The sequence below is a fragment of the Meles meles genome, chromosome 12 (genome assembly GCF_922984935.1).
Source record: "Meles meles chromosome 12, mMelMel3.1 paternal haplotype, whole genome shotgun sequence".
Classification (NCBI taxonomy): Eukaryota; Metazoa; Chordata; class Mammalia; order Carnivora; family Mustelidae; genus Meles; species Meles meles.
Window position 1 is genome coordinate 69,858,295 of NC_060077.1, and position 121,896 is coordinate 69,980,190.

Genomic DNA, 121,896 nt, shown 5'->3' on the forward strand with positions numbered 1-121,896 from the left:
TTGCTGGCAGGATCATCTTCAGTTCTGTCACGTGGGCCTCAAATCACACGGCAGATTACTTCCTGCAAGCCACACAATTAGAGCAAAAACGGTAGCAAGATGGAAGCCCTCATGGAAGAGACACCCCATCATTTTTGCTATATCCATTCATTGGGAGAAAGTCGCTATGTCCAGCCACACATCAGGGCAGAGGACAGACAAGAGTGAGAATACCAGGAGCCATAATCAGAAGCTGCTTTAGCACTTTGCAAAATCAATGTCTCGTCCATTTAATCAACTAGGGTTGGGGACGGTTTGTTATTAAGTGACTAGAAAACACCAAAACACAGGGAGATGGAAGACCTGAGCAGGAAAACTACTAGTTGGATAGTTACTAGGTGCCAGGATCATTTTACAGATGGGAAAACTGAGGCTTAGAGTTTAGTAACTTGCCACTGCTATTCATGGCAGAATGGGGAAAAAAAAAAAAAAAACAGTTCTACTGGATGCCATAGCCCATAACCTTTTCACTTTTCCTCTCTTTCCTATCCTCTGAAGAGAAACAATTCCAAGCCATCTGAATATCAAATCGCATTTTACCAATGATTTTTTTAATCCCTGAATGTAACCAACTGAGATTATTTCGAACTTCACTCCCATCCATACTTGTACAGCTCTCAGTTATGAAGGACTTCCCTTTCCCTCTTAATGCAAATTCTATATTTTATAAAGCTGGCAGAACCAGCCCACTATGCTTAGCTGGATTTTCCTCCATAAAAACAAGCTTTCTGGAAGACTATTATTGGTTACCCATGGTGAGGACATAGATTCCAGGAAGCTGCTTTCAAAGGCTAAAAAAAGAACATGAGGCAGACATCTGCTTGAGTAGAGAAGAATGTGAAACTCAGTTGCTCCTGTTGCTGGTGTGACCAGCCCCTCCCCACCCCCTGCCAGTAGTCCCTCAGGAGGGGGTTCAGGCTGAACCCATAACAAACTCTGTGTTTGGTGATTTATAGTTCCAGAATAGGAGGGAAGCTGACTTTTAACTGCAAAACTTTTTGCACTGCTTTTAAACCTATAATGTGCATGTTGATTACCTTAAAAAAAAATCTGTTTAAAAACTAATCTCAGATGAGAGATTTCTATTAAGGGAAACTGAGACATTTGCCAGGTTGGATTCCATAATTGTTGTATCCTCGTGGATGCTGATTCTGTGATGCCCTGCATGAGGTCAGGACCAGTTCCTTCCTCAGGCCTGGGAAGTCAGCAGGGCCTTAAGGATCAGAGAGATGGTCCGTTCAGGAACACCCTGCCTGGTGTGAAGACAAGGAAGGTTTTTCCAGAAGCAGCAGATAACCCAAAGCCAAACCTCGATGCTCAAAATTGTATGATATTCCAAAAGATTAACCGGATCAAAAGGATGACCTCACTCTTCTGCAATCCACAGTGATAAATGGTAATCCTAATGTGAATTACTATGTATTAATTGGAGTGCTTAGTCCATTAATATTTAGTTATTGACATTATTGGAATTAGGTCTACCATTTTATTATTTGCTACCTTTTGTCTCCTCTGTTTTTGTTTGTTTATTCCCCCTTTCCTTCCCATGTTAGGTCATAGAAATATATTTTAGAATTCCATTTTAATATATCTAGTGGCCTTTTAAATATAAATATTTACATTTTTAAAGGCCACACTAGGGATTACAGCATACACCCTTGGTTTTTCAGTGACTATTACACTATTTCACATAAGATGTAGAAACTTTACAACTGCATAGTTCCATCATTTACCCCTTAAACTACCCCTCCCCAGCATTGTTTATGCTGTACTTGTCATGTGTATTACATCTATGTATACACTATTCTAATTTCTTTTTTAAATAATCCTACGTATTTTAGAGAAGTAGAAAGGAAAAAATAATTTTATACATTTACCCAGATATTTACCTTTACTGATATTCTTTATCCCTTCCTGGAGGTCCCAAGCCTCCCTCTGATATAATTTCCGTTCATCTTGAAGAGCTTGCTTTGCCTTTCTTCCAGTGAGGATCTGCTGGCATTGTAAAAGAATATCTGCTTCGCTTTCTTTTTTGAGGGATATACTTGCTGGGTATAGAATTCTAGGTTGACAATTTTTCCCTTTGGCACTTTAAAGATGTCGTTCCACTATTTTCTGGCTTCCATGTGATTTCATAAGAAGTCAGTGGGTATCAAAATTACTGTTGCTCACTATCTTATGTGTTATTTTTCTTTAGCTGTTTTTAAATATTCTCTTTCTCTCTAGTTTTCAGTATTCTGTCTATAATGCATCCAGATATGGTTTTCTTTACATTTTTCCTTCTTGGGGTTCCCTGGAATTCTTGAATCTATAACTTTATGTCTTTTACCAGATTTGGGCAATTTTCAGTCATTATTTCTTCGAATATCTTTTCTGCCCCATTCTTATTCTCCTCTCCTTCTGAGACTTTAGTTATGTGGATATGATACCTGTGATAGTGTCCTACAGATCCTGGAGGTTTTGTTCATTTTTTCCCATATTTCTCTTTCTTCTTCAGATTGGACGATTTCTATTGATGTACCTTTACAGTCACTGATTCTTTTTTCTGTCATCTCCTTCCTGCTATTAGTCCTGAGAGTAAGGTTTTTCACTACTGGAGAAAGAAGTTACAAATAAGCAAGAGAGAGAAGGGAAGGCTAGAATAACCTCAGATGTGTTAGATTAGTGTTGGAGAGATCAGTAGAAACTCATTTGTGATGATGATGATTAGAGAGAGAGAGATGGGTTCTCATTAGTTAGTATATATACATACATTCCTAAATCTACTCACTGAAAGGATTTAGAAACAATAATGTCCCAATAGCAATGAGAACACCTAGTGCTCAGATCTTGGTTTCTAAATACCTTTCTCCAAGGAAAAGAACCAGTATTCCTTGGAGAAATGTTTGGTTTTAGGGTTGAGGCAGGGACAGTCAAGATGAACTCTGAGCATCCTGCAGTACCTGAAGGTAAGGAAGTCCTCAAAAAAATTATGGGAACATGTCAAAGGACACAGGCCATTCTGAAAAGGCTCCCAGTATATTAGTATTTGATTATATCCCCCAAAAATAAAATAAATATCTTTTGGTCCATACTGATTAATACTGTTCAAAGTATTGAATAAATAAATGAATGGGGGTATGAATGAGACACCTTCTCCTTCTTAAAAATTCCAACTAATAAATGGAGAATGAAATGGAGAAATAGAAAATAACCATTAGAATATCCAAGTAACAGGCAAGAGCCACCAATGAATGCTCAAATTAGTGGGTGAACATTTAAGGAAAAACCAGGATATGGCTTCAAAATATCTTCTTCAAAATATTTCTTAATTACAGTGGTGGACAATATTCACAAATTCTTTGCTACTCCTCCGTTCAGGAGGTGGACCTTAATTTCTCTCCCCATGAGTTTAGGTTCTCCTTTAACAAATAGAATAAATACTAATTCTGTAGTAGAAAAACCTGGCAGACACAACCTTAACCAAGGACTCAAGATTAATGTCACCAGTAATAAGATCTACTTATGATATGATGTCACCAGTAATAAGACCTTATGATATGATGCAGTGAGAAGGATATGTCACCTGTGATTATTCTTCCCCCAAATCTATAGTAGCAGCCTGCTTGTGTGAAGGCATTTTACTAAACCAACTTCAGGAAATTCTACAAAATACCAGACCAATAGTCCTAAAAGTGGCAAGGTCATTAAAGAGAAGGACAGATTGACGAAACTGTCACAGATTAAAGGTAACTAAGGTAAATGTGAAGATTAATGCAATGTGGTATCCTGGATTAGAACTGGAACGGAAAAGGAAATTTGGTAGAAAAACTGAGAAAAATCTGCCTTTAAGATGTAAAACTTCTTGAGCATCGAGCAGAGTTATTCTACACGCAAGGGCTTAGTATAAAGCTTTCAACCCTGGCTTCTGGATGCGTTCAAGCCAGACATCACCGTAGTAATAACATCTGCCATTTATTGCATATTTTTGATGCATGTCAGATACTCTGTTCGGTGTCTTACAAACGATTGGCCCTTTAATCCTCTCCACAACATCATCAACTCCATCATAGTGAGATGTGGAGCACAGAGACAAACAGTAATTTCCCAAAGTCACACAGCCAGTCATTGCAGGAGCAAAGAATTGAACACAGGAAGTTCAACTTCAGTGCTCTGGCTTCTCAACTACCATGCCTGGTCTGGGGGAGAGTTTATCAAATTATTGCCTTCGGGAATTAGGTAGCTTAGCTCTGCTACACTGAATCATCACAAACAAGAACCACAAAATACTGAAGGAAGAAATAGTTCGATGACTCTCTCCAAAGTGGCACAATCTATGCCCTAATCTCCCCGGCTGTAGCCAGGCTCCCGCCACCTCCTTGGTTCCGCCCTCACTGCCATAACCTGTGCTCTTAGTCACTTAATATCTTTTAAATCAATTCAATTGTTTTGCTTAAGTAAATTATTTTAAAAGGAAAGTGACCTCATGTCACTATTGTAAATGGAAAAGAGTATCATTTACCTTAAGTAAATGGTAACCTAAAAATAAAGACCATGGAAACAAAACAACGTCGATAAATTACAGTTAGATGCTAGCGCCTGCCAAAGGCTCTGAGCCTCAATGAGCGATGTTCTCTTGGCTGAAACGGGAGATTTAAGTGTTAGAGAGGTGGTCAGGACAGACCAGCACCAGAAGTAATCAGAGGAATTACCAAAAAACTGGGAAAAAAAAAAAAAAGCATAGTTTCCTCTGTAATTTGGGATAAGGTGACAGAAACCCCAAAGGAGGAGAGCCTGGGTGGCTCAGGGGGTTAAGCCTCTGCCTTCAGCTCAGATCCTGATCTCAGGTCCTGGGATCAAGCCCCGCATGGGGCAGTCTGCTCAGCAGGGAGCCTGCTTCCCCTTCTCTCTCTGCCTGCCTCTCTGCCTACTTGTGATCTCTCTGTCAAATAAATAAACAAAATCTTAAAAAAAAAAAAAAAAAGCTTAAAAAAAAAAAGAAAGAAACCCCAAAGGAACAGTGGCTTAAGCAAAACGGAAACTTATTTCTGTCTCACAGAGAAGTCCAGACATAGTTGGACTGGGACTGGTATGACACCCCACAGTGTCGTAAAGAGATGCCTTCTATTTTGTGGTCCCATCAGGTGTGGCTTACAAGGTCACTTCAAGGCCAAGGTTGTTGCTCCAACACCGGCGATCGCTTCTGCCTTCCAGAGAGCAGCAAGAAGTAAAGAGGAAGAAAAAGGAACACTTCTTCTCTTTAAGAAAACCTCCTCATGGCTGCGTGTATCCCATTGGCTAGGACTCAGTCATATAGGCAGAGAGCCAGGGAAAAGTGGGCTTTGTGAGGGGCAGTTAAGGGCCTAACTTAAAAAAAAGGGAGGGAGTTCTATCATTAGAGAAGAAGAGGAAAAGGATGGACAATAGCAACATCCGTAATTTCATGGCTTTCCATGTTGTAGACGTTGGCCCAGCCCAAGCCCCTCCCAAGCCGGGGAAAGCACTTCTCTCTCCCCACAAAGCTTGTATTTTCTTCCTAGTCCCCTTCAAGCCAGCCCTGCCCTCTCAGTCCACCTCCTCCAGGTGTGGCATGGCGCCCTCACAGAGAAGGGAGCGCTGCTTACAACATCAGTCAGACACGGGTCTCCTTTCCAACCGTGCCTCTCACTCGCTGTGCCGGGAGTCCCTGACTCCCACAGACTCGCCCTCACTGCAGGTGATACTGCAGTGCCGAAGGCAGAGGTCCTGGCCACTGGCTGGAAGAATCCATGGCCCCAGGTCCAGTCGCAGATTGTCGATAATTCTGCCCCCACGCTCAAGGAGTCGCCCTCTCACGCGGAAGGTGTGCCACGTGTGACACAAAGACCTATTCAAAAGTCATTCTCAACATGAAGATATAAACAGAAGTTGCCAAGGATGATCTTAGCACTTGGCAACAACAGGAGAAGGAAACCCTTTTGTAGCAGATGACCTTCCATTACAACCAGAAGAGGGAGGATATGGCGTGACCAGGGGAAGGAGGGAAGTTATGGGACACAGCAGTTGAGAAGATGGGTCACTGATGCTGGGCACAAATCCAGGGTAGGGCTAGGATCACAGGCTTTTAGAGAAGGTAGCCATCGGTGGGGCGGGGGGGGGGGGGGCGCACGGGCTCAGCCCAGTTGTTCTCCACCTTTTTAGAATCAAATATGCCTTTTAGTAAGGCCACCCCAAAAGACTTCTATTTGAAGAGTTGCTTGCCAATTAAATAGTACAAATCAGAATTAATTCATGTTTCCTGACTTTTTCACCAAAGAAGGTCCAATGGTCATGGGCCAAATTGCAGGACCAGGCCGGGCTGAGGGATGCCTGACAGGCAGGTGTCCTACTGAGGCTCATGATGAAGAAAAACTCACTATTTTATAAGGAAGTTTTAAACACTGAAACTAGCTTCTTAGCCAGCCCCGCTCTTGGCCTCTTTTACCTTCTTTGTCGATCTCCCACCTCCTCCCAGTTTGGAAAGAGCTAACCTTCCCATCCAAGCCCCTCAGGTTACTGGTGGGAAAATGAGGACCCAGAAGGGGAAATGGCTTGGCCTATGCCGCATAGGTCTGGATGGACAGCTGGCCTTGGAACATGCGTTCCAGACCTGCCAGCGGCTCTGTCCTTGCCACCTCGACACCCTCCAGATCTCCCGCCGACAGCCCGACCGCACAGCAGCACAGCGTGGGAACCAGAGTCTCAGGAGGAGGTGGCTTGCTCCCAAGGCAAGAGGCTGAGACTCATCCGCACCCAAGGATATAAAGCAGAGAGGACGCCTGGATCAGAAGGCCAAGGCTGCACCAAAATGCCAAAGGTGCCATAAACTAAGCCGCCAAACGTGCCAGACTCGTTCTAATTACCCTGCACGCTGACAGCGTGTCTGAAGGCTGCCGTCTTTATGACGAGTCCCATGACATTAATCTGGCTCGTTACACGATCTTGTACAGATGATAAGGGAAAGTATTGTTTTCCCCAAATACCATCTAGATCAACCGCAGACCAGACCACCCAGAAAGCAGTTGTCACCGGTCATGGTTAATGGAAGAATAAATTGCTGTATGTTGTTCCTCCCAGCCCCTGAAGACCTCCCTGACTTCCTCATGTAAAGCGTTAAACATCCTATGACAGTGTCCAGGAAATCAAGCATTAGCTCGGTTTTCTGAGCCGCTGTGTGACCTTGAGTAGGTCACGGTTCTCAAGGGTCCCCAGGTCCTGCCTCATAAAGGGGGAGTACTAGCCCTTGGATTAGTTTGCTGCGGCTGCGGGAAAGAAGGCCCAGAGCCGGGACAGCGTCGACAGCAGACGTGTGCCGCCTCTCAGTGCGAAAGTCCAAGATCCAGGGGTCCGCGGGCGGGTTCCTCCCCACGAGCGGTGGGGGCGTCTGTTTCACGACCCTATCGTAGCTTCCAGCGCGGTCCTGGGCCTTCCTTGGCTTGCCAACACATGACTCCCACCTCTGACTTCATCTTCACATGGTGCTCTCTGCGTGTGCACCTGTCTCCGCCTCTCTCCTTTTCATAAGGACTCCGGTCACCTCGGAGAAGGTCCCACCTGTCTTAACCCCGTTCCATCCACAAGGACTCCATTCCCAAATTGGGCCATATTCAGAGGTTCTGGGGGTTAGGACTTTAACATATGAATGGGGGTACCCACTCCAACCCATAACTGTCCTCTTTCCCGTCTCAGCAAGGCCCACGAGCATCACAGAAGGCCGTGCACGTGACAGCACATAGGGGTAGATGAAGCAGACAGGACAGAAGAGCCCATGGGGTCTCTTCAAATGTGGGCGCCACAGAGATGTGACCGTAGCACCCCCAAGAGGCAGGAGCCTGGAGTTGCCAGGGGTTCGTGATCATTCTGGAATGCTCTGTAGGGAGCCTGGGGAAGGGGGGTGGAGGGCAGCGTATGCATGCTTCCCTGAAACTCTTGGTTTAAAAAGGGAAATTCATGAAAGTGTGTTCAGAGGCAAGGCCTATGGGTGGGTCTCCAACTGGCTGGGGAGCCTTTGCTTTCTCTCCTGCCCCAGCCCAGAGTCTGCTGTGAGCGCCAGCAAATTCACTTTACATAGACGCTCTTGGCGTCCCCAGGGAGTGTGCACTCGCACTAGGACTGAAATGGAAGGGACTGCCCCTTAAATAACTCACCGCCCATGTGGAGAGAGGGATGCCCTTTCCTGCCACCATAGAGAAGTACGATCTGGTCCGTCTGTGCCATGTAGCCCAGTTCTGGGGTGCGGGGGTGAGGGTCACCTGCCCCCCTGAGCTGTCCCTGCTCCCCTCTCCAGCCGCCTGGGCCACCCTCTTGGCCTGTGCTCCACTCCCTCCTGGGACACAGAGAGTCGAGGGAACTTGTCCCAAGCCCCACAGACAAGAGGCGGAGCCCGCATTCGGACCCAGCCAGTGTGGTTCCTAAACAGCCTGCCTCCATCAGGCTGACACGGCGCCCCTCCGCAGACCAAAGGGCTTGGTGGACGATTAAAGAAAGGCCCCCGCGGAGGGGCTTAGCCTGGAAGACGTGTGGAGGTTCCCATTCTGCACTTTGGATTTTTCCCACTAAGCTCCTGGAAGAAGTCAGGGGGTGGGGGGAGTCCCACGGAGCAAGGGCTGACGCTGGGGACAGGTGAGCCGTTTGAAGTGGGAGGAGCTTTTCATTAATTGATTGATTTTATTGAAATCATCAAGCATACGGACAAGGACAGACAATAAAACCCCTCCCACCATCCGGCTTTATCAAATTTAACACTAAACCGTATTTACATCATATTCTCGCTTCTAAGAAATGGTACAAGAGCAGAGCGCAGGGACCCTGTGGACCCCTCCAGCCATCCTTCTCCTCTAGGAAGAAGCCACTCTCATGCCGTGTTCACCATTCCCAGGGACGTTTTCACACTTTCAGTGCACGCTTACGCATCCATATGCGTTTCGTAGTTCTGATCTGTGGGTCCTCAAGCCTGGTCCCTGTGGTACCATACCAGACATTCCGGGTGTGACTTTTTTTTTTTTCCCCTCTCTGCCTTATGTCTTTGTTTGTAACCATGTTGATATGTAGGGCTGTGGTCCATTCACTGTCACTGTCATATAAATAGGCCACAATGTCCAAATTTTATTTTCTGGTTGTTTGCCTTTTTTTTTTTTTTTTTCTGTTACACATGATCTTAGAGGAAGATTGTTCTCCTGACACAGCTCCCGTGCTCCCCCGTGGTGGAGACCGAGAAACGGGGACGTCCAGGGCAACGAGGCAGGGGCGCCTTCAGTTCTTCTGACTATTGCCGACTGCTCAGAAAAGTGTTGCTTCAATTTAGACTCCCACTTGCAAATGTCTGAACTTACCACATCCTTGTCCACACTTAGTATTATCAGACTTGAACGTTTTCACCAAGCTCATGGGCATGAAACAGCGACTCACTGGGATTTCAAGGTGCATTTCCCCTTACTAGCAGTGAGATTGGGTGGCTTTTCACGGTTTTACTTTAAGGGCCTGAATCTTTAGGTATCTGCCCCTGTGAGGTTCAAGGGGAAGTACAGAAGAGCCTGAACTTAAATCTCTGTCTGGGCTCTTAGTAACTCCAGAAACTCTCCCAGCCCCCACGTGAGATATTCCCCGTTGCCTGGATAGCCTGGAGTCCCTGATCTTGTGGATCTGAACAGGGGGAGTGAGAGAGGAGAGGCCTGCTCCAGCCCATCCCTTCACGGAGGCTGGGGCTCCAATACGGCACCCATGGTGTTATCCCACGGAGTGGGAGGGCAGACCACGGCAGAGCTGCTCAGTGATGGCCCAGGAACACCATGCCAGCACAGGGAGAGAATGTAAACAAGAGAAGCAGTCAGATCAAGAGACTGCTCCTCCCTTGAGCAGAAACCACAGGGAAATTCTGGGTGGTATGCTCTAAGTAAACTCTAAGGAAATTTAACAAATGATAGAGAAGTACACAATTATAGGTACTCAGCCCTATCGATTTGCATAAAGTGAATGCATTTGTGATCTAGAAGAGAATATCACCAGCACCCCAAAAGGTCCTCTCGTCTTCCCTCCCATCACAACTCCCTCTCCTGCCAAGGTAGGGAGATAGATAGATAGATAGATAGATAGATAGATAGATAGATAGATTCTGGCCGCTATAGGGTAGGAGAACACAAGTTTTCTGGATCTTCCCTTGAATCTCACTAGGGAAGGTACTGAAAGTCTAAGGTCATCATAAAACATATGAATTTTTAAAGTGTTTGAGCTCATAGCCTCCAAGGACAGCCAGGTGTCTGCGGTCCCTTGCTGGGGTCTACGGGAGGGAGGGAAGGAGGTTAGTGGTGGGGCCAGGGATGGAGTCCTGGGCTGGGGAATGGCTCGGGGCAGCAATAATTTACTCACTGGCAGGACAGTTAGTTCTTCTGATGTGTTAGTATCCAGCACAGACTCGCTGTGTGTAGCAGAGGCTCCGCAGAGGGTACAAGTGAGAGAAACGAAGCCATTTAGAGCCTCCGCAGTGCAGGTGAGGGAGGGCAGTGGCTTGGCGTGACTGTGGAGAGGGAGAGAGAAATGAACAGTTCGCCAGGATACATGTTGGCGGAAGAATTCACCGGACCTGCTGATGGACTGCAGGCAGGGGTAAAGGTGAAGGACAGCACCCAGGGTTCTACATTTGCCAAGACAGGGTTGGGGCCCAGAGGAGGAGCTGAGTGAAGGTGAAAATCGTGGGCTCTGTCTGGGACATATTGCATCTGAGGTGCCTCCAAGCCCAGCCTGTGGAAATGTCAGATAGCGAATGCGAAATAGGGTTTTGGAGCCGAAGGAAAGATCTGGATTGAAGATTTAAGCCTGGGAGTTATTGGCTCATGAAGGCTGCTTAAAACCATGGATGTCTATGAGATGCCTAAGGAAAGAAGCCAAGGACCTAACCAGTTACTGTTAAATAGCCTTGAAGTGTGTTAAGGATATGAAGGCTATGTTTTTAAGAGTCCTTGTCTTTTAGAAACATACCAAACGTTTGCATGTATAACAGCAGGTAGCATGGGATTTACCTCAAAGTAAACCAGGGGAAGAAGGACAATTATGAATATGTAGGCCTTCAGCTGGTAATTGTTGGAGATGGGTGATGAGTCCATAAGGGTTCGCTATGCTATTCTTTCTGTTTTTATCTATGTCCAGAGTTTTCTATACAGAAAAGATTGGAGGAAAAACAAGGGTGCAACATAGAGTCCTGAGGTCCTCCAGCATTTGGCAGCCCATTGAGGGAACGTGGGAAAGGCTGCAAAGGAAACAGAGGAAAGCGAAGCAGTAGAACGGGGTCCCTGAAGTTAGTAAGAGGGAGACACTGAAGAAGGACCAAGATGGCAACTGACCTAGGAGGGACTCAGAGGACAAGTTGGGCAGATGTTTGGTTGTGCCTGCTGGTTCAACAACGTGAAGGCCATTGGTGACCCCCCCTCCCCCGGGCCAAGAAAGCAGGTTCAGGGTCAGGACTCCACCTGCAGTGAACTGAGGGTCAGGAGGCGTGAGGCAGGGCGGGAAGATGTGTGGAAAGCTGTGATTGGGAAGGCTGATTGGGAATGATAGCAGAAGGCAGGCAGCTGGGAGTAAGGTTTTCTTCTGCAATGGGAGAGACAGAGCATTTTGATCCAAGAGAAAAGGGGAAATCAAGACACAGGGCAGAGTCAGCGAACCCATGGACTGAGCCTCCAAGGGACCCCTCACCTCTTGCTGCAAGAGGGCAGGGAAGAACCCGGTATGGACAAGCCCGGCTGGAAGGCTCGCAGGCCAGTGTCCAGCTGGCGGCTGCTCTTTCCTCCTCTGGGAGCAGGACACGTGGTCCTCGGATGCCTGGGATGGAAGGGTGCATAGGACAGTTAGAGAGAGTGAGGTGTGCTTGAAACGGTCGTGCAGGATGGGGGGTGGGCCTGTTAAAAGAATCCTGTCAGACCGTCTCCCCGCCCACTCAGCGCTTTGGGAATGCAGCTTTTAATTCTTGTTTCAAACTCGGAGGGCATGCCTGCTCACCGATGCTGCCGGAGCACCAGGACGCGGGAGCGTCATCGCGCTCGGGTGGGAAGTCACAGTGACGCCGAAGACAGGGGACCCATGCCCTGAGAGCTGGAGGTCACCTCTGAACAAGAGATAGGGTCAGAACTGACTCAAGACGGGGCTCCAGGAGTGACAGATGGCCCCCACACTTGCCAATGATGTGTGAAAACACCGTGACTCCAAACGGGACATCTCAAAGAGCAAAGTAGCTACCATGATTGGCTTGATTCCCTCTTTTTACAACTTGCCTTCTGTTTATTTCACGAATAAACATTTTACCTTTTCTCTTTTTTCCATCAACTGTGTATTTATATAATCTGGCAGAAGGAAAAGAGATGGGTGATAGTTTCTGGTTAACTACTAGCACTTATTTCTTGCTTTTTCTTTATTGCTTCAGAAAATTGATTTTTTTTTTTTTTTTTTGCTTTTGGAAATCTTTTTTTTTTTATTTTTTATTTTTTATTAGCATATAATGTATTATTAGCCCCAGGGGTACAGGTCTGTGAATCGCCAGGTTTACACACTTCACAGCACTCACCATAGCACATACCCTCCCCAATGCAGAAAATTGATCTTGACTTAAATATTTTTCGGTGCCATCCCCTTTCAATGGCTGATGCGTCCCCCAGCTGACTGTCTCCCCGCTGCTGGCGGTGCGTTTATTAAACAATAAAGGAAGCCACAAACCTGTACCGTGCATACTGCCTAGAACTTTCTAAGCTGTGCCTTCAGTCCCAGCTGTTTGGGGCTTCAGGCAGGCTCCCGCTCCATGCGGTTGGCAAGACAGGGTGGTGGTTCTTTTCATTTTTCTTTTAAATCTCCACTTGCCAGTTGAAGAACTTGCGGGTCCAGGAGGGGACGAGATTTGCAAAGACTCCCTGGCTTGTTAAAGGCAGTGTCCACTAAAGCCCATCATCGGGCTCCCTAGTCAGGGCTCCAGGAGTCAAAGGCTGGGCTCTGAGGGTTGGAGAGGCTGGGGGGCTGAGGGCTGGGTGGCAGGAGGGACCCAGGATGAGAGCTCTGGCTGGTCCTCGGGCGCCCTCTCCTGGTGTTGCTTGGTTAACCGGCCACAGCGGGTTTGAGCAGGAAGTCTTGTCCTCAAAGACAGCGGCCCTCCCAGGGCGGAGAGCTGTGAAAACTCCTTCCCTGCCAGAGAAAACTAGCAGCCTGCCAGGCTTGGGCCATCACTTAGACATGCTCCAAGTTAGAACAGAACTCTGCTTTTCTTGAGCCACGAGGAAAGAGCCAAAGGAAACACTAGTGGGACCCCCCCCCCCCAGCCTCCGGAAGCAAGGCCCCTGCCCCCCGCCCCTCACCGCTGCCTACCCCTCTACAGAGGGACAGTGACGGACCCAGTGACTCACTCCTCCCCAAGGAGCAGCCTGTGGAGGAAATGGCCCTGAGAGTGCATGGGAGGAGCTCCATAGGGACGGACCTCAGGAAGGTCCTGGTCTCCAGGAAGGAAAAACAGAAGGACTGAAGTCACCATAGCTGGCAACAGCGCTATCCTCATGGGGTGCTGGTGCCTGGTGAGCGGCCGGCGGGAGGACGGTGAGGGGCTCGGCTGCCCTGGGAGCCAGCTTTCCTGGCCACGCCGGGACACCTCCCCTAGCTTAGTGGTGGCGATAAGGGGAGACCCCGAGGGGCCTGCCTGCTTCTCCAGGCGCAAGATCATGGGACCGACCACCCAGTCAGGGGTGATTCACTGATCACATCTGTGTCACCACCTGTGGACAGAATCATTGAGATTTCTCTTGCCCCAAGGCTAACATTTCTAAGGACTTTCATTTTGAACTTCTTACTAAAAGGAAAGTCTGAGTCCCGATTCTCCTCTGTCTCAAACCCCATCTCTGCGGAAAATAATGCCGAAAGTAAAAATACGAACAAGGAAACAGTGCAGACGTTCAAAGCCGTGCTCCCTTATTGCCAGAGCCCCAGGAGTCTCCGTCGCAGACCCTCGGAGACACAGCAATGCTGGCTCTCGGTGCTGGCCGGACAGGACAGAAGAGTACCAGCTGGCTGCGTGGGGCTCCCGAGACGCTCTGGGAGGTCAGCTTCTCATCCGAGAGGAAAGTTCCAGGACGGAGCTGAGGGCACTCCGTCCCCTTTCCTGGGGCATGAGAATGTGGCTGGACGCTGGGAGGCTGACTCTACGTTGCCAGGCATGTGTCCAGAAAGGCACTCGCCTCTTCCTGTGTTCACACAACCGTTCCTGCGGCCACCTGCGGACAGGTGCTGGTTGCCCTCTGGTGCCCAACGCCGGACTGGGCTCCGGGCTAGATCCAGAGAGCAAGGAGACGGTCCTTGCCCAAGAGTGGCTCTGGAGGCCAGAGGGAGCAGAAGCTTGAACAACTACCGCTCCGGCAACACAGTGCATTACAGGCCTCAGAGCTGTCGCAGTTCCTGGGCCGTGTGGGAGGAACTGCCCGCATCTCCCATGCTGCTGGGGTATCCCCTACCTCCTTCAAGGGGCTGCTCCGACTCATCCGTGCTGGGTGCCCTCCCTAGCCACACCCCGTCAGCCCTGTCTTGTTCCCTGAGCCCGCTTTATGTTCCTTTAAGGCACGTATTACCCCCTCCTGGGCTCCCGCTAATGGGTCATCATCATGGAAGAGACAAGTCCTGCTCACCTTGGAGCTCGAGGCTCCTGTGGCCGGGCTTAGCACAGAAGTTGCTCGGGGCCTATTTGTTAGAAAGCAGGAAGGAAGGGAGGGAGGGAGGATGGGGGGGCAGGGAAGGTGGGCAGGTGCCGGGACTCTTCAACCCTGGCAGATCTGAAACGGGCTTCCAGGAAGAGGTGGCTTAGGGCTGGGTCCTAGAGCAGGAGTAGGATTTCCCTGGGTGGAGAAGAGAGGACGCGCGGTCAGGCAAAGGGAGTGACGCCTGCAGAGCTAAGGAGACTGGAAGGAGCCGTGGGCCAAGCGCTAAGAGCTTGGAGCAGAGCAGCAGGAGAGAAAGCCCCAGTCTAGAGGGGACAGCTCCTGAGTGGCAGGGCCGTGGCCTTGGGCTGCACGAAATTGTCTAAGGCAGTTAAGCAGAAGACAAGGAAGGGCGGGGTGTGCTGGAACAGAGAGATGGAACCCGGGAGCAGGGCTTGTTGGCAAAGAACTTCTTGATTTAGCAGCTGTCAGACCATGCCAGCAGAGCGGGAGGAAATTCAGGGCGCCGGAGGGTCCCAAGCACAGAGGTGTAGCCCAGGCAGAGCCGGGGAGGCTTCCTGGAGGAGACATGCTCTGTGCAGGTTTCTGGAGGCCCCCCGCCCACACCAGAAGGAAGGTGAGCTCTGGCTCAGGGCCACTTGACCAGCAGGGTGAGAGGAAGTACGACAGGGCAGGAAGGAAGGCACCAGGGAAGCTCTCAGCAGCCTCCCAGATGGGCACTCTCACCCTGCCCTGCCACAAGGGCTAACTCTTGCCAGAAAACCCCTGTGTAGACAGGCCCACATCCCCAGCAAGCCTCCCCCTCCCTCTGCCTGGGCTGGCCTTGAGTAGCCTCTGCCCAGCCCTTGCCTGGTGCCATCTCAAGGCTGGAGACTTGCCCCAGACACAACTCAGCCACTCTCCCTGCTCCCGGGGCCTCCTTGGCTCTGTCCCAAGGCAGGCCCTGCTCCCCGGAGATTTGGAGGGGGCTGCTCTCTGGGTGTCCCCGGCCTAAGCAGAGGCTGGGGGAGAAGAGGCCGGAGCAGGGTCTCCTCTTATCTTCTTGGCCCCCTTGTCTGTGTTGCTTCTCCATCCCCTCCTTCTCACCTCCCACACAGGAGAGGGGGGCAAGATGCTCCCCAACACAGACACCTCGCCCTCAAGACCCACCCACAGCCAACATCAGGCTCTGGAAACCTCGCGGAACGACACAAACACTGACAATTAGCAAGTCCACAGCCGTCACCCCACCCAGCTTTGGGGAGAAGGGGAGACACATTATCTTATATTTAGCACCACTCCTTATAGCTCTAAAGTCACTTTTTGGTGCAAAAACATAAAAAATGTATTATGTATGACTTGATATCACATTTGATATATTTAGATAATTTTTCAGTAAAGAAAACCAACAAAACCTCTCTGGGAAAAAGAAATTCCCTTTTCCCCCAAATTTCCAGGTTATTTTCGGTGCCTTCCTGGCTCTCCTCTGGCGAGCTGAAGGGTCGGGGCCCCCCACTCCCAGCCCCAGGGGCCCGGCTCCGGGGAGAGGCGAGCGAGCAGCTTTTCCTCGGGCGCACACGCCCCACGGACACGGGTGTCAGATTGATTAACTTCTTGATGGTAGAGAGCTCCCTAATGTTTTTCTTTGCTCTGTCTCGGCTCTAAACGATCGTGACCCAAGGCAATTTACAGTTACTTCCATTTTTTTTAATGAAGTCTGATTTAATAGTCGGAATGGTTAATGGCCTCGTCTGTCACACATAATAAAACAGAGCCTAATTGTATTTTAAAAAGGCCCTTTTGGTATGAACAGAAGCAACAACTTGATTGCATTCGGAGAGAGGGTTTTGGTGTGCGCTAAGATGGCTTCCCAAGGGCACCAGACAGGTCTCCCTGGGTTGTCATTCTCCCTCCCACCCCACACCCATAGGCCTTGCTTCTAAAGCAATTTCTCAATTCCCCCAGCCAGTTAAAGCCTGTGGCCCTCCTGCCAGCCTCCTCAGGACGCCCGTCCTGGCCTCCCAGGGCTTTCCACACCCCACCGTAATTACAGCCTTGCAGGCCCTCCCACGGAAGAAATGGCCTGATACCCATTTTATACCTGGGAAAACTGAGGCTGGCTTGCCCAACTGGCCCGGAGCCCCAGGGCGGTGAGTCAGTGCCTCTGGTAGGCTCTGCTGTCAGCTCCAACCACCGACACTCTCCACCCAGCCAGACGGCCCCTGGCGCTCCTCCTGCGGCAGCAGGCAGCCCCTGGGAAGCAGGGGGGGTCTGTCCGCTCAGCATCACTGTGGCTGACCCCCGAATGCAGAAGCCACAAGAACGCTAAGGCAAAGAGAAGCAATTCACCCACGAACACACAGTTTGTTCAAAGGGACCTGAGATGAAGTTTGGGGCCCTTAAGCAAATAACCCACTTGCCTTTTATAAAATAAAAGGAGCCTGGAGCCTGGGGTGCACACACCAGCCCACTGAAGCCAGCGTCACAGGGAAGGGCTTGCAGACCCAGGGTGGCCTGGCCGAGGCAGCCAGCCAGCAGCACCACGCTGGGTGCACAGTGACCCTCACCCCGGGACTGAGAGATAGCAAAGGGGGCACCGGACCTGTCGTCATGAGGCCATGGGCTGGTTTGTCCCCAACCAGTCGTGTGACCTTGGGCATGGGTTCCCTCCCCGAAAGCCAGCTTTCCCTCTGGAACACACAATCTTGCTCTTCATGCCTGCCCTTCCCTCCCGCCCTGCTGCGGGGTCGTCCCCTCCAGGCCCCTGCCTTCAGTGGGAGCTTGGCTGAGGGCGGATGAAGGTGCCAGGCAGGCCCACAGAGTCTGCCTGGAGGGAGACTAGATTCCTGTGGAAGAAATGCCTGGCCAAGGGGGCGGCTTGGCCTCGCCGGGGCACGCACCCTATGATCCTGGGAAATGGGGCCTGTCTGGACATTCCTATCCTTCGTCCTGTGGCCTCTTTTAAGCACTGGTGCCCAAGAGGAGGCTGAGGAGGAGCATGGAACATGTGGGCTCTTGTCCAGTGTCCTTGGCCAGAAGGGTGGGTGGCTGGGAGAATCATCCAGGCAAGACAAACGCTGCTCCCAGGGGCGGGCAGGGCAGAGGGCCTGTGGGCTGGTGCCTGGACTTCCAGATGTTTCTGCGGGCAGAGCCAGGGCTGCAGGCTCCCCTGACTTCTCAAACAAGGGGAAGGGGTCATGAGCCTGGGGAGCCTTCTAGCCCCTTGCTGCTACTAGATCCAGGGGGGGGAAATGGGCTTGGGGTCGGCAAGACTGGGTTCCCAGCTGCCCACCTTCCAACACGTGTGCCTGGAGAGCCAGGCTCAGGTCATGGAGGGGATGAGCAGACCACACAGGGCCCTCCTCACCCAAGTAGAAAGCCCTACGGCTTAGGGGCACGTAGCAAACACTTGGGGAAAATGGGGAGGGAGCATGTGCTCTCTCTCTCTCCTTCTCTCCATCTCCAATCTTCAAGCTGAGAAGGATGAAACAAAAGTGAGTGGCAAAAATGGCTGCAGCAGAGGCTCTGCCGGAAGGAAAATTAAAATGAGTCCTTGCAAAGAGAAGGCTCGATGACTCTCCGTGTTGCCAGAAGTTCCAACTGGGCACGGGGACAATTCTCCTCAGGGACACGAGAAGGAAAGATTTCCTCCCGATTGTCTCTGCCAGCCCTCCGGCAACTATAAGTAGAGTAAAGAACCTTGGGCTGAATCTGGCATCTCCCTTCCTTCTCTTCTCACCCAGCCCCAGCCTCACGAAACACAGCCGGTGTGTGTTGTCCTCGTCCCCCGCCCCCTCTCTCATGCTTCTCTAGCGAAGTCCCAGTGCTGGGTAAATCCAGCGTCCATCCTCTCTGCTCCCACCCTCAGGCAGGGAACAGAACTGGAGAGAAGCCCACGACCAGCTGTATCAGTCAGCATTGGCCACACTCTGGTAACAAACAACCCCCAGACCTCAGGATCTCACGGCCACAAAGGCTTGTTCGTCACTAGGAGAGAACAGGTGCATTGCGGGCGGTTCTCTCCCATCGCCCCCGCTCCGGCTTCCGGGTTGTTCAGGTGGCCTCTGTTTGGGATGGGGCCAGGCTGGAGGCAGAGAGAAAAGAGAACACGGTGGAAACACCTGATGGCACAGAGCTCCTGCTTCCCCTCCCAGTTCCCTGATGAGTGCAAGTGTCCTGGCCAAGCCTGATATCCGTAGGGCAGAAATAAGAGTTCTCCCCCAGGAAGCGCTTGTGACTCTTTTTGCAAAATAATACAGGCTAGCCAATGTGGGAGTACAGTCTCACTTGCACCTCTGGGGCCTCCAACAGGCCTCCATCTGGTCTCTCCATTCTTCCCCCACAACCCCGAAATCTTTGGAGCCTTTTGCACCTTTCTCCAATGCCTGGGCCAACCCACCCCCCAATTCCACTCTAGCTGATGACTGTCCTTCAATCACAGAAGAGACAAAGGCAACCAGAAGAAACCTTTCACTGCTGTCAGCACCAAAGTGACCAACTTCAAGGCCCAACCGTGTGCTCCCCGCCTTCTCTCCCCTCCATAGTCCTGAGCTCTCTATGGCTCTCTCCGGAAACTTTTCCTTCTGGGCCCCAGCTGTCATCCCCTCCTTCATCCCTCCACCTCCTCCTGAACACCCCTCTGCCTCCCTGACACCTCCCTGTTCCCTTCTTGGCTGCATCCTTCTTCTCAGACTTCAACCTGTGGCTTCAGCCCATCTAAAAACACTCTCTGGACCCCACACCCCACTCCAGCTCCCACCTCGCAGCTGCTCCTTTGTATGGCAAAATTCCCACAAAATGTTGCTCTGCTGTCTTCACTTCCTCAGCAGCCCTTCTCTCTAGGCCCACTCCACTGCCTACAGAAATGGGTCTCCCTGGGCCCCCAGCCCACTCCATCCCATAGTCGATCAGTCTATCCTCCCTTTTCTCAGCCACCAGCAGCATTTGACACAGATAGTCCTTCTGTCCTCCCGGAACCCTGGTCTCAGGGGCAACGCTATCCCTTGGTTGTCCTATTCCACTGGTCACTTCCACTTGACCCAACACTTACTAGTTGCCACTCATCTTTCTGACCCTCAAACTTCAGAGAATCCAGGGCTTAATTCTCACACCTCCTTTCCATCCTCAGTGGGCTTGCAGACAAGGCGTGGAGCACCACCTGCATCCTGATCATGTCTCCATGGACACCCTGGCCCCATCACCTTGCCCCTGACCTTCAGATTCATCTATGCAGCTGCCTAATCAACAGCTCTATTTAGACACAGTGAAACATGGCCAAAACCCAACTCTTGACTTTTAACCCTAAATCCTCGGTTCCCACCCCTGTTGACTTAATGGTTGTCTCGGTTACTGGCACCCACATACTTATCCACCCAGTGTTCTTCCTCCCTTTCTACATGATATCATTTCCGTTCTGGTATCATTTCCTCTCAGCCTGAAGGACTTCCTTGACTGTCTTTCCTTGTGTGGGTCTTGCTGGCAAGAAATTCTCTCAGCCTTTGCTTATTAGAAAATGCCTTTATTTCATATTCATTTTTGAGATATATTTTTGCAGGATATAGAATTTTAGGTTGGCAGGGTTTTTCCTTTCAAGACATTCAAGATTCATTCATTGTCTAGTAATTATATTTCTGACGAGGAGTCAGCCATCATTCCTATTGTGGTGTATCTTTTTTTCCTCATGCTATTTTTAGGATTTTTCCCCCAATCTTTGGTACACCGGTTTAGCAGTTAACATGTGTATCTAGTACTTTTTCATCTTTTTTTTTTTGAAATTTAATTCAATTTTTTCTTCAGTGTTCCAAAATTCTTGCCTAGGATTCATTGCTCTTCATGGATTTGTGGGTTGCTGCTTTTGAGGAAACTTGGAAATTGTTGGCTACTATTTCTTCAAGTATTTTTCTGTCCTATTGTCTCTTCTCCTTCTGGAATTCCAGCTACTTGAAAGGCACACTTTTTGATACAGGTTGTTGAAGCTCTATTCTTTTTTTTTTTCCCCTAATATCTTTTTCTCTGGGTGCTTCATTTGGCTATTGACTGGTCTTCAAGGACATGGTTGAATCCAATCTTCTAAATTTTTTCTTGCATAGATTGTATAATCCAGTTCCAGGGTTTCCATTTGGTTATTTTTTAGAGTTTTCATATTTCTCCTGAAATTTCCCATCTCATCACCAATTAGTCCATTATTCCTATTGGTTCTTCAAAAAACTTATCACATTTATTTTAGAGTCTTTGTCCTTGATTCCAACATCTATGTTATATTTGTGTCTGCTTGTGTTGATTGATTTTTCTTTGACTATGGGTTACATCTTTCTATTATTAAAAATTCCTTGTAATCCTGGATTGTATGTTGGACATTATGAATGATTTGTTGTAAGACTCTAGATTTGGTTATCTACCTTTGAAGAGTGTTGTGTGCTATTCTAACAAGCTGTTAAATTACCAGCAGATCATCTTAATCCTGAGATGGCTTAATTTTAGGATCTGTTTTGGTAGGTTTATTTCCATTTTTTCCTTAGTTATGGAGTGAATCCCTTAGTCCTGGGATATATCTTTACTTCTGAAATGTGGTCTTCCTGAAATTTCTATGGGAAGTCTGAAACCAAAGCCCCACTAAGTTGAATGTGATAGGAAGCTGAAATTTCTGCTCAGTTCTTTCGGTCTTCCAGTTGTTGATTTCATTGAGGCACCTTGGAGTTTTGAGCCCACAAGGACAGCTAAGGAGTTGGGCAAGGATTTGAAAAGAGTTTATATACAGATTATAAAAAGAGGCTCTCTGCCCTATGACTCCCACTTTTCTCCTCAATTTCCAGCTTCTCTAAAAGCCTTATCTCAGTAAGAACTCTGCTTGAGTTCTTCCACTGTGCATTGTGTGGGCCAGTGAGTACCCTCAGCAAAACACTTGTATAAATGTGGGTCCCATTCAGTATGTTTCCCTTCTCTCAAGGATTGAATCTCCTCCAGTAGGTGTTTGCATTAGGTCATTCTCCCACGCCTCCAGAATTATCATTATCGACACAAGAGTTAGTCTGCTACAGGTTGCTCTGTGATAACCAGAGACTGGAGGTTCAACCTTTTGGTTTAGATACCAGCTATTATCTGACAACTCTCTAATTTATATCTATACCCCAATGTCTCCTTGATATCCAGCCCTGTATATTCAACATCTTCTATAATCTCAAATAGGAATTTCAAACTATACATGAGCATAAGTAATCCCCTGACCATTTCCCTCGCGAAATTACTCCATGGTGGTGGCTGAGCCTGGGTGGCCATGTGAAAAGTCATGTGCCTTCCCTGGCCATTTGAACCCCTTGTGCTCCAGAACCTCTGTGTCCTGCTTTCTCTCAAGAATGTGTCTGAAGAAGAAACCATTAATCCATCCCAATAAAAATGCCTTTGTCAGGCCCAGAGAGGACAAGGGTCTTGTCAAGACCAAATAGCTATTGGTGACAAGTGGGTGTAAGACCTTAGATATCCTGGGTTCCAACCCAGTGCTGACTCATTTCTTGTTATTAGGGTCTTAAAACCAATCCCACCTGTCTCTTATCCCAGTCTCCAGGACATCACCTTCCCACAGGCCCCACCTGTTCACGCACAGGTGGTGGCAACACAGGTTCCATGACCTCTAGGGTCTTTTCTCTCTTTAGCCTTCCTTCTTGTCTGCTTCCCACCTCTGCTGTGAAACTCAATTATCTCACCCCTCCTTCTCTGAGGTCCCCCCCTATATATGCACACACACACACACACACACACGCATCACTAAGCTCTCTCAAGGACCACCACCACAGTGTTTCCACCCGTAGCACCTCCCAGGGTGACCTATTAGACTCCTAGTCTCTCTCATAAACTCACTTACATCCTTTTTCCACCCATCAGACTCAAAAGTTGCCCATCCTATATCCCCATTACTGTGAGTCCTTTTTGCTAAGGGATCCAATCAATAACAACTCCAGATTGCCTTGGGAATAGGGTGTTTGTTTCATCACTGTCCTGAGTGAGAAGCATTAGGGGCAGGATTTTCAATTTGTTCCTTTCAGACCCCCTGAGCACAGGTGCCAGGGCACTCCCTACTCCATCACCACTGCCCTCTAAGACTCCCAGAATGGGACCCCGGTCTCCAGACCCTAGGCTAGTTTGATTCTCCTTATTCTACTCACTCTTTCTCTAATATTAAACCAAGAAGTCAGTGGCTGAATCCTATCCTGACCCTTAAATTTCTGCATGTGAACCAGAGACTTTGGGAGCCACTAAAAAGAATGACTAATTATGGGAATGACGGTCACTTGGCAGGCAGAGGGGAGTGCTTTTTCTGGGACAGGCTTTCACCTAATTCCAAGGATATCAAATACATCCCTCTCTACTCTTCTCCTGGAATGTTGGTGGCTAGAGGGGTCTTGGGGCTTAGGTAAGATTTTGTACTCTGGGAACCATCTTGTATAGACTCCATCTTGCTCATGCGTGGACCACATTTTGATCCCATGACACCACGTACTTTGACCTCATGACACCAGGAAGAAAAGTAGAATGAACAGACCTCAGGGCAGACAAATAAGAAGCCACAGACCTCAAGGTGGAAATAACTCGCTGTGGGCTCACAGGGGATTGGGCTCTGAGCTCTAAAGCCACCTTCCTTTGTTCAGTCTGTTATATGGGGTGGCCACAGAGTAACACAGGTAACTATACCAAACTAAAGGCCTTATTGATCCTTCAACACATGATGTGTTCAATGACATTCCATGACATGTCTAATGTGCTGTCCTTCACTAACCATGCATAGTTCAATGTGCTGTGCAAAATCACGACAAACACATTGCTTTAAAGCAACGTTTCCATCCATCTGTCCCAATGTGTTCATGATGTATTGCCTCCAATAAATTGTATCTCTGATTTTTCTGGATCTGTGGCTATAGCATACCCCAAAAGAGGTAGTCTCAAGAGGGCTCAATTTGGAAAGATGAATGAATTGAATGAACAAATAAATAAATGACATTATCTACATTTTCAAACTTGAAAGCACTTATGCAATCATTATTTGTCATTCTTGGTGTTCTTCTTCCACCAGCTATAGCCTGAAAAGAGAACCCAAGACTCACCATAGAGAGTGCCCCGAATACAACAGCCCAAAAGCTGTTCTGTCCAAAAAGAGTAGAAACCATGCAGATGTTGCCTCTTCCTCCTCTCTACAAGGCCTTGTCTATGCTCCACCCTGAACTTGAGGCTGTTCTGATCACCAGCTAGCCCCACCTCCCTGAGGGAGATGAAACCGTAGAGCAGGGGAGCCTAGTAGGGCAGTGGGCTGGGCTAAGGAGATGGGGAAGGGGTTGCTACAGGCAGACAGCTGGGAAAACACACTTTTTGATCCTCCTTCCTTCCCATGCAAACAGGAGCCAGATCCCCGAGATGGTGGTGAAGGGGCTGCACAGAGCCAGGAAGTTTCTAGTTCAAATCCTATGTCTTCCACTTAAAACCAGGTGACTTTGGGGGAGCTACTTGGCCTGGCTGAGCAACTGTTTCCACATAGCCCTGTAGAGATACAAATTAGAGGACAGCCTCTGCCCTCGTGGAGCACAGGAATTGTGACTTAAGTAAAAGTTCTTAAATCAATGGATCCATTATTTTCTGATGAGAGATGCCCTTCAACATAGAGACAGGCGAGACAGTGTCAGGATCGAGAGATCAAGCTCTGACATCAAAAAGTCATGGATTCAAATCTCCCCTCCACCATTTAGCAGCTCAGTGGCTCTAGGCAAGATGCTTGATCAGTGTGTGACTCAATTTCCCCTTCTGTGAAATGGGGCCATTACTAGGAGTGTTGTAAGGATTAAGGGAAATGACGTATGCCAAGCCCTTAGTACAGTGCCTGGTACCCTGGGTACATGTTAAGACTATCTACATATCTCAGTTAGCCTTGCTCTCAGGACTTCTCTTTACAGATGGATACGGGAATCAATTTACAAACCACAAGGAAAAACAATTTCATTGCCTCAGTTCCTTCCACCTTTTCTGCTAACACCAAACAGCACCTTATACAGTCATCAACCCAGTCATTTGTGGCTGCTTCCAGCAGTCTGCCGCTGGCCCAGGCCGTGTAAACAACGACTAAAGGTATCAATGACAAGGCTCAAGGGAAAGTTCTCAGTAATGTTCTCAACGCTAGCATCGCATCACGGGAGCAAGTACTGTGCTCTGGCCCCTCTGTGGCAGATGGTGGTCAGCGGGGTGGAGAGGCTCTACACCGTTATGGAAGTAGGCAGTGTCTACACTGGGGGCTCACGATCTAGTTTCGTTAGTTGTACCCCCCCACCCTGACCCCCACCTTCCCCTGAAGCCTATGATAGATGTCAGTTTGGTGGTAAAGGGATGTTGCAGTGTTCCGGGCCAGAGGCCGGCAGGGTCAGTAGGGGTTGGGGGGGCACTGTGTTATCCCTCCAGCCTGGAAACCGAGCCGGGAAGAAGGTGAGGAAAGCCACAGGGGACTGTAAGTGAGTCTAGCCAGTCTAGTTTTGTGGGCTCATGAAGTACAGCCCACCCCTGGCCTCCCTTCCCAGGTTGCTAAAGAGGACCCAGAACCAGAAAAACAATTAAGCACTCTTGCCTCTGTGCCAGGTCTCCCAGACTCCTCTTCCCTCCAGGTCAGAGCTCAAGAACAGGGCAGTGACTCCAATCTTTTAAGAGCTTTGTTGGAAGGTGTCCAATGTTCAGCCTTGTCTGGCTGTAATTCTCTTTAAATCTTCTGAGGTTTCCCCATTACCGAGCACTTCCCTGGCCCTCTCCTTGCCTGATGATTAAGCATGGAGGGAGACGTTAGTTTTTTTTTTTTCCCACCACCTACCTGTTATTTGGGTGGAGATGTCTTCTTAATTCTTTAGCCCAAGAGAACAAGCTACCTACTTCCTTTGACTCATGGTCTGAGACATACTTGGACATAGAGTGGAGCGGCCTTGCTACAGAAAACCTTTTAAAGAGAAGACTGAGTATAATTTAAATGCATAATAGATTTCTATCCCACTTGCCAAAAGCCATCCTAAAAGGACTGATACAGTCTGTTAAATGCTGCTAATTATATAGTGGAAACACGTACCCTTGCAGACTTGAAGTCAGAGGGCTCCTGCCGTCCTGGCCTCCCTAGACCAGTTCTTCTGAGCAGAGTCACAGAGGAGCCACTGGAAAACAGGTAAACAGGGCCCGTGGGATGGCCTCTAATCCTGGAAGAAGTTACCTGACCTAGGAACACCAGGAACCAAGCATATTCGAAACTGCATACACATGAAAAGAAACCAAGTGGTCACCATTCAAGACCCATCCCTGTTCATTCCAGAAGCTCTTGGGCTTTCTCCTTTTCCTCTCTTCCCTCTTCTCTACCACTCAACCCTGCACCCACCTTCCTCCATGCTCACATTCCCACCACTCCTCTGCTCACGCTGTGTTTTCAGAGTCAAGGGACAGAGTCAACCGATCTCATTGCTCCTACTGGGACCCCTGGCACTTTGTGCCACAGACTCTGCTTTCGATCTTCTGATTCCACACGGCTTTATAACCCAAGTGGTTATATCCGTGAGAGCATATCAAGGTCTTCCCAAGCAGGTAGTGCCTTCTCTCACAGCACCCAGAGAGCTAGGCACAAAAGCAGTATTTAAAAAGAGTGGTTGATCCTCCAATATATTTGATTCAGTAGTGCAAATCATAGATGCACCCGGGGGGCTCAGTCAGTTGAGCGTCCAACTCTTGGTTTCAGCTCAGGTCATGATCTCGGGGTCATGAGATCGAGCCCCGCATCGGGTACGTGCTCAGCACGGAGTCCGCTTGAGATTCTCTGCCTCTCCCTCTTCCTCTGACCCTCCTCCCACTCACATGCACATTGTCTCCACCCCCGCTAACATAAATAAATAAATAAATAAATAATCTTAAAAGAAAAAAAGAGAAACGGAAATAATGTAACCACACACAGCAGCAGGAGCAGCCATGGGCTAGACCTTGAGATGCTCACAGTCGTCTGTGCTCAGCAGCCTCTTCCTTGCACACGATTTGGGGGAGGCAAACCGGGGTTTCCCTACACCAAAACGACTTCTGTGCCTGCCTTGTTCTCTAAAGACAGTAACTCTTGACTGAGGGGTTTTTCTGTCAGGATGAGCTCTACCAGCCCCCAAGGATCAGAGCACCAAGGGGTGCTCATTAGGACCACCCCCCCCGCAGTGCCTACAGCTCAACAGAGACCAATCTAACCTCCCGTCCCTAGATACGGACATATGATAAAGAAAGTAAGAACAGGGTGAGAACCCTACAGAGTTTATGGCCTCACACGTCGGAAAGGCTACACTGCTCTGAAATCCACAGGGATGCTTCTGCGCCCTGCAGGGGCCATTTCCCTTCGGGGCACTAACTTAGGTTGGTCCCCAATCCTGCCCCTCCCCACGGCTCCCACCTCAAATGCACATATTAAGGCTTGCTGAAAGATCCCAAAGGAGAGGATGAGAGCATCTTGTCAAGACGGGAGCCTGTGGAAGGTAAAAAGAAGGTGGTGTGGGGGGAAGCACATAGAACATTTCAAGGAAAACAACTTAAAAATTAATGGGCTCTCAGGAAAGGAAGGCATTGCAAGATAATCAATCGGGCTAGGTTTACTGAGCACCTGTCAGTCGATCAAAAACATTCATCGGCTGCCTGCTAACCATGAGGCCCGCCGGAAATGCTGAAGTTGCAGCATATATAAAAAAGATATGTTTGGGGAAAACTGGTTTAGCCTCTGCCCTTTGGGAGGTTTAACGCAAGCGGAGCAAACAAATCTAATCTAAACCTCTCTTCCCAAAGGCCCCTGTGCTTACCCACGCGCTGTCCAGTTTCCTTTCTCAGATACCTACGTCAGGGTCTCCTAGCGCCCCCAGTCTCCCAGCCCTCCTCGTCTCTCAGTGCCCCCCGTCTCCCAGTGCTCCCCGTGCCCCCAGGCTCCCAGTGCTCCCATGCGAGTTTCCACCCATGCGTCTCGTGAGCATCCAAGTGCATCACCAGTGACGGCTCTGGGGGCAGTGGTTGGGGAAGACTTCACAGAGGAGATCACATTTAAACTGGGTCCTGAAGAATGGATAAATTTGGAAGGCCGAGAGCTTTCCAAGGCAGAAGGGAGCTCACCATGTCGTTAAATGTTAGGTGCAGACGGACATAACTAGAACGTGATGGATGCTCTCTCACTGGGAAAAAACGGATTCTGAGTGCTGAGAAGGGGCCTCGAAGTGAGGGAAGAATGGCCAAAGGTCCGAGGTGGGGGGTGACAGTGTCACAGCAAGCTGTCAAGGGAAGGACATTCAAGGTTCCACGAGCGGAACAGGCAAAGACAGAGGCTGGAAAGAGCAAGTCCGGGGCAAGAGTGTCTACGTGGAGCCAATACTCTGACAACATTAAAGACCCCGTGTTCTTGTCAATGCCTCAACCCCCACCCCAGTCTGTGCCCTCCAGCTAGGCCATGGAGATTCATAATGGCACAAATGGAAAGGAGGAACAGTAGGGTAACGACAGTCACTATTAAGCTGTGACCCTCAAGAGTCTTTTATTATTTTATTTTTCTTTGGCCTCTCTAGGAAGATGATAAGGAGTCTTGAAAGTCAGGTTTTACTGAGAATGCAAAGGGAGTTTTACGTTTTAAGAGCCCCATTCACATACTAGAAGCTTGGATGGCTGAATGTGTAGTTTGTTTCTAAGCTGTAGACAGAGGGACGTTAGTAGAGCCCCTTTGTGAGGGGGAAAGTAGAATGACTCCTAGGACGGGGAGAGGGACTCGAGAGTAGGTTGTAAAGAAGTTAGACCACATGTGACTGCTCCTGCTTTCTTTCTTTTTTTTTTAATATTTTTATTTACTTATTTGATAGACAGAGATCACAAGTAGGCAGAGAGGCAGGCAGAGAGAGGGGGAAGCAGGCTCCCCGCTGAGCAGAGAGCCTGATGCGGGGCTCGATCCCAGGACCCTGGTACTATGACCTGAGCCAAAGGCAGAGGCTTAACCCACTGAGCCAGCCAGGTGCCCCTGCTCCTGCTTTCTTGAGGCCAGACCTCGGGTATGGGCGGGGGGCGGAGGTGTGGAGCATAGGTAGGGATGGAGAATAAGACAGAAGCCGCACAGTGGGGTCATAGACAGCTTTCCTAGGCACAGCCAGTATGGCACGGAGGCACTGGCTCACCACTGGTAGAGGGAATTGTCTAATTAAGCCTGAGAAAATATTGTTGGCTTCCCCAAGCTTGAGCAAGATGTTCAGGCGTCCCAAAGTTCCAGCTTTCTTCCCCACCTCTGCCCCCAAGATCCAAGGTCTCCCTCGAGGCCAAGCATTGGCCAAAGGGGCAGTCTGAAGCCTAAGACAGACAAAGAGAAAGAGTTATCTTTGCAAGTTTAAGGCCACCCACCTCTTCCCACCCCCTCCCAAAGCTTGATGGCGCTCATAAGGAATTCTAAGTTAGCGGTATGCAATGAAGAAACTGCAACTTTGTTTGCACAGTCTGAGTCTTAAACGTGTGGGAGGTGGGAAGAGGAGCAAGGTCTGCAAACGCACAGGGAACACGGTCTCAAGCAGTGGTTTGCTGGCTGACAATCGCTTGGGGCTTTCTAAAAATGCAGATCCCAGTGTCTCAATTCTAGACCTGCATTCAGAACCCTAGAGGGGAGGCCAGAGAGGCTGCATTTGAACAGCTTTCCTTGTTACCTTGTGACTCCAATATGGAAAGCGCAGTGAAGCCGGGGGGTGGGGGGGGGGGGGCAGGAACCACCCTGGGACAGAGCATCCCTTCCTCCGACTCTGAGGGAAAAAATAAGAGCAGTGCCCAAGGGCAACCACAGCAAGCAGAGGTGAGTGGAGGCGGAGAGGTGGGGGTTGGGGCGGGATGGGGCAGGGAAGGGAGCCTGTTGGGATAAACTGGTCTCAACCCACTGCACTGGGTACAGAAGAGACAGGAAGTAGTTATGCAGCTTGCAAAGGAACTTTGTCTGCATTTTCCTGTTGTTTTTTTTGAAGTGAGAGTCGGGGAGGCTGTGTAGGCTGTGGGGACAGGCAGGTGTCGCAGAGAATGAAAATCTGAGAGGGAATGTCTGATTGGCAGTGCTCTAGAGAAGCCTTGCAGAAGGAACTAGGGCTCTGAGCACCTGGCTTAGTGCCGACCTAAGACACCCTTTTTCTCTGCCACCAGGCTGAGTAGGGAGGTGAGCAGGAAATGGTGGTGAATAGACTGGGTTTGGAGAGTCACTCTGGGAAAAGCAGGGAGTCCACCAAGGGGATGGTAAAGACCCAGGTCACGGGGGGCTTCTCTGAACCTGGAGACAAGTTCAGCTTCCTTGGAAAATGTTAGCTTCCGTTCCACATTTAGTACCAAGACAAAAATACCAAAAGGCATTCTTCAGGGAGAGCAGTAGTGATGGGCTGGAATGAAAGGAAATGTAATTTCTTCTTTAACTGTACCTATGGATTATTCAGAAGTTTTGGGTTTTATGAAAAAATGTTCTTATGTAACCACGTGGCGTAAAAAATATACCCAAAGCATATCATCACATTTTTGGATTATATGTGAAATGTATAATACTTCTTGGTAATACAGTTTATAAGCTGGAAAAAAGAAAAGACAGCTCTTGACTTACTAAGTGGCTAATAATTTATCAAAACGTTACAAGGAAGTAATCACAAATGTTTTAATGTAGTATCACTAACTGACCATCTTGGCATCTTGAATCCTCCATAAGTCCAATATATTTTCTATACTCACTATAATTGAACATTTAATGCTAGCTGATCAATAAATTCTTTGGTTCTATTGCACACTTTTATTTTAGAATACTTAGGCAAGACAAAGGAATGTGTGCTTCCAAATACACTGATTAAAGTATACACTCCATTGAGGTGCATTAAAAAAAAAAAAGCATGCATGAAAAGGATGTCTTAAATTTTCATACTTAATTTCAAACTCCAAACTTTTTTTCAGGGTGCCTGGGTGGCTCAGTCAGGTGGGCATCTGACTCTTGATTTTGGCTCAGGTCAGGATCTCAGGGTCGTGAGATCAAGCCCAGCCTCGAGCCGAGAGTCGGGTTGGGGAGTCTGCTTAAGACTTTCTCGCCCTCTCCCACATGCGCTTTCTCTAATGGATAAATAAATCTTTAAAACAACAACAAAAAGCCAACAAAAAAACAAGCTCCAATTATTTTTAAAGGTTTATTCATTTGAGAGAGAGCAAGTGTGTGTCCTTGTGGGGCAGGAGGAGGGGCAGAAGGAGGGAATCTTCAAGCAGACTCCTCACTGAGCTCAGAGTCCCATGCAGAGCTCCATCTCACAATCCATGAGATCATGACCTGAGCCAAAACCATGAGGCGGAAGCTTAATCTACTGAGCCACCCAGGCGCCCCACAAACTCTGAATTTTAAGTGGACCACACGGATCTTTTGTGTTCCTCAAAGCCAGTAAAAAGAAATTATATTACGTGTCCATTATGTCTTGCTGAATCGATTAATGTTTCAGAAATCTTTTCTTATGATTTCTAATAGCTTTCTCTAATGAATGTGCTGTTAGAGAACCGTCGAACGTTTCTGATTAAATATATATATACATATATATATACATCCGAAAAGCAGAAAAAACATACATCAGTGATTTCTCTGATTGTTATAATCTGGATTATTATTATTTTGGTGGTGTTTTTGTATTTCACAAAAATAGTGGGTCTATTAAGAAAAAAAGAAGTTAAAAAAGCCCCATTCACTGCCTTGCCAGTCAGACTACAAAATACCTTTGTGTCTTTACATGAATATGATAATCAGAAAGGATTTATGTGACCATTAAGGAGTGTGGGGAAGGGGAGCCCCTTGAAACATATATTCATGGAGAAATACTCAGTGCTCTGAAAAATGGGGTAAACAAATGCTGGACGCGAATGCTGAAGGCTGAGGTCAACTCCACTTTCTAGGGCTACCACGCCAGCCAAACCACCAGAGATGCTCGCTTCCTAACTTCTTCCACAGCAGAGACTGACTCTCCGGACACGTTTTGATTCTAACATAGAAATGTAAGCTAGAAATGGGACACAGATAACTGTGGTGTTTCCTTCCTAAAAATCTGTGTCGGAGTTACAACACACTGTGATCGTAGCTGGAGCAGGATCATTGCTGGAAGCTTCCCGCAAGCCCTCCACGCTTCTAAAAATGGCCACCACGGAGTACAACAGGCTATAGGTAACATAATTGCACCTAAGACGACCCAGAAATGTTTTGGAAGTGGTAATAATGAATGTAAGTGCTTATCATCAAAGGGTTCTCTGAAGTGAAGAACTCTTCTAGCTTATACAAGCCAGGCTGGTTTTAGCGGGTGTTGGTTCTAGGCACGGGACAGTGGCCGCAAACATACTCTTCGGTTCTAACTCACCTGCACTGCGCATGTCGAAATAGGCTTCTACTGAAGGCTCCCGGAATTAAAAAAGCACTTGAACCAGGGCCCCTGGCGTGGCATCTGTTCAGCATCTTCACACTCCCCACTCTGGACGACGCCAGGCTCGGGGGTGGTGGGTGGAGGGCATGGAGAGCCCCCATTCCTCCTCGTTCCGTGTGGCCAGCCCTTGGCCACTCAGCTCGGCAGGGCCTCTCCGCCCTGCGTCTGGGCCTGTGGCTTGGCTCTGGGGAGCACCGGTCGGCAGGCAGCAGGCAGACGGGACAGGGGCCATGGGCTAGCGGGGGTAGGACGAGGGGACGTGGGAGAGGACTGAGTCACGCCAGGCCAAGCCAGCACCGCAGTGAGCCGGGCAAGACTAGAAGTTCTGCCCTGAGCCTCGCAGCCCAAGCCCCGGACCGGACTCCTGAATGACATGAACTTCTAGAACTGCACACCGCTGGTCTTTGGGCTTGCCCTGCGTTATTTTCGGGGCAACAGGGACTTGGCTACAATAGGTTTTCCTTGGACACCTCGGAGGGTGACATCTGTCGCCACTTTTCTGCAAGGGTGAGGAGCTGGCGGGGAAGGCCACACGTGGTTCCCTGCACATTCCGGCATCTGCTCCTGAGCACCGGCCTTGTGCTGAGGGCTCCCGTTCAGTCCTTACAGCTGAACCTCAAAAGTCACTTCCTCATTTCGGGGCATCTGAGGAAATGAGGAACCAGAGGCAGTCTGATAGCATGGTTTATCTAGTCACCAACTGTGGGCAGAATCGGGGCCCAAATCCAAGACCTCGGATTCCAAGTGGAGTTGCATTTTCCATGACATCAGAAATGATAACCAAGGCTTCAGACCAGCAGAATGATATTCTGTCCAGTCATTAAAGACAGAAGAAGTTTGTTTAAAGAACACAACGGAGTTTTTAATTCCATCATCCGAGATAACGGAAGTATTTGACCGTGACGAAGCGGTCTCCTTCAAGCATTCTACCCTTCCTGGGCATTTCTGTGGTTTAAATGGCCCTAAGGATACAGCGATTCCCAGCTGAGAACACTCAGACCGCCTGCCTTGTACAGATCCTCTATTTCCCAGTGTTACCTTTAAGGATTTTCTGTTCAACACCCCTCTTCAGCCAATCACTACATCTGTAAATTGTAAATCTGAAGATGAGTTGTTCCATGGGGATAGTACTGATAAGGAAAAAAGCATACCCAGGCAAATATAAATGAGAGAATAGTGGGCACAAAATATGGGCTGATTTTCACAGGTCATTTTAACAACCAGATTCTTAGACATCTCTCCCGTAATGACTTCAGTTCTTAAAAGATACAGAAACAAATCAATGAAATATTCCAAGATAAAGCCGTCTTCTCAGGGTTCATGTGCAGGGGGTCATAGGGGTAGAGCAGAAAAGGGGGAAACAGGACACAGAGAAGAGAATGAAGCTGACATTTGGCAGATGAAGATCACACCATCAGAGGTTATACAGACATTGCCAGAAACTCCAAATTGAGTTCTCCAAATCTCACTTGATTTTATTAACATATTTTTTATATTTATGTAAAATTTAAGCACCTGGATACTGAAATGGTAAGACAAGAAAATAATGCTTTAGTTAATAAAATAGTTAAGCTTTTAGAATATAACAGTTTGTCAGTGGTTGTCATTTGAGAGTTTAAAAACTGAATTTCCTCTGCCTCATACTTCCTTTATACAAGTTAGCTGCAGTGGAAAAGGCCCCTTTGACAACTTCAGAGTACAGGAAGAAACCAGAGCAGTTTGCAGGCTACTAATTCTGTTACAGATGAAAGCATTCAATGATCTCTATAAAATTCAATTCCTTAGAAAATGTGTTTGTGACTGACTAAATACGTTTCAAAATGTGGCGCTACCACAGTGTTATTCAAGATCTTGATTTAAAAGTTGGAATGATGTAGCCTGTGGTTCTTGGGTAAAACGAAGACAACAAATCTGGTTTTTTTCAAGATAGAAATATTTTCAATATAAAATGGCAATCTAGAATGCTTTTATTCCAGATGTTCAGCTAGGTTCGTTTAAATCTTACTTTTTCTTGCTGCAGCCCAAACATAAATGCTTCAGTCATTGCGAAAGGGGTCATTATTAGCATTAAAATCTTTATATGGCATAAAAGTGGGATCAAGAATGGTTTAGAGGTAAGGTATCTCATGAATAAAACTTGATCAAGATTTAAAATCTGAGTCAGTTCTAGCTGAAGTTCAAGATACATGGTCTCAATGGAGTATCAGTTGGGCAGTGGGTAAGACCTCTGATGTTTGCTACTTATCATCAGAAAAATCTACATATACACAAACTCCTGTATAAAATCCCGAAGAGTTCTCTAGATTAATAATCTCCAGCTCAAAATGAGCGGAAAGTTGTTTGTCAATACACACACATACACTCGTATGTTTCAACTCACCATGCCCAATGAGCAGCCCCTCCTTGGCTATGGCCATGGCTGGGACTCTCCTATCCTTTGCTCCAGACTGCTTGCAAGGTGGCACAATCTCATTGTCAATAATGAAGCTCAAGGTCCTGCTCAAGATCCTCCTTTTACCTCCTGGAGACCCAGGCTCTATCAGTAGGTGTGGGCTAGCATCTACCTAGCTTGTGGTGGTCCATTGTCTGCTCACCGTACATGGCAGTAGCTCAGTGGTGATGACTGAGCAAGTGTGGCTCCAATACCTCATTTTGGACAGCTTCTCGAGTCCTTTCCATCCATCCACGTTCAATGCATTGTTGAATGCCGTGCTTCAATGGTATTTTGTCTATCCTCTTACTGCACGTTATTCAGAAGCAACTTCTCCTTTCTTAGGGATCATCTTTCCTAAACTACTTGAAACACTGTCAAGCAATCTTATTACGTCTTAGCAATAAGGTAGGTGCAGAGGCAGCCGACAAAACTACTGAAGACAGAAGGTAAAATGGTGGTCAGTCCCTATCTCACACCCATTTACCCCATAACCAATTGTAAGGTCACGTAGTTTGCCCCCAAGCACGGGAACGCGTTCTGTGGCTTAGAGCTTCTGCAAAGCAGGCTTAGTCTGTTGTGGCTTATCCCTGAATTTGCTGCCCATACGTGATTCAATGACCTTGCCTTCTAGCAATGTGGTTGATTTTGAAAGTGTAATTGTCCTCCTCTGTGCAAACCAGCGTGACATTTGCTTTTTTACAAAATAACCGCTAGTTCAGCTAATTCTACAAATACTTCCCTATCTATTCCTCATGGCAGAAAATAGCTTTTAGGTATGCCTTTGACTTCTTTCGGATTCCTACATTTGTGAACTTTAAATTTCCACTTTGGGCTCATCTTTACATTTTAATGGAAAGGAGTTTATTAAAAAGTTAGCTGGACAGCCACATGGTGCAAACAGGCTCGAGGAGCAAATGAACATGGTCTTCACCTTCGACGTATCGGGTGCTTAAAATGACCATGCCGGAATGCATCAGTTTGATGGTAACAGCCAAAGGGCTTTCAATCTATTTTGAAGCAATGGGGAAGAAAGGGTTTGCCGAATGGGGATAAAAACCCAAACATACCACATACGTCTCCCCTAGCCTTCACCCCTTGATGATCGTGTACATTTATGGACACTGGCTCTAGATGAGAATCTCCCAGGGCAGAAAACTAGCGTCATTAACAGGTTAATGAGCAGTCATGTTCCCAGGGTGAGGTAACAGTGGGAGAGGATCTCCTCCAGCCATCTGTCAAGTGCAGGGATGCTGCAGTCAACACTAGAAGGTTCCTTCTAGACTGTTCATAAGAGTTCTATGGGGTGGCAATTAAGTTGGATTTGTTTACTAAGTTTCTCCCAACGCACCATGGTTGCTGAAGCCATGCCAGTCCCTGGGCCGTTCGAGGCCAAGCAGGGGCGTGGATTTCGGCTTCTGAGGCCCCTTGTGTTGCATCCTAAAGTGTGTCTGTTTTCAGTGCTTTGACGAAAGCACTCTGCTAACCAGAGAAGTACTGATTCATCCCAGGAGCTGAGCTCTTACAAGGCACAAAGGAACAGTCTGATCTAAAAAGTTATTTTAGAGTTTTCGATTACTTCATGACAGTATAACTAATTATGAGTAAGCTGCGCCTTACTTGAGGTTTTTCAATGGAATCTTAAAAAAAAGTTTGTTTTGTTTTGTTTGCTAGGAGTCTATTTGGAGAGTAAATGAATTTCACCTTCTAGTGTGTTTTTGTTTGCAGCACAGATGATGTGTATCAGAGACCATTAATTTGGGACAAGCAGGCTCTGGAACAGACTAAAACGTGTAACTTACCAGCATGCGGGGTAGGCATGTGTGTGTGTTGGGGGGGGGGAATATTAAGCAGTGCTATCGGTCTGCCAGGGGAGGGGAGTAAACTTTTTATATAAAACAAAACTTAAAAAGGATGAACTCTTAACATCATACTGCCAGGATGTGAAATACATACACACGTCTTTGTTTCCATATCATTTAGGGCATGGACAGCAAGATAGAACCCCCTCTTAAAAAAAATCCGTTTAAATTAAAATCAATTAAAAACAATGAAAACTTAGTCCCATAATAACATGGTAAACAACTCAAATGGCTTTTTCTTTTTAATGCTAGGAAAAATGTTCACCTTCCAATGGTGAAAGTACTGTTAACACAGGTAGAGAGCAAACAAGGTAAAAAGTGAAAGCACATACAGACACACACAAATATATATAAAAATTGACCAGAAATCACAGGACATTTAAGCAATGTTTTCTCTTAAGTAGAACTATTTTTTTTTGTACTTTAAATAGACTAAAATATTTGGTGTGGGCGGGGGAAGGAAATCAGTATTTCACAATTTTAACTTGAAAACCAGCTGCAATAAAGCCTCAGCTCATCGTTTAAAAAAAAGGAAAAAAAATTGTGGAACCACATCGTACTTCTGACAACCATAGGATTAAAGCTTACAAAGAACGCATCTACCGTCTACGTCACAGTGCACAGAGGATGCAGCCTCTGAGGACCACCACAGGCAAATGACAACAGGCTCTGCATCCGGCATGTTGCATTACAAAATTAATGCTATTAGAAAAATCTCACCTCCCGGGGTTGGTGTTCTAGCTGGTAAGCACCTGAGGGGTTGGGGGTCAGCCACACTGAGGGCACTGCTCAGTCTGGATCGGGACACCCAATGCCTTCACCTGCCATTGGCTGATGCATTAGGTAGCCTCAACAGAACATTCGCTGAGAATAAACACTACATTCTGGCTTCCTGAGCAGGACAGTCTGAGGAATGTAGCAGAGGACAGAGCATCAAAGGCTGGATTTTCCCTCAAGCGAAAAGAAATCCACAGTACCACAGTTTTCTCTTACTGCTGAAAAGGTAAACTTCAGATCAGCTTGAACCCCATCAAGACAGGATTTGCACTTCTATACACACACAGGTTCTGAAGAACTTTGCTATCTAGTTGCGTCTTCTCTGTAACCCCCTCGTTACCTTCCCTGGATTCCTAAGTGTTCATCTCACCACCATGCTGGGTCTTACTGGTTAGGAATCTCACATTCCACCCATAGTAATAAGGGACTGGAGGACACCTATCCAAGTATCCCAGATGTTGGCAGCCCGAAGATCGTGAATGTAATAGCAACGATTACGTTTAAGGGAGTGAGGGTCAGTCACAAGAACACCTAGGGTGACCCCCCTCCTCCCGGTGTGGCCAGGACTTCTCCTGGTTTGGAACAGAAAGTCCTGCAGCCAGGGAATGCCTCAGTCGCAAGCCCCCTGGGGGCTGTCAAGTCACCCTGAGCACACCACTCACTCTTACCTTAGGATCACTAGGAAAAAGATAAGAATTTTCAAGAGCAGAAAGCTACCTATGAGGGCATCAGCTCAAAAAAATTTTTGAGGACACTTGCTAATGGCTAGCTCCTAGAAGTCCACACATACCTTATTTAATGGTGTCGATTTTAATAGTCGGTAGTACCCTAAGCAAATTAGTGATCAGTATATAAAAGATCATTCTTGAAACCTGTTTTCAGACAAGTCCTCTAAAGGTCCTTCTGGTTTTGTCCAGTTATACAGTATTTCACTGAATCTTTTTTGAGATTTTCAGAGCTAAATGAATTTTTCTTTTTTTTAAGATTTTATTTAATCGAGAGAGAATGAGAGAATGTGAGCATGAGAGGGAGGCGGCTCAGAGGGAGCAGCAGACTCCCCACCAAGCAGGGAGCCCATTGCAGGGCTCGATCCTGGGACTCCAGGACCATGACCTGAGCCGAAGGCAGTTGCTTAACCAACTGGGCCACCCAGGTGCCCAATAATGCAGTTTTATATGTCTTTTCTTCTTCTTTTTTAGGTGAGAACACTCTCTGCCAAGTATTTCCCACATTCTTGCTTCATATATTGAAGAGACTGCCTACTGGAGATAGTCCCCTCAGATTACAAAGGCCCTGAATCGTTACTTCTAACAGCATTCTGCCAGAAGGTCTGGCCTTGGGAAGAGATGGCCGCGTACTCTCAGATAGGAGCATTTTTATTTTGCCTACAACGCTGTGATCTAGTTCAGCACTGCTTTCATCTTAGTCTTGAGTTCTGCTTGTTTTGCCCTCTTGTATAAAAACAAAAATGGTTAGTGTCACAGCTTCACTATCACTAATAAAAGATACAAATGTTTATGCCTTAACGGTCAGGGTCAGAAAAGCAAAAATGAAGCCTGAGGTAAAGTTGGTCTAAAAAGGGACCAATTTGGGTTCTGCGTTTTGCCAAGAAATATGATTTGGGGGAAAAAAAAAATCATACCCATGCAGGTTACCTACTTGCTACATGTGATTATTTCCCCCAGTTTTCATTAATCTGTATGTATATTAGTTACACGAACCAACAAATGACTACATTCTTAAAGCTGGTACATATATTCACCAGAAAGGCTCCCTACTCTTATTCACCAATATATTTTTTTGTTTGAACAATCCAAGAATGTGAATAATGAGATTGACAAACATACTTCTCAAGGGACTTACTGAAAAAAGGAAAATCTCTTTGGGAGAAGAGACTTTAGTAAGACTTCTATCCCTACAGACAGATGCTAAGAATCAACTTTCTGCTACGGCATTGTAAAGGGTAGAACTTAATATAGAACCAGAAATATGGCAAGTTATCTAGTGACTAACAGTGTAAAATAGCCAAAAGCTTTAAAGCCACAGAGAGAAAGAAGAAGTGGAGTGTGAGATAGAAAATACATAATGAAGTATTTTTAGAATTCTAAAACTTCACTTTCATCCTTTTGTCAATATATTATGGATTTCATGGTTCAATAAATTATCATCCTTAATTAGAAATTGAAAGTAAATGCCTAACCCCTAACCCAAAAGAGCAAACTGAAAATTCCGGAGAAACTAAGAGTTTTTTTCCCCCCTTTTGGGAGGGTATGAGAACATCACTTTCCAGGAACTGTTCTGAAGAGAAATCTAAAAGTCCTTTGTCTGGTATGCACGGATCCTTCTCACTGCCATCAGCAGCGGCATTCTTCTTCCAAGGGCCCTTATATCTCAACCAGTGGCTGACATTTGGGGTCTATTATGGATCTCACAGCAGGAAACCAATCGATACTGAACTTAACTTGGGCTAACACACTCTGGTCAGATCCTCTGTGAATCAGAGATGACCCAAAGAACTTTGGGAAATCCATTTCTGTTGAGCACAACCAAGAAAGTTAGGTCTGAACCACCTCCGGCTGCCCATAACTACACGAAAACTTGACTTGGTGGTGCTGCTTCCCACGGTATCTTAAGCAGCTTAGCAATCTTTAACCAAGAGGAAAAGAATGGGGAGAGGCAATCTAACATTGAAGAAACAAAAAATCCTAAACTAGTACCTTCCAGAGACCACTGGCTAGATAAGGATTTAATGAATGGGTGTCTACTGCAGTTCCGATGTTCATGAGTTCCAGTTATGATTCTTAATTATCAAGCTGTCTAAAAATGGCATTCTAACTGAAACACCAAATCACGACTCTGGTTGAATAAATAAATTACTCTGAAGATCTGAAAGGAAAATGTCTGTAAGCCAATTAGGGAACTTTTACTGAGATCTGAGATTTAAACAACAGATTCATTCAACGGTGTTAAAATGTGAGCAGATAAATGACCCCCACTGTTCAGGTATCTCGAGGAGTGTGTATATATACATAAATCCATACATACACGTTATATAATTTATTTCCTACTAAAAAGATTTAAGGCAGTTATGCTATATATAAAGTTACCTAAAATATCCAAGAAAAAACAGTTCCTACTCAAGAAATTACATGAACACATTAGACAAGTTCTCATCATAAAGGCTATTATGAAGCTGTCTACATCTAGCATAGCTGACATTTCCTGGTTGAGGCTCCAAACACAGGAATTCCACTTCAAGAGATGATTTGTCCCACAGTCCCCACTCATAAAAGGTAGTCTGAACAGATAAAAATGTTTGTGAGAACTTGAAAAGAAGGTATTAAAGGAACTCAACAGTAGGGTTCTGACTACCTCTAGAGACCATAAACCACCATCGTTACTCCTGATTGTACTAAATACAACAACCCAATATGCTCTGTGATGGATATGGGCTAGTATTATAGGAAAATCACTGGCTGCAACTGCTGGAAAAGTTCCTAATCCTAAACATAACTTGAAATAGAATTCATGCTATTCGTTCATCACAAAGACATTTAACTGGAGAAAATTTCTGAGCCATTTGTAAGATGTGAAGTGACGGACCAAGTAGGAACAACATGAGCCTTCCCGGTGAAGAAATTAGGACCCTGGGTAGGAAAAGCACCATCCTTTTTGTTCTTCTGTAAAGTTCAATGGAGGGAAACATTCTGATGTCTGCAGATAAAACATGGTTAGCAAGGAAGAGGGCGACCAGCTAGACCACAAGAGGTACATTCTGTTGGGGGGTGGGGGTAGAATACAATTCAGTTGTTGAGTATCAAGAATTTAGCAAAGCTCATGAAGCAAAGGAGCTGGGCAATAATTTGCCATGTCGGAACATCGATGAGTTAGATCAAAGTAAGAGAAAAGCTCACGTGTTGCTTACGGCCACAGACTACACAGGTATCTCAAGAGATACAGGGGAGATGGTGTGGAAGGGCACAGTCTGTGTAGTTCTAATATGCAGCTACTAAAGTAACCGAACATAAAGACACATTTTGAGTAAGGTGAACATCTTCTGTGTTACTTTATCATTCACCATCAACCAGACCAGTTGAGTACTCAGTTCTGAATAAATGTTCCAAGTGTTTAATTATTTAAAAAAAAAAAAAGAAAAAAAAAAAGAAAAGAAAGATCTTAAAGGTATATTTGGACAGCTTTTGGAAGAGGTAGAGAAACCAACTGGGCACGTATAATCTTTTACTTGATTTCAATTAGCAAGAGACCAGACTGTTTTTCACCTTCAAAGTCTTAGTCTTGATTGAAACCGACCTAAAAGGCACAAATAAATTGAAATTAAAATAATTTTGACAAAGGAGAAAATTCGTTAAGTTTAAAGGCAGATGAATCAAGTAAAACCGATATGGTTTAAGGTTAAGAGAAACGCTAGATATTAAATAATTTGCAATTATGTAATTAGAATACAGAGTAAGAGTACTGAATAGGAATTATTTAGCTTTCAAGAAAAATTAGGGAGATTTCCTTCTGGCAAAGTGGCAGGTCCTGAGAGAGGAGTAAACCCACAGCTTGAGGGCCAGGACTAAATCCTAGTCATCTTTTTATTACTCAGCACCTAGCACTGTGGCTGGATAAAGGGCAGACATCAATAAATGCTGATTGAATGAATGGCTGACATAATGTATAATTAGTGTAACTGGTGTAGTTCGAACCTCATCAGGAAGGTTCTCTGAAGTAGGAGAAAAGAACACAAGCAGGCTTGTTTCCAAAGGTGGGCCGAAGTCCATTCATGTGTTTTAATCCTAAACAGTGCTTACACAAATTTTTCAAAAAAAAATTTTTTTTAAAGCTGTAAAACTCTTTTTTAAAAAGAAATCTATATAGAACTCCATTACAGGATGGAAACAAAGCTGCCACTGGTTAAACCAAAGTCAATGGGGACGTCACCAGTCTCCGATTCCCTACGGTGGCTCTGGATGGACTTGATTGCAAATCACCATCCATCTTAGGAATGTGATGGAAAATGCGTTCACTCAGTTCTCACGTGAGACCAAGAAAGTTACCAGCCCTGTGGAGGGGCAGTTCTAAATAATGTTGCTCATTTAAACAGAGACAAAATTCAACATAGAGAATTTATCATTCAGAAGAATGAAAACAACCCCAATTTGGGGGGGGGGGAATCAACAAGATTTAAGCCACAGTAGACAAAACAGAATTCAAGAAATAGCATCTTCTAAAAAGGCATATAAGATTACTGAACACCAGTGGAGTCAACGGGTCGATGGGTGTTAGGCGCTCAGTGTAACAGGCATTGCCAAAGAGCCGAGTCTCAGTTGAATATTCTAAAGAAGAGCCCCAACACAGCTGGAGACAGAATCACAGCTGGAATGCTGTCACTGGAACGGCTTCACGGAACACCTCCATCCAAGACTCATTGCCAGGCCCTTCTGTCTCCTTCAAACCTGTTCTCTGCCCCAGAACTGTTCCCTGACATCACCACAAGCTCTCAAGGAAGCTAAAGCCTTCCAAAGGGCAGAGGCTGCACTGGCTCTCTCCAGCCGGCCTGACAGTGGTCACACCTGGGACAAAGGAAGCCGTCTTATCAAGTAAGGCCACTATATAAACTATTGTAAATTAAAGAACCCTTCTGGTCCCCAAGTTTGGATCTGTAAAGAGACTTCTGGGCAAGCATTAATACCTAATGATGAGCTGCCTTCACAATGAACCTTAGCATTTGATGCCTTTCTCCTTGCAGGAATGCCAGTCTCCCAAGCTCTCCCCATGGCCTGCTCCCTTCGCATGTCAAATGTCAGCTCAAGCACCACTTCCTTAGAAAAGCCTTCCCTGCTATGCTCTACCACAGTCCCCTGTTTACCTCCTTCGTAGACAAATGAGCTAATTAAGGGTTAGAGTAACTGACGTCTCAGCCATGGCTGGGACCGGATCTGACTTGTTCACCTTTACCTAAAGCAAAGAAAGTTCCTGGCACACATAACAGGTGAACAGTAACTACCTGCTGAAAGAATAAAAAATTACTGTACCAAGTCCGCATGAACACATACATGTACACACAAATACAGGGAAATGGGGGAATACCCAGTAGAAAACAACCAAATGCTGAGAGTACTGAAAATGATACCGGTAGAGACAGCTGAATATGGTTTCAAAGAACAAGTACCAAAAGTGTCTATCTCCAAAAATCTGAGAATTTACTAGCAGGGGGTCAGGAGTGGCAATTTCCCTCTTGTAAAGAGATGCAAACAAGAACTGTTTAAACTGCAGAGTCAACATTCCACATAAGGATTCTTTGCCACCGGACTACCAACGTAGTGCAGCTTCTGGAATTTCCTCTCGCCACAGAGCCTAAAATGTCCTTGGTTGTAGTATCAACCACACATTTAAGATTAGTTCAGAAGAGCCCAGACTGTAGGTTAATTATAAGCTAAAAAACTCGCTAAACTGCTTCTCCCCCAATGTTTAAAATTCTGAATTCATAATTATGTAAAATAACAGATTTTTATAAATTTAATACAACATACTTTAAAAACAGATGGCCCTTATCTGCTGATCATACCTCAGCATCTCTTTTGTAGGTATTCTGCAGAAGCAATTACATTTACAAAAGGTCCATTTCATAATACAATCTGGTAACGAACTCAAAAGAAACTCAGAGAGCACTAGGTCTGTTATTGAAATATTTTAAAAGAGCTTTTAAAAAAGAGTGTTTGTCTCTATAGACTGGCTTTTAAAAAAGGATAAATATACTGAAGTAATTGTAGCATATCCCTGAAAATGATTCTACTGCCATTTGTTTTGATGAGGTGTCAGGATAAATCAACAGACTGCTTGGTTACATGAGTCTATTACTATCCGTGGAAATCTGTTTTAAGACAAAGGGACTTATCCATATGAACTCGTACTGTGCCCCAGAACTAACTGGTGCTGGCAGTATTAGAGCCACCATTACTAGTGATGGATGTCATGCTACATGGTTTTGGTATCAGGGCAAAAGTGGGAATGGAGTAGAGGTCTGGAAAGATTTTCTGCAGTTTCCGTATAGTGAGATTTAGCAGTAAATAACACAAAATGAATGTTTAAGACCCACTGAACACATTAAGGTCAAGGATTTCAAAAGTTAATCCACTTTTCTTCCCCCAAGGGTTTATTTTTGGTAAAAGGCAGAAAAATTAGTTTTTCTACAAGGGAAATCTGCTTCTAAGTGATAATTTGAAAATCTTGATATATATTATATATTAAAAAAGACACACAAAAATAACGGAGAAGTGGGAATAACAGATTAGGTACTGTAACTTTATAAAGGCTTGCCTAATTCAAGCAGCAGCACACACACACTAATTTATGCAAACTCAACGTGTATATGAACAGCACAGTACTGTGACGCTGGGTCGTGACACATCACCTGCACACAGAGCTACTACTGGTATTCACAAACCTGTGGGACACTCGGTTTTATGCCCAACCAGACATCGTTAAGTCTTTAAAATCTTCTCTTTCTCCTGTATGGGAGGCTATTTCTAGACACTAATTTTCCCATCTAATATTCCAATATAGGAAACCGATTCCACAAGGTGCTTTAATGGGTGAGACCTCAAGTGCTGTTTTCTCTCTTGAATTTTGGACAGTGAACAGTCCATGGGGACCACACACAAATACTATGACAGAAGAGTTGGTACACTGAGTCTCTCGATGGGACTTGAGTGGTGACGAAGCCTTATGACATGCTCGAGCAACGCACTGAAGGGGATCCCATCTGAGTTAATACTTTGTCCAACCATTGTAGAGGTCCATTCAGATGAAGCTCAATCCAGCAAGGAGTGCTCGTTACCGTCTGCCTTCTATTCAAGAGAATACAAGAAAAGAATTACGAAATTAAAAGAACAACATGGTGGTGTTTAGTGACATGCGTTAAAAATTTAGATAAATTAAAAGGTTGTATATACGAAAACCTACATTCTTTTGAGCAAGTATTAAGTCAGGATAGCTAGTACTTTGAAAACTCTTTAATCCTCAAAGTCTAACAAAATATTTCTAATGATATATATATATATATTTGATTCTAAAGAGATTAACAAAACGTTCTTTTCTCCTCAAATTAAAAATAGGAGGGTGACCTGACTACTTACCATCCAAACTGAGACACCTTTAAGAGTGAAGAGAGTCACTAGTAATAATCAGGCCAGGACAAGAGATGCAAACCAGAACCGTCCCAAGCAAACCAAAGACACAGTCATCCTAACTTATTAATCAACCAGAGCAAACAATACTCAAATACCAAGTAAAGTCTAAATAAATGAACAGGGTTCAAATTTCAAGCATACCAAAACAAAACAGAATTCTGACCAAAGCTTCTCACAGAATGTTGAGAACTCTGAACGGAGTTCGGCTTTCCCTGATGAAGCCAATGTGCAACATCCCCGTTAGTAACATCGGGCAAGCTTTTAATAAGAAACACCTCTGGTATTTTGACATAATGGGACTGTGGGAACTACAAATTGTTCAATGACATCCTGTCACTTGCACGTACTGATCTGAGTTCTGTCTTATTTATTATATACAATAAGTTAGTGAGTCTGCTTGGTTCTTCAGTGTGACAGCCCTTCAAACACCATAAAAGGCCATTATCAACTCTTCATCTCCAAGTGACACCTGCTCAATAAAATTTAAAACTGTATTTCAGAGGATGTGGTTTTCTTTTTTTTTTTTTTTTTTAAAGATTTATTTATTTGACAGAGAGAAATCACAAGAGAGGCAGGCAGAGAGAGAGGAAGGGAAGCAGGCTCTCCGCTGAGCAGAGAGCCTGATGTGGGACTCGATCCCAGGACCCCGAGATCATGACCTGAGCTGAAGGCAGCGGCTTAACCCACTGAGCCACCCAGGCGCCCCAGGATGTGGTTTTCTATAGCAGATGGTGCCAGTGCCCCACTATACTCTTCGAAGTTTCCAGTGTTCTCTAGCCAACTTCCAATGCGTGTATCTGACTTTCTGTGCCTGAGAACTTCTCTGCTCCAGCCACGTGTACAGCAGACTACAAGTGTTAGGAAATTCACCTCCCTGGGAGCAGCCCTCAACCAATGACACGGGAACTGCCATTTAAATGCCAGTTTCCTTTCCTTCTGGGTGGGAGAATTCTCTATGTTCGTTACTGTTTCCCACATTTTCCTATGGGATTAGCTCTAATGACCCTCCCAATTTGGCAGATGGCTTAATAATGGTTTTGGCTGCCTTCCCTCCCCTACCTCACTTCCCTACTTCCTCCTTCCTTACCAGTGCTTCCCCCATTTCCTGAACAAACTCCTTGCATTTGAATCTGTGCCTCAGGGTCTGAGACATACGCAGAGACATGCTGATATGCGACTGTTCCTAAAACATGACACGGAGAACATTAATACCACAGTCTCAAATCTGACCCACACAAACTCACTATCTTATTTTGATTTAATAGCATACTTTGAATTATGCAGCTTAAAACTGCACCGGCACACTTCACAAGTTAACTCATATTATCCAGGAGGCAGAGGCAAGACTGCCCTTTCTCCATCGGGAAGATGGAGACTCTGTTCTTCCTATTGTTCCTCAGAGAAAGTTCCTTGTGCCGTCTCGCTCTCCCTCAGATCAGGCCTCCTGCAGGCTTTTGCCAAGATCTCTTTTAATTCTGATTCTTCCATTTGCTGAATTCTGCATACTTCTCAGTTTGTTTTCAATGAGACCATTTATTACTAATTAGCTGAACCTTCTGGGGTAATTCCTGATCCGGGCACTGAACGGGGGAGTAGGTTTCAGAAGGCTGTCACTCTTCTCATGTGGCCACAGAAATGCACCCAAGACATTATTTATTCCCTACCTATTTACTCCAATACCAATTCACCTAACTCAGCTATTTTTCTCACCTACATATAAATTCTTTGCACATCTGCATTTCCTATTTACGACGCTTTCTGATCTTTATACCGGCAAACATGCTGGTCTTACAGAAGATGAAAATGGTTTTGGAAATCTAGCCGTTGGCTCTACGTCCTCAGCTCCAGTGTTATTAAGGACAAAAGGTTCCTGGCCAGCACTAGGGTTCACAGATACAGAAGTACCCGACGTTATTCAGATCTGTAAGTGTTAAAGACAACTCGTTTATTATCTGAAGTAGATGTGTCTCTAACTCTATACCAATAAAAACATACTTCATGTTACTGCTTCTCCTAATCACAGGTTTTAAGTTCTCTCTGGGTTGAAGAATGGCAGAGTCCACAGTGCACAAAGGGCAGCACCTCTCGCCACCAATTACAACTGTCCTTAGTAGGAGAGCCACAGATGGACATGGAATTCTCCCCGCCCTCTGCAGTTCACGTTTAGTTGCACGAAATTTCTACTACCATGTCCTGTAATATTCTCATCTCCTGAAGAAAAATAAGTGTGACCTAAATGCCTGGTTATTAGATGGTACCATTTGAATCTAATTTTTAGTATCAACTCAAATCCAAGGAAAAAAGCCTTTAAAGGCATCACATCTCAAAAGGGAAATGATTAAATGAATTATTCTACTAATATAACTTGGACAAAATAATAACAAGTCTTCATTCTAGGATATAAATATGTAAAACAATATATATTTTTATAGAAGTATTCAACCAGAAGACCTCAAGTTTTACCCTCTCAAGAGGCATACACCTCCCCAAATCTGTTGAAGATATAAGAGAATCAAGTCCAAATGAAATGAAATTTATTTTGAAGGGCCCAAACTGCCAGAGAAAGAGAAATACTACTGCTATGCTGTATGAGTATCTTCAGAGGCAGGCACTCAGAGAGTAGCAGTATGAGCCGGAGAAGGACTAAGTATTTTACTTATAGTTCTAACCTTAAAGATGCTAAGGAAGTCTTCTCTTTCTGATGTGGAATCCCATGCATTGTTTAGTTTGGCAATAACCTAGTCTATCTTATCCCCTGATGACAAATTAGCTTCTGTAGAACTCAATTATGTAATCGTTACTACTATCATTGGAGAGGGTGTTAAGAGTTAAGGAGAGCTTTCTTCAAGTCCCAACTCCACCACTCACAAAGTGTCCTTGGGCAAATTATCAAATCTTTTCTAAGCCTACTTCCAAATAAGTATTAGTTTGAACCATTTAATACCACACGGAAAACACCGCCCAGGGCCGGCCTGACATGGAACAAGTGTGCCCTTCTATCTACTTCTTAACCTTACATTCAGCTGGTCTCAACTCAGCCATCTAGCCATACTCCTCTTGACCTTCTGTACTCCAGTCAAACCGAACTGCATTCTAGGGTCAAGACGGTAGTTTCCCAACCTCTCCTGACTACCTCAAATGCCATGCATCTTTCAGAACCTAGAGCAGGTGACCCCTCCACCAGAAGCCTTCCCAGAGCCCCAGTGAAAATGTTTCTCCTTGCGTGGACAGACAGATGCCTTCAAATATACTCCTTTAATGGCATCTGCCACCCTGCATCACCCTTCTGCCAGCATTCAACCAGGTTTTCAATCTGTCTTCCTTAATGCCAGCACGGGCATTTGGAGGACTTGTGAAGGCCCAGACCTCCAAAGCCCTTTTGTTACTTGGCATGTGCTCTGCTGACTGCATAACCTTAAGGAAAATCGATACATGGGAATTCCAGGAGATGCAAAGAACAGAAGAAAGAAGAATTACATTGTGGAAATTTAAGAGCTGAATATGTATTCATACCGGTATTCCGCTCCCCACCCTTTCACAAAACTCATTCTTATGGTGCACATTCTAGTTAGCTGATACACGGCTTCAAAACCCTGATTAACGGACTGAGCCAGAAGAGCAGCAAATTCCTGGTTGTTGAAGATCTTCAGATTACAGCCTATGATTGAAAAAAGTAAAAACCGTGTAAAACGAGTATCATTGTAAGACAATAATTTCAAAAGGGCTACAGATCTTAAAAAACGAGTCCTAGAATTAACAGCAACTATAGCAGCTCAGCAAGTCGATGGGACAGGCTGACTGACACTGCGGCAGCCATACCTGGTGGGATTTTACACACAGTTGCGGGGTGCCAGCCGTATCTCTGATTACAGTTGGGGCTCTGCACAAAGATTGCACTATCACTTAGGCACTCGGCAAAAACTTCTCCACCGATGTAATATAAGCGTACTCCTCTTCCTAAAACAAAATACATACGGGATTAGTTTTATAACATTTCGGCATGACTTTGGAAGAGTCTCTTCTTGGACGAGTATTAAAATGATGGAAGCTATACTGATAACCCTTTCCACAGCGATGCTTTTCTGAAGCCTAACTTCAAAACCTACCACTCTGTATTTTTCCAAGTATTTTTTTTAACATTGATCTTACTGACTTCAAAAAATAAGACATGCTTATCAAAAGTATTGAGGCAATGTAGAAAAGTACATGGCTAGTAAAATAAAGAATTTCATACAAATTATATATTATTTTAAAATAAGTAAAAGAAATTGAGCTAAGTTTAAAGGAACTAACGCTTTGGATAAATAAGCCTTCACTATAATAAATAGTATTTCCTTAACAACCACACTAAAATTAAGAAAAAAGAAAAAAAATCAAGACATTAGAGTCATTTGCCCTTTTTAAAACTACATATGAAGCTCACAACCAAATCCCTAGACAGATAAGCAGAATTAGGTAAGGAAAAAATATGCTGGGAGATTTTAACACTTCTTTCAGAATTTAACAAATCAAATACATACAAAATATTAGTGACGTAAGCATTTTAAAAAGCCAACTTTTTAGTTGTCTAGTGATCTAGGCAGCACCAAAGGTTCTCACCCCCGGTGTATATACATCTCTATTATTCAGTGAGGCATGAATCCAGGTGCTGCTGTTAAGGAGGTTTTCAAATGTAATTAAGATCTCCAATCAGCTGACCTCAAGGAAAGGAGATTCTCTTTTGGTGGGCCTGACTTAATCAGGTGATATCCCTTAGAAAGGACTGGGCTGTCCCTGGTGATAGTGGGTTCAAAATATGAGAGAGAGGGTTTAACAGCAGAGATTCTCTGTGCTTCATTGTGAAGACAGAGGGTCCATGGGGCAAGGAATGCCGGTGGCCTCTAGCTGCTGAAAGCAGCTCCAAGGTGACCATCTGTAGGAAATGAGGACTTCGCGGCTACAACTTCAGGGAAGCGGACTCTGCAACAATCATGTGAGCTCAGAAGGGGACCTCAAGCTCCAGACAAGAAACGGCCCAGTCAACACCACCACGGTCTCCCATTCTGAGACTCGGCGGATACTCCTAACCCTTGCCTGGACTCCTGACCTGCAGCAACTGTGACCTCACAAATGTGTGTAGTTTCAGGCTGGTCAGGTGTGTGGTAACGTGTTCCGTGACACAAGAAAACTAACAAAACCACCTACAGGTCAGCTTTAACACATAAACACAGAACTGACACTCTGCTCTCACAACCACAGAATGTGGCAAAACCACCAAATGTGTACCTGACCATCAAGAAAAGATTAAATCCCCAAAGGAGAGATTTCCCAGGCTACAGTCTCTGATCAAAACCACCTGATAAGTTAGAAATCCAAAGTAAAAAGACAATCCAAGAATTAGAGCAATCTAAGATTGTGGAGAGAAGTATGTATGATAGAGAAAACCTTCCGTTATCTGTATGCAGAACCCTAATTAAAACACAGGCAGAAACAGAACTGCTGTAGTTAAAGGTCGGGTATTCGGAAGCCCTCATTATCCCCAAGACACCTAGAATTATACAAAATTTACACACCAAGCAAGACCTGAGAAATTCCACACAGAGCCAAGTCACAGCACTGCGCAGAATCACACCTGTTCAGTGACCAGCGTTTCTCACAAGAGTTAATTCATCAGAAACAGAAGCAAACCATTGTTAAAAGAGGTTCCTTTAAGGTAATGAGAACTATGTTCAGTTATATTCGTGGCACTCCAACTTCTTTTTTTTCCTTACCTCATTGCCAAAAAAATACTGGACACCCCAGAGAGTCACTATTAATGTGGACTGCCATCTATGGAAACTTAGCACGTTCGATATTAAAACGGAGATTCAAAAAAATGTACTAGTTCATTTAGAAATCTAAATAATAAAGCCATTACGTATTCACATAAATAACGTCATTATGAAAAATAACAATCCCCCCCCTCAAATTAGTGAGAATAGCAATGTTTCACGTTTTTGCAACTCTCTCTACTGTCTGGCTTCACGGAAGAGAGGTGGATTCTCGTCAGAACCTACATGTAGTCGCCTGCAAAATCATATGCCTTGTAGTTTCTGGAATATTCCACTGTACATTCATAAGTGAACGAGAGTGAAAAAGGAAAACAGCATCTTAGTAGCATTATGAAAAGTTTTGACCTCATAAACGTGCTAGAAGGATATCAGGACTACAACATTTTGAGATCCTCTAAATTGTGTTTTGAGCTAGGTATTAAAGAGCAGTTTTTGTTGAAAATCTCTTCCTTCAGGTTAAGGGTGAGCGGATTTCATTACTTAATATATGAACTCCTGAAAGGGGGAATCCTCGGAGACGTCAACAAACTGAAAAAAGTCAGGATTTGTTAAAATTATAATTCTGAAATCTGAACATGACAGTCTTAGGACTGGCAGAGACTCTGCAATGTAATTTTAATGCCGATTTACTGACGGACTGCCCAGTATCAAGGGTGCCCAAGAGAGGAGAAGGCAAAATCAAGGGCATGTGGGTCAGACGCGGCCAGACAAGGCAAGCGGCTGCACACGAGCTCCGGACACGGTAAGCCCCGCAGCAGCCCCACTGTGAGTACATGGCAGTGATCCTCACACAAGGGAAAAACACGTACCTATATGTCTTCTCGTCATTTCCACAGTCGCGTTTCGGTTGACGTTGGAGAGCAACCCTAGGCAGAACCTCTCTGAATTGGATGGATCTGTGAAACCGTCGACAGTGAGTGAGGGCTGTGATGCGTGGAAGGTCTCGCCAACCCTCTGGTTTAATTCATAATAGGCTATTGAACACCAAAATGCAGGTTCTGAGTAAGTAACTGGCTGCAAATCTGGGGAAAAAAAATCAAACCCATAAAAGCAAGAAATGTTGTGTGAACAGTTCAAGCCAAGAAGAGATCGAGTATCAGCAGCTATCTGCACATGCCCTAGGCTGGCTTCCACTGGCTACCGCTCAGGAAGCTGACTTAACATCTACACCACAAACTCCAGTTTCCATTAGATCATACCAGATTTTCAGTGTCTCAAATTTCCCCCATCTCTTGAAGTCATCTAATCTTCAAACATCTTTCTCAGACTTTATGGTGGGTCATGTTCTACCGGTAGTTTTATTCAAGTTCATGTTTGAATATAAAATCATCGCAGGCAAAGTAAATCAACTTGTATAATACAACTAATTTTGGGGTAGGATAAAGTGGAATATTGCTGGAGCAAGGACGGGGTCAAAAGCCACAAGAAAAAAATCTATCGTAACAACAGGATACAAAATACGACATATTTCTGACATTGTCTATTTTAACAGGAGATCTTCCACGAGTTACCCTAGTTACAAAAAGAGAAAACCCACGCATACACAAGGAACAGAAAGTAATAAAACACAAAAAGCATGCAAGTAAAAACAGAATATGGACTCAAAAGAACTTACATATTTTACGGGAAAACTAGGAACCCATGGATTTAACTTCTATAATTTTAATTAAAAGACATAAGGAGGGGCGCCCAGGTGGCTCAGTCGGTTAAGCATCTGCCTTCTCAGAGGGGAGTCTGCTACTCCCTCTGCCCCTCCCGCCGCTTGTATATGCTCTCTCTCTCAAATAAAATCTTTAAAAGAAGACACAAGGAATATCATAACAAAAAAAGAAAAATTTTGTAGACTGAATTCCTAATGTGTAGAAACTGAAGAGGCACTGTGAAATACCGAGGTAAACTGAAGGCCAAGATTTAACTACACAACGCATGCACACACACCCTCTGTACCCCGTAGACATAGGTTCGTGCATATACATACATACATATATATACCTTATATTAATAACTGCTATCACAAAATATATCCTAAAATAAACATACCCATTTAAATCTAGCCATAGTAGGTCATTAAACTTTCCATAAAGAATATAATTTCCATGAATAGAGTTATTAGGTTTTTATGCTCATTTGTGCCAGTAAAAAACAGTTTTAGTAGTATTAAGGCAAATTATCATTTTTATTTTATTTATTTATTTGTCAGAGAGAGAGAGAGAGAGAGTGTGCGCGTGCACGCGCACAAGCAGGCAGAGGCAGAGAGAAAAGCAGGCTCCCTGTTGAGCAAGGAGCCCGATGTGGGACTCAGTCTCAGGACCCTGGGATCATGACCTGAGCCAAAGGCAGCGGCCTAACCAACTGAGCCACCCAGGCATCCCGGCAAATTATCATTTTTAAAAGCATGAATTGAAATAATCATTTCATTATTAGTTGGGATCCATTTCTCATATACACGAAAAATAATTATCAGAGAAGACATACAATTTACTGACATAGTGTAAAACAGTGTCGGGGGCAGGGGGGTAGTTTTTTGCGACTTACCCAAACTATGATTAACAGGGGAAAGAGTAGTAGGAGATAGTTCTGCTGGAGATCCTGAAACAAAAGGATTCAATCTTATAATAGATATTAAGTATTTCTAGAACTTTTGACCAAATAATAAATAAATAAATAAATAAATAAAATCAGGATACATCTGGTTGTAATTCATGATCATAGATAATACAGATTAAGTTTATCCCCTAAGAATTCAAAATACACAAGTGCTATATGGGAATTTAATTTTGAAGTCTTCAGTATATAAAAGGTACAAAAGAATATAAACAGCCCTGGCTTCTAGCCACCCAGTTCCCCTTCCTGAAGGCACCCAATGTTGCCAGTTCTTTGTGTACTCTTCCAGAAATACTCTATGAACCTCACAAGCAAATATATTGTTCTGTGCTCCCCACCTTGCTTTTTATATGCAAATGGTAATAGTTCTGAACTTTGCTTTTATACTACTTACTGACTAAGGAATGCTGATGTGTCCTTATTACTCTCTCCCTCTATTAGCCACATAAGCTTATATTATGCTGTATAATGATCCTATATTGGTAGATACTCAGACTATTTGCAATCTTCTGCTTTATGAACCAAGACTGCAATGAGTAATCTTGTACATTTTGCATACTTTCAATCATATCGTTCTCTCAGAGAAACCGCCAGGTCCAAGAGCTATACAACCATGATTTTGATAGATCTTGCCCAAACTGTCATCTATAGGAGTGGTACCAGTTTACAGTCCCAGTAGCAAGTGGTGTTATAAGGATGAATGGTGTTAGCTCATGTGTTAGCACTGATCACTGAAAACATGATTTCACAAGTATAGCTTTGATCCGTATTTCACTTATAAATGACATGGAGCAAGCAGTTTTATACTTCTTTGTACTGTACTGCCTTTGTGTGAACAGTTTCTTCTCGTGCTCACATTTCTATAATGATGGGGATCACTCCTCTCACTGATTTCTTTTTTATTTATGTACTGGGATATTAGTCCTTTTATGTTATGGGTTGTAAATATTTGGTCATCTGTCTTATGACTCTTCATAATTTTGATTAAGCAGAATTTAAAAAACCTTTCCTGTGTTTTATCAATCATTTTGGGGTCTCACACTTGGATAAAACAGTCATGACAACTGGATATTCTTGACTTACTCTTAACTTTAAGGAGATACTTCTTTCTAGTATATCACCATTAAGTGGGACATGGATTTGGGGATGAGAGATAAAATTTCTTATTTAGCATTTTTGCATCAATAATCTCATCCAGGGGTACCTGGGTGGCTCAGTGGGTTAAGCGTCTGCTTTTGGCTCAAGGCATGATCTCAGGGACTTGGTAACGAGACCTGGATTGGGCTCCCTGCTCAGGAGAACGTCTGCTTCTCCTTCTGCCCCTCCCCCTGCTCACACTCTCTCAAATAAACAAAATCTTCAAAAAAAAAAAAAAAAAGATCTCAAACAATACTGTTCTACAGATTCACCCTTTAAGTGCAATGTTACATTGCCTGAGGAAGACAATCTAGAAACTTTATGTCTTTTTTATGTTCTATAATAGCTTAAATGGCACTGTAGCAAAGCATTTTTTAATAGTTTGGTGGAATTCCTATGCAAAATTGTTTGCAGCTAATAATTTTCTAGGGTTTACCCTAGGACATTTCTCTATTTCTTCTATGAAAATCCACTGTTAAGATAGCTCTATTTTCTGTGGTCAGTTTTGGTAAATTATATTTTCTTAGAAAATTGTCCATTTCTTCCAGTTTTAGGTAAACAGGTTAAACCTAATCAAGAAAATAAGGGGAGGGGGCAGAAATACATAATAAGAAGCACCACAAACACAGACAGAAAAAAAAGGAATTATTCAGAGACTACTTCAGTCAATTCCATGTGATTAAATTTTAAGACACATATGTTATGAATGTTGTTAATTAATGTAATTACAGAATACATTTTGTTTTCTGATCATCTTTCTTATACATTTTTCAGAAAGTTGTGTAAAAAAGCATGACCTACAGCTCCCACACCTCAAATATCATAGCAAGCTGTAGGCTAAGACAGGTTGGACCCCTGACCCCCCACACTGTGACAACCACAGTATAAAATAGCAGGTGAAACCCCCAGATAAACAGATGAATCAAAACTGGAGAACAGGTGATAATCAGAACAAACTTCCATAAGAAAATTAAGCTTTTTTTTTGTTCCTCAGTTTGAAAAATCTGTTGGCAATCACAACAGGTTCTACTAAGAAAGGTCAAAATATATTTAGAACAATGAACTAAAACTCACCATTTCCTGAAGCAGATATAAAATAAACAAAGCTGCTATGAGAAATGGAGGAAACTGCCCAATTATTCATATCTCTTAACTATTGATTCCTCTACTAAATGCTTATCACTTATCAAAGTGACCAGTTAGAATTACAGATTTGGAAGAATGGTTCATTATAATCATACATAAAGTTTTAAGAAGTTGAACAATCTATTAGAAATTTTGTAAAGAGGCAAATTAATTGATAAATTAACCTATTAGTTACTCATATATTCATGCTGCTACTAAAGTCTGCAACTTCCAGTTATCAGAAGTAATAAATACCCTCAGTACTTAGGCAGTGGTTACTAGTAGTCTTGGCAGCTAAAACACTTAGAAGAATCCTTGTATATCTTTGTATACAAGTTTGAATAGAGTTGTAGTATAAATTTTTCAACAAGGAAATTTTCCATCAAAAGATCTGTATATTAAGTTTTTATTAAATGCCAAAGTACCTCCCCAAAATGCTTAGTCCCAACTCACAATTTATGAGCTAGAGTTTCTTCACCCTGTGTCAGTACCTTTTGCCATTTGCCTATTTGACTGATAGGGTGAAAGAGATGACATTTTTAAAATTTTTTCTTGTTGTGGTAAATAGTACATTCATATATTTTTTGTCCATTTTTCTATGACTTATTTTCTTTTTCTTCTTAACTTGTAAGTGGTCTTCAATTTTGAAATCTATTAGACTGGTCATTCATTTGCAAACATTTCCCCAAGTTTTTCGTTTCTTTTGATATAGCTTTCAAGGTAACATTAATTTTTTAAATCAGACATTACTTTTTAGAGCAGTTTTTAGGTTCACAGCAAAATGAGCAAAAAGTACCAAGAGCTCCCTGACAGCCACATACATATACAGGTACAATCTCCCTTGCAATGAGTACCTAGCACTGCAAGGGTTCATTTGTTGCTGTCAAGAAACTGACACGGACACGTCATTATCACCCAAAGCCCATAGTTAACGTGATGGTTCATTCTTGGTGTTGTACATTTTATGGGCTTTGACAAACACACAATAATAATATTCACCATGTAGTGTCTTACAAAATAGTTTCACTACCCTAAAAATCCCCTGTGCTCTCTCTATCCATCTCTTCCTCCTCTCTGACCCCTGGATATCACAGATCTTTTTACTGTGTCTATAGTTTTCCTTTTCTAGAATGTCATATAGTTAGAATCATAAAGTATGTAGTCCTTAGAAACTGGCTTCTTTCACTTGCAATATGCATTTAAGGTTCCTCCATGTCTCTTCATGACTTGGTAGCTCATTCCTTTTCAGTGCTGAATAACATCCCATTCTCTGAAAGTACCACTGTTTACTTATCTACTCACCTCTGAGTGCTTCCAAGTTTTGGCATTATGAAGAAAGCTGTTGTACATGTCCATATGCACGATTCTGTGTGTCCATACATTTTCGTAAGAGTATGTTTAGTTTTGTAAGAAGCTGCCAGGGAGTCTTCCAGAGGAGCGGTACCATTCTGCATCCCTACCAGCAAGGAATGCGAGCTCCTAGTGCTCCACTTCCTCACAAGCATTTGGGCATTTCCAGTGTTTGAATTCTGGCCATTCTAATAGGTGTGTGGTAGTTAACATTTTATATTTTATTTATTCAAATTTGCCAATATTTTCTCTGATGGTTTTATACTTACATATTACTCACTTAGATTATTTTAAGAATTCCTCATTGTCATGTACTGAAAATTATAGCTTCATTTTTTACTTTTAAGTGTTTGCTCCAAATGGAATTCATTTAGTCTGAGATGAATTACATGTTTAGTATTTAATATTTTTTTGAGGGGTATTAAAATTAATTTGAATTTCTTGAGCAAAATTAATGGCTAAAAATGTATTAATAAGTTTGAGTAAATTACCCAACCATAAATTAATAGCACAGAAGTGCAACAATAAAAAGAATAATTCTTTCAAAAGGACTTACGGGTCTTAAATTCGTTCCTTTGTTTTCATATCACAGAGAAAATCCTGAAAAACTGAAATTATCCACTATTTCATTTGTAGACCAAAAAGGCTTAAAAAGCAAGATTTAAAAAAATCTAATTTACTGAGTACAGACCAATCACTTTCACAGACCCTTCAGAAAACTGGGAATCATGCTGGGGTACTCCACCAACCTTTGCCCTACCTAATCACCAAGCAATGCATCTCAAAAGCATGTATGTCTCCCTCCATCCAGAAACCAGCCAGAGGACGTCTACTGCGGTAGTCAGAAATAGGGTATCCAGAATCTCACATGCTCGGTGCAGACTTCTGTCACTTTTTAGCTCTTTTCCTATGATGTCCACTGCAGGGCTGTATTTTTATTTTTAGTTTTTGTAAACACTGAACCTTTTAAAATTAAGAGTACAATTACTGCCAGAGGATGGGAATTACACAGAATGCTTATATTTTCTTGTTTTATCTAACTTTAATTTTTTATAATGAACATCTACTTGGTAGAATTCAAAATGCTGCAGCATAATTTCATCTGTAAAATATTCTCTTTTCTTTGACATGGAATGGTAGAAATATTAGACAAAGCAAAAAGAAAATGAAAGAAAGAAAGCCATGTTCTATGTTGTATGTCAATTTCAGCTCAAAAAAATATACATTTTCCTCATCTTTATTATGTGCTATGTATTTTCAAATTTTCAGTGAGCAAGAATTCTATGTATAAAAATAAAGGTGCTTTTCTTTTGTTCTTATTAATAACTTCTACAGGGTTCCCCTTATAATTAGAACGTAGAAGACTAAGAAAAACCCTGGTTCCCAAAATAACCGTAAAAAAATACTGGAAACACTAAAACAATTTTATTTTTCTTTAGGGTAACCAAAAAGCTATAGATCTATTTAAGTCTAAGTGAGCCTGTTTGCGGGGGTGAGGGGGGTGAAGTCTCTCTATGGAAGCAGAGGCGGGGGGGACCATCTTCGTCACTGACAGTGCCTGCCAGGTCAGGACACAGACACACAGGACTGGGCTTGTCAAAGGAAAAACCAACTAACATTTTAACAGCCAAGTGCAGGCAAATGGAATCCGAGAAGCCCAAGCATGGACGTAGTCCTCCTCTTGGTCAGCCAGTTCTAACCCACACATCTTGAGCTGAGTATGGGGTAGCACAGGAAATTTTGGGAAAGGCTGGAAAGCAGTGAGAGATCTGCAGTCTCATCATACTCGTATCTAAAAACCTGCTGAGGTAGGAGGCTACCCCCACCTTCAAGCCTATGGTGATCTGACATTAATTAAAACATCAAATCAGGGCGCCTGGGAGGCTCAGTGGGTTAAAGCCTTTGCCTTCAGCTCAGGTCATAATCTCAGGGCCTGGGATCCAGCCCTTTATCAGGCTCTCTTTACAGCACAGAGCCCACTCCCCCCGCGCCCTTGCCTACCTCTCTGCCTGCTTGTGATCTCTGTCAAATAAATAAATAAATAAATAAATAAATAAATAAATAAAATCAATCTTGAAAACAAAACAAAACAAATCATCACCCATTCAGCTCAACTCCTAATCATGTGGAAGAGATCAGGTCCTCAACTTAGCAACCAGAAAGAGAAAAGGGGAAGGCTTTCCAAGGGAGAAGAGTATCTCTATTACTCTCTAGTATTATTTCAGACAAAATACCCAGCATGCAATTAAAAAACAAACATGAGACGTGCAAAGTAATAGGAAAAGCCGACCCTTAATTAAAGAGATAAAAGTCAACATATGCAGACTACATATGAAGCAGGTACTGGGAAAAGACTTCCAAATGGAAACTGTAAAACTAAAAAATAGATAATCTGAAATGAACTCCCTCAATTGGCTTAACAGCAGACCAAAAGTTACACCCGCTTATACACAAAGGAGACAAGCTAAATCAATGGAGGACGTAAGTGCCAAAACAAGTGGACACACATCTAGAAGAATGGAAGAAAGAGCAGAAATGGTAAATATGCAGGGCAACATAAAAAGTTAATTTTAATCCTTTAAAAATTAAAACAAAACCCTCAAAGTCTAAAGCAAAAACGAGGTACTCTGGGGTTTATACACACACGTACATAAGACAAATGACAAGGGCAGCACAGACGGGGCAGGTGAATGAAATTAGTGTTACAAAATTCTTACACTGCACACGAGGCGTAAAATACTACAACTTAACAACCTAAGAAGGTGATAAAATTGGGATATGCGTTGTAATCGCGAGAACACTCACTGAGCACTGCTAAGTGGTACTGTTAAAAAGTCAAGAGAGTAAACAGAATGGATTCAAACATAAATATGTGATTCATCTGAGAGAATTCAGGAAAATGAAGGAGAGAGGAACAAAAATCAGATGGGATAAATAGAAAACAGTAAAATGGTAACTCAAACCCAATGATATCAACAAAGACACTACATAAAAATAGACTAAATATTCCAATTAAAAGAGATTGACAAAGACATGCAGTGCTGTCCCCAAGGAACACATTTCACATATAAAGATAAAGACAGACTGCAAGTAAATGGATGAAAGCTATACCACAAAGCCACTGAAATAAATCATGGTGATTATGAACAGGAGACACACTTTATAACAAGGGGCAATTCATCCGAGGGACATCATCATTCTAAGTGCGCGCCAGTGAAGACAGAGACTCAAAACCCATGAAGCAAAAACTGACAGGACCAAAATCAGAGCTGGAGACACTAACACCGCTCTCCATTACTGAGAGGACAAGTAGAAAAAAAATGAGAGGATTAGGAAGATCTAAACACCACCATCAAACATGCCCTAAATGACGTTAGAGAACTCTGCAAGTGCAGAACATTCTTTTCAATTATACACAGAATTCTTCTCAACACAAATAAGACATGTTGTGGCATAAAATAACTTTCAGTAAATTTCCGAAGACTGACATCATGCATAGTATATTTTGAACCATGATAGAATTCAGTTAAAAATCAATGAAGTATCTAGAAAATTCCCACAATTCTTAAAAAACCAGAGTTTAAAGAGAGTTCAGTTTTGTTCTAAATTGGGGTCCTAGATCGGTTAGAACTTTCTTGCCATAGCACCGAAAAAGGAATGGACACCAGAGAGAAGACTGGTAGTCAAAGCAACTCTTAGCATCTCATGAATCAAATATGCACATGATCACTACAAGAAATATTCTACATGCATTGTTTTGAAAAAGTAACAGAATTAGAAATATGAGGTTAGGTTCAAAGCAACCCCCCAAACACTGAATCCATTTTTAGTTGAGTCCATTATTCTCCCTTCTCAAACCTGACCCTTTATCATACCCACTGATTACCTCTGAGTTACTGCTCCTCCCCTGTGTCAGCTCTATGATCAAAGTGGGCTCTGAGCACTAATGGAAACCTCATGGCCTTCTACGTCCGGCTTCTTTCATTTAATACAGTGCTTCTAAGGTTCATCTATATCATACCATGTATCAGTACATTGCTTTTTCATACAGTTGAATAATATTTTGACATACGAATAACACCTCATTTAATTTGTCCATTCATCACCTGATGGACAATTGTGTCACTTCCAATTCTGGACTAGGATGGATAATACTTCAATGAACACTTGTGTACAAGTTTTGTGTGGACGTGTTTAAAATTTTCTTGGGCCTAAACCCAGGAGTGAAACTGCTGGATCATACTGTTACTCTCTGTTTAACTTTTGAAGGAAAAACCAACTTTTCCAAAGCAACCCAACCGTTTCTGCATTCCTGACAGCAACACATGAAGACTCCAACTTGTCCATGTCCTCACCAACGCTTGCCACTGTCCTTTTCTGATCACAGACATTGTAGTGGGTGTGAAGTCCCAAGTGAGGTGGGCACTGTGGTTTTGATTTGCATTTCCCTGAGTGCTAATGATGTCGAGCATCTTTTTCTTGGCATTCACTTTCAAAAGTCACAGTGGCGGTGGTCCATCAAAAAGGAACATGATTGGTTCAGGAATACCGATCTTTGGCATATATGGGTGTATGAGGAAGGTGTATTTGGGAAGCCAAATACCATTTGTAGTAAGACATCTACATTAAGAGGTACATGTTATTTCCAGTGATCATTAGATTATCTGTATTTCTGGGTTATCTACTACTCTGAACAGTTACACGTATGATTAGCTAGAACAGAAGCTTCTTTATCTGGGAGTTTAATAACGGAAAGATTTAAACAACAGAATTATTGCAAAAGCCAGTTCCCAGTCCACCCCCTGCCGCCAATGTTAATTCATTTAAAAATAACTTGGATTATCATAACTACAGAATGCTTTAGTATAAACTGTGTAGAAAAGCTGACAATGTAATCTGACAGGCTGTGACATTCAAGTATCCAGTCCTCAAGATTACAGACAGGGTGGAACAGAGCAAACCAGACGATGACAATGACACCGCGGCTACTTCACTGCTAACCTAGTTAGTTCTGGTGGATTATACATTTTATCACGGAACAACTGTTTTAAAGCTCTGACATGTGTAATACTCATTACATGCTAAAACTTTTTCTCCACTGTGTCTGTGGAGTGGATAGTTAAAAATGAGAAATTAATTTAATTAGGTCAGGTACAAGGTATTTTGTGTGAACCATCTACTACCACTCAGAACTCACGATTCAGTTAAAGGAGCCCTGAAAATCTGATCCTCATCCTCCAAATTTCTCAGAAAATCTGTTAGTGGGCTCATTTTGGTTTTTCATCACAAAGACATTTATTCATTGGGTAACTAAAACTTTGAACAGAAGCACAGAAGACTTAAACAGGAAACTGCGAGAGTGCTAATTTTCATTTAATCTAATGAGAGAAAATTATTAACAATTATTCTGCAGAGTAGCATGTGTAACTTTTTCATTGACAAGAGGGCCCTCCTTTGGAAGGTTCAAATACAATTACATCAAAACAGAAAGTTCTTTCTGTGATGTATGTCCCAACTTCTCCACATTGAAGAGTCACAAATAATTCTCGTGGGTTTTAAGCAGGGCAAAAAATGTGTATCTCATCACTGAGGAAATTTTGAAAAATAAGTTTTACCTGTATCCATACTTTGGTTCAACTGTTGATCGCTTGTTTCTCCATCCTCACTGATATATCCAGGAGGTGGCGTTTCTACAAAAGTTTAGAACAAATAAGCACAGCTGCAAATGCAATCTCACCACCTTTCTCCTAGCTACCAAAGATAACCAAAGAATCACTCTGAATAATAAACATGAAAATTATATAACGTTATTATAAAACATAGTATTTGGTATTGAGGGCATATGATTCAGGTTCTGATCCAAATCTTACAGGTGAATCCTTAAAGCCTACTTGTAATATAACCAAGCTCTCTAGGCATATTTTCTTAGCTATTATTTACATATCTGGCTCATTCCCATATGTATGTTTTCTGGGGCAAGAGCCAAAAATAGAACTTCCAAGATGCCTCAGTTCTGAATCAGTATGCTTCAAAGACATAAAGACATTAGTACCTACTTTTCTTTTCTTTTCCTTTTTTTTAAAAAAAAAACTAATGGCCATCATGGATAGGTACATCTAGGAGATGATTAAAGAACACACAACACACATGAGATTTCAGATTACATGGTAATATGGGCTTACATTAGGTTCAATGGGGCAAAATACGATAATACGTTTCAGGACAGGACAGGCTTAAATTCCACCTAAAAAGTACATTTCTCCATGGATCTCTAACCAGTAAATTGTGAGTGTTTGAGGCAGAAATTTAAATTCAAACACAGACTACTGCACAAACCTGAGGCAAAATACTCCCTGAAAAGAAGATTCTACTGTGCCATTTCCAACACGTTTAAGGAACGAAATGTTTATATTCTAGAGGCGTGTGAATAGCTGAATAAGCTTCATATAAAATAAATATACGTATATAATTTTACCAGTTATAATTTCAGGGAAGAAAAAGTTTAAGTGACTATCAATGGTTTAGTATTTTCATGGCTGGGCAGTTTGAAGCCATCTGAGGTGATGTAATGACCCAAAGGGAGAGGGAGAAATGTGGGTGAAAGGGCTCATCCACCGAACCCTTCACTGAAACTCCCCCTTGAGCTAAGCGCACATCGACCCTAAGCAGAGAACTCTTCATTTAGTGCCAGTACCCCAGGATCGTTACGATGAAATCCCAAGAATAAAATAAAATACCTTCTACACTCAAACAAAAAAGAACACAAAAACAAGATCAGTATGTGTCAGTACGTACTATCTTAAAGGTTAAAGCTAACAAAATTAAACAGGGCTACATTTTGTCAGTTTAAACACCCACGTCTTAAAGAGGAAGAAATGCTGACCTTCATTTTAAAATAGTTTATCCTGTTTTACTTTTCTCCATTATTACCTTAAAATAATAAATAATAAAGCTATTAAGCATTCTGGAGAAAATACTAAAATTTCTTTTGAAGTGGAACAAAAAATGAGCCCTTAGCTTTCACTGTCGGCTGGCACCGGGTAAAGCCCCATTGTCCAGAAAAGCAAATAGGTGTGACCAGCTTTTGATCTTCTACTTTTAAAATAAACCAAATCTAAACAAATAAAGAAAGGAAAATAAACCCAAACATCTCCATAAGTAAAAGCCACTAGTCACTTTGATTAACATCCTTCCAAATAATTATTGGGGAGGTGTCTTACAAGACTGTATGCTTACACCTCGGTTTCCTGGTATTGTTGAGTAATACAAATTCCCACATCAAGGACTAAAATGCACCCCCTACACCGTACACACATAACCACGTCCAGCTAAGTCTTCTCCCAAGCAAGGGCTCTTTCAGTCCTGACCCCACTAGTCCTCATACTCCATCTGCTCTGCACCCTTCTCTCCCAACTTCTCAAACAGTTTGTTTCCGATCAACCTAAAAGGAAGCCTTAAACTCTCTTTTGGAATAAAATAATAGTTTAAAAATGCATATTAAACCAATCAGGAAACACTTTCTACCTTTAAAATAAGCTATTTTTTAAAAATCCTTGCTTAGGTTTTTAAAATTGTCTTCGATGAACAAGCATTATTTCCATGAGTCACATTAAAGAAATCTTGTTTAAATGTACTTGAAACTAAGTTCCTTACATATTTTCTGTTGCATTTAAAAAAAAAAAAAAAAAAAAAGCCAGAGTGGAGTGGAGAAATATTACAACAGGAGAAAAAACCGGAGACACTAAAATATCTGATGTATAGCTCAATCCTCATTCTAGTATTGTATCTTTAGTTTCTGCTAGGGAAAAACCCAAAAAACAAAAAAGGGAAATACAAATAAAGAAAGTAAGAAAATATTAGTTGTTCTTTTTAAAAAAATAATGAAAACTAAAACTGCATCAGGGAATATTACCAGATTACATAATAATCAGAGCCATATATAATACAGTAATTTGAGAACCATGTGATTAAATTAATTTCTCTTTCAGCAGAGGTTACTGAAGCCCAGACGAAAAAACTAAATGAGAGGAGTTATGATTTTCAGTACTGCAGCGCTGCTACATCTTAGAAATCAAATATTGTATCTCCTACAGAAATGTTACGTTTCTTTCCAACATTATCAAACTATTTATGAAAATGATTATGTCACTTGTTTCAGGAACACTTTTTTCTTCTACCACTTATTTTGCTTACATTCTGTATCTCTCTTAGCTTCAACAACTAAGACAAACTTACTAAGATCTTTTCTTTTCTGCTTCTCACAGTACTTTGATTAAAGCCACTGCAAAAGAAAATGAAATATAACGTAAAACTTTTCTCCAGACAAAAGCGTTTAAAGTACGAGGCTTACACATGTCATAAAATCATCAACCCGCAAAGCAGATTTGTCTATTCAAAATCCAGAAGCCTTTTTTTAAGAAGTCAAATCACAATTCACGAATACTTGAATGTTTTAGGAACAAAATTTTTATCTATCCCAATTTTTAGGAGATTTGGAAGGCAAAAATACCTGGGATGTAATTACTCTGTGGCTCAATTCCCGCTGGGAAATTAGTGTTTTCTGGAATGGAGTGGGTATAATCGTCCAGAGGAGGCAGCTCTGTTAGGATCTCAGTGTGCCGCGGCACCAGTACGGGAGGCAGAACTGGAAGAGGTAGAGGGATCCAGGTTAACAGCAAGGAAGCAAGGATGGGTGCTGGGGGAGGGGCACACACTAGACCTTCTTTGAAAAACTCCACACATACAAAAAGAAGAGAGCAGCCTGATTAATTTTTAAAATTTAGGGTTCAACAATTTGGAATTATACTAGCTGAGAAACCGACAAATCTGATTGGTTTTAACTTGCCATGGAGTCCAGAATCTCAATTTCCAAGTTCCAATTTATCCTGTACTTTAAGGAACAAGGGCATTCTGGTAATACTATATTACCGTAACAGTTCATAAATTCCCAGTGGAAAAGGTGCAGAAAGATCTGTGAAGTCAGATTTAGGCCATTTCTAAAAATATAGCTGTATTCGCTCTGAAAGTTTCAAGTACACAGCTAAGTAAACTAAAAGTCTTGCTATGAACTTCACTAATCTGCTTAGATGTAATCCATGCCACTAAAGGACTTCAAAAAGATGCTCAAAGAACGAAACGACTGAACACAGCTTAGGCAGCAGACAGGTAAAGAGGTCTATTAGTTTAGTTCCAAGCAGTCTGTGAATGTGGGGATTAGAATTTCCCAGATCTGTAACTCTGAGGTCAAATGGCATGCTCTCCCAAGAAACTGACATATCTGACCCTCTAATGGTTTCTTTTTCCCTATTTAAAACATTTAAAAAGTCCTTTTAATTAGTAGCAAATAATGCACTGTATTTGAGGTAATTTATCAGAATTTTACACCAAAGTTTCCCAGGGGCAATTACCTAGGAGTACCTAACATACTTAAGTTCAAGCATTTAATTTAAAACAAGGGAAAAAAGCCCCGATTTTTCTACCTGGTGTCTCAACTCTCTGGTAGTGGTAAGGGTTTACACATACTTCATCCTTTTTAAGATTAAAAGCATATTCGCAGTTTTCGATTGCTTTGAGCTCATGGTGACTGTGAAGGTCAGGCCAGCGCCACAATCGGCAATATATCACATGTGGCAGTCCTTTCCGATGGGACACTTGTAGACGGCCATCCAAAGACCTGTTGAGAAGCAAGGGGAGAGAAAGGTGGGAACTTTAAAAACAAAACAGGCATAGTCGATTGGGCTAAATTCATACAGTAAGAGCATAAAGAAAGGAATGACAGACATTCAGTTAGTTTTAGTGAGTACAAGGAAGAAAAATGTACTGTTTAATGGGTCTGCTATAAAAGTAAACAGCGGCACTAGCAGGTGTTTCTCATAAATATGCTAAATATGTCAGTGAGTGGCTAACCACTTGGGAAGAAACTGAGTTTTAAAAAAGGACCATCTAGTATACTTGAAAAATTTTTGCCAACTTCCATCTTGAGTAAATCGAACTCTTAATTAGGGATGCTTTGGAGGGCATTAATACTGTAGATGACTGAATTATCAAAAAAAGGAACTAGTGTGAAAAATGGTAAGTACCAACAAGGATGTAAAGTAACTTACTCAAACTAATGTAGCTCATTACCCAGTTGTGACTGTTCTGAGTACCGAGGTGTAGTTCTAGAGCTCACACAATAATGCAGATGGTGATGAAATACAATGAGATGAAATGGACAAATACCAAAATGCTCCAAAAGAGAATAAGGTGATTTAAAAAAAAAAAATAGAGAGAACATAAAATGAGTTAGCCTAGCGTTAACTGTGATATAAGGGGGTTGGTAAATAACTATGTATTTATTAGTATAAAGAAGATGAGATTTAGATGATAGCAAGAAATTTAGCAAAAACTGGTTATAGATCTACTTGAAAATTAGGCCAACAACAGATTATAATCTAATCTCAAACTCAAATGAGAATATAGGTATCAAAGTTCCTATTCTTTAGGGGATGCAATAATTTAAAGAAGGTTCAAAACTAAAATTTCATTGATCAAAACATCAGCTGACACATTTAATATATCGTTAATACCGGCAAGCAGGTATTTTAAATGCCATGCCTTATTTACATTAAGGAAACATCCTAGGCAAAATGATACTGAGCAACCCGTAACAGGTTTTCCAAAACAGCCCCCCGCCCCAAGATTGCTAGGATTCCATAGAGGGCAGAATATTCACCTGGTTTGTTCAGAGAAGCTGTAAAGGCCTGTTGTATCCCACTGATCTATCGTATTTGGTGTACTCAGTCCCCAAATTTCAGAGCAAGTGCTGTGCATAAATTGAAAAACAAAAAATTGATGTGAACATGGAAGCATGGTTATTCAAAATACCATGATGTAAAACATGGAAAATGTACAGAATACTTCCTTCACCCAGAAAATATATATGTCGCTTCACTTTTTCACGGGCTTTTCGCGCTGCTTTCTATATTTTCCATATGAAGGAAGCCAATAAAATGGAACATGTGACTCCAGGTAAGTTATGATTATGTTTTAAAAATGTGAACATCAATGCTCTCTAGCTTCATGAAATCATACCTATAATGCCCTTTCCAATTTCTTCTACTCACGACAAAGGACTATACCTATGCCATTAGCCTTACTAAGAGTGATTCATTTTATAATCTAGTTTTTTAAAAAACTTATCTAAAAATGGATGTCAACTGGTCTTTTCAATACAGGAAAAATTTCACTTAAGTTAGATACATACCCGCAGTTAAGATTTTCACATTATTTGTTTGAGATACTTTTTTATTCAGTTTTGCAAATACTACATAGGAGAAGGAAGTGCATTCTGAAGTCACTCAAACATAACCTAACACCTTAAAAGTTTTAACTGCTACGAGGACTAAAGATATGTGAAAGCACCAAATTCTTAAGACGATAGGAGTATATGAAAAATCAGCTAGGTCTAGTTTTCAAAAACCAATACACCTGCAGGAGAGAGACCAGGAAGACCTCGAGCTTTTCCTTCCACATCTCATTCCAGAACATGGGCAGCCCAGAGAAAAATTCTCCCTGCTTCCCCGCCATGACTTTATTTCACAGTCACTTCTCATTATGGGAAAAGGGAAGAAGGGCTTCAAAGGCAGTCTGGACTTCCGCCTGTCAATGGGTCTCAGGTCCTAAGTTGTGCTTCTTGTAGTTAAGAGTCAAAAGGTAATTTCTGAAACAAACTCAAATTCCATGTCTTACATATTACAACATCACCAAAATTTCAAAGAGGAATAAGAACCACTTCAAAACAAATTTTGGAAATAAAAATGAAATAATTTATTAACTGCTTAAACAAGGTGATGTACACATTGCTAATGAGCTAACTGAGACAACATTTCAAAGGACACTGGTGGCCAAGCGCTGTCTTCCTGTGGCTTGGCAACACACCTCGCAGGGGCTGCGGGGCTGCCAGGCCTCTTGACCACAGACACATTTCATGCCATGCCCTGGGGGCTACAGCAGCCACACTGGACGGTTTTTACAAATGCATTTGCAGATACTACCCAGCACCCTTTTAAGGTATTTTACAGATTCTCCTGCTTTTTATGCTGTAGAAATCTTTCAATTCCCAAACAACCAAAGTTGGGAAGTCAAGAAACTGGAGGATAATGTAAACCTTTTCTTTTTTTCTCCGAAGATGTACTGGAAAAAACCCATGACATACAGTGTTCTTATTCTTTTTTTTTAAGATTTAATTTATTCATCTGGCAGAGAGAGAGACAGATCATGAGCAAGGGGAGCAGCAGGCAGAGGGAGAGGGAGACGCAGGCCCACTGCTTCAGGGAGGAAGAAGTAGGGAGCCTGATGCGGTACTTGACCCCAGGGTCCTAGGATCATGACCTGAGCCAAAGGCTGATGCTTAACCGACTGAGCCACCCAGACGCCCCACTTGGTTCTTTTATTTAAGATATTTATCAAATACCTACAGAAGAAAACAGAGCACGAAGTTGTTTAAATCACAATAAAATCAACTACATTCTAGAGTGTTATGAATCTGAATTTAAACCTCAGAAGGGAAAGTATACAGCTTACTCTTCATCCTTGAAATGATTAACAAAAGATTAGATTAGAAGCTATTCTGCTCTTATGAGAGTTTAATGAAGATTTCACCCAAGTGCTTCTGACACAGAGAACCAGAATCTAAAAGAGAGCACAAAGAGCTTAACCTGGGCTTGAATCAAGCCCTGAAATAAATCAGGAAATAATAAACAGTCGTTGTTCAGAACATGCAATCAATTTGGAGGCAGGCCGACCTAGATCACTGCACACCTCACTACCCAACTCAGCCACATTCCAACTTCCATCATAGGGTATAGATAAGCCTTAGTCCGACTGTTTACTGTAACATCACTCTCTAATTAGAAGGTTTACTTCAAAATATTAAATTTGCTTCTAGCTAGTAAAATTTTTGCTCATTTATATAAGAAAAACTTTTTTTTAAAGAATCAATTTATAACAAAACACATAAAGCACCTGGAATAAAAGTAAGTATAAATTGTCAAAACTACACAAAGAAACATTTTAATTATTACTAAAGGATATACAGGCAAAGTAACCAAAGAGAAAAGCATCTATCTTCCTATTTAGGAAGATATCATAGCGATGCCAATTCCACCAAAGTAAAATCTCAGACAAAATTACTCCAAATATAACATACCAAAATAAGAAAGAATGACCAGGAAAACTTTAACAAAGAAGAGTAGAGAATGGCCCTACCAAATTCTGAAACACGTTACAAACTCTCAATAGAAACAGTATCTAGTAAGCAAGAGGACACAAAACAGAGGTCCTGCCTGTAGGGCAGCCTCAATTAAGCAAACCTTCCTTCAAGTAAAAATGACAGCCTCTGAACAAGATATAATAAAATCAACTATGTGAAAACAGTGGAGAGACCAAAAGGACAAAAGTCAAAAGGAAGTCAACCTTTGTAAGGGGGCAACTCTACTGGATGAACTGCATTTAGGTGGCTTTGTATCTAAGCACAGCGCACAGTGTGAGCTAGGCAGGACATCTAGACCTTAAGCAGAGAACGAACTGCAATTTTACTGACGGGCACAAACAATTAGAGAATGGATGTGGGGCTGCAAGAACGGCTGGAAAAAGAAGGGGGGAAATCTGGTAAAGAAGGAACCACAGGGGGATAAATAGCAAAATACGAATATGAACTCTGGCCCAAATCCTTGGCTGACCTCTCAACTACAAATGTGGGAGAGACATACCGCCTGCTGAAAACTAGCACCCAGGAATCTAAAAGAACAAAGTCCTGAAATCCCAGCTGTTGCTTACATTAGAGGCAAACAAAAAGGTTGGAGTTGAGGCCAACTGCTGGAACAAAAATCAGCTCTTCAGAGGAAGATAACAGAATTTAGAGTCTCTGTAATATTTCATCCCAAATATCCAGTACAAAAGCACGAATTACTAAACATATCAAGAAATAGGAAAATGTCAGCTCCTAGTCAACAGAAAGAAAGGCCAGTAGAAACAAATCCCTGAAATGAACCAACAGACAAGGATTTTTAAAGTAACTACTGTGAATACGCACATGGACTTAATGAACGGATGGCAATCTCAGCTGATTAATGAAACTATAAAAATGAATCAAATGGAAATTCTAGAATTGAAAATTATAAAATCAGAAATTAAAAAGGTAACCTAATGGCTGGGGTTCAGATTGACTTTCAGACAGAAAAGTCAATCTGAAGATGAGTCAAGAGAAATCACCTAAACAGAGGAAACAAAGTGAAAAAGAGTGAATAACAAAATGAACAATCTCAGTAACAATAATGTACAGTTGGAGAGGAAGGAAGAACAAACCAGAACAAATGTTTGAAATAGTAATGGCTGAAACATTTTCAACCTCAGCTGAAACAAAACTCATACTTAAAGAAACTCAGTTAATACCAAGCAGTTTAAATACAAAGAAAATCGCACTTGGGCACATCACTGTCAAAACAGTAAAGACAAAAGGTGAAAAGAAAATCTTCTAAGTGGTGAGAACTACAAAAATTCTTGGCACAAATGGCTTCTAGGAGCCTAAGGTCAAGTCCCCGGTAGGATCTTGAGTTCCTGTGGGGGGGTGGGGGAGAGGTCAAGATGGCCCAAAGAATTTACCATTTGTTCCTGCCAACACGTGTCAATAGAGACCCCTGACCTCCTTTTCTTAGAGCATTTATTTTAAAAACTTGCCCTTGTAAGTCCTTCTCCAGTCTCTTTGAGATGTACTCCGTGTCTCCTACAGCTCAGGAGTCTTTCTCAAGAACCTGAAAGCTAGAGGCGCCTGGGTGGCTCAGTGGGTTAAGCCTCTCTGCCTTTGGCTCGGGTCATGATCTCAGGGTCCTGGGATCGAGCCCTGCATCGGGCTCTCTGCTCAGCGGGGAGCCTGCTTCCCTCCTCTATCTCTGTCTGCTGCTCTGCCTACTTATGACCTCTCTCTCTGTGTCAAATAAATAAATAAAATCTTTAAAAAAAAAAAAACAAACCTGAAATCTATTCCTTCGAAATGTAATCAGTCATCAGAAAGGTCAGCTCTGTCTCCCAGATTGCCCTCAGAGGGAGGGTAGAGGCCTAACTTGGAGAAATGCCATTTAGCAGACACATATGGCCCAATCACACTATACTGACCCACCCTCTTACCCCCCCCAACCTTTTTTTTTTTTTTTTGGCTAATTTTTCACTTCCCTGACTCTGCTCAAGCCTCTACTCATTCCCCCAGCTCCACCCTCACCTTCTCCCAGTCACCTCTATGCAAACTGAAATTAAGCTCAGCTCTTCTACCACCATTACTGAATAAAGTCTGTTTTTACCAACTTTAATCAATGTCTGGCTTTAACTTTCACAGTAGCAAGAGAACAATCCACATATGTAGAGGAATGAACACATGAGCAACAATTTCTCATCAGAAATAGTACAAGCCAGGGGCACCTGGGTGGCTCAGTGGGTTAAAGCCTCTGCCTTCAGCTTGGGTCATGATCCCAGGGTCCTGGGATTGAGCCCCCGTCGGACTCTCTGCTCGGCAAAGAACCTGCTTCCTCCTCTCTCTCTGCCTGCCTCTCTGCCTACTTATGATCTCTGTCTGTCAAATAAATAAATAAAATCTCTAAAAAAAAAAAAAAAAGAAAAGAAAAGAAAAAAAGAAATAGTACAAGCCGGAAGACAATGGAACACCTTTAAAGAGGGGGAAAAAAAAACCAAACTCAACCTAAAATCTGTATCCAACAGAAATATCCTTCATATAAGAAGTCAAAACTAAACCATGTTCAGGAAAACAAACACTGAGAATTCATTTGTAGCAAACTTTGCCCAAAGAAATGCTGAAGGAAAAGTTCTTCAGGGTAAAAAGAAACAGCAACAGATGAAAACTCTAAAGTCACTGAGAAAAATGAAGAGAACTAGAAAGTATTAAGTATGCAGGTAAATGTTAAAGACAGTATCTTTTTCTTAATTTCTACAAAAAGAAGGAGATGGCCAGTTATAGCTAAAATTATAACTCTAAAAGTATTTAGATACAATTTATACAACAACAGCCAATAGAAACAAAAGGATGTGTTAAAAACAGCTACACTGTTGCAAAGTTAAGGATTCAGAGTCATCTGGAAAGCAACCTCTGCCCAAAAAGAGGGACACAGCAAAAAAAAGCATACAGAAAATTAAAATGAAACACTAAAAAAATAATTAACCCCAAAGATAGGAAAGAAAAGGAGGAAGAAAAGTCAGATGGTAAAAGAAAACAGAATAAAGTGTAAAGAGTAAAACAAGGGTAAGTTAGTTCAACCACATCAATAACATTATACGTAAATACACTACACATTCCAATAAGTGGCAGAGACTTGTCAGAATGAATACAAGATGTAAAATATCTACAAAAAAGATGTACTTCAAGTACAATATATTGATTAGCTGAAAATATAAGAATGGAAATACACAGTTCATGTAAGCAATAACCATAATAAAACCTAATACCAGAAACAATAAGGTTTTAAGACTATTACCAGAGATAGACATTTCCTAAGAAAGTCAATTCTTCAGAAAATATTAACCATCCTGTATACATCTAAAAGTAGTTTCAAAAGACATTAAACAAAAACTAACAGAGCTAAAGGAAGAAATGAACACATCAATAATCAGAAACTTCAGTAACTCTTTGAATAGTTAGACTGCAAACAAAACAAAACAAAACCAAAACCATGTATCACAGAAAAGCTGCACAATACTATTAACCACCTGACCTGACATAAACAGAATCCTTTTCAAGTATACAGGGAACATTAAGCAAAAGAGAACATATACTGGGGCCATAAAAAAAGGGTCAATAAATTTTAAAACTCTGAATTCTTACAGATTATGTTCTTTGGCCAGAAGACAATTAAATTAGAAACCAATAACTGAAAGATTCTTAGAAAAATCCCAAATATTTGGAAATTAACAACACATTTCTAAGTAACTCATGGGTAAAAGAAGAAATCACAAAATAAATAAGGAAATACTTTACATGATAATGTATCTACGGTGTAAGAAATTGGGGAAAAGGGTGCTAAATCTAAACCAGTGCTTAAAGGGAAATTTATTGCTTAACAACTATATTAGAAGAAAGACTATAATGACTTAATTAACAATGATATGATTTCTTATTAACATTGTACTGGCAGTCCTAGCCAGTGTAATATGGGAAGAAAAAGCAAAAAAACCCCAAAATACCAGTAAGGGAAGAAATGAAATTACTTTTTTTGAAAAAAGCCAAACTCAAAGATAAGAGGGAGTAGAATGTTGTTTACCGGGCCCTGGCGGGCGGGAAAAACAGGCATATGCTGGTCAAAGGATACAAACTTTCAGCTATATGATGAATAAATTCTGGGGATCTAATGTATAACATGGTGACTATAACTAACAATACTATACTAAGTACTGGAAAGTTGTTAAAAGAATAGATCTCAAAAAGCTCTCTCTCCCCACACAGAAAAGGTTATGTGACAGGATGGAGATGTTAACTAACTTTACTGTGGTAATCATTTTGCAGTATCTGCATATCAAATCATCACACTGTACATGTTAAATTTACATATTATATTGGCAATAATCTCAAGAAAGCTGGAACAAAAGCCCTGCTTTTTGGGACAATAATGTAATTGTTTATATAGGATATCACTGAAGCAACTTCTAGAATTCATCAGTAAATTTAGCAATGCTACAGACTATAAGGACAACTTATAAAAATCCAGTATATTTCTATAAACTAGCAACAAACAATTCAAAAATTAAAATTTTTAACTGCATTTACGATAGTGTCAAAAAACCAAAATATTTAGACAAAAGGTTTAAAGTAAGATATGTAAGGCCTGTATACACTAACACCTAAAAACTGTGCTGAAAGATATTAAATACACCTAGTATAAAAAGAGATACACTGTATCTATAGATTAAACGATTTAAGATTTCCATCTTTCCTAATTCCCTAATAATATCTGGTCTATTTTTTTTTTTTTTCCAAATCCATTGCAATCATGACTTCAGCAAGGTATTTTTGTAACAACCGACAAGCTGATTAGAAATACAAAGGATCCTGAATAGCAAAACAATCTTGAAAAAGAAGAATTAACAGAGATGAGATGTATTTATCAGAAATACTTAGCTGGCTAAAAGAAGCTGAACATAAAAGACTAGGAACTGAATGATTCCATTCACGTGAAGTTCTAGAAGGGGAAAAAAACAAATTCAAAGCAAAAAAAAATTCAAACAAGTGGTTGCCTCAAAAACCTTTGGGGAAAAGTAGGAAAGAATGTTCTGGATGATGAAAATGTTCTATTATCTTGATACACTGTAAATGTATTTGTCAAATATCATCAAAAAAGATGATATTTGAGCACTTGAAATTTAGGTACTTTGCCATTTGGAAACTGTACCTAAAAAAACTAACAACAACAACAACAAAACTCAAGGGAAAAAACAAAAACAAAAACAAAAGAACTCAAACAAAGTCAGAATGGAAATCAGCAACAAAAAAAAAATTCATGTAATAATTTAGTATATGATAAAGCTCTCTATCAGCTGATAGGGAAAAATCTCTAAAAATCATATTAAGTGAAAAACATGAGCACAGTATATATAGTAAACTACTCTCTTAAAAAAATTGGAATACCTATGTATATGTGTATGCGTCAGGAAACACACACACATACACACACACCATGAACAGAGGTTATTATCTGAGGTGGGGAGGAAGGAAGACTTTTCAATATATGTTCGTTTTCTTTGTATGTATGCATGCATATCTGTATGTGTATATATAGAGATAATTTTTAAACTATGTGAATATATTGCCTTTTTCCAAAATTCAACAAATGCAAGAAAGTATTGCCACCAAATTAAATGCAAGTCAAGTCATCTTGACATTTCTATAAAAAGATGGGCTTCTAACCTTAGATAACTAAGCATAAGAAGTACAGACTGTTATTTCCCATGTTGCATCATTTCAGCTCACTTTGGGCATTACTGTAGGAGACAATAAAGTGCCAGCCAGAGTCCTTCCTCTTCATTCTCTTCTGACACAATCTCTTCTCTCTCTACCACAGGGCTTTGGAATCCATTTTCTTCCACATGCATTTATGTCAACAATCCCCTCCTAGTCACCTTTTGACTTAACTACTGATTCTTTAGGTATGCCTATCAAACCAGGTCAATTTTTAAGACCTAGCAATCTAAGGGATTTGAATCAGGAAGTTTTAATCACCCCTTCTTCCTAAAACACTGATTTTCTATAACCACATTTTATTTTGCCCATAAGACCCAGACCTCCCAAAGATGTCTGTATACCGACCAACTAGCAACAAGGTACTGATGACTAAGTATTTTTAGAGCATAAAAACTGGATCACAATACGTCTAGTCACACTAAAACATCTATTTCAAGTAACAGTGCAGAAAATGGATCTCTCAGGTTTTCAAGTTTGCTAATAAGGAGTGGCAAGTTACAATTTCAAGTACGGAGAGTTTCTAAAAAATATTAAAGGAAACAAATGCAGGAAAAATGTTAAAGAAATAGCACTGATTTTAACAACTATATAAAAGATCATGTGTACATTCCCTAGTCCAATAAATTTAAAATGTCACCTATTTAAAATACATTATTTTGTGTTAATATAAAAAAAACTTCTAATTTTATTTACAAGATGCATCCCAAAGTGAATATATGCTCATCTTAAGAATCAGTGAAATATGTAGTAACAATTACGTTCACGTGTTACCTACTACATGTCAGGTACTGTGTAAGACTTTTTATATCATGGACCTTTATAATAACCTGCAAGCTATGTATTATTATTTCATTTTCCATTTAGGAAAACTCAGTCTCAGAGGGAAAATAAAATAATCTTACCAAGGTCATACACCTAACAAGTGCAGGGCCAGGATCCGAATCCACTTCTTATCAAACAATGCTTTCTACTCTGCCAAGAGCTTTCTGAGCTTTTACTTCAACACCAATTACACTAGCATTTCTACGACTAACGCCTAGGGATCTGTGGGCACCTCAAATGTAGTACTTTCAAGGGTCTGTTCGGTTCCTACAATACCTTTTTAAGTTACATTTTTATTGTGAGAAAACAGTAACTTACATAGCCACATACCCTGGGTCACTGGGTAAGCGCCAGTCTTTACTGCTTCATCACAGTGGTGTCTGGGTGTGGGTCTGTTACAAACACCTCAGCACCAAGGGTAGTGCAGAGACTGACTTAATGTGGAAATGATGACATCATACCAGAAAGGCCAAATGATAATCAGGCCTGATTTTTTTAAAGATTTTTATTTTTTTGTCAGAGAGAGAGAGAGTGTGCACAAGCAGGGGGAGTGGCAGGCAGAGGGAGAAGCGGGTTCCCCCTTGAGCAAGGAGCCTCATGTGGGACTCAATCCCAGAACCCTGGGATCATGACCTGATCTGAAGGCAGATGCTCAACGGACAGAGTCACGCAGGCACCCCAGAGTGTGTGCTATTTAAATTATGTTTCATAGTAGTTGTAGAAAAAAGTAGTAGGAGAATTTAGCAAGACAGGGCACAGGGTGGTACGCTGACCTCAAAAGAGCCATGGGTATGCAGTACCACGATCACAGTGGAAACAGAAAATGAGTATTAACAAAGAAAAACAGCATTTGTTAAATTGACATTAGAATTTTCTTGGTTACAGAGCTCAGTATAAATTAGCCTTTTTTGATCAGCTCAAAATTTACACTAAATTAGATTTCTTTCTTTCTTTTAGAATTTATTTATCTGAGACAGAGAGAGAGAGAGAGCACACACGCACAAGAGAATACAAGCACAGGGAATGGCAGAGGAAGAGGGACAAGCAGGCTCCTCACTGAGCAGGGAGCCTGACCCAGACAAGGGGCTTGATCCCAGGACCCTGAGATCATGACCTGAGTCAAAGGCAGACGTTTAACCAACTGCACCACCCAGATGCCTCACTAAATTATGTTTCTATATATTTAAACACTATTAGGGAAGCCACAAGAAATGTCTGTTCATTACTTAAATGTGAAAAGCATCTAGCTGTGCAACATCCAACTGTTTACAAGTAATAATAACAGAGGATAGGTCTGAGAAGGCTAAACTTGGTGAAATCAACAATATATCCCAAAGAAAGTACCAAATTTTATTATTACTGTTAATATTATGACAGCACTATCCCAAAAACTAAGCTCCACAGTTCAATTTAGTTGGTCATCTGACTTCAGGACATTCTAAAAACTCCTGAGTACTAAAAAATATCATGTTAATGGTTAAAAACATGAACCTGTCTTAGATAAATTCTGCCGGATCAAAGCTTGATACTGTTCACTAATGCAATTAACACAGAATATTGCGAACATATGTTGAAACAGAATGTAACAGACCATAAATCATCTGCAATGCTGTCCCTGCATCGATAGGCAGACAAATGAGCGAGCCTGTCCATGAGAGAATCTGGTGCCAAGTCCTGCAGGTCTTTGTAGGGAACACAATTTCTTACAGGCAGATTATCCCCTATCAACTGTGTAACCTTCTTGCTTATACTGATTGAATTAAAAAAAAAAAAAAATGGGGGGAAAGAGGTTAAAACAGCTATTAAAATCATCAGGTCATTAAAGTGTCAAAAAGTTTGTGTGGCATACAATGTATTGGTGATCACTGGACTAGCCAGATGATTAGCTAGTAAACGTAGCAGAAATTCTTAATAGAATTTCCCTAGTCATCACTGTTATAATATTACCAATAAAATTAACACATCAAAGTTTTTCTTCATCTAAGAATAAGCTGACCTTTGAAAACTGAAGTTAAAATTTTAAGTCTAGTGTACAATTTACCAACTATATACACGAAGAGGTTATTTTCTACATGCGCCTACATTAATATTTTGTACTTTTTTCAAAATGACATTATGTTTGTTAATTAATACACTGTATTAAGGACATGTATATTTATTCCTATACTTGGTATCAGAACATAAAAGAGAAGCGATGAAAACTAAGTTCAAGATTTTGATGGCTCATACCACACAATCCTATAAACTATTAAATGAGTTTTAGTGTTCTTGCCATAGCTGCATGATTTACCGCAGTTCAACTACCACTGTCAAGTAGTAAACCTTACTCTGTTTTACCAATTTATTATTTTTCAATACCTTGTCTAAAGAGTGTATTTCTTCTACTAGATCCAGCTTGTCACAGTGAAAAAGGTTACAAGGCATGCTGAACACTGAGTAAAATTAAAGGGGTTAACAAATTAGCAGAATGGTATCAACAAAGGAAACTTCACTCGAGGTTCCAGCTCTTGATTACAGATGTACTCAAGAAACACGGCCTTCCACAGAACAATCTGTAACTACCCATCTGTAATTATCTCTCCTAACAACACAACACCCCTTTCATTTCATATACGACTAGCAAGGACTAATGTTTATATCCTAAATAGCTCAGAAATCAAGTACTGATCATGGCAATAAAAAAAAAAAAAGGGCCACGTGTCTCTATAAAACACATACTGTATCGGTCTGTGTACTTCATCACCACTATACAGGTAAGGGGTGGGAAGTAGAAAAAAAAGAAAATGCCCACCCCAGATAAGTTTTTTTCGTTTTTGTTTTTGTTTTTTGTTTTGTCTTCCTTCTATCAGAAGCTTTAGGAACAGCCTTGTCCTTAACAAATTAGCAAGGGGTCCAAATGAACAATTAAGAAATTTTCATTGGCTACAGAAAACTTTAAAAATTGGCAACACTTAGGGGTGCCTCAATTAAGCATCCGACTCTTAATTTCAGCTGAGGTCATGATCTCAGGGATCAAGAAATCGAGCCCTGCATCTGGGTCTACACTCATCACAGTCAGTCTGCTGGAAGATTCTCTCCCTGTGCTCTTCCCCACCATGCGCGTGCACGCACGCTCTCTCAAATAAATAAACCTTAAAAATAAAAAAAGAAAAAAAAATTGCCAACATTTATTTTAAGCATATGCTATGTACCTGGCATATTCATAGTGCTTCACATACACTACCTGATTTATACTCTTACCAACCCTATAAAGTAACTTAACATTACTAGTACTTTCAAATAAAGAAATAAATGTGAGCAGTTAAATAACTCAAAAGGTCACAGAGCTACTGAAGTAATAGCCAGGACTTACCCATTTCTGGCTGGCTTAAGAGCCTAAGATACATACTTTTCAGAATGATGGTGTAAATGAATGGTTTCAACTTTTATATGAGTACATATTGACTTTATTTTTTTTTCTGTATTCTTAATACTCTGGCATTTGGGGCCCTGATGGGGAGGTTGTCCCTCCCAGGGCGAATTCCTAGAGATAGCAAGAGGCTCCCTGGGGAGTGCACCTTTCTCACATAAAAACCAATCACTCTAGAACCCATACCCTTAGCTAAACATCATGCCAATATTCCTCCTGCCATAAATCACCCTAGAGCTAGGTACTCAACAACTAGCAATGACCCCTAGTCCAGCGCCTGCTGAAATTAAACTACCCAATCCAATCTCTCAGCATTATCTACTTGGCATTGCCCGTTCCTTCCCTGGAAAATTCCGACAAAGGTTCTGGGCTATGCTTGGTCTTGCCCCTCTATTTATCAACATATCTTATTTTTTGATATATTAAAATTTAAGTTGCAGATTCTTCAAATCTATAGGCACTTAAACATGCATAACTAGGGGCGCCTGGGTGGCTCAGTGGTTTAAGCCGCTGCCTTCGGCTCAGGTCATGATCTCAGGGTCCTGGGATCGAGTCCCGCATCGGGCTCTCTGCTCGGCTGGGAGCCTGCTTCCCTCTCACTCTCTCTGCCTGCCTCTCTGCCTACTTGTGATCTCTCTTTGTCAAATAAATAAATAAAATCTTTTAAAAAAATGCATAACTAGAATTTATTGCTCACTTGTGTGTTTTTTTTAATTATCCACATAACATGAAACATTTTAATGGTGTCATCTTGTTTTAGGATAACATTGCATAATAGTGGTTGTCAACCCCCAACCCTGTCAAGAATATCCACCCAGAAAACCCATCATGCCCTTTTATCAGTCAATTCCTGCCAGCCCTTCTCCCATCCTCAGAGGCACTCATGGATCTGTTTTTTTTTCACCATGTTTAATCTCTTTTAGAACTTCATGTAAATAGAACCATACAGTATATTCTCCTTGGGATCTGGCTTTTTTGACTCAGCATAACGATCCTGAGAGTCACCCATGTGACAGTGGGCCATTCTTTTTGGTGCTAAATTTTCCATTACACAAACAGACCACAATTTGTTTAGTCATTTTTTACCAGCGGACACCTGACCTTTTGCCAGATCTGGGATATGATGAATAAAGCTGCTGTGAGCATTCAAGTAAGTGCATGCCTTTTTGTGGACACATGTTCTATCTTGGGTAAATACCTAGAAGTGAAATTCTTAGAGGTTATTGGGTAGATGCATGTTTAGTTTTAGACAGACCTTTTCTCCCAAGTGGAAAGCCCCATTTTATATTTCTTCCTTCAATATATGAAAGTTTCCGGTTGTTCCACAGCCTCCCCAACATTTGGTGTGGTCAGTTTCCTTAATTATAGCCATTCTGGTGGCTGTGCAGTGGTATTTCATAGTGGTTTCAATTTGCATTTTCATGATGACTAACAATACTGCACACTTTCCATTTGTTTACTGGCCCTTGGTATATCTTCTTTTGTGAAGTATCTAAATGTTTTCCCCATTTTTAATTTTTTTTTTAAATATTTTATTTATTTGACAGAGAGAAATCACAACTAGGCAGACAGGCAGGCACAGAGAGAGGAGCAAGCAGGCTCCCCGCAGAGCAGAGAGCCTGATGTGGGGCTCGATCCCCCGGCCCTGGGATCATGACCTGAGCCGAAGGCAGAGGCTTTAACCCACTGAGCCACCCAGGCACCCCTGTTTTCCCCATTTTTAAAATTAGATTTTTACTACTGAGTTCCAGAAATTCTTAAAAAAATTTTTTTTTAATTTATTCATCAGAGAGAGAGGGAGCACAAGCAGCGGGAGTGGCAGGCAGAGGGAGAAGCAGGCTTCCCACTGAGCAGAGAGTCCAATGCAGGACTCAACCCCAAGACCCCCGGGGATCCCGGGATCATGACCACAGCCGAAGGCAGCCACTCAACCGACTGAGCCATCCCGGTGCCTCCAGAAATTCTTTATAAATTCTGGATACAACCTTCTGTCAGAAATGTTTTGCAAATACTTTCTTCTATTTTGTAATTTGCTTATTCATTTCTTAATGTTTTTTGAGGAGATCCTTTTACTATTAATGAAGTCTAACTTACCAAATTCTTCTTAATGCTTTCTATATAAAAACCGTAATAATTTTGCCTATCCCCAACTCACAAATATATTCTCCTATACAGGCTTTTAGATGAGAACTATGATCCATCTGGAACTGATTTTTTCTGAGTGGTGGAAGGTGGCATCAAAGCTCATTCTTCCGCATGGATATCCAGTTCTTTCAGCATTATATGTTGTAAAGACTTTCCTGTCCTATTGGATTACTTTGGCATCGCTGTCAAAAACCAAATAACCTTATCTCTGGGGTTATCTATTCTATCCCATTTATCTGTTTTTTTTATAGTTTCTGCTTTTTGTATTTACTGAATGACTGCAATTCTATTTTTTTTTAAAGATTTTATTTATTTATTTGACAGAGAGAGAGATCACAAGTAGGCAGAGGCAGGCAGAGAGAGAGGAGGAAGCAGGCTCCCCGCGGAGCAGAGAGCCCGATGCGGGCCTCGATCCCAGGACCCTGAGACCATGACCCCAGCAGAAGGCAGCAGCCCAATCCACTGAGCCACCCAGGTGCAATTTATTTATTTGTCAGAGAGAGTGACAGAGCATGCGCACAAGCAGGCAGAGTGGCAGGCAGAGGCAGAGAGAGAAGCAGGCTCCCTACTGAGCAAGGAGCTCGACGTTGGACTCGATCCTGGAACTCTGGGATCATGACCTGAGCCGAAGGCAGGTCATGAGCCACCCAGGCATCCCTATCTGTTTGTTTTTATGCCAGAACCACACTGTACTGATTACTGTGGCTTCATGGAAAGTCCTGAAGTCAGATAATTTAAGTCCTCTTTGTTTTTCCTTCTCAAGATTGCTTTAGATATTCTAGGCCCTGTGCATTTCCGCGTAAATTTTAGGGTAAGTCTGTACACTTTCACAAAATAAATAAAAATAAAAATAAAGCTTTTTAAGGAGATTCATTTGGATCAGACTAAATTAGAAGAAACTAACTTAATATTACTGGGTGTTCCAACTCATAAACATGTCTGTCAATTTAATGCACAGTAGTTCCAATATGTAGGTCATCTCAGGGCTGGTCTCCGTTGGTCTCCTGTTCAGACAGGGTCACATTTTCTTTGTTCTTCATGTTGAGTAATCTGGGACTGTATGCTGGACATTGTGATTGGTATGTGATAGAGATGCTAGATTCTGTTGTATTTCTCCAGTAAGAGTTAGCTGTTTTTGTTTTGGCTGGAAATTAATTTGTTTGCACTTAAACTGCTAATTCTGTCTTTGAATAATTCTAATCCATTTTTTACCTTTAGCTAGGCTGCACTAAGTCTACCCAACATATATGTGGGTTCAGGGGTCAGTCTAGTGATTTTGGTGAAGTTCTCAAGCAGAATCTGGAACTCGCACTCTGTTCTGTAGCTCTTTCCTTGCTAGGATTTTCCCCTCATTCTTCAGTCACTATGGCTGTCCCAAACTCAAATCTGTGTTTTTTTAGGACAGAAAAAGTGGGTTTGGGAATGAACTTTTAGCTACCCCGCACATTCTGCATGGATAAGAAAGTTTCTTAAAAACAGAAAATTCACCTTTTCTTCTGAGAGTCAAATCTCCTCCCAAAAAGGTCTATTTTTGTTTATTCTCTAGTCCCCTGTTTTTATCTTGTGCAGTTTATAACTATTATCTGAGGGAGTGTCATTCTGGTAAAAGCATATCTGTCTATACACGAATTCTCTCTTCATTCACCTTTAATTTCCCTCATCAGGGTTTTGAAATTTCAGTGTAGAAATCTCATGTGTCTTAAAAATATATATATATATTTTAAATTTTTTATAGTTTTTTATTTAATTATTTTTATTAACATATAATGTATTATTTTCCCAGGGGTACAGGTCTGTGAATCATCAGGCTTACACATTTCACAGCACTCACCATAGCACATACCCTCCCCAATGTCCATAACCCAACCATCCTCTCCCTACCCTCCAATCCCCCCAACAACTCTAAGTTAGTTTTGTGAGATTAAGTCTCTTGTGGTTTGTCTTCCTCCTGATCCCATCACTACTTTTAAGTTTGATACTATTCACAGCATGTTTCTCTTAATATCACTTCCCTATTTACGAAAAAAAGGATTTTTAGACACTGGACCTGTAAAATGCAATCTTGTTAATAAATTTAATCATTTGCTTTAGATGTTTTTGTAGATTGCTTTTAAAAGGTCTCTTACACGATGCTATCTACAAAAAGCAAGAGTTTTGACCCAATCTTTCAGATCTTTATGCTTTTACATTTCATATTCCATTGGCTAGGTCCTCCACGAAAATAATGAAGACACAAGAGTGGACATCCTTGTCCTCTTACTGATCTCGGGAAAAAACACTATTTTATGATTAAGTGTCTTAGCTGTTAGTTTTTCTTAAATGTCTTTTATTAGACTGAGAAAATCTCTTTACATTTCTAGTTTGCTGGAGTGTTTATCATGAATGGATGAATTCTGTCAATTGCTTTGGCCAAATGAGGTGATCTTATGGTATTTCTCCTTTGTTAGTAAATTACACTAATTTTTGAAATTTGTAAATTAACCTTGCATTTTTGAGATAAATCTCACCTGTGATGCATTCTTTTAATATACTGCTGGAGTTTATTAACAAATTTTTTCATCTATGTTCTGACAAATATTAATCTCTCAATTATGTGTGCCATCTTTGCCAGGTTTGGGCATTGGGTTTACGTTGGCCTCATAAAAGAACATTTTTCCTGAGTTTCTGTAAGACCGATGTTATTTCTTGCTCAAATGCTTGAAATTACCAGAAAAGTTACCTGGACCAGTAGTTTTCTTTGTGGTAAAGCTTTTAATTATGAATTCAGTTTCCTTTTTTTAAAGATTTTATTTATTCTTCTGAGAGGGAGTGAGCATGAGTGGGGGGGGAGTGGGGGCTGAGGGAAAAGCAGACTTTCTGCTGAGCAGGGAGCTGGACATGGAGCTCAATCCTAGGATCCTGGGATCATGAGCAGAGCCTAAGGCAGACACTCAACCAACTGAGCCACCCAAGCACCCCCAAATTCAGTTTATTTAACTGATACAGAGCTACCCATATTTTCCACTTCTAGCATCAGCTAGGATAAGGCATTTTTAAAGAAAGCCATTTCAAATTTAATTGCATGAAGTTATTTAAAATATTGCATGAAGTTATTTAAAATACAGGCATATTATGCCTTTAATGTCTGTATGACCTAGGACATTACATTTTTTTATTTTTTTTAAGATTTATTCATTAGAGAGGGAAAGAGAGCGCACACACGAGCAGGGGGAAGAGGGAGGGAGAGAAGTAGACTCCCCACTAAGCTGGGAGCCCGATATGGGGCTCAATCCCAGGACCTGGCCAAAGGCAGACGCCTAAATATCTGAGCCACCCAGAAGCCCCAAATATTTCATTTCTAACAGAGGTAATTTATGCTTATGGTCTCTACCATGTTCTTTCTCACCATTAGTCTAAGAGGGGTTACCAACTTTCCGATCTTTCTAAAGAACCAGTTTTTGGCATTGATAATTATCTCTACTGTCTCCCTTCTAGTCACTGATTTCTTATTTTAATTACTTTTCCCTTCTACTTACTTTCCCTTTTCTTTGACTTTTGTTTCTACTTTCCTACATGAAGTCTTAGGTAAGTTTTCTAATACAGTTAAAGCTATAAATTTCCCTTCAAGCACTGTTTCAGCTACATCCCACGTATCTGATAAGCTGTAATTTCATTATCACTTAGTTTGAATTATATTCTAATTTCTCTCATGGCTTTCTTCTAAGTAACCAATGGGTCAAAAAATTCTACTGTTTAATCTTCATTTTTTAATAGATGTTTTATTGGTATTGATTTCTAATTTTGTTCCGTTGTTGGGAGAGAACATACTCTGTTGATTTCAATCTTTAAAATTTATTGAGACTTGTGCCCTGCAAATAATTTTTCCTGGTGTTCTTACCAGGAAAAGACTTGTATTAGATTTAGTAATCTATAAATATCAAGTCAGTGGTTAACAATGTAATCTAGATCTTCTTTGCCGTTACTGATCTTTGGGGCCTAAGAGAACTCTTCAACTCTGTGGATTTGTGATTTTGATCCATTAATTCTTCCAAGTTTTACTACACCTATTTTGAAGCTTTTTTATTAAGCAGGTACACATTTATGTTTACGGGTCTTGATATCGGCACTTTAGAGATGTCATTTTACAATGTACGTACCAGCACTAAGCCCTTACACATATTACATCACTTAACCTTCCAACGAACCACAAATCAGGCACTGTCATCCCCACCAGACGAATGTGTTAGTGGAAGCACAGAGGCAAATGCAGTCAACAAGTGGCCTGGAGAGGCTGCATTCTTAATTACCAACGCTATTCTGCCTCTTACCCAGTTATTAAAAAGAAACAATAAAAACATAGTAAGTCAAAACTAAAACAGTAACTTCGGTATAATATCCCAGATAAGTAAAACCTTCATAGCATGTGCTTAATTATAAAAATTAGAGATTTTGCGATATGAGTTCATTTTCTCAGGAAAAAAATTTTTTTTAAAAGATTCATTCATTTATTTGTCAGAGAGAAAGAGAGAGAGAACAAGCAGGGGGGGCAACAGGCAGGGGGAGAAGCAGGTTCCCTGCTGAGCAAAGAGCCCGATGTGGGGCTAACCCCAGGACCCTGGGATCATGACATGAGCTGAAGACAGCCACTTAACCAAAAGCCATTCAAGTATCCCGGGCGGGGGGGGGGGGGGGGGGGGGGGGTGGTTCTTAAGTAAACTGGCATGGCCACTCTCAACCAAAATAGGAGGAGACAACAGAATCCCTAAAGTCAGAGTCCTGTAAGGATAAAACTGATACTCTTAATTCTTCTTTGGTTTGGTTTAGCTTTTCTTAGAAGTAGAATGACCAAGTAAGGATTGAAAAAAATATTTCACCTTTACCTCTATTTTATATTGAAAACACTACCTTGTGACCTTGCTAGATGTTCCAACTGCCTTTGAAAAACATCTCTCACACAAATAAAGCAGTCCCTACCACTGAAGTCCCTACAAGTGATTTTAAATGATCAATTCTAGGGGTGCCTGGGTGGCTCTGTCAGTTAAGGGCCGGACTCTTGATTTTTGGCTCAGGTCATGATCTCAGGGTTGTGTGATGGAGCCCTGCATCTGGGTCTGTGATCAGGGGGAGTCTGCTTGAAATTCTCCCTCTCCTTCTGCCCCCCCAAGCCCCTCACACTCACTCACTCCTACTCTCAACTATATAAATAAATCCTTAAAAAATTTGAAAAAATAAAATCAATTCTAAAAATAGTTGCTCAAAATATTTCAAGTCCACCCAAAAACAAACTTTTCACTCACCAAAAAAAAAAAAAAGCCTAATAATAAAATGGGCTCAGAATATTTTAATGTAGCTAATGGATTTTCTAAATTTATTTTTATATTTCATTTTTAACAAATAAAAGTGTATCCTCAATGACAAAAAAAGATCCTAATGGAAAATCGAACTACATATCATTCCAATCTTTTAATTAAACAAATAAAATAAGAATAGCAATACAGAATAGAATTCTGTAAAAACTCAACTTTCTAAGTCATACATTTTTGTGGTGCTTGTTTTTGGTTGTAAAGAAAGGATTTTTAATCTGATAATTTTAAAAATTAGCATCCTATAAAATAAAAATCAACTCACATTTGTGTAACACTTTAAAGCTCACAATGTTTTTACATGAGGAAGTTATAATGTATAGGTAATATACATAAACAAATGTATTTTTATAACCATTAATGCAAATTATACACGGCATTACATAAAAACAATGAGGAAAAAATTCCCTCAATTTCTTAAATTACTTTTCATTATAAATTTTTGTTCAGTATCAAACTCTGAACTTTCACACTGTCCTTAGGACAAACATAGCCTTCCTTCACCTGCCCTCCTGCACTGGCCTAGCAAACTTGGAAGTAAACCAAGTCAGGGAGAAATTATATCTTCTTACAAGCATATAAAGTCATACAAATAAAGCAAAGTTCATAAAAGAAAAAAGTGTGGGAGGAGGGAGTTAACCAAAGTCTTACATGGTTCTTTTTTTTTTTTTTTTTAGGATTTTATTTATGCATTTGACAGAGATCACAAGTAGGCAGAGAGGCAGCCAGAGAGAGGAAGGGAAGCAGGCTCCCTGCTGAGCAGAGAGCCCAACACGGGGCTCGATCCCAGGACCCTGAGATCATGACCTGAGCCGAAGGCAGAGGCTTTAATCCACTGAGCCACCCAGGCGCCCCAGTCTTACATAGTTCTAACGTAACATTATTCATGATCACAGTTTCGTAAGGGCCTAAAGACCACCACTCCGCAATGCTTCCATAATTACTCAACAGCAGAGCCACAGCTGGATTCCAAAAGACTAATATAACTGTTCAAAGTGGGGAAAAAGTGGTAAAAGAAGAAAACTCCACAACTATAATAAAATTGTCTCTTGGGGAATAAAGCCTCATTGGATAATCTGTCGGGTATGATGGTCAATTACAGTGTGTTATGAAAATAAGTTTTATGTGTTGTCAAAATGGTACGCACCATCTCTCCATTCTCACATATTCTATCCATCACCAACGCCACTAACCTTGGACTCCCAAGTTTTCAAAACAAGAACACAGCTTCTTCAACAAGCAGACTTGCTGAGCTCTGCCCACTCTCACGGCCCTTCGCCCTCCAACAAACTCTCGTCCAACAGCTCTCCTCCCTGCAGTCACAGTTTGGAATGACCCCAGGGCTGCATTAGTCCTACCCACAGGTACGGAGTAACAACAGATCTCTTCAGAAACTAACATTTACCCTGCTCTACACGAAAACTTCATTCTCTCCATCTCGCTAACTCCACCTCGTCCAGGACTCTGCAGCTCTTATTTTTTAAGGGCCCCATAGGTTCAGGAGCATCAGAAAGAGGGAGTTTTAGAGGAAAAGGGACCAAACAGCCTTAGAGCCAACCCAACTGAGATCTGATGGGACAGGAATGTGGTGCTGAGGCCCTGGGAGGCTCACAAGGCCAGTGCTGCCTCTTCCCTGCAGTCATCTTCTGGTGCAGGTGCTTCCCTGGCTGCCTGGGTCACTGCAACACTCCAGGCTGGGCCTTTGGATCACCTCAAGACAACTTCAGCTATCTCAGTAGTGAAGTCTGGACCTTGGAAAACTCGTGCATCTCTGATCCATCAAACTCCAGAACAGCAGGCCATTCTCACCACGCCCGCTCTTCATTCCCCTGATGCAGGCGCAGCTCTATCAGCCTTGCACTTGTTAAGCCATTTTCAGGGGGAAGGCAGGAGCTCATCTACTCATTTCCCAGGCCTCAGCAAGTCAAATGGATACGTTCCCCTGAAGCCCCTCAATGTGGACAAAGGAAAGGGGAAATCCCAGAGCATATGCTGTTTTCTGCAAAGAAGTGCTCATGTGGGATCCCTCTTAACAAACGCCTCCATTTCCTCTATATAGCCTAGAAGTAGGGGATGGGTTAACCACAGCCGTAGCTGTCTTGTGGAATCCTGTCTGCAAGTCCTGCATCTGAACGGTCCACTGCTCCTCAGTTCTGAATGCAGGTTACTCGCAATCTACTGACCTCAGGTTTGGGGGTCTCTGAATAAATACCAGAAGTTCCCATTTGAACATTGTTAGAATTCTACTTCCAGGTAAGATGCAAGAAGGTCATAGGAGGCTACTGTTACTGTTGCAACAACTAGAGGAAAAAAGATAACCCCCCCAAAAAAAAAAAAAAAAAAAAAAAGCAAAATGACAGGAGAGCGGCTAAAGTAACCAGATCAGGATGAATCAAAGTTGTAACCAGGAGTGGGGCACCTGGGTGACTCAGTCAGTTAAGATTCTGCCTTGGGCTCAGATCATGATCCCAGGGTCCCAGGATGGAGACCCATGTCTGCCCCTTCCCCTGCTTGTGTTCTCCCTCAAATAAATAAAATCACTCACAAGGAGGAGGAGGAACATATTCTCCATGAACTGAGGACCACCTGCCATTCCCTTTCCAGGGCTCATATGCAGATTCTAGGAACAGGATGTGGGTCAGGCTTGGTCTGGGAGGAAAAACTCTACTGAAGAAAATAACAGAAGTTTGAACAATCACAGGATTCTCCTTCCTCAAAGATGTTTGCCAGGTTGTAAAGCTGCAATCCATTGGAGGCTCAAGAGTCAAACTCAAAACATGGAAAGAAGGACAGAAGTGAATCTCCCACCATGTTTGTGGGGGTAGGTGACAGAGGCCCACCAGGCTTTCGATCACAATCCCAGGGGAGCCCTATTCAAGGAAACGGTATGAGACAGTGGTACACTGAAGCCCAAGAAATAGCAACTGAGCCCCAGTCCTGCTCAATCCCCACTGAGATTAAGAGGATCAGCTCCTCTAACCACTAGACATAGGAAAGGTCAAATACTTATCGGGGGAAAGCATCATTTGCAGCACTTGTCATTCCCTCATACACAATATATGCCATACCATCAAAATTACACAGCACACGAAAGGCCGACAGATACTAGAGTTAGCAGATGGACTTTAAAATAACTATTATAAATATATTAAAGAAAATTCAGGAAAACAGAAATGGAGGAAGAATTTCAAATGAGAGCTGGAACCTACAATATCAAAGGAACATGCTAAAACAGAAAAACACAGGACTTTAAATTAAGAACTCACTGAATATGTCTAACAGCAGACTAAACACAGCATAAAACAGGATCCGTAAATGCAAAGTTAAGTCAAAAGAAAATATCCAAACTGAACAAGGAAGGAAAAATAAAAGAATGAAAAGAACAGAACATAAGAAACATGTGGTATCCAGTCATTTTAGCCCAAGTACCAGGGAGGAGTTAAAACCAGACTGCAGGGTAGCCTAACCTGGTGTTTTACTATTACTTTCCACCTCCGCGGTCCATGTGTGGTGCTTTCTATTTCAGGCCCTTAGATGGTGGTACATTTACTTGTGAATCACTAGTGGGGACCACAGAGGCCTAGAAACACTCTACCGCAAGACAGGAAAGAGAAGGAGTAAACAGTATGGTTAAATGTTGTCCCCAATAATTACAATCCTCCCAGAATGTGGTTAGTAACACAGAAACGGTCTGGGCAAGCTGGAATGGCTCCAGATACAACTGGAAATAGACCAAAGATGCTGGCAAAACAAAAGATGGTTGTAATTTCTTAAATGCCCATTATTTTAGCTAGGTTGAGGAATGTATTCTTTAAGCCAAGACAGTACATTAATGGGGCAAGAGAAATGGAGAGGATGCTTAGTGCCTCGGGTGTGAAACATCACATTTACAGAGATTAATGAATCTGGGTTCAATTCAGTAATTTTATGAAGAGACAGAAATTCTACGGCAGGCTGTCTTTGCTGATAAGGTAAATGATTAAAAACGTCCTATGTAAGACTATGTCCTCTACACAAAAGAGCTCTCAATCCCAGCATCCTGCAGCAGAAGTGTCCTCAAAACACCTGACAGTACATGTAGGTACCAGATAAAGGTTAGAGGTCTGGCAAAGCACCTTTCAAACTGGTTTCACAGGGCCCTACAGCGCATGAGAAGTGCCTTCACAACTGACACACAGAGCACACAGAAAATGACAAGCTGGAGGCTGAGGCTGATAGAAGGGAGCTGTGACCACGATTTCAACGTTCTCATTTGCAGCTATAAAAAGTTCGCTGTTCAGATTTTATGAATAAATGTTGCACATCTGAATAAACTACATTCTACTTAATGCAATGTCGCCTGGCAGAAACTTTTCCCAAGCACAGGCAATACAATTTAATGCCTACAATTTAAGTCCTCTTAGAGAAACTGGAAGGGGAACGAACACATGGAGTATCTGTGAGTATTTCAAATAAATCACATTCTCAATTACAGTGCTTCACAATTCACACACCGAATTTACATCATTTCAAAGGACCCAAAAGTAGTACGGAGGAAATCCTGAGGCAGTACCTACCACCCCTTTTTCACAGATGAAGAAATAGTAAAATGCAGTCCCATGTCTCAGGATCCACATTCACCCAGGACTGAAGCAGACTCAAAAACAGGTGACCAAACTGCAAATTCAGAGTTCTCTCATTCTCTCGCGCGCGCAAACGCACGCGCTCGCTCGCTCGCTCTCTCTCTCTCTCTCTCTCTCTCTCACACACACACACACACACACACACACACACACACACACACACAGATACTGGTAAGTTGTATGTATCCACCTATGAATGAGGGACAGAGGATTATTCTCATTCCCTTCTGAAAAATTAAAAGGAACTAGTTTAAGAAGAATTGAAGGATACCACTGCTTGAGTTTAAAAAGGCTTTCCTTTAATTCTTCCTGCATTATACAGAAAAGTAAAAGGGTAAGAATATGAACTTGGAAATAAAAGTTGACAATCCACATTTACTTTAAGTACTCTGATGTTTAAAACTTCAGAAGATGGAAAACAAAACCAAAAATCAGTAACAGCATTAAAAAGAAACATATTATCTGAAAGGATACGTAAGAAGCAGGTAACACAACGAAATCTGAAGAAACAAAGTGGGCAAGGAGATAGGGGACACTCCAGTAGGGGAGACATTTCCCACTGTATCACATGTGGGTGAATTCTGAACATGTATACATACTACCTTTTGTTTTTAAGGAGCATACTTTTCGAAGGAAAATACAGATATAAATGTATGTTTCTAAAAGAATGTTAACAGAATGAAAATATAACTGCCCTTTAACAGAAAAATTGACTTCAAAGGGTAAAAAAAGTAAAAATAAGAATAGTTTAAGTAGTAAAGAAAAGTAGTTTAAGTATTGCCCAAAAGTCCTATTTAAACATTTACATTAAATGTGCTAGCTATAAAAGTAAAAAACATTTTTTATATATATACATATTAAGAAAAACTATAGGACATTCCTTTAAGATTATCCATAAATAACCACTATTAACAATTTGGTGTATTCTCTCTAAAGATTCATGGTTAAGTGTTAACATTTTTAGAAGTATGCTTTATCAAAAGTTAAGAAAATTCCTATTTCTAATTTGTTACCATGAATAAATATGGAATTTTATAAAAATCTCCTTTTAGAGGGCATGTGGACGGCTCAGTCAGTTAAGCTTTGGACTCCTGGTTTTGTCTCAGGTTAAGATCTCAGGTTCCTGAGATGGAGCCCAGCATTGGGCTTTGTGCCCAGCACAAAGTCCACTGGAGATTCTCTCTCCCTCTCCCTCTGTCCCTCCCCCCACCCCACCCATGTGCAAGCACTCTCTCTTGCTCAAATAAATACAATCTTAAAAATTGTTTAAAAAAACCTCTTTCTAGATCCATCAAGATGATCAGAGTTCTTCTTAAATAGGACTACGGAGTGTCTCATATTAATAGATGTCTGTAGTTGAATTACACTTGCTTTTCTGCAATAAACTTTTCCTAGTTATGGTTCTGTCACTTCGTTTTTAGTAACTCTAGTATTTGTAACTCTGTATTTGTTTATAATACAGTAACTCTGGTATACCAGTAACTGGTATTTGTTTATAATTTTTGCATCTATTTTTATAAGTAACACTAGTATAAACTTTTCCTTTACTATTCATGTTCAATTCTGGTAAAAAAAAAATGAGTTGGTAAGTTTCCTTTATTATTAGAGTTAAGAAAATTAAGGGTCAGGATTGGGATTTTTCTAATTCTTTGCTATTACAAACAACAGAAATGAACACCAGCAATCTTTGACCATATTCCTGACCATTTCCTTGGGATGAAACATCAAAAATCTGATTTCATGATCAAAGCACCATCCATGTTTATGTTTATGAAAATGAATTCATTATCCCTACACATTCACATATAATGGATATTATAAAATTGCCATATTAGACCTCGCTTTTAACTTTAGAGTCTCCAACCCTACAGCAGTTTGGATTTTGGTTTATTGTAGATAATACGCACTAAAAGCTTTTATCTTCTTCTGATTGATTCATTACCCAAATATCAATGTCATTCTCATTTTATGACTGAGTTGTGTTCCATTCCTTGGTCTCAAAAATGTTTGAGATATAAAAGCCTCATGAAGCTTTATTTATTTTATTTATACTAGTCAGCTCACTGCAGCTTGAGAGGTGAAGTTCTACCAATGAACCACTTTGTGTCACCACATTCAACAACAGGGAAGAAGCAGTGACATATGTGTGTAACTATAGCCTCTATCCCTTCAGAGACAAAACTACGAAGCCTGAGTAATTATATGAGGGGCATGGAGCCAGGACTATTTCTGCCCTAAATGTAGTCCCACTTTAAGATGAAAAGAAAGGGGATCGTGGGGGAAGAAACCGTTAACAGTTGATACAACAGATATTTTAACAGAAAATATTTGCCATTTTTAAATACTAGGTAATTTACATTTCATGTTTTTCATCCAATTAACTTATTTGTATTTTTAGGTTCGTGAAACCTTAAGATTTTTTATAAACAACTTTCTTTCAAATTTAAGTACATAAACTCACACAGTAAATCCATTCTGGATCATATATTAAACAATTTTGCCTAAACTACAGTTCAGATTTATCCATAATGGACCTTTCCTGCCCTCATTCCCCAAACATTATAGTCGACATATTTAAAGAGCTGACTGAACGTTTAAGAACATTTATAGTAGTTAAGAAATAACTAAATAATCTAACACAACAGTAACTGCTCTATACTAAAAACAAAGCAAACTCTATAAAACGTATGGGACCAAACCATAGCGAAGAAGCCTAAACTTCTTGATCGACAATAGCCAGTATTAAATCCACATTTCGGGGCACCTGGGTGGCTCAGTGGGTTAAAGCCTCTGCCTTCGGCTCAGGTCATGATCCCAGGGTTCTGGGATCAAGCCCCGCATCGGGCTCTCTGCTCCGCGGGGAGCCTGCTTCCTCCTCTCTCTCTGCCTGCCTCTCTGCCTAGTTGTGATTTCTCTCTGTCAAATAAATAAAATATAAAAAGAAAAAAAAAGAAATCTACATTTCTTACCAAAAAAGCCACCCACTAAATTAGACACGCCAAGTTTCTAAGCTTTAAAGAACTTCTGACTGTAAAACATGGTAATGCTCAACCACCACTTCACTTTCACTGTTCAGGTAAAAGAGCAAAAAAAACTTGTTTTAATGATCAAAAAGTCCTAGAATACAGAAAAGTCTTTAAAATTGGCTATAGGTAGAAGAATGGAAAATAGGAAAAGCACAATGACCACTGTGACCTGCACACATTATCCTCACTGGCTGCTTCCTACCATCCCTGGGTCTCCCTAAAGGAAGGGCCTGCATAGCTCCCCTCTCAGCTTGGCCAGAACCGCCCCGCAAGGCCATCTCAGCTGTGGACTTGAGGCGCAGAGCCGCGGCGCCCCGTCTCCGGCACACACAGTTCTTCTGAGGAGGAAGAGAACCCACCAACCAGTCTCCCTGCATCCACTCTCGCCAGTCTCACAATCATTCTCCTCCCTGCAGCCAGAAGCCGCACTGAGACTCTTCAGAGACTCAACCTTCATCAACGCTCAGGTTCGGGTTCACCTTGCAGTTCCTTAACCACCTACACAGTCTTCCAGAACACCTTGTGCCCTTCACCAGTGCCCTCCTAGAGTCGCTCTCAACACAACAAGGCCACTCTGGGAGAACCCGGCCTCTCCTGACTAAATCCCTCCTTCACACCCATCAAGATTCAGTTCTGGCACCAATCCAATCCTTGTGGAGAGAAGGAAACTCTCCACAAGCTGCAGGGTAGGCAGAAATCTTCTCCTCCGGACACAGCTCCCGGAGCACCCATCTTTCTTAACACCTACACTACTTATGAGATGATCTTCTTTATTTTGTAAAGTTTATCTCCCTTACTAGAAAGCAACTCAAGAGCAAAGACCGTACTTTAACTCCAGTGAGGAAGAGCATATCACCCACACGTAGTGGGTGTTTACTAAGTGTTTGCCGAACTGAAATTCCAGGCACTACACGATGAAAAATCAGCAAATGTAGCTTGACTTATTCTTGGCCAATTCATTACCAAGTCCTTTCAGTCCTACTCCATCCAGCTCTGTCCACCTCACATGTCCGCACAGCCGCTGTGCCAGTCCACCCTCCAGCATCTCCCAGTTAGACGACTTTACCAGCCTCCTGATCGCCCTCCTTCCAGACCCACTATCCAGTCTGCTATCCACACATACCCACAAACACACCACTACTTACATTTTTTTTCTAAAAATCTGTTTAAAAATCCTTATTTGCTTTCTATTATATTTAGACTAAAATTCAAACTCCCACTGTGCCTTACTATATTATCTGACTCCTTCCAAGTTTTATACCATCTCTACTAGGCTTCTTTTAAAATCCTCCAATATGATAAGCTATTTCTCACCTGAGTGTCTTTACACTGGCTCCTTCCTCTCCTTAGAAGACTCCCCTTCAGCTAGCTGCTACTTCTCAAAGCTCAGTTTAAGTTTCACAATCCAATCCGAAGCAGCTTTTTTATCCCTCAGTCATGGTCTTCTCTGCACTCATTACCATCTCAAATTATCAATCTGTCCACTTGCTTACTGTGTAGATCTAGGCCTCAGAAGAGGAGGATCTCTGTTTTGGTAAGACCATACCCCAAGGGCCTGGAAATAGTGCCCTGCATTCAGCAGGCCCTCATAAGCATTTGTAAAACAAAATCATAAACCAAAAAAGTGACTATAAGATATATGTGAAAACAAGTAAAATCAAAGAAATGGATAATTAACCTACCAAATAAGGCAGGAAACATTCTACTGTTAGCATTTGCGGGTAGACAGGCTGGTGTTACTGGGATCTAGTTCAACAATCCAGCATCCAGACTGGATTTCCCAAAGCTCACTGGAAACCTGTCAATCAAGGAGCATGATTTCATGTGCTATTTGCTAGCACACGTCTGACACCACCAGAAGTCATTTTAGAAAATTCTATATGCTGCCACTCCCCAAACCCCTGTAATGTCTACTAATAGTAGTCAAACACTGAAAAGCCACTTGCTACTTAAAGAAAGTGTTAAAGAAACAGCATTTCTGATAGTGGTACTTATCCACAAATAACTAAATTTATACTAATAAAACTTCAACCTCTAAAGTAACAGGTTCTTCTAAGACAAGAGGTAGGTAGGCCTCTGTGCCAGGTTCTGACTCCCTGGACATCTAAGAAGCTGCCCCCTAAACTATTCTAAGAAGTAATGCTGCAACTCAAAACAAAAATTATATAAATAAAATTCACCATAGTAACAGTTGCTGCCTCTATTAACTCTTTTACTGACTGGACTTTTGACCAAGGCGGGAACAAACTGTCAGTCATCACTGCACTAGGAGAGGAAAAGCCTTGACTCTTTATTCAAATGTCATTCAGTCACAGAAATGAGGATAAGCTACAATGCAGCACTTAGGCAAGGAAGGTAAATGAACGCAGTGAAGATAAAACAATACAACTAAGTATTTTATTGTGCTTGATTAAACTGCATTGGTCAAGAAAATGACTTGTAAAACAAGTCTCAACTGGTCAAATAAAAACTGAAACACCAAGTTAAAAAGAGTGGTCATACGTTTTAATAATCACTATTTACAGGTGACTTGACAGTAACAAAATTTCAGTGACTTTCCTTTGGTTTCCTTTAAGCAATTTTCAACAGTGTAACACAGAAGTTTTGCTCTAGCGACACTTACCTTGGTATGGTGACACATTTAGTATTACAATTTTGAGTGGTGATGGCTTTCTCAAGCTCATCTAATCGTCCTGTTTTCTTTAGCTTCTTCACCAGACTTTTAACTGCTTTCTCACACCACTTTTCTTCTTGTCCATTCTGCTCTCCTCCGCCTGCTCCTCCAGATCCACCAGCTGATTTCTTCCATCCCAGCAGCCTTTTCACAACTGGTGGAGTGAATGGCAAGATGGACGACATGCTCTCACCAAAGGCCACAACCCGCACTGAGAGAAGACGCTCTTCTACCTGACCTAGAAAAGATATGGAAGGGATCACTCAGAGGCTAACTTTAAAATGCAGTCATAACTTCAATGTTGTCTCTAAAGCAAATCTAAAAATGAGACAGAAATTCAGATCATCACCACAGACTTTCAGAAGTCATCTTCTTCTCCAACAACGTCTTTACTACTTTAAAGCAATTGTGGAAACAAATTCTAGAAAACAAAACCATGTTATAAGTGGACAAATACAATAATTTTTCAAGTAAAATATGTACCAGCACTGGCGAAATTTATCACTACCAATACTGCTTCATTTTTAACTTTTAATACTGTCAATAATTAAGATATTTTCACTGAATAGGGAAAACCAATTCACCAAATGTTTTTCTCACCAAATGTTTCAGGACACTTAACAAAAGTATTTTTTAAATGTATTAAGTCTACTCTCCCTGAAGTTTTAATTTTTCATAACGAAGTATCATAAAGTAAAATCTAAAGTTGCAAGAAGGGAAACGGCATCCTGTGTGAAGTAAACAACAAGAATTTTTAAAAATAAAGGTAAAACAGTGTGTGGAGAAAAGGTGTGGTTCACTTTTATGATTCCCTGAGAAGGCTTCAAGTTAGGCCTCTTTTCAAAAACATTTTTTCATTTTTATCTAAGTAACAAACAATATGTGTCATAACTAAAGTCAAATATATTTCCTCTTTTCACACCAAGGTACAATTCCTTAAAATCTTTTAACTTTGTTTCTGGCTATTTATACTTCAAGGAAGAGGCTCATGATGGTACCCCTTGAAACATCAAGTTTAGGCATCATCTACTGTTTCTGGAAAGTGAGGATTTATACCACAACTATTCACTTTCCTCCAACCTTAATAATTATCTCCCAAAGGTAGTTTTGTGTCTGATGAGATCGTTAGTAAACTACTATATAATCATGTTTCCCTTTTTGTACAACTCTTTCTTTTCCCCAGTTAATGATCTCAGTTTGTCATGTGCTTACTTTTCTATGTGCCTACCATAAATTCTCCCCACACTCTTCACAAGCCCCATAATTAAATTTTAATGTGGATGACTTTAATCTCAAAATAAGAGAAAAGATCATTTACCACTTGAGGATGGAACTGGAGAGCTGAGACTTGAGAAGAGTGAAGATTTAGAAATGCAGCTCTAAGAAATAGCTACAGGGGCGCCTGGGTGGCTCAGTCAGTTAAGTGTCTGCCTTTGGCTCAGGCCATAATCCTAGGGTCCTGGGATCAAGCCCTGAGATGGGCTACCTGCTCAGTGGGGATTCTGCTTCTCCCTTTCCCTTTACCCCTGCCCCTTTGCTCCTGTTCTTTCTCTCGCTTTCTTCAAATAAATAAATAAATAAAATCTTAAAGACCAAAAAATCTACTAAAAAAATCAGCTAGAATGAAGCAGGCTTTTCCAGGCTATGAAGTAAAAGGTGTAGAAGAGCCCCCACTTCTAACTGGGATGTAGAAATGACAACACACCATCATTTCACCCTAACAGTCACATAAAGACAGATAAGGCTACAAAGACAGATAAGGCTGCAAAAACAAGACAGATAAAGCTACAAAATCAAGTGTTTTCTGAACCCATCAGAATTCAGGATGCAAAGTAACCGAAGTGGAACTAAATTCCAGACAGTGCTGAGACAGGAAATCGAGGCCCATGAACGGTTTCTTACCTGGTGGAGTGGCTAAGGGGGAAGAATCCCAACCTAGAGGAAGGTAAGGAGAAAGCACCCTACTCTGTAGTAAATTTTAAAAGCAACATGTCTGCTGACAAGACATACTAAAATTCTGAGGATTTCACAGAACAAACCTATACTGTCCAACCACTCATTCGCACAGGGCCCCACTGCATGTTTGTCAAAGTATGCCGAAGATCAGGAGACAGGCCTAGAAGGCTGAGAGAGGCCTTAAGAAGCTTATGGTCTCAGATCCTCAAATGCAAGTAATCTGTCCTCTGACAAGGAAGGGAAAGAATGGGCAGGGCAAGTGAGAGAAGTCAACCTTAGAGACCTCAGACATTCAGCTGTGAAGGGCTGAGGTGGGACAGGAGAGCTAAGAGAAAAACTTCCACCCAGATACTCTGGACCCCTGAATACCTAAGAGCAAATGTCTACTGGGTTTAACTGGAGTTTAACTGGAGTCCCAAAAGGAGAGGAAAGAGAGAATATGGCAGAAAAAAAATACATGAAGAGATACCGGCCAAGAACTTATCAAAAATGATGACAGATATCAACCCACAGATACAAAGGAAGCAGTCATAGTCAATGGACTCAATGTTGAAGACAGAGGTAAAGATAAAGGCTGAGTGTCCGCTAGGATGACAGTTAAGAATTCGTGTAAGATCCGGACAGAAGAAACCTGCACTCATCACAAACTCTTCTCCATGGGCTTCAGCTGAGATCTCTTGAAAGACTGGCATGGGGCAAGAAATGGGAGACAACTCTTCCCCCTTAGTGGCATGTCCTATAAAATAAAAGCCTTCAGCTAGGAGCGAGAATAGGAAAGCCTCCCACACAGAGAGCCCAAGGGAAAGGGCAGAGGAAAAGCTATGGTACTGTTGGGAGAGGAGGAGAGGGAGGGGGCAAACCTACTTGCCCACCTACCACACACAAACAAGCCTTTCACCATGTAATAATAACCACAGTCTACTCTGCTAACGGAGGGCAGGAGACACAGCCACCACCAGTCCCAGACAAAGACACACTGATGCTGAGGAACGAGTAGAAGAAAATGCTATCTGACCCTGGCACAGGAGCAAGAAACTGGCTTGGACCCAAGATCCTGCACTAACACAAAGCAAAGGTCTGCTACTCCTAGATGGAAAAATCCTTAACAAATATTAGCAAGTCACATTCAGTAATGTATACAGAAAAGGTAGCATCCTCACCCGGTGGGGGTTTATCCCAGGGAGCAAAACTGTCTTGACATTAAAAAAAACAAACAAACAAACAAACAAAAAAAAACAAACAAAAACCAAGCGCCTCATGTATAGTATAAAGAGGAAAATCCTTATGATTTTCTTAACTGATGCATAAAAAAAGAAAGCATTTGACAATGTTAATTTAATATCCATATAAGATTTTTAAAAGTCTCAGCAAACTGGAAATAGGCAAACAGAAAAGAGGAGTAAGTTCTTTATTCTGAAAAAGAACATCTATGAAAAACCTAGAGCTAGAAACACATGGAATGGGTGAAACATTAAATCCCCTTTCCTTGTAACTGGAAATAAGCCAAGGAGATCCACTGTTGCCCCTTCTATTTAATAATGCATTGGATGTTCTAGCCAGCACAGTAAGGTGAGAAAGAGAATAAATAAGTAAATAAAGGCATAAAGACTGTAAAAAACAGGTATATTCTCTAATGATATAACCGTCTCCATGGAAAACTACATGGAATCTTCATGGTAGTAAGGTTGTTGTAATAAAGCCATACATCTTCTGAAAGAGAGAAAGAAAGAAACAAACAGAAGTATAATTCTCAAAAAAGGACTTTAGATTCTCAAAAGACCATTCTCAAAATGGTCTCCCAGCTGAAGATACTTAGGCCTTGGTATACTTTGCTAGGAAAAAAATGGTCATAACCTAATAAACAATCCTATCCATTCCCTCAAAAGGGAAGAACGAGTAATGAGATTAAGGTTCCCAGTCTCAATTCAGGAGACTGTCCCGAGGATCTCCCAGAAGAGGCACTATAGCCGGCCAAATTTCGTGTATTTGGCCACAATACACTTTTTAAGGGACATCTGGAGCTCCACATCACAATGTCACCCTGGCACTCTGGAAAGCCCAGCTGTGGTTTAGATACTACAAATGTGAAAGGAGCCAATAAGCAGGATTACGTGACTCAGGCTCAGAGCAATACAAAAGTTGGCGCAGGGCTAGAGGTCTGCAGGGTAGGTAAAGAACAGAGACAGCTGGAGAGCAGCACTGTTCAGCGGTCTACGGTGGTGGACTCTGCACACACACAAGTAACACACACAAGTAAGCACTCCAGTCCATAAAACTACAACTTGACAAATAAAGCAAACACACTGAATTCCATCAAACACATGTAGTAATCCACCGGAGCCGCTGATCGGGACGACCTGGCAGCAGAAGGCAGAGCTGGCGCCCTTGGGCTTCTGGGGCATGCCTACGCTGCCGCCACGCGTGCCGAACGGAGCCAGCCGCATACACCTCAGTGCCGTGTGACAGTCCTAGCCGAGCACATGCAACACGCTTACGACTCAACCTTTAGAAGGGAGAGGTACCCCAAAAGGGACACCAGAGCAGAAGCCTGAAAAGAGGACAGAACATCAGGCAGGACGTTCGGCATGGGTTTTCTAGAGGCCGACAACACTTTAGGAGTTACCAAGAACTCCACTGCTGCAGTGTGGCTCCAAGGAAGCCCCGCAGTAGCCCCTGGGGAAGGAAAGGCGTGCCGGGAGCACAGAGCCAAAGCCAGAAGTTCAAGCTAAGGCCAGCAGTACTCCTTCAGTTACTTTTGAGAGGATTCAGGCATCACTGGCTGAGTGGATGTGGACACCGTAGGGAAAAGGAGGAGTCGAGGCAACTACCACGAAGGCACACAAGTGAAGGCGTGGAGTAGTGAACAAACCACTACCCGGAAGCAAATCTGAAGGCTGTCCCAGCGTCAGCCTTAACAGGCCTGTATAAGTCCCCATGCTCATCACAGGACCAGAAGACTGCAGAGGCTTGGGAGAGGGTAGTCAGCCCACAAGCTAGAGTGCACCCAAGCACAGCAGGGACACCCAGTCCGGCAGAAGAGAAGAGGCAGCCAGTCTCGTGCTTGGCTTCTAAGGACTCCCCGGGTCCAGCTCTGAACCCGCCCCGACTTCAGCCTTAGAACAAAGCTCTGCATGAGCTCCCTGCGGGATCCAAGCTCCTCATGAAAAACTGACAGAACAAGCAAAATATAACAAGAATTTGTCTAAATGAATCTATCTACGCCTTTGGTTCAATTAGTCCATGTATGAGAACTCAACCTAAGAAAATGAATAAAAATTAAATTTCTATATAAATTTGCAACACTGAAAGGATTCTCAGCAGTAGGAAGAATCTGAGTAACAGGTTCTCTCTGACACTTTTGTTAGAGGAGAAATGTTTCCTAGGAGTTCAGATGTATTCTTGGGGATCTAAAAGTTTTCTATGGGACCTTTTTAGTTTTTTTGTTTCATGGAAATGAACACATGAAAAGTTTAAGTCTGCTCTGGGTCATCTGAGTGACCTCATGGCCTAGTACAACCACATGATCTCAGTGTCCCATGTCCTAGAAGAGCACTTCTGACCACTCTGGAACGATGTAATCACTGAAGGTTACCAGCGTTAACTTGTCATGTTCTGTAACCATGGCTAGCTGACACCTGGCTAATTATCTCTGGAGAATTAAGTTATTCAGTAAAATATTTTTCAGTAATGCTGGTAATACATTTCAACCAGTTGAGCATTTTAAACAGCTAAGATATATTTAGCCATTAGTCTTGAAATGTTAATAGACTGAATTTAGGTTTTTACAAGGAATCCATGTCAATATGCTCTAAGCTGAAGACAAAATGAAATAAGAAAACTAGATTTATAATCAAGTTATTGAAATATGAATGAGTCATTTGCAGAATATACGGATTTCCTTCCACAGTGTGGCAGCAAGCACTTTAGTGAAGTTAGATTTTTTTTTCAACATCTGCAAGAACTGAAAAACAAGCTAAGATACTGTGTACTAATTTCAGCAATAAAACAGACATACAAGGCAGGATTCATTAGAATAGGAAGACTTTATCTGTACAGTTCAGTAAGAAAGCTTATCAAGTGACAGATCAGTAAAATTGGGATTCAAAGATTACTCACCGGAGAGTTTCAGTTAAGTAAGAGGTCTGATTATCCTAAACTCACAAATAAAGCCTGCAAGTTATTAATCATTGTATAACACAGTTTTACAAATTGGATTCTCTGCATATTTCATTAAACTACAACTCATGTTTTTTGTAATCTTCAGCCCTGTTCTTTGCTTCTTGTTCTTATTTTGATATAAACCCTATCACCGCATATTAAAAAAAAAAAAAACCTCCAAAGCCTCAGAACATTTTCTCATTTTCTTATACCTTTAAAGTACACAGATTTCATGTTAGAGTCTTATGATCCACTTTGCTTCTAACGAAATCCCTTTCTGCCGGCAAACACAGTAGCCAACACTGCTTGAGAGCCGACGCCATGACACAACAGGTTGGGCTCAGCGACCGGGTAAGCATTAACTCAACTCTCACAAGCATCCAGTGGGGTAGATACCCTTATTTACAAATGAGGAATCTGAAGCATGAAGGACCCAGATGGTACAAAGATACTCCTCCCTAGATATTCTTCCCTAGATATTCTGGGGGACAGTTTAGTTTTGCTTTTCACATTTTTCTAACATACGAGGAATGTGGTTTTGGCTAAGGGCTGAGATAGTGACCAAAACACCCACTGGCAGGATAGCCCACTTTGTCAGGGCAGTGTAGTTATCTTTTCTCTGGTAATTCACGCGGCTCCTGTCACATACCGAATCCCTAAAAACCAACATCTGATTGTGGGCTTTGTACTCTGCTCATTGTAACTGTTCAAACCTACACCAGTATCACAGGATTTTACTTACTCCTGCTTTCCAGTAAGCTGATTATCTGCAGGGTGAGCTCATCTCTTATTTTTCAAATTGATGTTAGGGATATTAAGTTTAGTCTAACTTCCACCAAAACTCCATGGGACTTTGATTACAAGTGCAATGAACTTACATCAATTTGTGAAGAACCAACATATATTTTTAATACTGAGTATCCCTATTTATAAAAATGATGTTTCTATTTTGGATTTACTATCCATCAATAAGTTGTATAATTTTCTCTGGAAAGGTCTCACACATCTTGTTGAACTTATTTATTCTTCCAAATACCTTGGGTTTTACTTATAGTGTTTATCTTACAAAGTATTTGTCATACCAAAAAAAAAAAAAATGGAAACAACCTTAGGCCTCGCACCTAGCTCTGTCAATTCTTAACTTTCTGTGGTACTTGTCAGCTGTAAGAAGTAAGACATGATAAACGGATACAGCTCAAGCCCCTATAAATACGTTTCAATTTCCATTCCCCTCCTCCTCGATTCTCAGATATCACCACCCTGATTTTCCCCCATTGTCACGTAATGGTTTTGTTACATATTGTATTCGTAAAATAAATCTTTGCATTTTATAAACTTCTATATGAAACTTTAATACTGCTCATGTCACATTGTTTTTTTCACTATTACTATCCATGCTGATAATACATGTAATCTTGAACTCTAGCTCATTCATTTCAGGTCATACAGCACTGCACTGTCTGACCATTAGAGCTCACTGTCCTTTTTCCTTCTGATTCCTATTCAGGTTGTTTTCACAACGCAGAGTACTAACCACTATACGATCACGGCCCAGGTTGTTTTCAATTCTCCACTCTTACAAGCTGCCATGAGTGGCCTGATGTATATCTTCTTACAGGTGTTGTGAGACGGGTTCAAAGAAAGAAACTTTCAAACTTGATCAAAAAAGAAGAGCCACCGGAAGAAATAAATTGCACACTGCAACCTAATTTTTTGGTCTCCCCCAGTTAAAACAGACATTTTACCATATGTTATTCTCCACTATTTCTCTAAATTCAGGGCCGTGAACCACTGGTGAACATGAAATCAATTTAGTTAATTCTGAAAAATATCTTTCAAAAAGCGAAAGAAAAAACATACCAAAAAATTATAAAACTCATAGAGAAAATTAGCCAGAACACAGTAGAAAGCAGAGTACACTTATTTTAAAATTTTTAATTGTTTTTGTCACATGTAAAATATTATTTTCTACCCAGGTCTATAAAGAACAGAGGAAAGCCATTGCCTTAGGACACACGCCCAGGAGCAGAAAGGCTGCATAAGAGGACATGCACATATCCTTTACCAAATCTGGTCAACCTGGTGATAGCAACAGTCATTCCCACCACGGAAGTAGGAACTCCTACTTGGCCCAACATTTGACACTATTTGGTACCTCCAGTTTTTGTCAAAGGAATGGGTGTGACACGGAGGATTGCTGATGTTTTGTACTTCCCTCACTTAGGAGTTTGAGAATATTTTCATGTTTATTGACTTTCAGGATTCCTCTCCTTTGATTCATCTGCTCATATTCACCATCTTTTCCTTAATTCACAAGGTTTATTTACATATTCTGGATGATAATCTTTTGTTAGTCACACATGCCATATATTTTCACCCAGCAAGTGACTTTTTTTTTTTTAAAGATTTATTTATTTGACAGAGATCACAAGTAGGCAGAGAGGCAGGCAGAGAGAGAGAGAGAGAGAGGAGGAAGCAGGCTCTCTGCTGAGCAAGAGAGCCCGATGCGGGGCTCGATCCCAGGACTCTGGGATCATGACCTGAGACTTTTGATGGTTTTTTATACTGAAGATTTCACTTTAATGGGCTCATATTTCATCGATATTTTAAATACTGTATTATGTATACATTGGGATCTTTTTAAAAATCCTTACATCTGTTGTCATCTTTTAAAAGCCATAAAGTCTAAAGTTTTGCTTTTCATCTTTGTAACTTTTGGGTATGTTGTGAGGTAGGGATCTTCTCCTCCCCAACAAAGATAACCAAGTATACCAGCTCTATATACTAAAATTTCCCTAGCAATTACAAAACTACTTGCTTTTCCAGGCTCTCCTTTTTTCCTCCCATTAATCTATATCTGAGGTGAATATGATCACACTGTAACTACTAAAGCAAAAGAATGTATCCTGATATCTGATGAGGTGGCTCCTCTTTCATGTCCTGGAATTTTAACTGGAATGACACCAAATATATAAATAAGTGGAGGAAAACTGATATATTAATGATACAATCTTCCATTTATAAACACAGTATATCTGCTTATAATTTGAATTATAGGGGTGTTAAAATTTTCTCCATTAAGGTCTCACACATGTTTCTGTTTTATTTTTTCCTGGGTACTTGGTAGTTTGTGTCATCATTTTAAATAGTGGCTTTTGAAAATTTTGCGTCTTGCTGGTATACAGAAATACATGGTTTTTACATACTGTTTAAAAATCAACTTTATTGAGGCGCAGTTTACACACAATAAAATGCTGAGGGGTTAAATGTATAGTTTGATGAGTTCTGAAAAAATGCATACATTCACATAACCACTATCCCAGAAAGCTTCCCTGTGTCCCTTTTCAATCTACCTTCCTCAACCCAGGCAGTTACTGATCTGATTTCTATCAAAGTAATTTTATCTGTTCTAGAAACTCATATAATTGGAATCATGCCTTATGTACAATTCTGGGTCTTTTTTAACCAACACTATTCAAATTAAGCAAGTTCTCTTATACTCCTAAGTTTTCTAAGAATGAGTACAGAATTTAGTCATACGCCGTTTTCCCCTGCAACCATGAAGATCATATGGCTTTTCTCCTTTGATGTGTTTATTTCATTTATGGGTTTTCTAATGTTTAATCATCTTTACATTCCTGAGACACACTCTTATTAGTCATGGTTTTTTTAAGCAAATATTAACATTTTACCTAAAATTTCTATTGCCACATTTATCATTGAGATGTGGTCTAGCCATCTCCCTTTGCATCCTACAGTTGTCCCACCCAGAGTATCAAGATTACAGCAGTCTAACAAAATAATTTTTTGTTATTTTCTGTAACATTTTGTATAAAACTGGAATTACTGATTCTTCCTTTTTTTTTAAATTTATTTGAAAGAGAGAGAGCGAGCACACACAAGCAGGCAGAGGGGCAGAGAAGAGGGAGAAATAGACTCCTGGCTGAGCAGGAAGGCCAAAGTGGAGCTTAATCCCAGAGCCCTGGAATCTCACAACCTGAGCCAAAGGCAGATGCTTAACAACTGAGCCACCTAGGTGCCCCTCTTGGTATGTTTTATACAATTCGTCCATCTGGGGTTTTCACTTGGGGTTTTGGGTTTTTGACTTTGGTTTTTTTGGTTTTTTTTTTTAAATCTTATTTTGCTGCAGGTAGATGTCTAACCTAAGTCTTTAAATTATCTTTAAATTATAAATCTTATCAGTACCCCTGGCTGGCTTAGTCGGTTACACATTTACCTTCTGCTCACATCATGATCCCAGGGTCCTGAGATTGAGCTCCGCATCAGGCTCTTTGCTCATCACCTCTGCCTGCTGCTCCCCCTGCTTGTGCGTGTGTGCGCGCTCTCTCTCTCAGAAATAAAATCTTTTAAAAATAAATAAATAAGTAAATAAATAAATAACCTTGTCAAGTTTCTTATTCTTAAACCAATTTTGGTCATTTACTTTACAAGAAACTGTGCATGCTATCTGTTTTCATATTTAAAGGCAAAAGGCTCTTCACAGTATTCTCAGTTTTTTTTAAATCTCAATTTGTAGTCATATTCTTTTTTATTTCTAATACATTTGTGCCCTTTTTTCTTCCTCCGTCAATCTTGGCAAATGTAGTCTTTTCAACTTAGCACCTTTCATTTAATTGATCTGATTACTTTTTTTCATTAACGTTTCTCAACTTTATTTCCCTCCTTTTTCTAATTCATTACATTGTATAGTTAGCTCATTAATTTTTAGTTCTTTACTAACAAGTATCTCCTCATGAGTGGGATTAGTGTCCTTATAAAAGAGACCCTAGGGAATTCCCTTGCTTCCTTCCATCATATGCAGTGACAGCAAAAAGACAGCTATCTAAGAAGGAGGAAGCAGGTCCTCACCAGATACCAACTCTGCTGATGCCCTGAACTTGGACTTCCCAGCCTCCAGAACTATGAGAAATAAATTTGTTTTCCATAAGTGCCCTGAGTCTATGGAATCATGTTACAGCAGCCGAAGATGGATTAAGACATAGATTACAACCAGTGTCTACTTTTTTATTCCTTTACTTTGAAACTACGTCATCATACTTTGAGGTATGTCTACTAATAAAAAGCATTTGAGTTTTTTTTGTTTTTTTGGGGTTTTTTTAATGTTTCATTCTCTTCTAATCAGTAAGCTTTTCCTGAAATTATGTATTGGGTTCATGAAAATACTTCAGCTAATTTTCTAATTTTCTATCATCTTACTTTGTATTTTCTAATTCCTAAGCATCTTCTTTGCTTTTTTCCCCCCTCCTCTTCTGCCTTCTGTTGGAATGATCAAATTTATTTCCACTCCCTCATCCTGATTTGAAGTTATACATTCTAATTCTTATTCTTTCAGAGGATTATCCTTAAAAAATGTCTTTAATGGAAAACTTTAATCGGTAGGTTGCAGGTGAAAACAGCAGTCTGTTAAAAATCATAATAAAAGAATTAGAAAAAGAAAAAAAGACAATCTATCATAGAGAGAAGAGTAAAAAAAGAAAACAAGCGAAATTTTGATAACTGGAAAATGGATGAGTAATCACTGTTGAACAGATCAAAGAACTACTAACTCTATGCGAGGAGTGGGGAAACATCCTGATTTTCACAGCAGAATTCTCAAAGGGTTAAGTAAAAGACAGCACCAGTCATTGAGGGCTGAGAGAAGAGATGAAATAGGCAGGATTCGGTGAGAGGTATCTGAGAAGCAATGACATCCTCAGACCTGCTCCCCCACTCTGTCACTGGGTACTTGTTCCTCTCCCTCTATGGAAGATTAGATGGTTATTCTCAGCAGAGAGTAAAACAGTCTCACTGGACTAGGAGATTGCCTGGGGACCACTAGGAAAAGAGGGGGAGTAAAGGAACAGGCTACACTGTATGCTAAATGCAGACTCCTAACCCCTTCCTCCACTGGGTTCTGGCTCCCAAAATACTAGCAGCCAGACCTTTACCCATTTAGTCAGATCAAGACTCGTTCAGGGTACCTGACCAAACCCAGGAAGGAAGACGTACAGATACTAATACTGAGAGTTTACCAACAAACAGCCCACACAGACCACTCTACAATGAAACTGAAAGGAGACAAGACTCACCCACCTGCTCAGTTTCCAAGGCTCTTTTTGGACCCCTATCCTTGTAATCAAGGATGACTCTCATTACCTAAGGGAAAAATAGCTAAAAACAGAAAAATGCAACTCAAGAAATCTGAGACCATACAGAAAAAGAAAACATTGTAAAAATCATCAACACAGCTATAGAAAGACGAGGGAGCAATCCTGAAGCAAGAACAGCTTGCTTTACAAAAGACACATTCAAAGAATAAAAGAAGAGTTCTTGGGTAGCTTGATAGTTTTTGATTTTTGATAGCAGAAGCGGGGAGCATCAACAGAAGGGCTGGAAAGTAAGCTAGAGGAGATCTTCCAGTAGGATGGAAAAATAGCAGGAAAAAAAAAAAAAAACAGTAGGAGGGAAAATAGCGGGTAAAAGAAAACTGGAGGACAATTCAGAAGGTCCAATATCCAAACAGGATTTCAAAAAGACATCAGAGGTTGGCGGGAGGCGGTCAAAGAAATCTAGAAATAACCCCTGAACTAAAAGATGGGAGTTTCCAGATCTAAAGGGACAATCAAGGATCAAGACCTCAGGACAAGAGAAGAAAACATACCCACATCCAGGCTGGTGAGCGTGAAACTTCAGAATGCCAAAGACAAAGGAAAAGCCTAAAGTCTTCTGGGAGAAAGAACGGGTTACTTAGAGAAGAATCAGAAGAGCTTTGGTTTTCTTAAGAGTAATACTGTAAGCGAGGTCAACAGACCAATGCCTTCATAATTCTGAAGGAAAAAAAAATACTTCCAACCTAGAATTCTATTAACCAACCAGGGCAAAATAAAAGTATTTTCAGGCATATTAAATCTTCAGATATCTACCCATCACATTCCCTCCCAAAAAAAGTCTTGAAGGATACGTTCTATCAAAGGAGGGAGAACCAAAAGAATAAGATATCCAACAAAGGAGAAAGTGAAGAACGCCATAAGAGGACCATGAAAGAGAATCCCAGGATGACAGCTGGGTCCTAGGTTTAGAGGCAATCACTGCAATTAGAGTAGGTTCAAAAACGTAAGAGCCAAGAATAATGTCTGGCTTCTCCCCAAAGTGCACAAACATCATAAAAGTCAATGGAAGCATGTGTTTCAGTGATGAGACCCATGAGTGATCATGGTGAACAGGTAAGAAGAGTAAATGAGACCATGAAGAACTAACTGCCTGATATGTCTCTTTTAAGTATCATCTTAGTGAGAGACTTCTGCTCCCACAGACTATAATGCAAAAGAAAAAACACCTGCCTGAGAAGAGAAATCCTCATATATTCCTACATGTTTGTATCCACATGGAATTTCTTTAGGCCAGTGCTGCCCAACAGAAATAGGATGCCATCCACATACTCAACTGTAAATCTTCTACTAACCACATTAAAAAACTAAAGTAAAAGTATTAATCAGTTAAATAATTTAATTTATGCCAGTATATCCAAAATATTCCTTCAATGTGCAATCAGCATTAAAGATTAAAATATTCTAATTTTTGTACTGTTATAAATTGCCTGTGTATTTTACACTCACAGGCCATCTCAGCTCTGACTAGCTACATTTCAAGTATTCAATGGCCACATGTGGCTACTGGCCACATTAGACAGAGTAGCTCTAGAAAGATACAGAGGAAAGAGGCTCACTAATGGTGGTTTCATTTCTGGAAAGTGGAACGGGGAAGTAGGAGATAGATCTATACTTTTCATTATTTACTATTTTGTTCCTTTTGAATTTTGCACCATGTGCATGCACTACCTCCTTAAAAAAAAGTACATTCCCTAAAATAAACATGCATTTATTAATAAATGTACAAACAAAACAAATATACATTTATTGACCTACTTCTAGAAATCCACCTCATGCATGTATAGAAGATGAAAAACAAAGTTTCCTTGTTGCAACTCTGTTTTTAATACCACAAGACTGGAAATAACTTCAATGTCCATCAACGGATAACTGGCCAAATATATTATGGGCACCCCCACAGAGAATACTATAAAACCAAAGTAAAAAGGTACTAATTATGTACTGATGTGGACTAATCTACAAGATGCACTGTTACATAAAATATACGACCATTTGTACTAAAAGGTACTATGTGCACAAAGTTGCTCATATATCCACAGAACTTCTGGAGCATTACACAAAAACCTAGTAATGCTACTAGCCTTTGGATAGACAACTGGGTGGGGCAAGGGACAGGCTGGCAAAGAATTTTCACCATATGTCCTTTTGTACCTTTTGAATTTTGACAATTGTGTATTACCTATTTTAAAAGTCCATCATTCTTGAGATAGTACCCTCACATTTCAAGTGTTTTATGTTGAAATATCTAACTTGATTTTCATTTCCATCATGTAGCCAGTATCTGCTTTTTACCCCATCATGCTTGGCCTTCATGGGATATTTAGGTCCATCTACAAAGACTAGTGTTTTTCTAGTCCTTCATGTACAGGTTTGATTGAGTCTTGTTTTTCCCAGAGGCCACAGATGTTTCAATATTGGAATAGTTCCTACACACACACACACACACACACACACACTCTCTCTCTCTCTCTCTCTCTCTCTCTCTCTCTCTAACATACAGATCCCTGCGTCTCAGCATAACAACTCCAACCCTAGCTACTAGATTCTTATCTAGTAAATTCCCCCAAAGCCAGTTTTTCCTTAACACAGACTGATTTCCAGGTCTCTGGTACCTGGGAACATTTCTCTCTCTCTCTCCTCTTTTCCTTTCCTCTCCCCCTCCCTCTCTAGATCAACTATATACATAAGAGAAATAAAGGTCTTCATTTTATCCAATATTTGTAGCAGGTGGAATGGGCCTAATCTGGGTGTTTCAGCAGGTCTGTGAGATTTTAAGAAACCTAGATAAAGAGTATAGTCAATAATGGTAAACATTGAAAACAGTATAACTGAAAAACACTGCTAAACTTGGCTATTCAGAATTCACTGGTGACTTCTGAAAGGGAGGTAGGAAATGGAATATGAAAGAGTGGCAAAAAAACATTTCACGAGGTTCAAGTGTAGAACAAAGGAAGTGATTAAATATAGAAAGCAACTGTAGGTTTCAAATGTCTTCAAATTGAAAATACAAAATATTCCCCAAATACCTATATGAATTTTTATTTCAAATGAAAATCAAGTTAGATATTTCAACATAAAACACTTGAAATGTGAGGGTACTATCTCAAAAATCACCTAAAGATCCTTCTAGAAGTAGTATAAAATCACTTTTAGATTTTTGGCAATTTATGTTCAAACGAATACCACAAGGGTAGAGAAAAAAGCAAATACTAATGATGTGGATTTTTAGAATGGTTTTAGTCAAAGAAATGAGGATCACAGAAAGATTAAAAAAGATAGACACTAAAAAACTAACTGAAAAACAGATTTCTCAATTCTCACTGTTACTACGCTATTTTCCAAAGTTGCAAGCTAGTAAGGAAGGACACTGCCATTGGAAACCTAAGGTAGCCCCATAGGACGGAGAACGATGGGTGCCTTTACACTAAAGCAAAGAGAAAACATTCACATATTCAGTTTTATGGACTTTCAAAACCTAACATGACAGCTTGAATTTAACCCTGAAAGTGGGACGTCAGTTCACTGAAAGTGCACATTACATAGGGACTGCTGTGTCAAGAGACTACCAATTCTTGGAGTTCTATTCCTTTCACCTTGAACGAGTTGTATGGAATCTGTATGTCTATAATCAGTTTATAAACATAAAATTACATGCTGATTTATCATTCCCAGATAAAAAAAGGGGGGGGGCATCCATTTATTAGGAGACCACACAAGACCCAGGCCCAGACTTAACTCAGCAAGAATATTCAGTACTCAAACTGCCCTTCAAACTCCCAAAGTCTGTCTTGACCTTCTGCTGAAGCAGCCACTTACAGCCAGATCAAGTGGGTACAGTCCTCAGCCTGTGAAAGTGCGGTCAAAGCCAAGTCTGGAGCAGGGTGTTCCACAGAACTTTCTATTAAATTAAGCTTAACACTTACTTCCTCAGTTACTGTAGTCACAATTCAAGTGCTAAATGGCCACATGTGGCTAGTGTCTACCCTGTTAGTTTGGGTTTGCAGCCAATGTTTTTCTTCACAATCTATTATTTTTCAGTGGAGCTCCAAAGCCTTCCCCAGAAGAAGAAAACCAAGCAGGCAGGGCTTCGGCAACTGCCCATTCCCCTTACATTTTGAAATTCTGCAGAATGTTTTATGTTTTGTTGTTCTTGTTTGGATTTTTTTGCAAAAACCTTCTGGTTGTTGTGTGCATAGGTGTTTGTGTGCTTTCAGTCTGAAAACTATGGGGTTATAGCAGAAATCACTGGCGTACAAACCTCAGGCCAAAGCTGGACCCTCCTGATACTTAAAACATTTTATAAATAAAAGTTTAATTGGCCGGTTTACATGAACTACACCCTAACCACCTGTCTAGGAAGTAAAAGGTTGTTCTAAACACGGAAAATTTGCATTCACTGCCACAGATAGAACAGCTCTACTCAACAAAAAAGTTTCCATAGTTTATTCAAATCAAGGGAGAAAGCTCATGCGCCCAGCTCCCATTGTAGCATTTATCAGGAGTTGATTCTGTGAACTTTGCAAATCAGATCCACTGCCCCACATTTTGTTATGAAGGATGGGATTAAGATAGAACATTTCCCTCATATATACAAAAGCTTAGCCATTACCTCTTTATACAATTGTTGGAAGAGCTGAAGCAGTATATGAAAATATACTTTGCCTTAAACGTGGGCAAATTACAAGATCACAGATTTCCCATGTTACTTCCTCAGATCCCATCTTCTTTGAATTAAAAGACTCAGGATAATGAACCTGATGGACTTCCAGTGGCTCCCCCATGATTATTCTTCCTTACTAACTGAATACATTAAGCCTGAAACTATGCCCTCCCCCTAAAAAGTTAGGAGTAGGACACCAGATTAAAGGAACTGCAGGTCTTCAGCTGCAAACTGGACCTGTGGACTGAACAGATAAGGTCTACACTCACTTTCCACTGCTTTCGTCTTGAGGCTAAAGTAATTCCAAATTTTGAAACAGTACAGAACTATCCAGGAGAATTAAGTGACCTTTTCATAATAAACTCACAAATTTTAATGGGATTAAAATCACTGACTTTAGGATTTCTGTTTTCTGTGAGCACCAACTAAAGACAGATCTAAATTACCAGGCACAGTTTCCAACACTGGCTCAGATGCATTAAGAGGAACCCATCCACTCTAGAATGTAAGACAGCTATGTAAATCAGAGAATTACCCTAATGTTTCTGACTATGTGGCCAAATCAGAGGCAGTGTCTAAATCCAACTAGCTTGGCAAAATTATATTCTCCTCACATGAAATTACTGAATTTGAAGCTGAGAGCTATCCTTGATATTTCTGTCTAGAATCAGCACCGAAATATGTACTAATTGAATATATTACAATTTTAACAATCTGGAATAATGATCAAAATTGATCAGAAACAAGCAATAAGCCTCAAACTGCATTTTTAAATGAGTGAGACTGAATTACTTTTGTACTACTCGTGAAAAAAAAAAACACTTTAAAAAATAGCAAAGACTATGTATAGGTCACCAATGAGTATTTAATAGACTAGATGATTTAGAAAGTAACTCAGAGGTAGGAGGGAGAATAATCCAAAAATATTATTAAGGCTAAAACTGGATCAAAGTCACACAAGAGGCTTCAAGAAGCCCTCAGCAGACAGACTAGCCAACCGTCCACACGTGTTCTGTCCTTGAAATCTCTAGCACACTCTGTCTTAAAGCTGGAGTGGAGTAAGACATTTTACATGACACCCCTGCAGACTGACAAAGAATGACTTACTCTGAAGAAAGGGGTGGGGGGGACATAGAATGCTACACCTTTAGATCACCTTTCTTTACTACTCGCCTAAAAGGAAGGCCTTCTCAGTCTGGAATCATGGTGCTGCTCTAAACAGCAAAACAAATGAAAACCATGTTGGTCATAGTAGATACTGTGGATCTTTCACGAAATAAGTCATTTGATGGCGCATAACGTTCTACCCCTTTAGGAACATTTGCTAATCATCCTGAATGACAATCTAAAGTATATTATGTAGATTATTGCGCTCTTAAAAAGATTTTCCCAAACATGGTTTAAGCTAATTCATGAACATTCATTACTCCGCTTTCAGGTCTGGTCCTGCACTGAATGGTCCCAGACATGCTAGTTAGGCTCTGAATATTTGTTTTGTGTCTTGTAGATTATCTCTATTATCCTCACCAGGCTGTTATCTGTTTTTTCTTAAAACAGCAGGCTAACAGTTCCCCATCCTCCTACCCCACCCTAGGACTACCTCCCCTTAACATTCCACATTACCCACAATCTACTTCTTTTTAATCTACTGTCGGCTTAGAAGCTAGATAACTTCATTAGAAACATGTGAGATATATACCAACAGGTTCTACTGACGGGTCTCAATGAGTCTCCTGTGACTAGAACTTCAGGTGTGAAGTTAGGACCACTGACAGCTATCCCAGTCCTTTTTGCTTAGTGTCTGGTTCTCAAATGCATTTCATAATAGGTCAAGAATAAGAATGTGGGCAAATCATCTGCATTAGAAAGAAACGACTGAAATCTACAAAGAGAAGAGAGCAAGAGATCATCTGGGAGGACCCTAGGTCTGAGGAAATGTTCAAGGTATTTCAATCACAATCATTTAATCCTTATAATAATGGAAGAGGCAGTTGTCATTACCTCTGTTTTCAGTTAGAAAACCAAGGCTCATGAGTTAAGCAATTTGCCCAACACTGTAACTGAGAAACCAACCACCAGCCTAGGTTGTTCTGACTCCATAACCCAAGGCAGTTCCACTATATGAGACTGTAGCCTAATCCTTTTCCTCGATGTAGCTCAGTGTCTTTGCACTTTATTTCCAATTCTTTCAATGGAACCTGTCTGATGCAGATTTGCTTTCTTTCTCCAGCCAGTTTCTAGAAGTAAAAGGCAAAGGATAATCAAACTGAGACAAGTTAAGCTGAGAGCTCTACATGTGTTCATCTGTTCAGCAACAAGTATGTTTCTGTAACACTGGCCACATCCTCAGTTTGTACAGATTGTGCAAAAATGGTGACAAATTCCCCTCAACCCCCCCCCCCAATACACTGTTCCCAGTGATACTATGAGTTAACACTTGACATCTTCCCTGGTGATGTCCTCTACATTTGACAGAAAACAATACAAGCATACTTTAGGAACTGGCTCAGTAATACATCACAAGCTCCCTCAATTTGTACAATAACATGATTTTTCTTACTCGAAAGACTGGAGGACAGGCAGGAGATGGGGGGGTTTCCACTTCTCTACTTCCATTAAGGAACAGGGGCATACTTGTTTCTTGTTAGATCCTTTATTGCTGAGTCCAGGGCCTAACACAGCAAAGACTATTTGTTGAGTAAATGAATAAATGCTACTTGTTCAATAAATACAAGTTATTTTGTTGAATAAATTTATAACCTCTCCTGAATTGCTTTTGAAATCTTTGGATTTCTCATTTCTGACATACCCTTGCAATACTTGATAGAAAACAGCTTTCATCTTACAAAAACTAAAAGCTTAAAAACCGTTGTTCTCCTCCCATCAGAAGACAAAGTATCTAAGACATGCCCCTCTCCATCCTCTAAAAATGACTCTTGTCCCAAGAACATGAATAAGCCCCCATCTGCCAGACTGCACTAAATACAGCTTTTATATGCATTACAAAAACACCTGTATAAAAAGCTGCTACAAAACAAGGCCTTTGGAGTCCTAAAGCACAAAGCCAACAGAATAAAAACCAAATAAGAATAAAGAGAGCTTTCAGATATTTATAAAAGCCAAAACAGAAAATATTTGCTAAATGAAAAAATGTAATGGGTCTTCGATCAGCAAATGATGCACGCAACTGTTTTTTCACTCACGGATCTCCCCTAAACGTGAAGTAACAAGATCACAGCAACAGAATTCTAATATTTACAATATGAAAATGAGAAGAGGACCTTTTGCCATCCTGAAGTAGAAACCACCTTTGTCCCTATTAAAAAGAGTGACTGCTGAAATACACAAAACCATCCCCAAATTCCTACTTAGTTAAAACACATACCAGGCCTGACAAGCCACAAACAACAGGAAATTACCCTGCATGGTTTCTTACACATGAACCTTACAGACTGTGTAGAGATTTGATCACTTAGGACTAGGCACAGGTAAGTTTCAACCATGAAAAAACCAAACTTCTGCTCAACACCTACAATGTGAAATCACTTTAGAAGGTGTAACTACAAAGTACAAAACCGAAGCTCTAAGAGCCATTTCTTCCTCAACAAGCCCAGAAATGGATGTTTCAAATCACATTAATAAAAATTTGCCAATAAACTACTTTAAACTCAATTTTAACATTTAAGAATACTAAGTGTACACTTGGACTCAAAATATACTTATTTACTACAACTAATTTTATGGCAAAAATCAAGGAACTTTAAAAATAAAATCAGTGTTACTTTCTGAGTTTAATATAAATGTCTGCTAAATGACCTTCTGATTGAGAAAAATTCCACAATATCCTGTGTGGGTTTTTTTTAAGGCAGATGAAAAAATTCTCAAACTAGAATACATTTATGAACTCTATTTTACATTATTTCACCCATCTGTGTTACATTTGCTTCACTTATCTCCTTATTTATTTACATTATAGCTCCTCAAACTTCATTTAACTAACTTAAACTTCTAAGGAAAACTTTTTAAAGGGGGTCAAAACTAGAATAATAGCAAATACACTTTCAGAGTAAGAGCAAATTTATTATCTTATTCGGCTCAAGGAGAAACATCCTTACATCACAAGTACAGTACGGTTCAGTTCATATAAAATCAGAGAACAAACGAAAAGAAACTGAGATTACAGAATTATTAAGAATTCTGAAATTAACTCAAATTTCTGGGAGCACTTCTGAAAGATGGAATTACTCCAAGTAGCTTTGCCTGACAATTATTCATTAACAGTTACTTTAGGTGTGTACTTTAGAAGTCTAAAACAAAATTTAGGACACTCCAAACTGTAACAAACAAGACACGATTCTGATGGGAAATGCTGCGTTCAAACTTGTCTTATCTGGAGATGCTTTTTTAAATAAAGGTTTCATTGACAACAAACCGGTAGTACTTAGCTTTTAAGGGGTCAAGAGGAAGGAACAACAAAACCAACCCAGGTATTGTTTTTCTTTTGTTTAGGATCAAAAGGAAACCATAACCACAGAAAGGTTAAGTAAGTAAAAGGCTAAAGTACCCAACCCCAAGAACGGCATCCCCCAAGAGAGAACAAAACAATTAGAGTTGCAAATGTGTAAACCAAGTCTGGAATACGTGAAATCAATTAGCGTGCTTTCTAAAGGCGTGTGACAAAAACTAATAGGCTCCACTCCCAGAGCAACTTTCACAAGTGAGTGCAGAAGGCTCTTGACAGAGTTTATCAGCCGTGTGCGTGCCTGCGTGAGAGTACACACGAGCAATTCAGACCCCGGGACCAGAATGGTTAACAAAGGTTACAGGACCCAAAAAAAAAAAAAAAGTGGAAGCTAAGTACCGCACGCTCCTAACACGGCTTGCCAACAACTCCCGAAACAGGAGCTCGGTCCCTCCGGCTTTGAAAATCAGAACCACAAACTACTCAGCGTGTTCGCCCGGGAGAGGACCGGCCACGGCCAGCCCCCGCTCCGGGCCGGGCAGCTCCGGCAGCTCCGGCGCCGACCCCTTCCCCTCCCGCCCGCACCCCCGCCCGGCCCCGACGCCCCGACCCCGCCACACCCCGGCCCCCGTGGCCATGTGACGCGGCGAGCCTCGCCGACCCGAGCCCGACGCAAACACACCCCTAGCCCCGAGGGCCCGCCGGGCGCCGCCGCTTTACCTGCACCGAGGCTCCGGGTCCCGCCCCGTCAGAGCCGGGGGTCCGGGACCTTTTGTTCCTTCCTCTTCCGAATGGGATGAGGGGCTGGGAGGGGAGAGGGGAAGGGGCGATTGGAGGCGGAACTGAAAACACTCTCGCGGCCGCCCGGCCCGCCCCGCCCCGCCCCCCCAGCCACTGCCCTGCCCGCGGCCCCGCGCGCGGGGAGGGGGCGCGGACTCGGCCACCGCCCGCGGGAGGGAGGGGGAGGGGGTGGGGACGCGCGTCCCGCCGCCGCCGCCGCCGCCCCTCCTCCCCCCCTCAGGCGCGCGCCCGCCCGCATCCCACCCCCCTCCCCCGGGCCGCCCGGACGGCCGAGCCCTCCCCCGCCGCGCCTGCCGGCCCACCTCCGCTTCCGCCCTGCGCCCTCCGCCGCCGGCCGCAGCGGCGCGGCGCACCCACCTCCGGGCGGCTCGCTCGGCGCTCGCTGGCTGCTGGCTGGGAGCTGCTCCGCCGCCGCCGCGGCCGCGCAGTAGACCCGCCTCCCACCCCGGGCCGCGAGCCCCGCCGATTCGCCGGCGCAGCCCCGGGGCTGGCACCCTGCCGCCCGCTGATTGGCGCCCCCGGCCGCCCGTTACGGCGCGAGGCACGCCGGCCGAGCGCAGCGCTCGGCGCGCACGGAAGACAGGGCGAGCGGAGGAGGGAAGGAAGGAGGCCGAGCGCCGGGGAAGGGCCGGGGCGCGAGCGGGGCTCGGAGAGTCGCGGGCCAATACCTCCCCACCTCCTTTCCCTTCGGCCGCCCCGCCCTCCCGGCCGGACCGGCGGCGCGCGCAGCCAATGAGCGCGCGCGGTGCTCGGGGTGTGAGCCGCGCGTCGGGGGCCTCGAATCGGAAGGGAGACGTCGCTCGCTGATTGGTCCCGCCTCCCCCGTAGAGCGTGAGGCGAGGCGCGGCCGGGCGGCGGGGCGGCAGAGGACTAGGCGGGGTGGGACGCCCACGGTTTCGGTTGACTACGTCTCGGGCGCGCTCCCACGAGAGATTCTGGGAAGGGAAGGGATGGTGGCAGGCGAGGGGAAGGCATGTAACCTGCCGCGCTGCCGACCACCGGTCTCTCATCGGCTCGGCCCGGGGCTCCCTCCCCGGTCTCCTGCCCGCGCCATTGGGTGGGGCCTGTAGGGGCCGCCGCCTAGTCCACCTTCCGTACTCGAGCTGGGAGTGGACCTGTGCTCGTCCCTGGGTGGGGAGTGGGGGGCAAGGGGCGCCTCGACGACGGGAGGAGCTGAGGCAGAAGAGGGGACCGCAGAAGCCCGAGGACCAGACCCACCCTGGG

At 41.9% G+C, this 121,896-nt stretch overlaps 1 protein-coding gene across 5 annotated transcripts; it reads right to left on the reverse strand.

Moving 5' to 3' along the window:
- Positions 1-42,317: 42,317 nt before the first annotated feature.
- SMAD2 (SMAD family member 2) lies at positions 42,318-121,444 on the reverse strand. 5 transcript variants are annotated; one of them, XM_046024589.1, is made up of 12 exons: positions 121,030-121,170; positions 120,592-120,675; positions 98,415-98,703; positions 68,143-68,232; positions 66,908-67,101; positions 65,938-66,072; positions 63,044-63,118; positions 53,748-53,801; positions 52,022-52,234; positions 49,222-49,359; positions 48,916-49,060; positions 42,318-45,060 (listed from the first exon to the last, which is right to left on the reverse strand). In XM_046024589.1, exons 3-12 carry the CDS (start codon positions 98,648-98,650, stop codon positions 44,937-44,939), a joined length of 1,404 nt encoding a protein of 467 aa, XP_045880545.1. In that variant the 5' UTR covers positions 98,651-98,703; positions 120,592-120,675; positions 121,030-121,170; the 3' UTR covers positions 42,318-44,936. The 5 variants fall into 5 exon arrangements, with proteins under 5 accessions (XP_045880545.1, XP_045880546.1, XP_045880549.1 ...); XM_046024590.1 differs by lacking the exon at positions 120,592-120,675 and having other exon boundaries at positions 120,975-121,444; XM_046024593.1 differs by lacking the exon at positions 120,592-120,675 and having other exon boundaries at positions 121,030-121,190.
- Between the last annotated feature and the right edge of the window lie 452 nt (positions 121,445-121,896).

Bases quoted from the DNA above. Each gene is read 5' to 3' on its own strand.
- SMAD2 (XM_046024590.1), bottom strand. From the start codon at position 98,650: ATGTCGTCCATCTTGCCATTCACTCCACCAGTTGTGAAAAGGCTGCTG. The intron at 49,360-52,021 runs GTACGTGTTTTT...ATTTTGTTTTAG, and splicing joins AATGACGAGAAGACATATAG to GAAGAGGAGTACGCTTATAT. The intron at 49,061-49,221 runs GTATGGCTGCCG...TTTCAATCATAG, and splicing joins TGTGTGTAAAATCCCACCAG to GCTGTAATCTGAAGATCTTC.